The sequence below is a fragment of the Nomascus leucogenys genome, chromosome 8 (assembly GCF_006542625.1).
Source record: "Nomascus leucogenys isolate Asia chromosome 8, Asia_NLE_v1, whole genome shotgun sequence".
Lineage (NCBI taxonomy): Eukaryota > Metazoa > Chordata > Mammalia > Primates > Hylobatidae > Nomascus > Nomascus leucogenys.
In genome coordinates, this window is record NC_044388.1 from 60,214,536 (window position 1) to 60,338,377 (window position 123,842).

Here is a 123,842-nt window from a genome sequence, read left to right on the forward strand (position 1 = left end):
CTTGCTGCCCACCCACTTCAAAGCCCCTCACCCTTTCAGCAACTGTTCGCCCTCCCATGCTGGCACCTCAGACGCCTGTGATAACCTCCGACGAACTCGTCGGACAGCCCTAATCTCCTAACAAGAGAAACGCAAAGAGCTCAAGACAGAGATCAACACTCTGGATGGGGATTTCCAGGCCCAGATCAGCACCCTGCTGGGACATGCTGTCTGGAAAATCAGAAATGTGATGTGGGAGTGCACAGCCCCGTGGCCCCCTCACCTGGCCGTGCAACCGCCTCTCCATCCAAGCCAGTGGTCAGGCAGGGAGGAAGGACACTCACCTGTAAGCTATTTAGACATGGCCTCACCTTGTGGGGTTTCCACAGAATGGATCTCTTCCAGAGTGTCATCATCATCATGCCTGGCGATGATGAGGAGCTAAGGTTCTTCCTCTCGGGTGGGTGGGAACTCACTTTGCAAGAACCGTGGCTCTGGTTTGGAGACTCTCTGGGCTGGTTGGCTGCTGGGAAGGCTGTCAAAGGTGAGCAGGCAGCATCATACCTGACCAATGAATGAATGGCAGCAGCCAGGACTGCTGGGAAGTGTGGGTGCAATTGCTGGCAAGAGCGCCTTTTTTTTTTTTTTTTTTTTTTTGATGAGTGGGCGTTCAGAGGCAACTTCCCCTGGAGCTGGCATCCTCTGTCTGGAGTAGGGAATTGGAATGCGCAGGAATTGGGGAGTGGAGGGAGGTTGTGTGTGTGTGTGTGTGTGTGTGTGTGTATTTGTGCACATGTGTGACTGCAATTGTGTACAAATGCAATACCACGTTTCTATCTATAAGGCTTAGAAAAAGCCTTCCTTTAACGAAACCTCTATTTTATAAGAGGCACAAGAGCTTTGGGATTTTCTTCCATGAAGTAACATGATTTCGTAGTGGATTTCAAACACGTTTTAAAGCACCAGAGACCTCTCTTTTTTTTTTTTCCTGCCCAAACACAATCATATACAAAAGTCACAGATTAGAAAAGAGATCGAAGCAGGGTTGCCCTGATTAAAGTGTGCGCTGGCCCCAGAGACCCAAACCCTCTATTGGTCCTCCTCTCTATGGCCAGAAAGGCCCCAGATGAACTTATGGAGGTCCTGCGGACCCCAGAGCAAAATGTACCAAACTGGTGAGTGAGTAGGATATGTTCTGGCTTTCAAGTCAGACAGACCTGAGTTTGGGTCCTGACTCTGCCACTTGTGAGCAGTGAGGTCTTTGTCCACTCATTAACATATCTGCTTCTCAGTTTCCTCATCTATACAATGCAAATAATAACCCTTATATTGCAAAGTATCTACAAGAACAGGAGAAAAATACATGTAAGTCATGTGTTACTAAATCCCCATACCTATGAGCCGTGGCTGGCACATAGAGTCTTTACACAATGTATTGTTGCTGTATGGCATAGTTTGGATGTGTGTCCCTGCCTAAATCTCATGTCAAAATGCGATCCGCAGTATTGGCTGTGGGGCCTGGTGGGAGGTGACTGGATCATGGGGGTGGATTTCTCATGAATGCTTTAGCACCACCCCCTTGGTAATGCCTTGCAATCATAACTGAGTTCTTGCGAGATCTGGTCATTTAAAGGTGTGTGGCACTTTCCTTCTCTTGCTCCTGCTTTTGCCTGCTCCCACTTCTCCTTCCACCATGATTGTAAGCTTCCAGAGGCCTCCCCGAAGCCAGATGATGTCAGCCTCATTCCTGTACAGCCTGCAGAACCATAAGCCAATTAAACCTCATTTCTTTATAAATTACCCAGCCTCAGGTATTTCTTTATGGCAGTGCAAGAGCGACCTAATACACTATGGTTAGTTCCAGGAGGCTTTGGATATGAGCCAGGAGAGAAATATTGATAGCCAGGAGAGAAAACAAATGACAGTGAGGAGACTTCCCTTAGCTCAAAACTTTTATGCCTGTTACTATCCTGTTTGGTATTCTTTTCCCAATGGCACCTAAGTGCTTTGTTTAGTATCTTCTCTTTAAAAACAGGACAATCAAGACAGTAAATACATAACCTACAGAATGAGAGAGGATATTTATAAATCTCATGGCTGGTAAGGTTCCAGTATCCAGAATATACAAAAAGAGCTTGGCTGGGTGAGGTGGCCCACACCTGTAATCCCAGCACTTTGGGAGGCTGAGGTGGGCGGATCACGAGATCAAGACATCAAGACCATCCTGGCCAAAATGGTGAAACCCCATCTCCACTAAAAATACAAAAATTAGCTGGGCGTGGTGGTGTGCGCCTGTAGTCCCATCTCCTCGGGAGGCTGAGGCAGAAGAATCGCTTGAACCCAGGAGGCGGAGGTTGCAGTGAGCTGAGTTGGCGCCACTGCACTCCAGCCTGGCAAGTGAGACTCCGTCAAGAAAAAAAACACACACACACACACACAAAACAAAACAAACAAAAAACCTCTGACAACAACAACAACATCAACAAATCCAATTTAAGAATGGGCAAAGGACTTGAACAGTCATTTCTCCAAAGAAGATATACAAATGGCCAACAAGCACGTGAGAAGATGCTCAGCATCCTGAGTCATTAGGGAAATGCAAATCAAACCCAGAATGGACACCACTTCATACTCACTAGGACGGCAATGATAATTAAGAATGCAGAAAACACCAAGTGTTGGCAAGGATTTGGGAAAACTGGAATCCTCGTGTACCACTGGTGAGTGTGTACAATGGTACAGCCTCTATGGAAAACAGTTTGGGAGTTCATTAATAAGTTAAACACAGAATTATCATATAACCCAGCAATTCCACTCCTAGGTATATACTCAAAATAACTGAAAACAGACAATCAAACAAAAATCTTTACATGAATGTTTCAACAACACTACTCACAATTTGCAAAAGGCATAAACAACTCAAATGTCCATTTACTGATGAATGGATACACAAAATGAGTTATCTACATAAAAAGAAATATTATTCAACCATTAAAGGAATGAAATACTGATACATGCTGCATTTTCTGTGAATCTCAGAAACATTATGCTAAGTGAAAGGAGTCAGACACAAAGGGCTACATACTGTATGATTCCACTTAAATGCAATATCCAAAACAGGCAAATCCATAGAGACAGAAAGTAGATTCGTGGTTGCCAGGGGCTGGGGGTACATGGGAATGGAGAGTGACTGCTAATGAATAACAAGTTCTCTTTCACGTTAATGAAAGTGTCCTGGAACTAGTTGGCGGTGATGCTTATACAATATTATGGGTTAACTTGATGCCACTAAACTGCACACCCTAAAATGATTAAAATATGTTTTCTGTTATGTGTATTTTATTGCAACAAATAAAAGGCAGGACAAGTATCCATCTAGCCAAAATATAGCCTGTGCATTTTTAAAGCAATTTTAAAGGTTTGGTTTTCCTCTTTGACCATCTTGCATGGATGCAATAAAACACAGTTCTGAAATGCCAGGACATCTGTCTGCACTAAAGAAGTCTCATTCCAATTTCAAGGGCTCACTTGCCTCTGGAACTGGCCTTGAGAATGGGAGTGCCTACTCCTCCCTCAACAGCTGACGTAAAAGGGAGAACTTCCTGGAGGCCAGCCAAGAGCCCACTGGGGCATAATCAGGTTGCCCAGCTTGTTGGCTTGGACATGGCTCCTCTCCGCTTAGGAGGCTCTGCCCACTCACATTTCAGGCCTCAGCTTGCCATGTTTTCCTGTTAAGCCCAGAACCCTTCCCCCGGGTCCTTTCCTCAGAGGGGACATGTGGGGAGCCATAGTCTCAGAGATACTTGGGATTTTAAACATGACGCAACTCTAGGGCTGACTTTGGAATTCTGTGGGCTGTGCTTGGCCCAGATCCCACCTTTGGGCCCCTTTTGCTGCTGCTATTATTTTTAATCGGTGGGGCAATCATTGTGTGCCTTTGTACAGTTTTCATTTGGGAAGCCTTAGAGCTCCTTAACTCCACTCCATTCTATCACATCCTTGTTTGGCAATGATCATCCTTTTGCATTACAAACTGGAAAAGCAACTCAGTAAGGCTAACAAACTCCCTTCAACCAAGTAAAGGAGACTTCCTGGGGAGGGGAGCCCCTGCCCGCTCACCTGGATGACCATGCCTCACATCTGCCAATCACATGCAATATTTGTCCTGTTCTGAGACATCCTCCCGGGTCCCAGCTTCTTCTCCTGAAGAGAGAGTTTGATTTGATTTTGTATTTCTGTCTTGAGCTACTTCCTGCTTTATCATTCCACAGCCTAAATTTAGTTCAACACTCCGTCTTTACAGTACAGATTTCCAGTGCACCATCAGAAGCCGAAGTAACTGTGAGTGGGAGGCATTGGAGCCGGCTGGGGGGTTAGCATTGGGGCCAGCAGGGAGGAGGAGCCGCCCATGTAGCAGAGCTGGATGACAACATTCCCACACTGCCCTCGGACACATCACAGACCCTGGTACCCCAGGATCCCTCTGATTCAACTGAAGAGAGATGCAGAGCTGCATGCCACCAAGTAACTAATCCGTTCTTTTCTTCTTACATCCATTGAGCAGCGTGCAGTGTTGGCACGAGGCACAGTACTTGTTAACCACTCCAGGAAAAGAAAGAGCCACTCATTCTGATTAGCTGTCAGAACTAATTTTAAGCTATGTTATTATATGGTAAAGAGGAAAAAGGAAATACAAGGAAACTGTACTTAAGGCCGATGCCTAATCAGGTTTTTTCCCCTTCGTCTGTTTCATACAAAAGCTCCCTGGAATCACTGGTGTGAACCATTTCATTCCCCTCTTCCAGTGTTAATTACATGTGATATTTTAAAATATACACTCCTTTCTCCAAGTAGAGCAAACCCAGCCCTTTGTAAATTGCTTACTGCCCATTTGTTTTCCCCAGCAGCTCCACCTCATTCCCTTGTACCTCCTGTTCCCCCGTGGGGCCACAACTCCAGCAGCAATAAGTATAGAGTAATTATTTCTGCCAGAAACATTCCCCCTAAAAAGGGCTGGGCTGACTTTGGTGTGTGTATGTGTGTACTTGAAAGAAAGGCATATAATAATATCAGGCCTCTTTGTTTTCCCTCTTTTAATACCCACCAGTTCTCCAAGATGTCATTGGCAAACACAACAGCATTTGCTTTTGTTCCCTTTACAAATATTTTCCTCTCAAGGCCTACTTCTTTCTTAAAACTGCTGCGTGTCTCATTATGGAAAGCAATAGTTCTCAATTAGTAGACTGAGTGAACTCTGCCTGTGTGGTTTTGATTTAGGAAATATTTACTAAGCTTTTGGTCCAAAACTCCCCCAAATCTGGAGCAGCTGATAGTCTCTTGGGTAAGTGAAAGCAACTCAAATGGTAGGTATTTGTGTTTCAGGTGGGAGTGGGGGCAGAAGAGGGGCCTTGGGAAATCTAGTGAATCTATCTATCACTTCTTTTCCAATCATGTCATTATCCATTCAACAGATAATTGCTGAATGCCTAATATGTGCTTGCTGCTCTTGGGTGAGTTGGGACCACCAAGCGTGACCATTCAACCCAAGGAGAGCTCTTATTACTCTTGCAAAAACAGAGCTGGGCATTCTGTAACAATCTGGAGATTTTACTGGAGTAAGGGACAATCATAGGATTTGTCTTTTGGCATAATACAAATTATATTCATTTTTTTAAAATAAAAATTTACTTACATTTGTACCTTACGGTAAGCATTTCTTCCAATATAGGGAAATGCTAAATGTCTCCAGATTTCTGCATAGGGCTTACATGTTGCATAGATTTGTGACAATCTTGAGATTTGGTTCCTTGAATGGAGTCTCTGATACAAGCTTTCTACTTGGCTTGAATGGTCAGCCTTGATGGTCCCAACTTGCCCAGGAGTAGCAAGCACATAGTAGACATTTGGAGAGAACCCATCCTTCTGTCAACATAGATTTGGACTAGAAGGTGTCAATGGAAGACCCAGTGATTTAGAATGGAGAATCCAAGTGGTAGAATGAGTTATGAATAGTGGAATAGGATTCATTAGATTTAGATTCTTGAAGAGGCCAAGTTGGACTAGATTCTAGAAAGACTGTGGTTAGAGGTACTATTTTTGTTCAAGAACAGAAAAGGTGAATTAATACATACTTGTGTACAACCAATCAAATTAAACATCTGCCATATAAGAGAGATGATGTGAAAAATAATCACATACTTCTATTAACAGAGTTATCCAAGTGGCCTGAATCATGCTTGTGAGTCCCACGTGTGGTCCCCAGAACAGAAGAGAAGAATCACACCTGTGCACTGGGCCACATTTCACTTAGGTCCAGGGCACTCTCAATAGGAGGAAAAAACAGCTCCCCCCCCAGAGTCATTTTGTCATGAAGAGTCTGGATTTCAGAGTTCCAATGCCCAAATTAAACAGCTTAAGCTTGGGGGGGCCAACATTTTTTCACAAAGATGTCACCTATGTGCAATAGGACCTGTGGCTCTTAATCAACCACCTGAGGTTTCCAGAGTATCAGCGAGTATTCCTTGAGCAGAAACATGACCTTAATGGAATTCTTGGCATGGAGTGGCGGGGTGTGGGCGCATTCTGGATAACTGGACTTTCCCAATGTTTGAAATTGTGCCATTTGGTTTCCTGACAACTGCTATGGAAAGTTGGGAAAGACAGAAGGTGAAAAGAATCCAGACATATTTTTATCTAAATAATGACATCTTAAAGACAGGCACTGAACAGCCTATGCAGCCCTCACTGGTAGAGGATGTGCAAAGAACTGCAGAATGAAGTTGGAGGCAGCTTCCTTTCCTGGTTCCCCTTGGGGACTTTACAGCTGTCTCCTCTCCAGCCCTTCCATACCCCCTACAAATACCAATTATCTTGAGAATCAAAAGCAGCTTTTGTTCAAGCGAAAAATCAATATGTCTTATCTTGAATATCTCCAAGAGTATTCAAGCTAAATGGGCTTTCTCAAAAGACACATCAGCCAGGACTCCAGAATTAACAGAAGTGATGAGCCTGTGTTTATTAGGGAGCTTCAAAAAGATTAACACGAAAACAATGCCCCTTTCCCCCGAAGAGATATTGGACAGATACCCAGATATCCGTCTGCTATAGAGATTGAGATCTTGTTTCAGTCAACTTGGAAGAGTTGGGGAGATTTGAATCTTGAAACTAACTGCAGATGAATAATACAAAATTAGAGCTTGCCTTGATGTTCCCACCAGGGACACATCCATCTCATTATTAGGTCACTCTGCGTTTCGGGCCTCAACTGAACTTCCCTCTGGCTGGAGATAGTTACACCGTACAACAGTATTTCTCACACTTTAGTGTGCACACAAATCACTTGAGATCTGATTAAAATTCAGTAGGTCTGAGGAGTGCCCAAGGATCACAGGTAATGCTGACGATCCATTGAGCACACTTTGAATAGCAAGGAAGTTGTAAATGTACTCCATTGTAAATGAGCCAAAAGATATGGGTTCAATCCAAGTAACTTGACTTTGTGCAAGTTACTTAATCTCACTAAAATTCTGATTTTTTTCTTTACAAAATGACAAAGACGTTTGCCTCACAGTATTAAGGGTTCAATGAGATAATCAGTAAAGCACTTTATAACTCTACATTGATTGGTGACCTTGAAGATTTCTAAGGGGAAATAACTGCTTGCTTGGATTGTCCACCAAGCATGTATTGGGCAGCTGGCATCCTATGGGCTTTTCCCAGCAGAACTGAGAAGAGGAAGGTGGGGGAGCCCAGCTTCTCGGTGACTGACAGTCCCCATGGCTGCTGTCTTGGGGAGTGGAAGGGTGAGCAAAGGTTAAACTGATTATGGTGCTGCCATCAGAGGCTGGTTAAGAGGCCCCTGGAGAGTGCAATAGCTAGCTGTGTTCCCTCTTCATTTCTGAAGGAAAGCCAAGGATACCTATTTCTCTTTCGATTCTGTTTCTTATTAAAGACAAAGGATGGAATATAGAAAAAGTTGCTTTAACTGAGATGTGGGAATGAATGAATTTTAGAGACAGATGGAGTGATTCTCTCCTAAGATTAAAAGTGATAACTCATGGAAAAGGCCTTTGAGACCGAAGGCCCTATTATTGCGGAGGCTCATTGTTGAAAAAGACCAACTGGGCCACACGCTGATCATGTTGAATTGACAAAAAGCTTATAATTCATCCAAATGAAAGTGGCTTCCCTGGGTCTTGGCTGGTTATGCGGGGTTAGAGTTAGTGTGAGAGCTATGAGAAACGGCTAGGGTAAATGTCAAACAAAAAACACATTCCCCTGAATAATCATGAAACTTCCGTAGCAAATGCATATGAAGCCCCTATGATGTTCTGTGATGTTTCTCTAAATCCCTTTTTGCTTTGGTTTTCTGCCAGAAATGGATGCAGATGCATCAGCTACCTCACAAGGAAAACCTGTTCTCACAAGTTTTATCACACCACTTGGCAGAGAAAAAGGCTTGGGTAGAGGCTGAGAACTTTCACATATAACCAGAAAGCTCGGGAATTCAGCCATCTTGACTTACCGCCCACCGCTGAAAAGAAACTTTCGCAAACTCTCAGATCCAGGATCTAAGAGTCTCCTCCTAATCAGAAAAGGAGGAAACTCTACAAGGTCCAGCTTTCTCTTTAAAGGAAACTCTGTAGATGGCTCCAGAGCCAGGCCATTTTAGAATTTCTCACGGTAATGAGGAGCTCAAAGACCGGTTGGCATGGTTCTCTCACCTCTATCCTTCTCGTGTCTTTCCTCCCAGCCTCCATTGGCCCAAGGCAAGTTCCCTCAGAAGACTGCACTCCCAGGAAAATGCCAAGCTGGGGCTGGGAGGGATGAGGGCTGGTACAAAAAAAGGAGCAGGAAGAGCAGTTCTTTCTATTTGGTCCATTCTATGTACTTGGAAGTCCATGAGAAATATAAGAAGGGCTCACTCTAAAGAGTAAACAATGTAAATGGCAGGATATGTGACTGGGAATCTGCTGAGAATGTCTTCACATTACTCACAAGTTAATAATTTCCCTAAGAGTGGGAGTTTCTTGAGGATGTTTAGGATTTATTTTTAAGCCTTTTAGAGCTTTGGAATAACACTCACAGTTTCTTTTTTACTATTTTCATGGTGTTCAGAGATTTCAAGCCCACATTTTAGAACCCACCCACCTTCAACAGATGTAGACAAATTAGAAATACGCAGGGACCTCTCAAACTCATTACAGAGCTTATTTGGAACATGTGAATTATATATGCATTCTCTACCTCATTATCTTCATAGGACACTGTATGTTGATTTCGTTGTAAATCTGCAATGGTAGCATCTCACTGTATATAACCTGCAACTGTGTCCCCAAGCTATTATCATTTATGCTAATGACAATGCTATGTCCTTTTCACCATTAGTGCTGTGGAGTATATAAGTCAAGGGGCATTTGCTGCGAACTACTAGTAGATACCAACGCACTAGGGACCGGGAGGGAAATACGCCCTCAGAAGATTTGCCCCTCCCTGCCTGGTAAAACAGGCTTCTGAAAAATTATAAAGGGGGGAAAAAACCAGTGAGGAATCTGCATTTCAATCAGATCTGCCCGTGTTTCCATGTTACCTGATGGGAAAACAAACTATCGAACTTGCTTACCATTTGTTGATTTCACAGATAATTTTATTCCAAGTGTGAGTAGACCTAAAAGACATGCAATGTGATTAAATGAGACTGAATCAATAAATTCCAAAAAGTATGGCACAGAGTAAGAGTATAATAAATATTGACCCTTATTATTATCATCATCATACTTATCATTATTTCTGTCATCAAAGACCTCTAAATCTAGTAGAATACATGACATGTATTTGTAATACAATGAAGAAAATATACAGATTATATTGTTGGCACAGATAAAATTCTGTAAGAATTCAGAAAAAAAAGAGAAAATAATTTCAGACTGAGGATAAGAATTGAAGACATATAATAATAAAGAAGTCCAATACCCTTATTCCCTCAGTATGACGTGTCTGAGAAGTATGGTAATACGCCCTTCATACAAGCACTCCAAGTATTCCTGATTTCCTTAATAATATACTATGGCTCTATGCACCATTAATTGATTCCAATCCTTTCAAGATCTGTTTATATCTTTAGTCATTTGACCATTAAATAAGGGGGTCTCCAAGCCTATTGTTTGCCAAGTGTCTTTTTTTTTTTTTTTTTTTTTTTTTTTTTTTTTTTTTTTTTTGAGACGGAGTTTCACTCTTGTTACCCAGGCTGGAGTGCAATGGCATGACCTCTGCTCACCACAACCTCCGCCTCCCGGGTTCAAGTGATTCTCCTGCCTCACCCTCCCGAGTAGCTGGGATTGCAGACATGTGCCACCATGCACAGCTAATTTTTTTGTATTTTTAGTAAAGATGGGGTTTCTCCATGTTGGTCAGGCTGTCTCAAACTCCCGACCTCAGGTGACCCACCCGCCTTGGCCTCCCAAAGTGCTGGGAATACAGGCGTGAGCCACCGTGCCCGGCCGCTGAGTGTCTTTAGGTAGTAGAATTATAGTACTTGTTTGGTAATTCTGTGGTCACTCTATTTTTATCTTCATGATTTTATAATTTTTTAATCTCTTATCAGCCTTTCAGTAGTCTAAGTAAGGAATTTTAATATGTCAATTAATTGCCCCAAAATAATTCATCCAATCACTTTACTCTTTGAAATGCTTCCTGGCAGGTCTCTAAACTCTCAGTTATCATTTTAAGGTATGATAACAGAACGGTACACAGAAGTTCTTGTGTAAATGCACCTTCGTTAGGTTTAAGAAGGTGATGATGTTTCCATTCTATTGTTAAAAACTCCAAGCAGAGGGACCAGCTTCAGGTTGCCAGGAAACTGTTCATGTCATGGGCCTTGGAGCATTGCTTGTTATCTAGGTTACAAATAATAATAATTATTATAATGCTCAATTGTAAATTGGTAATGGCTTTTTATGAAGTTGCCTAAAAGGAAATTGACATAATATGATTCATGTCTCACACATTCTTTTTACTCCTTGTGCTTGTGACTGTATCAATCAGATTACTTATTGAACACCATTTACATACTCTGCTTTGCACTGGGCCCCATAGAGATGACTAAAGAAGTACGTGATAGGTCCCCTGTGCTCGAGAAGTTTAAATCTACCAGAAATGACATGAAATATAAGAAGACAGCACATGATCTCATATGATATCTATAATGAATGTTCTGCAGTAAGTTTCAGGCAAAAAGAGCTTTGATGAGTTCAGAGAGGAGAGAGATCCATGTTGACCAGAGTAGTTAGGGTAGGGGGGGCATTTGGGGGGCTGAGGAGAGCTTTTTTGGTCTACATTGTGGAGCAGAAATGGCCTCTTGTCATAGCCCTTAGTACTCAAGAGCCTTTAGAAGTAAAAATCCCAAGTGGGCTCCTCATCTAATGAAGACTATCCTGTGAGTTCTTGCATGTTTTCAAAGGAGGCAGCTATAAAGAACGGAGTTCTGTGAGTGCTTTCATTCACTCCACATTATTCTCCAGCCGAACCCAATGATCAATCGCCTTTCCCTGAGGAAAATGTCTGAGTTATCTTGTCAGGGAAGATGAAAGTTGGCTGTCATCCTCCTACTTGTCACAGAGGAGAGGGGATTGTTTCTCAGCTGAAAGAGAGCAAGTCTGGTCATATCCTCAACATTATCAGATGTCAAAAAAAAATCACATCTGCCCCCTTTTGAGAACGTGCCTCGATGTGATGGCGTGGAGCGATTCACAGTGCAAACACCTGTTTCCCATAATGGGCAAATGTATGTTTTCTCTTTTCACAGATTAGCCTACACTCCAGGGAAAATTAGTCAGAATAACAGAGCCAGGGTGAATTTGGGTCAGGCCGATCCAAGGGCCGACATCTTGGATTTAAATTCGATCTGCCAGGGTCTTCCTTGGTCACAGTCACACCCTCCCAGCTTACTGCTACCTGTGGAAGAGGTTTAATGACTGAAAAGGCATGACCTGTGCAATGAGCATTCCTAGAAAGTCTTTCCTTTGTTTGCAGTGGTGGACCATGGGCCATGGGACTGCCTGTAACCAGCATGAACATCCAGATAAAGAAGCCTGGATCAAAGCCTCTCAAAGCCAAGCAGAAGCCTCTCTGCCACTCACTCCATAAGCTCATACATCCAACCACCATTAGCTGAACACCTAGAACTCTCTGGGCATCTTTCTAGGAACCACCCATACAAAGATGAGCTCTAAGTCTGGGGAGAGATAGGCTGTTTCTCCCAAGGAGAAGAGTTAATGGCAGAAGAGGGCATAGCTCTCCAAAGTCTAAAGGCCTGCATAGTGCTTCTCCTATTGAGGCTTCTGGAGACTCCAGAGGCCATTTCAGACACTCCATCCACCATCTGATCTGGTAGACCTAAGTTCTCAAGTTGTAGAGCAGCTTAAGTACTAGCTTGGATCTGCTCTGCAGAATTTTTTTTTTTTTTTTTTTTTTTTTATGGAGTCTTGGTCTGTCACCCAGGCTGGAGTGCAGTGGCACGATCTTGGTTCAGGGCAACATCCGCCTCCTGGGTTAAAGCAATTCTCCTTCAGCTTCCCGAGTAGCTGGGATTGCAGGTGAGTGACAACACGACCGGCTAATTTTTGTATTTTTAGTAGAGACGGGGTATCACCATGTTGGCCAGGCTGGTCTCAAACTCCTAACCCCAAGTGATCTGCCTTCCTCAGCCTCCCAATGTGCTGGGATTACAGGTGTGAGCCACCACACCCAGGATGCAGATCTTTCTCTTGTTCTCAACTCTTTGCAAAATTGTGTGGATCAAAGATAACTTGGAACATGGACGAGAACAGCATACCTAGCTATGACATGCACTGCTTCCAGAGCTCAAAAACTCACCAGCTGTTGTGCCTCTTTCTTGGTGGTAGAAGGTGCAAGATATCACAAATTTGGCTTCATCTCACAGGGAATACCTCCGATCACTGTGCGCCTAGAAACTTCATGATAGGTTTGGTTTCTACTGTCTGCCACAAGAGAAGTTTATCGCAGATAGGGGCTGTTCCTTCAGCCTGGGTCCAGGAGTGAAAAGACACTTGGAACAGGGTCAGGCAGAGCTGCAGACAAGAAGTAGATCTGAGAGCAAGATATAAATGGATGTGGTTACAAGCCTCTGAGATGTGGGAGTTATTTGTTATCACAGCAAGAGCTAACCGATACATCTTCCTATACCTTTTATTTCAGCCTAATGTGATTCATATCTTGATAGATGCCTCATTTTTTCTAATTATCGTTTCTTGATTGGCAAATTAAAGTACCCTTTTTCATCTTTTTGTGCCTAAATCCAGCCTTCAATTCACAAGTCAGTTATTTCTTAATCCTTAGTTGGAAATAATTTCTCCAGGTTTAACACCCAAAGCACTTTAGTTGTGTCTTTTTTTATAGTTTATCACTTTCTATCTCGCACTTTGTGATTTCTTTGCATGCCTATTGTAGCTACTGCGGTTGATTTCCTAACATCTACTCCATCTAAATCTGTTAGTCTAAACCAAACATTGTAATCCCATCTTTTTATTTGTGATTGTTTTTGCAATGGTATTAGAACAAAATCCTGGTCAATGATAAAATACAAGAAAACTCTGGAGGACTTCCAGGAAAAGTTTCCCTGCTTCCCACCTGCCCCCACCCCCAAAAAAAGAGCAAAGAAAGAGACAGAGGCAGCCCTTCTGCCATTACTTCTTTGTCCACTTTGCTAACAGTGTGACAATTAAGCAAACCTAAGGGAAGAGAGCCAGAGCCAAGGTGAAACAAGCACAGAGGAACGCCCTGCACAGCTCCACATATATGTCCACTGCAAGCATTCTCCATGGCACCAGTGTGGGCCTTGACCAACACAGACTCAACAAATGTATTTCATAAAAAAGTAAAAGGAAAGCCTTTCAGATATTTAAGGTTTGGAATATAAGATATTTGAACAAAGTGTAAGACAACGACAATTATTGCAGCCTGGAAAGTTGGTAGAGAAACTACTTAATCAAAATCCTCATGTATACATAGTTTTTAAAGCAAATAAACAAAAAGATAAAATTATTGAGGAAGAACTCCTGCAAAGAAAAAAATAGGGAAAGAAGTTTCTGGAACAGATATTGAGTAATCTCACTTTCTGAAGTCTCTGTAAACTAGGATAAAGACTATATGGATTTTCATCTGTACAGGATTCTGCCATAGAATTCCAGTGAGTGCAGCCAAACTAAACAAGGATGGAAACTGGAATTTTTGATCAAAGACACACATAAAAATAGTTTATTATATGAAATAAAATCAACAGATATTTTTGTATTCATATATATATATATATATACACACACATGTGTAGTAGTTTCATAGAGTGGCCATTCTCCTGTTGCCTCTAAGGACTGCACTGTTTCTCTATTGCACAGAAGAGCAGGTGACTTTCCTTTGGGACCTTTCCACAACTATGATCTTGAAGCTCCAAAATGGGAAGTCATCTTTTTGAAGCCTGAAAAAGTTGTGTTAACCCTTTGAGTTGCTCAACTTCCTAGCATGGAATATATTAATATAAAGCTCCCAGTAAATGAATACTTTAAGTAAAGTGAATGAGGTTCTATAGAGTTTTTGCTTTGTCTTACAAACACTAGAAGATGTTGGTAAACTGGTCGTCTGCCCCATGGACAGGGTGGTTGAGGTTTGAGTCCTTATGAGAAAAAGGACAATTACAAAATCCATTATATAATTATTAATTTCTGGTTTCCTTCAGCCTGGAAAAGAAAAACTCAGTTTTCCCTTGATCTGTGATTCTCTTTTCTCCCCCACTTTAAATCCTAAATGCATGGATATTACTGGGGAGAGTAACAAAAGCAAGAGAGACATGGTTACTGGTAAATTTAAAACTGAAACTCCCATTTATGCAACCGATATATTAGGAGGCATGAAATTCTGTCCTATAGCTATTATTTTTTCCCCTTGCAATACCGAAAAAAAAATTGCTTCATTCAATTGAAATGGTATGTCTAACATGACAGAATGCTGAAGAATCAATATTCAGTTGCAAAAGTACAGTTATTTATCCTCTCAGACACACAGTGAATGAATCTCAGGCATTGATGTGCTCAGCTTGTAAACGTAGTGCAATCTCAAGGTAGTCGTTCCAGTATGGTGCAGGATTTGAAAATTTTGTGTGACATTTCTGTCTTTGGTATCGATTCTCAAGGAAGTGTAAAAATAAAATCATTCTTTATTCTGCGACTCAGTTTACTGCTTTTACAAATGAGCACATTATATGGCAACATTCTTAGCACACAGCCTTGAGAAAAGCAGGCCAGTTGTTCTCCTTTGCTTATTTCCTTTAGCAAATCATCAATCATCGGCTCATCGGATCCCCATCCTGCAGAAAGCAAGTTCTCAGCACATGGTTGTTGCATCAAATACGTGGAGAGCAAGCGGCTTTGTGTTTGACCTTTTGAGATAAATGCTAAGTGGGAATCCAAGGAGCAACTTTGACAGGAGCTAGTATGGGAAGAAGGCTAGAGCGTGAAAGAAGAGATGGCAAGCTGGGGTCTGGGCTGATCCAAGGCCACTAGCTAAAGAGATCATAGGGAAGCAGAAGAGTGTTTTCTTTGCCTTTTTTTTTTGTCTTGTCTTGTCTATTAGAACATATAAAATTGACATTTTATGAGACACTAATAACATTTTAAACATTTATGTCAAAGATTCATCTCGTACCAATTCTAAGTTGCCTGAAAGTGTGTTGCTGTTGGTTGGCTTATTTAACTAAGTAGTATTATGAATATTTAGGTAGTTAACTAGAAACTGAAAAGGACCATTTTTTTAAGATTTCCTTAGTACTTTTATTTCCATTCACTCATTTATATAAAATAGTTTTATTGAGTAGGAAGCTAAAAATGAACACTGGATATGAGGTGGCTGTGATAATGGGACTTGCAGATCTTGGCTGTAGGTGGCATAATTGACCCAGAGCTCCACGATTGCACTTTGAAATACACCACCACATTGTGCCAAGGATGTGCGACAGTAGGCAGCCCACATCCCAAAGCCCAAGGCTACGCTTCCCCTGGGCTGCCCCTGGCCAATGGCTGAGTGTGGCAGGGACATAAGGCAGGCTCTTTCCTGAAAGACAAGGACTTCCTGTGATGGGCATCATGGTCCAGGACTGCCCTTTGAGAATCCAGGATACTCAAATCTCTTCTCTACAATGGGATAGTATTTGCATATAACCTCATCCTGTACATCCTGTATACCTTAAATAATCTCTAGATTACTTAAAATACCTAATACAATGCAAATGCTGTGTAAATAGTTGTTTCACTGTATTGTTTTATATTTGTATTTTTTTCCAAATATTCAATCCGTGGTTGGTTGAATCTGCGCATGCATAACCCATGGATATGGAGGGCCAGCTGTACTTTCTTAGAACCACACTGCAGTCTAAGACACTTGCTCCCAACCACCCTTCCCTCCTTCCATCTTGTCTCACCTCTGAGTTCTAATGGCCCTCAGCCTCCTCTGCCTTTCTCCCTGTCTTTCTCCCAAATCTCTTTCCCCTCTAAATCTGCATGTCTCCCTCTTGGAGAGTCCAAATTAGCACAGGGTAGGGGGAGAAAACTAGTCATTTATCATCTTGCTGAGTTCTTACAGGGGCCTACAGGATCTACAATCTGGCCCCTAGCTCCTAGGTGGGAATTCGTGTTAGAATAATCCTAATCACTAGATTAAAGCTTTCTGTACCTTTTCCCAGGAGACGTTTGACTCTCCAAGGTCAGTGGTGTTGCTGACCTGGTACCCTTTGTCCGGATGGCAATATGAAAGTCTTCTTAGCTTTAGCCTTTCTAATCTCTTTTAACTTTCACTTAGGGCATTTTCCTTTTGACACATCTTTACTTTAGATGTATCATCACTTTGGAGCCATATAAACCTGGAATAAATTACTTAAACTACAGGAATCTTAATTTCCCCATATATAACTTGGGAACAATAATAATACCTATGTTGTACGGTCATTCATTATCTGTTCAGTAAATATGTATTAAATACCTACTAGGCTCCAGGCATTATGCTGTAAAGAGAATTAGTTAAAATATATAAAGCATGAAGCTCACAAGTTGGCTCGTATTAGTTGTTCAATAAATAATATTATTACAGATTTGTTGTTATTTTTATTATTGGCATGATGATTGAATTGTAATTCTGCTCTTTAATCTGAGAAATATTTTACCTTTTTATGGTAATTTTTGCATATATGATCTTATACATTATTTGCTATTTTTCAAGTTTAATCCTTAGAATCTTAAAACCCCACTTCTCTCGGTTTATCACTCTCTCTTTACATTCAAATTTCTTGAAAGAATTGTCTATACAGCCTGACTTCATTTATTTACTTACCTTCAGTTAGTCTTCAGCATGCTTCAATCCAGTTTTCCACCTTCATCCTTCCCTGAAACAACTTTATCATAGGTCATCTATGTGCTCCTTGTTGTTTATATGCATTAGCTTGGGCTGCCATACCAAAGTACCAGAGATTGGGGGGGTTGAACCACAGAAATGTACTGTCTCACAGTTCTGCAGGCTGGAAGTCCCAGATCAAGGTGTCAGCAGGGTTGGTTTCTTCCGAGACCTCTGTCCTTGGTTTGTGTCTTCATATGATGTTCCCTCCGTGTGTGTGTCCTGATTTCCAGCACCTTGGGAGGCCGAGGCAGGCAAGTCATGAGGTCAGGAGTTCGAGACCAGCCTGGCCAACATGGTGAAACCCCGTCTGTACTAAAAATATAAAAATTAGCCAGGTGTGGTGGTGCAAGCCTGTAGTCCCAGCTACTCAGGAGGCTGAGGCAGGGGAATCGCTTGAACCCGGGAAGTGGAGGTTGCAGTGGGTGGAGATTACGCCACTACACTCCAGCCTGGCGACAGAGCAAGACTCCATCTAAAAAAACCAAAATCCCCGTCTCCAAATACAGTCACATCGGGAGTTAGGGCTTCAATGTATGAATTTTACGGGAAACAATTCAGTTCACAACATGCTACTTACTTTTTTCCTTTGCTTGTTTTACTTGACCTTACAGGGTAATTCGAGAGTACTATCCACACTTACTTTCTTGAAACCTCTTTTCTCTGGATTTCTGCAACCCTGACATGCCCCCAATTTGTCTCTTATTCCTCTGGAAAAGGATACCCTTTTTCAAAATTATCTTTCACTTTCTGACAATTAAATATTGAAGTTCTTCAAGACTTTGACCTTAACTTCTTCCCTTCCACTCTCTTTCTAGGTGTTCACGTCCATCCACATGGTTCAGCCTACGTAGAAAACTCTTGTTTTTTATGTGGAGACTAGAAATGTTGTCTTGACCTTTCTATGCATTTTCCCCTGTCTGGAATATAACAGACATTGAGGAAAACAGAGAGTTTTTTTTTTTTTTTCCTGTTCAGAATGATTGTTGTATTGAAACATATTTACCCCACAAAATCACCTGTTATTCCATTGTACCAATACATTCATAGGAGGGAATTTCCAGACTAATCTCAGATGAATTTGTGTGGCCCTTTACAGAGCTGACCCACATGTGCAGCTGTTCTTGACATGAAGGTGGTGGGGCAAGAGGGGAAATTCCAAGCTGCAGAGTGCATGAAAACAGTTTTTTAAAGTTGACTGATAACCATCTCCATTGCAACTATTCTGTGGCTCTGTCATTTTATGACTAAGGACTCTGATGCTGCTGCCACACACTGCCAATGGGGAATTTTTGTAGTCTGAGCTGAGTTATTTCATTTGCTAGGCTATGGTGAACAGTTTCAAGATATCATAACTCTTTTGATGTTAGATGTAATTATACAGTTCCTGAGATGGTGCATTACCATTACCAATTAGAAATGAAAATCCGAGAAGGGTGTGAGGATGGAGGGGGAGTGAGGGATGAGAAGTTGCTTAATGGTTATAGTATACCTTACTCGAGTGACGGTGACACTAAAAACTCAGACTTCACTACAGTATATCCATGGAACAAAGCTACACTTGTACCTCTTAAATTTATACAAATTTTTCAAAAAAAATGAAAGGGGTAAAATTCAATCATTCACAAAGGATGGGTGTGTTGAGTGGCTATACCAGGTATCAAGTATAGTGCTAGTGAGTGCAGAGGCAAGGAAAATGGAGGATGGGAGGGTCCTAGATACAAGCTCCTCAACCTCATCAATGTCATGATTGTGCCTGGACCAGCCCTGTTCATTACAATCAGAATCCTTCCTGTGCATCTTGGACATAAGCCTTAGCTGACCCACCTCAGAACAGACCCTGCCCGTGTTTGCCCCAAGGCAGCCTAACTCCATTTTTGACTTAGATATGCAATTCTGGCCATTCAAGCTTCTTTCACCAGGAACTATTTAATTATATGCATTCCATGTTTGTCCTGAGGTAAATTAGCCTAAGTGATTATTGTATCAAACCCTCCAACTAAATTGTGCTCAAGGACATCTAACCTATTCAATGTTATATAAATGAACATAACTGGACTTACATAATTTTTAAATAATACATGATATTTGTACCTATTTGGGGGGTACATGTGATTTTTTTATATGTGCATACAATGTGTAATGATCAAATCAGGGTATTTAAGATTTCCATCACCTCAAACATTATCATTTATTGGTGTTGGTAACCATTTCAAATCTTCTAGCTATTTTGAAATATACAATAAATTATTGTTAACTACAGCCACCCTATTATGCTATGGAACACTGAAACTTATTCTTTTATCTAAATATATCTATATATATATATATATATATAGATAGATACACTTTTAATGTATTACCCAACCTCTGTTCATCTCCCCAAAACACACCCTTCCCAGCCTCTGGTGACTATCGTTCTAATTTCTACCTCCGTGAGATCAACTTCTAGAGCTCCCACACGTGAGTGAGAACATTGGATGTTTGTCTTTCTGTGCCGCGTTTATTTCACTTAACATAATGACCTCTGGTTCTACCCGTGTTGCTGCAAATGACAGGATTTCATTCTTTTTTTTGTGGCTGAGTAGTACTCCATTGTGGATATTTACCACATTTTCTTTATCCACACATCTGTCAGTGGACACTTAGGTTGATTCTGTATCTTGGCTATTGTTAATAGTGCTTTAGTAAATATACAAATTCTGCCAGGCCATACCTGTAATCCCAGCACTTTGGGAGGCTGAGGCAGGAGGATTGCTTGAGGCCAGGACCAGAGCAACATAGATAATGATAATGCTTGAGATCATCCAGGGCGACATAGAGAGATTCCATCTCCACGAAAAACAAAAAAAAATAGCCAGTGGTAGTGACATGCCTCTGTGGCCCCAGCTACTCAGGAGGCTGACAAGGGAGGACCACTTGAGCCCAGGAGTTCAAGGCTGCAGTGAGCTGTGATCGCACCACTGAACTCCAGCCTGGGTGACACAGTGAGACCCTGTCTAAAAAAAGAAAGAAAGAAACAAGGTGTAGGTATCCCTTTGATGTACTGATTTCCTTTCCTTTGGATAAATAACCAGTGGTGGGATTGCGGGATCCTGTGGTAGTTCTGTAGCACCCCGGGGTGGATATGGGGTATGTCAGTGTTACTCCAGGCATGTGGGGTGCAGGGGTGGTTAGGACCTAAGGCAAGGTGTAATCTGGTGGGGGATGGGCTCCCCAAATGCACTGCACTGCCACTGCTTGGGTCCCAGGGGTGTGTAGGACCCAGTGTGAACCCATCTTTGGAACAATGCCTACTGCAGATGGCTGTCTGTACTAGTCTCAGAGCCCCCAAAGGCCAAGGGGCTGTTCTGCGCCTAGGACAGTAGGAGTCTGCTGTGCTTGTGTGTACCACTGGGGCCTCTCACTTACCTCTTGTCCCCCAGCCAATCCTGGCTGCCTGGCTGCTTTGCTGCCCTCTCCTTCCCTGCCCCCAGGGTCCCCTGTCACTTTCCTGCTGAATTCTAGTGTGGTCTCCTAGACGCTCTATTCAACGTGCGTTTTTCTACTCGCTGTTTTGGTTCTTCTTTGTGGAGGAGGCAAGTGCTGGGCGCCTCTTGTCAGGCGTCTTGAAGCCTCATCCACGCTGATGTATTTATATTCTTTCCATGGCTCTAACTCAAAATAGTTCCAGGAGATATTGGTTGATTTCTTGGATTTTTTGTTTCTTTCTTTTTGTCTAACAAGTTTAATTTTATTTAAGAACAAAACGGGCCACGATCCGTGGCTCATGCCTGTCATCCCAGCTTTTTGGGAGGCCAAGGCAAGAAGATCACTTGAGTCTAGGAATTCAAGACCAGTCCAGGCAACACAGCAAGACCCCATCTCTACAAAAAAATAAAAAGTAAAAGAAGAAAAAACAAAAACCAAAAAAATAACTCCACAAAACTTAGAAATCTCCCTCTCCTTAGGTGACAGGGTTCCCTTGTGTTAGCTTCACCCAGTAGGCGTTAGGGAACATCACCCCACCTTATCTAAAGCCTTAGGATAGGGACAAATGGGATTTCCAGACATGTGCCCAAATCAGTGCAAAGGGAAAACCTCTAACCAGTAAGAATGATGGAGACACAGATACCTTATGTGACTTTTCTTTGAAGAAAAAAGTAAAAGGAACAGGTTCACTTATTTCAAGTGCAGTTAAATGTGATCCAGGAAAATGAAGGTGATTCCTATGCTAGAATGATTTGTCCCTCCCATCTCTGTCCCTTTTCCCACAAATACCTATGTATATTTTCTGTATATGGGGCTACCACTGAATTTAAAAGGCACTTAGAGAAGTGAAGACTTCCACAAAAGAGGAAATGAGAGAGGGATAAAAATGAACTTCTGATTTCAGCTGAACTCACCCAGATGGCAAAAAGAAAAAAAAAAGTGACAATTTTGACCTTAGAAAGCAGTATAATAGCAAGAAAAGTCAACTTGAGCTCAACTCCAATTTCCTATTTGATGGCTAAATAAATGTTAAATGACTTCGTAAATACTTTTAAATGAGTGATTTTTCGAGTGGGAGTGGTGAAGAAAAAAGGGAAAAGAGGTTAACTACCACACATTAAACAACCAGTTCATGCAGCCTATGGCCAATTTTTACAGCTGGATTTTTATAAACTGCTTGAAGAGTTGGGCGAGGGACGGGTTTATGATGTTACCATGGCAGTCCTGCAGTTTTTTGACAAAATATTGTGACACTAAAGCAGATGTACTGTGGGAGGTAGACATAGTGGTTGGGACAAGTATGAAGGAATTTAAGACCCTCACTAAATATTTCGGCGAAGAATGTCTCACCGAACTGCCACTGGATTTAATTAGCTGTGGAGTGAGACGTGAAGGGTTAATCCAAGGTCAGTGTGGAGGACAAGGAAGCCCCTGACACATGCAGCTATTTGATATTTGCTGAATGCCACGTTGCAGTCAATTGGAATAGTAAATTAGCCTAGCAGGAGAAAGAATAGGCACTTAGTTTCTTTAAATCAATTGGATATGACGGTGTTCAATTATTTAATTTCCATATGTGTTTCTCTGAGCTTCTTTCTGTCAATCCAGTAATTTCTTCCGAAGTGTTAAAAGTGCCTGCCAAGCAAGGAAGACGTATTCTCCAACTTTCAAAGTGAGAAACAGTTTGATTGAGCTCAATTAAGAACAATTGAATTGTATTTAATAGTGTTTGGTGTCTACATTTGCCTCTTTATACTACTTCAAATGTTTTGTTTTGTTTTGTTTTTCTCATTCACGGGGGGCCGGGGGGGAGAAAAAGCTGTCGGGCTGACATTTTTTCCTACCCACAGAATTCAGAGCAAGCTTGTTTGCTTGAATAGAACAAACTCCAAAACTCTGTCTAGAATAAAGGAAAATTTCTCAGGAATATTGAGCACCTCAATCATTCATTAATTGAGTCAACAAATGTTCCTTGAGCATCTGTTATGGACCAGGCATTGTGCAATGCACTGTCTTCCCACCAATCAAACATAGAAACCCGATAGGCTGGGATATAAAACAATGGCATCTCTTCAAAGGAAAGCTCTCAGGTGGGCAGAAGGTATTCTTAGTCTACTAACTCAGAGTGATTACATTGTTGGTCACCGCTGTAACAAACCCAAGTTGCAGAGAGGTTAACTGATTTGTCAGAGATAACCAGCTACTTTAGTATGTGCAAACGAAGTAAATAATTGTCTGATTTCTATTCTCTGGTTTAACCACTAGATAGATTTTCCATGGTATTTCTCTAATAATTCTTTGTCTACATACTTACAGTAAGGGCACATTTTGACTTTTTTTCATTTTTTAAGAATTTTTACTAATAGTAAACTCACATACACACTCAAAAGTGAATATTTAGTCTGACTTGAGTGTTGTGAATGAGCAAATATCTTCTATTCCAAATTAATGTGGTAAGGAAGAGAGAAGAAAAATCAACGAACTTTAGCAAACTTACAGAATAGTAAACTCCCAAGAGTCCTCAGTCGTGTTAAGGTGAAAAGAAAATGTGAGTCACCATTTAACCCTGTTATCACATTAGGGATCAACCATGCATCCAAGCCAAGTTACACCAAGTTCAGTGTTAGCCAAGAAACGCTAGCCTTAGCAGAAAGCGCTGAGCAATTCTAACCACACTGATGTCTGCAGAAGTGCTTTCAGGAGCTCCATTCAGCAAGAGGCTTAGAGGGAATGGTTAAAGATTAGGCCTAAGGCTGGGTGAATTCTACTGCCTTTACCAGCTGCCCTTCAGGGCTGACCTTGGAGCTGAAACACCTGACAGCTGTGAACCAACCTCAGCAGTTATGGAAACACGATACCGCAGTTTCTTTACCCCTTATCCCAACAGCTCATGTAATTTGCTCGGTTGAAATCTATTTCCTGAATGCCTATTCTGCAGCAGGCATTGGACTGCCTGCTAGGAATACAGTTCTGGACAAGACAGACGGCACACTATCCTTGTATCATCCAGTAGAATCCATGGTATAGGAGTGTGTTAGTGATCCAGATGTTTCAGTCAATTGACTTTTTAATTATATGGAGTTCAGCGCCCTTTGTTCTGGTCCCACTAGAGATCTCTTGTCCTGGAAGACGCAAGGAACAAGGACCTCTTTTTCATGGAGGTCCCTGACAGGAGATGTGCCTTCCTACCCAGCGCCTACATGTGGCAGAATGTCACAGAGGGATGTGGTCAGGGTCCCCGGAGCCTTCTTTGGATTTGCAGTGCCTACGTGACTCTCACAGCGCTGCTAGGAGCTGTTAAATGCCTGCAACCTAACTGGCAGTGGTAGTTACATTCTACCCACCTTTGATGCTCAATCCCTCCTTGGGAGCTCTCCTCTTCTGCGAGTGACTCCTGCAGAAACCCATCAGCGTATGTGTCTGTGTCTGGAAGAAACATTAGGAAGAACAAGACCAGGAACATGGTGCTCAGGCTTCCATGATGTATATTTTCATGAGATTCTTAGTTGGCTGCATCATAAATGTTCAAACTAAACCAACATAAATTACTCTTATTGCTTCACGAATCTTGATCTTTATAAAGGAAGAGGCTTATTTATAAAGAAAAGAGGCTTATTTGGCGCACAGTTCTGCAGGCTGTACAAGGAGCATGGCACCAGCATCTGCTTCTGGTGAGGGCTGCCGGGAGCTTCCACTCACAGAAGGCGAAGGAGAGCAGGCATCACACAGCAAGACGAAGAGAGCGAGAGAGAGAGGAGGACCAGGTTCTTCAGACAACCAAGGAATAGATCTACTTAAACTAGTTGAAGCAAACGAGCATCAAAACTTCTGCCCAATGACTATCATTGTTAAATACTGAAACAGGAAAGATTCCCTTGTCCGCCTAGCAGGGTGCAGGACAGGGGAGTAGGGGAGTGGCTAGCGTCTTCAGCGCCCCGCTGCTCAAATCTCTAGGGGAGCACACAGACGGGCAGGCTGTGGGGCTCCGACCCCTCGGCCCTGTCTAGGGGTGAATGTTTACAGCTCCTGAAGCCCCAGTGGGCGTAGGTTGCAGGGTGCTCTTTTAGTTTGCCGTCTACAGGCAGTTTGTGTTAGCTCAGTTAGACCCTCTACCTTGTCGCAAGGACAGAGGAATTTCCGTATCCCGGGATGTCTAGCCCTAGTGGACCGGAAGAATCGGATCACGCGGGGGCTGGAAGAATGGAGTGAGTGCAAAGGTTTTATCGGGAAGTTCTCAGCAGAAGGGGGAGCCAGAAGGGAGACGGTTTTCTCCTGGAGTCGGCCACCTGCCCTGGCTCTCCTCAGACTGCCCCGGCAAACTCCACGTCGTTCTGCTGGTCAGTGGCCTATCGGCATGCCAGGGCTGGGGCCGGTGCGTTCGTCCGCCGCGATGTGCTCTTTTGGACCTCCAGCGGCTTCTGTCTGTGCCTCGCTAGGGTCTCGGGTTTTTATAGGCCCAGGATGGGGGTGTGGCAGGTCAGGGTGGTCTTGGAAAATGCAACATTTGGGCGCGAAGGCAGAAGTGCCGGTTCTCACCTGGGTCTGTGGGGGTGGAGCCCTAGCCAGGGGCCACGCCCTTCCTCTACCCAGCGCTTCTCTTCTCCCACTTCCCTATCATTTATAGCGACCACACTCTTCTCTTCCCAGCACTTCCGTATCAATACTACTTAAAGCTAGCTTTGAAAATTAGTTGTTTGTTCCCAGAAAGGGTGAAGGACACCAGCTCAGAAGTATTCCTGTTGAGGAGATGTAAGATGTCGATGTCAGTTAATCTGTTCCACTGACCCTCAGATAGCCCGACAATTATCAGAAAATTCTTCCTTTTCACTGGTAGTAGGAAAAGCACTTCCATGAACACAACTCTCTTCTTATAAAATCGGATGATTATTTGGATATGCTTAGTATCTTTTAAAACCATAGGTTAATATACAGCATAGAAGAAAAGCAATTTAAGAAAAGGCTGGCTCTGAAACTCCAAAGCCGTTAAGACCTTCTCGAAATCCATGGAAGAAAACAAAGGTGAGGTTGAATGTATTTCATATTTGGAAATCAAATAATAAGTAAGGGTTCCCACTAAGGTCTGCTATATTGATAATCACTTAGACTTTTTGTGAGCTAAATCTTCTGTGGTTGCTGCAGCAAACATTTATTGAATACCTTCTAAGTACGAGACTCTGTACTAGGATGTTTTAAAGATTATACAATTCTTATTTAAGATGTGATATATAGTGATTAAATCTCATTCACAAAAGTGGGGTATTAGTTGTGCTTGAGCTTATATGTAAAGGTATGTACATATACATGTATACGGTTTGGTCTTCTTATCTGCAAATGTCCATATTGGGAGAAAATGCCAGTGCCAGTCAAAGCCAACTGAATTGTTGTGCATTGACACATAGTGCGAAAAAAAGGGCACAGCAACAAAAATGTTCCAGTCCCAATCAAGTGAGAAACAAAATAAACAAAAGATATTCAAATCAACTTTAAAGAACCTGTTTTTGCTGAGTTTTGGAAGAACCATTAAGACGGTGCCTCAAGTTCCCACTTGAACATGAGTATTTGTTGTTATTTTTAATGCTAGTTTTAAGGTTGAATTCATTAATGTCATGGTTTTGAATAACTTGAATTTTATTTACCTCTGGGCAGGTGAGGCTCCCTACAAATTACCATGATGTAGAAAACACTTGCACACATAGTATGTGTCACATGGATGTATGGTATACTTCTTAGGTCAAGTTTTCTTTTCTTCTTTTATTTATTTATTTTTTTTGTGAGACAGAGTCTTGCTCTGTTCACCAGGCTGGAGTGCAGTGATGCAATCTTGGCTCACTGCAACTTCCGCCTCCCGGGTTCAAGTGATTCTCCTGCCTCGGCCTCCCAAGTAGCTGGAACTATAGGTGTGTGCCACCACGCCTGGCTAATTTTTGTATTTTTGGTAGAGACGGGGTTTCACCATGTTGGCCAGGATGGTCTCAATCTCTTGACCTCATGATCTGCCAGCCTCGGCTCCCCAAAATACTGGGATTACAGGCATGAGCCATGGTGCCCAGCCAAGATTTTTTCAGTTCGCATGAGAGGGAGGCCTTTGGGGAAACAGGTGGATACTGAGCTCTTCTTGGTAACAGGGAAGCCATTAGAATAGGAAGCAGTGAATCAGGTGAAGAATCAGAGTGAGGAAGGAGCCAGTGAAGCTGCAGTGGGTCAGAAGCATAGTCACAGGGAGGTTAGGAGTTATCTCGGTGCATTTGCTATAAAGGAACACCTGAGGAATGGATCATTTATGAAGAAAAGAGGCTTAGTTGGCTCACAGTTCTGCAGGCTGTACAAAAAGCAAGGTGGCAACATCTGCTTCTGGTGAGGGCTGCAGGGAGCTTCCATTCACAGCAGAAGATGAAGGAGAGCAGGCATCACTTAGCAAGAGGAAGGGAGCAAGAGAGAGAGGGGAGAGGTACCAGGCCCTTTCAAACAACCAGCTCTCAGGTAAGCGAATAGAGGAAAAACTCCTGCATTACCACAAGTCAGTACCAAGCCATTCATGAGAGATCCGCCCCCGTGACCCAAACACCTCCCACCAGGCCCCACCTCCAACAAGGGATCAAATTTCAACATGAGATTTGGAGGAGACAAATATTCAAAGTAATCAGGAACTCTGGCAGAACTTCAAATGCCAAGAGTAGAATTTTGAGGTTAAAATTAATGGCCATGGTAGTTACTAAAAGCTTTTGAAATATGAGTGGGTTTAATTATTTGACTGAGTTGATGTCAATAGCCTGAGATAGTAACAATGATGATTGTGTGCTGTTCTTCAGCTCTTCCCACTAAGGAAAGTTCTTCGAAGCCCACAGCCAGCTTGCAGGTGGACAGGGCGGATAAAAAAAAATGGTCATGAACATAAGCATGATTCTGCCATTTTCTATGGCTCTGGACAGACCAGTTACCTGAGATACCTCCAAAATTCATTTAGAAAGATGTGACAAGAAGGTTTCAGTGTTAGAACGTTGGCGTCTAAGTTATTTATGGCAGAGTCCCAGCTGCCGCCAGAATTCCCCTTCTTAAAATAACCAACAGGTGGGTGACCTGGTCTTGAAGAACATTGTGTCAAGAGTATGCATGGGATACAATATTGCCTTCTTTCTTTTCTTGCTTAGGTAGTACTACCTTTAGCTAGTAATAAAACCCCTTGAATTTTGGAATTCAGATATCAGAAAAAAGCTGCTAGCTCAGTGCCTTTTATATACACATAGGTATTTAATAGATATTTTTGCTTATTGATTGGTAAAAACTCCTAAAGATAGGTGCATGCTGGTGTGTGTGTATGTATATTGCAATCCTAGAGCAACCATTAAGAAAATAACTGAAAACTATAGTGAAAAATCATTAAAGGAATTAAAATGTTACAATAGAAAATACTCACTTAATGCAAAAGAAAGCAGTAAGAGAGGAACGAAATGGTAAAAGATAAGTAATAGAAAAAAGAGAAAGTAAAATGGCAGATGTAAATACAACAAAATGTAAATATAATGACATTAAACGTGAATGGATTAAACAATCCAATCAAATGAAGAGATTGTCAGATTGAATTGAAAAATAAGAAGATTCAACTATATTCAATACACAGGAGACATATATTCAATTCAAAGATAAAAATAGGTTGAAAGTATCACTCAAACAGCAACCATAAGAGAGCTGGAGTGAATGTGCTATCAGATAAAGTAGACTTGAAAACAAAAACAGATGCTCCTTGACTCATGATGGGGTTATAAACTAATAAACCCATTGTAAGTTGAAAATATTGTGGAGTTGACTTATGACATTTTCAACTTATGATCAGTTTATCCCGACATAACTCCATCATAAGTTAAGAAATGTACTCAATGTGTATTTCTTTGGCACCATTGTAAAGCTGAAAAATTATAAGTTAAACTTCATAACTTGGGGACTATCTGTAATATTACTAGAGATAACAGAGCCTTTTATCTGATAAAAGGGTCAATCTATCACATTATATTATAAAGATATAATAATTATAAACATATATGCACCTAACAGCAGAGCCCCAAAATATATAAAACAAAAACTGACAGAATTGGAAGGGAGAAATAGACAATCTAACAAAATAGTTGGAGATTTTAATACCCCACTCAACAAGAGCATAATATAAGTTCATCAGAAGCACACATGGAACATTTTCAAGGATATATATACCATTGCTTGTGAAAATGTAAAATGGTGCAGCCATTTTGGAACACAGCTGATAAGTCCCTCAAAAGGTTAAATATAGGGTTATCAAATTACCATATGACTTAAGAATTCTGCTCCTAGGCATAGATGCAAGAGAAATGAAAACACATGTTTATATAAAACTTACACACAAATATCTATAACTTTATTTATAATAACTAAAAAGTGAAAACAACCCAAATGTCCATGAATTGATAAATGGACAAGTCACATGTGCTATATCGGTATGATGAAATATTATTTGGCAAAAATATTTAAAGTAATCGTATATGTTACAACATGAAAGCCTTGAAAATGTTATGCTAAGTAAACTAAGACAGTCACAAAAGATCACAGGCTATGTTATTCTGTTTATATAAAATATTCAGAATAGGCAAATCTATAGAGATTGAAAGCAGATTAGTCATTGCCCAGGTCTGGGTAAGTTGGGAGAAAATGGAGAGTGACAGCTAATGGGTACAGGGTTTCTTTTGGGGGTGATGAAAATGTTCTAAAATTGACTGTGGCAATGGTTGCTCAATTTTGTTAATGCACTAAAAATCATTAAACTGTATACTTAAAATGAGTGAATTAGATGATATGAGAGTTATATCTCAATGAGATTGTGAAGAAATATTTCAAAGACCTCATTCTCCTTGCCCAGTCATTTTACTAGGTATCAGGTAATAAGGTGTAAATGGAAATTTCTTGTTAAATAAAAAGGTAAAACTTTAGATGAAAGGACTTTTGCCTCTGTGTTTTCTTTCCACCTTCAATTTTTATGTGATATTTGAAGCTTCAGTGGTCATCTTTTAGCCCTGAGGCAAGAAAAATGGGTATGAAAGCCAACCCACTAAGGATAGTGGAGAGAAAATGTGGAAAGAACTTGGCCCTTGGTAGCATTAATGAGCAACTGAGCCAGTGCTGACAATCGTCTTCATCATATATCTTGTTACATGAGCCAATTTTGAGGCTGGTTCTTCTGTAGTTGAAGACAAATGCATTCCTAACTTATAAGAGAAGAAAAGGTAAAAGGTTTATTTAAAGAAATAGGCAAAGAGCTAACTTCTTGAAAACTTATCACTGGTTATGCAAGAAGGAAGCGATTTCCTCAATATCTACCTCATACCAGGCATATATGTCTATTTTGCTATATTTAATCTTCCCAACAATATCATGAGACAGTTATGATTCTTTGCCATTTATAGATGAGAAAGCTAAGGCTTGATAAGATAAATAACTTGTAGAAAATCATGGGAAGGAGCAGAGAGGGATTTGAGCATTGGCTTGTCTGACTCTAATGTCTATGTTATTTATACTGTCTCATGTTACTCCTTTGTGCAATTGCCATGGCTTTGTTTTGATTACACAAAAATGTCTCATCATGGTCATGTTCACCTCTGAAAACTTATGAGCCTTTTCTATGAGGGCTTTTCTTTTTTGCCCTTTTTTAGAAAGCACTCCCCAAATTTTTGCCTCATTTCTAATCAATGCCTTAGCTGGGTCTTCTTATATAAACTGGTAATTTAGTACCCTAGCAACCAGTTCTATCACAGGATTAAATATAAAATTGCTTTAGTTACAGAACTTAGAGTACAAAAATATTGGCTTACACCAGAAATTGTTTTCTTAAGGTTCGACATCTCTTCTAGAAGAAATTATCTCCAATTAAGATTTAAACAGACAATGTTCCTTTTTTAACTTAACAATCTTAACTCTTGAGGCCAGTTTTATTTTACCTTATATGAAGACAATCTTTTTTGTTAGACAGAAGGAAGATAAGTTCATCATAAAAAACTTTGAAACTACAAGAGAGTTGGCTAAGGAAAAATATCCACTCCTTTCTACCTCTAACAAATAATATTTTGATGTATTTCCTTCTAGTGTTCTTGCTATTTATTACATGCCTAGATTTGCATAACTGTGATCTTACAATTTCTTTATATTTATCCAATTTTGTGTTACACATTTTAAATCAATTCTATCATCAGCATTTTCAATATATGAGATGTTTTTATAAGTTATGCCGTCCTTCACTCTCCTTCACTTTCTTCTTTTACGCTGTCAAAGCACTTCCAAAATATTTGAGAATAATAGGTAGTCACCAAAAAGTGAATTAAACAGAAATAATGTTGTGATAAATAGAGACTGTGTACGTGCATATTTATAAATACAGTATTTACCTATTGACTACACCACACACATTCTCCTTTCCACAGCTTAGATGTTTTAAGTTGTGTTTTTGTGTTAAATTGCTTTGTATATATTATAAAGGAAAAATATAATGTAAAAAATAAACATAAAAATGGAGAATTAGTGGAGGGTGATTTTCTCTGCAATAATTTTTGATGTTCTTCACCACAATTAGACACCAGAAAAGTTACAGAAAAATGGGTGAAATTATTTTACCTATTCCTAGAATGGCATAGAAAGGATAATAGAAAATTAGCCATAAAATATTCCTCCTTGAGGCTATGAATCTTTCTCCATTACTCCAAAGCACTTAGATCATAATTTGGTCATGGTGCATGATGTTATGAATAATGAACATTATGATTTCCTAACTGGTGTGTCATACTTTGTAAAAATCTTTAGAATTTTTTGCAGACGGAGATGTTTATAAGAAAACTGGAAAGAGAATTGAGTTATGTATGCTTGTGTGTGTGTGTGTGCACACACGCCCATGGGCATTCTTGTACTAATTGATTTGAATGCTATGTGTGTAGCAATTGGTGACTGAATTCTTTCTTGCCTTTGGCATTAACATGTAGGCCATAACCCAGAGACTAATATTAGTCACATTCTATAATTATCCTTTCAGTTATAAATATATAAATATTATAAATATATAGACCAATGCCTATATCTAGATATGGTTTATGCATATTTAAAGAGATAATTATACATATAATTATATATGTATTATGTAATATGTGTTACATATAATCAGTGCTATTTCAATTAGACTGCTCTGACTTTTAAAAGTTAGTCATTGCTACCCTGTCAGAGAATAAAACTAATTAACTTTCAGAAATTTGGGAATAGAAATGAGCTTGGTTTACTCATGAACAGGAAAATATTTGTTCTGGCCTGAGCAAAGGTTACTTGATGAGACTATAAAAAGTCAAGTCGAATAGATTGAGTGAAGTGCTAAATTATCAAATAATGAAAAATGTTAATTAAACTGTGGAGTTTTTTTTTTTTTTTTTTTGGCCTCTTCTCGTTTCTTTGTAGTTATAATTGCAAAATAGTCTCCCAAATATCTGTAAGTTCTGAACAGGTAAAAGGACCTGAGTTCCCATGAAGGTAAAGGAAAGATAATAAGAATAACTTGTGTTTGCCCAGGGTGGACCACTTTGCAGAGAACTTCCATCGTATTATTAAAGTGTCCACATTCCTTGTCAGAATTCCAACCAAAAAGAGCTAAACAATGGGATACTGGACATCAGAGAAAAGGAAGGAATGTTTTAGTTTCACACCACAACCTCAGCTGTTTCCCACCTTCTTCCATGGGCTTATTGCTGTGTCCTGTGAAGGCAACTCACTCGGGTCTGTTTCTGGTCGGTATTCCGTAGTTTAGCTTCAGCTTTCTCTTTGCATCTTCCATCTATCAATCTTTTGTCTCAGAACTCTGTACCTGCTTCTACTTTCCAAGTCGGCTAACTAGTTGATGAAATTCACAAATCTGCATCGATTTTTTTTTTTTTGATACAGAATCTTGCTCTGTTGCCCAGGCTGGAGTGCAGTGGCACGATCTTGGCTCACTGCAGTCTCTGCCTCTCAGGTTCCAGCGAGTCTCCTGCCTCAGCCTCCCGAGTGGCTGGGATTACAGGCACCCACCAACACGCCTGGCTAATTTTTGTATTTTTAGTGGAGACGGGGTTTCGCCATGTTGGCCAGGCTGGTCTCGAACTCCTGACCTCTGGTGATCCGCCTGCCTTGGCCTCCCAAAGGGCTGAGATCATAGGCGTGAGCCACCGCGCCCAGCCTGCATTGATTTCTTAAGATGATCTATGATGGCTAGCTTGTCTTCTCTCAGCATCTAAACTTCAAATCACCTTAATCCCTTTGTCTCTCTCATTATTTTTCATCTTTGGTTACTCATCAAGTCTTTTTTTACTTCCCTTCAGATTTTCTCTTTTATCCACAGATTATTTAGAAGTTTGTTGCTTCATTTTTTGGTGTTAGGAGATTGTTTTGGTCTTCCTATTATTCATTTTTGGTTGATTCCTTTGTGGTTAGAGAACACAGCTCTGAATAATTTCATGTTTTTGTTGTCTTCTATTTATCCCATTGGCAAGGGAGAAATTTCTACTCTAGGGTTCCTGCGATGGCCAAACTGAAGACACTCAATGCTGTACAGATGAGCTTGACAGCAGTTTATCAGTTACATATACCCATAGCCTGCAATAGGAGGGCACTGCGCACCATCCAGGGCTATATAGGTGTTGCACTTGGGAAAAGTGTACAACTGGGGGTTGTGTGAGGTAGGCTTTGCAGTATTAAGAGGATGGGGAATCCCCTGATTTCCACAGGCATATGTGATTGGCATGTTTGAATAATTCCATAGCTGCAAGGGTAACTTGCTACTCAGAGATGTGCAGGAACTGCATCTGTTCCTCTTCATAGGAGGGTTGCTTGGCTAAGGGGACCTTAGCCACACTAGCAGAGTGGGGAGGGGAACTTGTGATTAGGCCAGATGAGGCTCTCTCAATTTTACCAGCTATCAAGGCAGCACACAATATCGAGCCTTTATTTTAGGTCTTACACTACATCTCAATTATTTTCAGTTTTGGGGAATTTGTTTAACGGCTCAGGATGTGGTCTATCTTGGTCTATGTCCTGTGGGCACTTATATTCTGCTATTGCTAGGTGAAGTGTTCTGTAGATGCCAATTAGATTTTGTTAGTTGATGGTGATGAGTTCTTCAATATCCATGCTGCTTTCCTATCTAATCATTCTATTAATTTTTGAGATAAGGATGCTAAGGTCTTATAATGGTAGATTTATCTCTTTCTCCATTAAATTCTATCAGTTTTGGCTTTACATATTTTGAGCTCTGTTATTTGATGTATACACATATAAGATTGTTATATCTTCTTGGTTAATTGAAACTTTTATTATTATAAGTGTCCCTTTATGTTTCTGGTAATTTTCTTTACAGTCTACTTTATCTGACACTAATATAGCCACTCCTGCTTTCTTTTGATTAGTGTTTGCATGATTTTTTAATCCTTTTTCTTTCAATATGATTGTATTATTACATTTAAAGTGATATTCTTACAAAAAGTATATAGTTGGGTCATGTTTTAAAATTCATTCTGCCAGTCTCTGTTGTTTAATTGGAAGGTTTAGATCATTTAAATTTAATGTAATTATTGTTACGTTAGTCAGCCATCTTAGTTTTTGTTTCCTATCTGCTCCAGTTTTCATTTATTTACTTGTTCCTGTCTTCCTATGGGTTATTTGAACATTTTTTAGAATTCAATTTTGATTTATTTATAGTGTTCATGAATATATATCTTTGTAAATATTTTTTAGAGGTTACTCAAGGTATAACATTCTATACACATATGTTATCATAGTTTACTGGTATCACCATTTCCCAGTTCAAGTGAAGTATAAGAACCTTACTTTCTTTTATGTCCCTTTACCCTCCCCCATTGTAACACAATTATCTTAAATATTTTCTTTACATATTTTGAGCACCATAGCAAACACTGTCATATTTTTTCTTTCAATCCTCAAACATGATTTAGAGGATTCAAGAGAAGAAGAAAAATACGTTGTATTTACCTATATTTTTTCTTATGTTCTTTTTACATTCCTGACATTGCATGATTGTTTTATGTTGTTCCCTCTCTGTTTAAAGAGCTTCTTTTTTAATAGGTCTGTTGGTAACAAGTTCGCTTAGGTTTTCTTCAGCTGAGAATGTCTTGATTTCCTCTTCATTCCTTAAAGATATTTTTACTGGACATAGGATTCTGGGTTGATGGTTCTTTACTTTCAGCACTTGAAAAATGTGCCAATTCTTTCTGGCCTCCTTGGTTTATGTTGAGAAACCGATTATTATTCAAATTGTTCTCCACCTATAAGTAAGGAGTTATTTCTCTCTCAGTGCTTCCAACATTTTTTCTTTGTCTTTAGTTTTCAGAAGTTTGACTCCATACCTGAGTGTGGATTACTTTGGGTTCATCTTGTTTAGGTTTTTCTCAGCTCTTTATGGCTTTGATCAAAGTTGAAAGTTTTCAGCCATTATTTCTTTGAATATTTTTCAGTCTCAACGTCTTTTCCCTTCTATTTCTAGGACTCTAATGACACAAATGTTAGCTTTCTTGTAATAGTCCCATGTGTCCCTGAAGCTCTGTTCATTTTTCATTTTTTTTCTAGTCTATTTTTACTCTGTTGATACCATTGAGTAATTTCTATTCTGTCTTCAGGTTCACTGAATCTTTCCTCTGTTCCCTCCGTTGTTTTGTTAAGTTCATCTACAGCATTAAAAAAATTTCAGTTATTGTATATTCAGTCCTAAAATTTCCATTTGGCTCTACTTTATATTTCCTATTTCTTTGCTAAGACTTTATTTTTAAATTTGTTTTAAGCATGTTCTGAGTTGTGTGTTGAAGGACTTTTTATGATGGCTACTTTAAAACTTTTGTCAAACAACTCTAATATCCCATTAATTTCAGCGTTGGCATCTATTACTTGTATTTTTTAATGCAGTATGAGACCTTCCTGTTTCTTGGTATGAGTGATTTAGATTGAAACTGGTCATATTGAGTCTTATGTTATGAAACTGTAAATCTTAATGAGCTTTATATTTTGGTGGTCTTTTTCTGCTACCACTTTGGGAGGAGATGAGAGATATACCCTTGTTTCTGCAGGTGGGAACAGAAATCCAGGCTCACCACTCTGCCTCTATTGACACCTGGGGAGAAAGGTCCTTATTACTGTCATGGTGATGGGAGTTCTGGCTTCCCCTCGGCCTCCAGATATGCCTCTTTGAAATACTGGCTGGGAGGCATAGGAGTGCCTCAGTACCACTCACCATGTGATCCCTACTGACACCATGGTGGAGGGTTGGCTTGTTACTACTGGTAGTAGTGAAATTCTCAACTCTTCACAAGGCCTCTCGGACACTACCTCATCAGGAAGGAGATGTGCCTGGACTTCCACCCCCTTGACTGGGGTGGAAGTCTAGGCTCCCACATGGTCTACACTGACACCTCAAGTGGGACACTCATTACTGCTCATTGGGAATGGAAGTCTGGGCTTCCTACTCAACCTGGCAAAGAGATTGGGAAGCCTTTCTACAGTTTGATAAGGATGGAAGTCTAGGTTCTCAACTTAGCCTTTGCTGGTGGAAGTGGGAATGTGCCCATAGGGTCTTTTTACCCCACTGTGGTGCTTGGCTACAGTGCAGTGTTTACTTTTCTAAAAATTTTCCATTTTGCTAGACTGTTCCATTTCTGATCCTTTGGCTCAACAGAGAGGGATTTTGTTGGGCTTTGTTTGGTCTGTGTTTGTGGACATTACAAGATTATTGGCTTTTTTAGTACCTGATTTGGGATATATGGGGAAAATAAAAAAAGGTAGAGAACCCTCTGTCATGTCATTTTTTAGGTTCTGAGGTTTCTAGCTAGTCTGCCTTCTTTCCACCTTTCAGAGACTTCTCATGTTTGTTTCATATATAATGCCTGGGGTCGGGGAGCAATTTAGTTGTTCTTAGTGGAAGGTATAGAAAAAAAATTTTCTACTCCATCTTTCTGTATGTAGAGATGTCCCCATTAAGTTGTTTTGATTCTACCACCTAATTACAAAATATTATTGATTTTCCTAAGTGTTGGGTTATCACGTAAGAATTCCCCAATTCTTGAGTACATAAGAATTATAAATGCAGCATATTATAAAGTATATTTCAATTATTTTATAGTATCATGTATTATATACACAAAATATTATAAATATATATTATTGTGTATTACATATACATAAAGTGCTAACAATACAAAATATACTAGTTTTGGAAGCCATTGAAAGGTGCTGTTCAGGTCTTTCCCATGATAAGCATAGTGTTTGATGGCCCCAGCTGTCACCCTCTGGATTCACCACTACATACACTCCAAGGCCGTGCTTCCCACAGGCTGCCCCCAGCACAATGGGGATACTAATTGTTTTAGTCTGTTTTCACACTGCTGTAAAGGACCGCTAGAGACCGGGTAATTTATAAAGAAAAGAGTCTTGACTCACAGTTTTGTATGGCTAGGGAAGCCTCAGGAAACTTAATCGTGGCAGAAGGGGAAGCAGGCATGTCTTTTTTTTTTTAATTATGTTTTTTAAATTTATTGTTTTAATTATACTGTAAGTTCTAGGGTACATGTGCACAACGTGCAAGTTTGTTACTTAGGTATACATGTGCCATGTTGGTGTGCTGCACCCATTAACTCGTCATTTACATTAGGTATTTCTCCTAATGCTATCCCCCTCCCTTCCCCCACCCCACGACAGGCCCTGGTGTATGATGTTCCCCACCCTGTGTCCAAGTGTTCTCATTGTTCAATTCCCACCTATGAGTGAGAACATGCGGTGTTTGGTTTTCTGTCCTTGCGATAATTTGCTCAGAATGATGGTTTCCAGCTTCATGCTTGTCCCTGCAAAGGACATGAGCTCATCCTTTTTTATGGCTGCGTAGTATTCCATGGTGTTTATGTGCCGCATTTTCTTAATCCAGTCTATTATTGATGGACATTTGGGTTGGTTCCAAGTCTTTGCTATTGTGAATAGTGTCGCAAAAAACATACGTGTGTATGTGTCTTTATAGCAGCATGATTTATAATCCTTTGGGTATATACCCAGTAATGGGATCACTGGGTCAAATGGTATTTCTAGTTCTAGATCCTTGAGGAATTGCCACACTGTCTTCCACAATGGTTGAACTAGTCTACACTCCCACCAACAGTGTAAAAGTGTTCCTATTTCTCCACATTCTCTCCAGCACCTGTCACTTCCTGACTTTTTAATGATCTCCATTCTAACTGACTTGAGATGGTATCTCATTGTGGTTTTGATTTGCATTTCTCTGATGGCCAGTGATGATGAGCAATTTTTCATGTGTCTGTTGGCTGCATAAATGTCTTCTTTTGAGAAGTGTCTGTTCATATCCTTTGCCCACTTTTTGATGGGGTTGTTTGGTTTTGTCTTGTAAATTTGTTTAAGTTCTTTGTAGATTCTGGATATTAGCCCTTTATCAGATGGGTAGATTGCAAAAATTTTCTCCCATTTTGTAGGTTGCCTGTTCACTCTGATGATAGTCTCTTTTGCTGTGCAGAAGCTCTTTAGTTTAATTATATCCCATTTGGCTATTTTGGCTTTTGTTGCCATTGCTTTTGGTGTTTTAGTCATGAAGCCCTTGCCCATGCCTATGTCCTTAATGGTATTGCCTAGGTTTTCTTCTAGGATTTTTATGGTTTTAGGTCTAACATTTAAGTGTTTAATCCATCTTGAATTAATTTTTGTATAAGGTGTAAGGAAGGGATCCAGTTTCAGCTTTCTACATATGGCTAGTCAGTTTTCCCAGCACCATTTATTAAATAGGGAATCCTTTCCCCATTTCTTGTTTTTGTCAGGTTTGTCAAAGATCAGATGGTCGTAGATGTGTGGCATTATTTCTGAGGGCTCTGTTCTGTTCCATTGGTCTATATCTCTGTTTTGGTACCAGTACCATGCTGTTTTGGTTACTGTAGCCTTGTAGTATAGTTTGAAGTCAGGTAGCGTGATGCCTCCAGCTTTGTTCTTTTGGCTTAGGATTATCTTGGCAATGTGGGCTCTTTTTTGGTTCCATATGAACTTTAAAGTAGTTTTTTCCAATTCTTTGAAGAAAGTCATTGGTATTTGATGGGGATGGCATTGAATGTATAAATTACCTTGGGCAGCATGGCCATTTTCACGGTATTGATTCTTCCTATCCATGAGCATGGAATATTCTTCCATTTGTTTGTGTCCTCTTTTATTTCACTGAACAGTGGTTTGTAGTTCTCCTTGAAGAGGTCCTTTACATCCCTTGTAAGTTGGATTCCTAGGTATTTTATTCTCTTTAAAGCAATTGTGAATGGGAGTTCACTCATGATTTGGCTCTCTGCTGTTATTGGTGTATAGGAATGCTTGTGATTTTTGCACATTGATTTTGTATCCTGAGACTTTGCTGAAGTTGCTAATCAGCTTAAGGAGATTTTGGGCTGAGACAATGGGGTTTTCTAAATATACAATCAGGTCATCTGCAAACAGGGACAATTTGACTTCCTCTCTTCCTATTTGAATTCCCTTTGTTTCTTTCTCTTGCCTGATTGTCCTGGCCAGAACTTCCAGCACTGTGTTGAATAGGAGTGGTGAGAGAGGGCATCCCTGTCTTGTGCCAGTTTTCAATGGGAATGCTTTCAGTTTTTGCCCATTCGGTATGATATTGGCTGTGGGTTTATCATAAATAGCTCTTATTATTTTGAGATACATCCCATCAATACCTAGTTTATTGAGAGTTTTTAGCATGAAGGGCTGCTGAGTTTTGTCGAAGGCCTTTTCTGTATCTATTGAGATAATCATGTGGTTTTTGTCTTTGTTTCTGTTTACATGATGGATTACGTTTATTGATTTGCATATGTTGAACCAGCCTTGCATCCCAGGGATGAAGCCAACTTGATCGCAGGCATGTCTTACATGGTGGCAGGAGAGAGAGAATGAGCAAAAGCAGGGCAAAGTGCCTTATAAAACCATCAGATCTTGTGAAAACTCACTCACTATCACAAGAGCAGCATGGGGGAAACCCCCATGACCCAAGGACCTCCCATCAGGTCTCTCCCTTGACATGTGGAGATTATGGGGATTATAACTCGAGATGAGATTTGGGTAGGGACACACAGCCAAATCATGAAATGAATGCAGGCCATCTCTGAGATATTCAGAACTCCTCTGCTTGGTGATTTTGACTAGAAGACTCCAAATGAGCCTGGCAAACTATTCATGGAATTTTCTTGACACTTTCTTGGAACATTCCAAGAGTCTTCCTACTTTATGGATGTCCATCCCCCTCCTCTCCTTCACAGGTGTCATGTCTGCTCCATGGTCCGAAGGCTCTGCCTGCCTCCTCTGCTGCTCTCCTCCGTTTCTTCTTCATAGATTTGTACCTCATGCAAATCTAATCTCATCTTGGCATCTACTTTTCAGAGGATCTGAACTGGCACAGTCAGCTGGTGACACAACCACCAAGTACTTTATATATCTAGACCTAGTTTTAGGAATAGATATATTAAATAGATGGACCTGTAGATATATAATACATCGTACTATATAATCTGTAGCACTATGTACACAAACACATGCATTGTGCAGGATGATTTGATCATCACAGAGTATCATTGATATGAAAATTCTGGTGGGGGCAGGGACAATGTGGCTCACCAGTAGCCAACTAACTATCTCCCACATATCAATCCACAGTATGGTTCAAATTCATGCCTTTTTAATATTACAAATTCTAATGGCATCAACCTTCACAGTTAGTCATAAATTTTTGAAAGAACAAAACTCTACATAGCCTTTGTAGATGGAATGTTCTCCAAATGCAGACACATACTATATTTGCACAGTCCAATGAGGTTGCCACTAGCTAAGTGTGGCTATTGAATCCTTAAAATATGACTAGTGTGACTATGGAATTTTTATGCTATTAATATGTTTAATATTATTTAATTTTAATGAATTAAAATTTAAATTTAAAATTTAAGTAGGCACATGTGGCTAGGAGCCACCATAATGAACAGTATAGGCTATAGTATGTCACAAATCCTTACCTTAGCTCCTATTCCAGTAATTACTACCTGATATGGTTTGGCTCTGTGTCCCCACCCAAATCTCATCTTGTAGCTCCCGTAATTCCCATGTGTTGTGGCAGTGACCCAATAGGAGATGGTTGAATCATGGGAGTGGGTCTCCCATGCTGTTCTCATGATAGTGAATAAGTCTCAAGAGATCTGATGGTTTTAAAAATGGGAGTTTCCCTGCACAACCTCTCTCTTTGCCTGCCGCCATCCATGTAAGATGTGACTTGCTCCTCCTTGCCTTCTGTCATGATTGTGAAGCCTCCCCAGCCATGTGGAACTGTGAGTCCAATTAAACCTCTTTCTTTTGTAAACTGCCCAGTCTCGGGTATGTATTATCAGCAGCATAAAATCAGACTAATATACTACCTGAGACCAGGCCTTCATCCTCACATGCCTGGACTCTTACAATAGCTTTCCAAATCTTCTCGATGTTTCACCTCTCCTAACCCCCAGGTAGCCTCTAAGTTGCCACTATGGTGATTTTTCTAAAATACAAAATCAGGTCACTTCCCAGCTAAAAAGACCTCCCAGAGGTGAGACTGTGGCTGACTCAATTGATGCATTCTCTTCCTTTCCCTTATACCTGGCCCCGTATATACCTGGTTGCCTAATAAATGTCTAGTTGGAGAAAAATGAACATATTTCAACTGTGGGATATTCTGGAGATAGTTTGTCTTAAATTACCCGAATTTGAGGAATTAGGCCTCCTAAATTAGGAAGACAATGAGGGCATATTTTTGGGAGGTGACATAAACATATATAATCTTTATGAGACTTACTATATTCTAGTGGGCAGGCCTTGTTCCCAAGCATCCCCTGTCTATTATCAATGCAATGGACAGGAGAAAAGCACATTTCTGGACCTCTTCCAAAGTGACCCTTTGTGAGACAGCCACCCTGGCTTAATGTGAGGGAAATAAGATTCTCAAGAAGGGAAAATCTTATTTGTGAAACATTAGACACCATTTTCAGTCCAATGAATCACTTCATTATTTCACTAATAAATCCATTGCTTTCCTTAGTAAAGCCTCTCCTTAGCAAGGTGAAACATGAGTAAAAGGAATATGATCAATAGCAAAGCTTATTTAAGTTTGATCCTTGTCATAAAAAACATTTTGAGTATTAGCAGTGTTTTCTGTTTCTCAGAGACAAGTGCATGCACACACACATACACACACACACACCCTTGAGTGTATGTTTGAATACATGAAATCCCCAGATGTGCACAAGAATTTTCCTCTTCTCCTCCCCCCAAAATGTACTTCTGTTTTCATCCCATCAGTGGGTCTTCCCACAGAAAACACTCCTCCCTCCCATCGCAGTCTTCTCAATGGGGGATGCAGTTGGTTTCTCTGCTCAGTGAACTTTCCTTTTTTCAGGGAGGAAGATTTAATTGCAGGGTTTCACATTAAAAAATAATGTTTAGACTGGGAGGGATCAGCCACATTCAAGGAATGTGGTTTGCTCAGAAATGAGTGGCATAAATCCCCTGCTTTTTGCCGGCAGGGAACTCAGGAAGAAACTCTTTGGCTGTTGTTGAAATAATCCATATTTGATTACATTTCTTTCAAACAAGTGCTTGATTCACTTGGAACCCAGTTGTTAGGCTTGATGCATGGTCAAAAAAATCTACAGTTGTATATGTTGTTCATGTCCATGTGATTGGAAAATCCCATAATTCATTTGCTGTAAAGCTGGCTCCTAAATATTTTTTGCACACCGCAATAACATTTAATTATTTTGCAACTTGCAGTTATGACTCTGACTGTTCTAAATCCTTTGCCTTACTTTATCATTAGTGACAAAGTTGTACTGTTTTAATTCAGCTCAGGCATGAAAGATGATTTTATTATATGCTTGTCCCTTCCTTGACCAGAGGCTAAAAAAGTCACTTGTCTGATTAAGCCAGCTACAAACTGCAGGAAGTAAGATATCACCTGGGGTAGCCTGTTTACTGGGAATACACTAAAATAAAGTGGTAGGAAACAGCTCTCCCTGCAATTATACATCAAGCTCTAATTTTCCATTCTGAAACATCAACATTCAACCACTAATTCTGACTTTCTTGTGCATGTCACTAGCTTTATGCTTTAGCTCAGACAGTAAAATTTCCCAACTCATCCTCCTGCTGTTCAGCTTTTTGTTGTGGCTGCATAGCAAAGCTCATGTTATCTTACTCCTTTGGAAAAGGCACTGTGAAAGTTCCTTTCCCCCTGTTAAAAACCAGACGTGCTTATTGGCAGGCTGAAGCATATAATGCAGCCATGTATACATTTATTTCCAGTGTGAATGTCTTTACTCATTGTGAAGAGAGCAAACTGTTGCACTAGCAAACTGTTGCACTAGCAAACTGTTGCAGATGAATGATTTCCATTTCAACAGGACAATGATGTAAAAGGCTTGCTAATACGGACATATTTGTACAATCTCTACATACTTGAAAAAAGCCAGATGCAAAAGAGTATATACTGTGTGATTCCATTTGTGTAGAGTTCAAAACAAACAAAAAGAATCCCAGGTGTTGGAAGCCAGCATAGTGGTTACTCCTGAGGGGCTAGACTAGAAAAGGCATGAGTGGTGTTTCTGGGTGCTGATAGTGTCCTGATTTTTGGTCTTCATTATGGTTGCATGGGTGTGTTCACTTCATGAGGATGTATGGAGGGTGCACTTACAATACATGCACTTTCTGTTTGTATCATACATTTCAATCAGAGATTACACTAAAATACACCAAAAATGTTCTTCATGCAGGTCATCAGGATAGTAAGGATTTGAGGGTTTGGACCTAAGAGGTTCTGCATTTACAGCACAGGATGTTATTGCTGTTTTTCTTCTTTTCTATGTCTCATGACTATTAAGCACCAAAATGCCACGCTGTAAGTGACCAGTTCCAGTTCTTTTTCTGAGAACATAAGCTGATTGCTTGCTTTCCTGGTACATAAACATGAATCGAGTGTGATGAATTTTTCAAAAAGCACTCTATGGCTAAGACAGCTCCAAGAATAAACACCAAGGCCTCTGCCCACGAAGAGAAGCATTTTAAACAATACTCTCAACCACCCCCAATCCAACTGCCACCAAACGGTTGAGCTGAAGGGTAAAAGCCCAAGTGTGCTGCAAAACCTGTGAGCAGGAAGTCAGACAGCATAGGTAACGATATCTACTCAGAGCCGGATTCACATCCTGCTTAACTCCACGGGAATTCTCAACAGTTGGTCTTGACAACTCCGGCAATGCCGAGGCTCATTAACCTATTTGCAGGTGCTCTGCTTTCTAATCTGCCTGTGTTTAGAGAGAAACGTCCTCAAAATTCTCTGATGCAGGCTGCCACCTGGGTTCAGGGTTGAGTTCATGACGCATTTTGGGACTCGAGATGGGAAGTGAAAGCTTTGGGTGATTCTGAAGTCAAGAGTTTTTCAGTTGGTAATCCCATGAAACATTTAACATCAAATTCACGGTAATCAGAGAGAGACATGGTAGGTAGTCTTCAATGGTTGAGCTAACCTTCCTAGCCTGCTATTTATGAAACTAGGCTGTGCTAAAACCCCCAAATATCTGAGCCTTTTAGGGTAGACAAAAGAGAACCAGAGCATTTCCTCACGTCCTTCGTTTATTTCTTAGGACCTGTGTCTGTGTTTTTCTGCTGAACTGTGGAGTGGGATTTCTGAATTAAATGGTTCTGCCCCATCACCCTGGGGAGCTGGACAATTCTTGTTTGGTGGTTTCTATTATGGGTTACCTTTGAGAATCACATTATTTCTAAAACACAGGGACTACAAAATCTTTTGCTGGGTACTCTCCTTTTTGAGACATTATAGGATTTACAAATTGCCCTCAAGTAATTTCCTCTGTAAAAGGACCATTGAGTTAACCCTTCATAGTGGGGTTTCTGATATACAATAAGATTGTTATAACAAGGTATTTTCCAAGATTCACAGGAATGAGTGCTCTGGACAGGGACCAAGACTAGCTTGCTTGCCACTGACCCTGTGATAGATACCCAGAGAAACGCTGGAGACAGTCTCTTACGTATTAATGGTCTGCTCTGGTTTCTAAATCAATCTTTCTTTCTTTCTTTCTTTCTTTCCTTTCTTTCTCACCTTTCTGCTTTTGTTTCTTCCTTCCCTCCATCCCTCGCCCATCTCCTTCCTTCCTTTTTTTTTTTTTTTTTGGTTTTGGATCAAAACTTTAATAAGGATTCCAGAACAAATAACAGCTAAAATTATGGAGCCTCCAACAAATCAGAATTGGCATAAGCATACAGCATTTCTGATCTCCCTTTAAAAATCAGTCATCAGCCTAAGATGTGACCACCTTCACTTCAATTCAGTCAGGTTTTTTTTTTTTTTTAGGTCTAATACTAGAAGATAATTGTGCCTCAATTAAAAGACAAAGTCTCTTAAAGCTACAACTTTTTAGAAGTCATTAGGGAGCGAGTACTAACAGCAAAGGTCCTCATAGTACACCTGGCGACGTGGGAACTGCAAAGGAAGGCTTGTTAGTACAGGGTTCCACAAGGTTTTGCTGGATGAAATAATCGTGTGTATATATCCTGTCTTGGCCTTGGGAAAGAACAAGTTATCTCTGACTGAACTATAATCAAGAATTCTGTCAGTACCTCAGAGTACTAGACAAGCAAGCTCCTGGTTATCCAGGGACAACGTATAGTGCCACTGAAATGCCTTCTCTTTGAAATAAGTAATATGATTATTTGAGTTGTAGCATTTAGTGTGCTTTATCATACTACCGATTTTGAACAAATCTTTCCTTGCTGCAAATCGCCTCACAAATAACCTCTTTCCCAGGAGTCACTGGGACTAATTGTTTTGAGAACATGAAGTCCTAAGCTTGTTCCTGAGAGTGTATTCACAGAAACTCATAGTATTCAGGGCAAGTAATTGGATTGTGCTTTTATGGGCTTGGAGGGAGGGTGGTCAACCGTACTCTGCTTTCTAGGTGGAAAGAGGGCTCTGTTTCTTAGCAGAGCAAGGGTTGGAACCAGGACTGCTGATTCTTGTTGCAGCCCACCTTGTCACATACTTACTTTTGCAAAACCAACCTATATTAATCTTCTGAAAGCTGGAGTAAATGATCTACAAATCATGAGTGAGTGGCCACAGGATAGCAGGGGTTAGCTGGAGTGGCAGAGATAGAGGTAGCATTTGATGGAGTCTTGGCATTTTTCTGACAATACCCTGCAAAGATTCCTTGTTGAATTAACCAAAATGTTGAAAAGCTAGAAGGCAAATTTTTTGCTTCTATACCTTTCTGCTGGTCTCCTCATGATTCTTTATTTATGTGACACTGACTCTATGTCCTGTACAAACAGCTTTTAATATATGTAGTAGCACTAATTAAAGCAAGGGAGCTGGAGAAAGGTTTACCTCATTAAGAGAAGCAGCTTTTGTTTTGTTCTAAAGGGCAGTCTGAAACACATTTCATCACTGTTGCTTCTTGAAGGGTATGATTTGTCTTTGATGAGTTCCATTATGAAGAGTAAGTTCAGGGTCAGTGCTGAGAAGAAAATAACTGTGCTTATGTTTGGGATTGCATCCTCCAGAAAGAGAGGAGAGAAATGATTTATGTGATGTTGACATCAGATTGGAGGCCATGCATTTAGGGAAGATAACTGGGATGCCAACTTTAGTATGGAAAAACATGCATGGGTGAATGATTCAGCTATTCCTATCGGAGCTACTGATCTCATGTATGGCATGCACTGGCACTTTGGGGGTTTGGGCCACTTTTAATAGAGACTGGTTATTATCTATCCATTAAACCCACTGGATGTAGCTATAATCTGTTAAGATAAAAGGCAGATTTCACAGTCTTCAGATGAAACAACTTTTGTTTGAAGCTAAAACAAAACCTTTCAGCCCCTCTCAGGATAAAAATTAAAGTCTTTATAAAGACAGACAAAATGGACCCAAGACACTCTCCCTCACTCTGTCCTGGCAATCATTGCCCCTTTGCGGGTTCTTGAACACCCTAGCATGCCCCTTCCTCAGGGCCCACATTGCCCTAGATAGATATTCCCTTGATATGGGACAATCCTCTCCATTATTTTTTTCTTTCTTTTTTTTTTTTTTTTGTAAAGATGGAATCTGACTATGTGTCCCAGGCTGGTCTCAAACTCCAGGCCTCATGCGATCCACCTGCCTTGGCCCTTCACACTCACCTGGCTCACTTTTTAATTTTCTTTAACTCTTTTCTCACTTTCAATCTCAATGAGGCCCATGCTGCCAACCCATTTAAAATTGTAGCCCCTCGCTCAGCCCTCCTGGTTTTCGCTCCCCTACTGAGCATGGACGTGGATTCATTGATTTGCCCTGGTCTCCATCTGCAACCTGCGCGATATCTTCCCAGAGCACATTTCATATTCTAAAAACAATAATACTTACTAAGTCATTATGTTTACTTTAATTGTTGACTTTTCCCCCACTAGAATGTAAACTGTCAAAGAGCAGGGGTTTTTGTTTCTTTCGTCTGCTGATGAATCTGTAGAACCTAGAACAGTGCCCAACATAGAGGTGTTAGTAGTATATTTGCTGAATGAACAAACAAATGGTTGACTCTGTTGGAGCCCTGGTGAAGAATTAGGTACACAGAAAACTAAGCAATAAAAATGTAAGGTGATTATTACCACCATTAGAAAAAAAATCCCCAAAAGTTGTCTGAGTAAGAAAATACAATCTTGGCTCAGAAATAAGCAGTATTTATAGAATCAAGATACTGTCATTGCTGAATATTGATTAAACAAACATTTTGTTTTATCTTTATTGGGAAATGAGAAGAGTGGAAGGAAGGTGATGGTAATGTAAGAGAGCCAGGTCCTGATCTACTGTAATAGAAAGTCAAGAGAGAATGGTCTAAAAGTGATACTTCTAGAAATTATGGAGGAAATATGTTATTTAGCAATATGAATTGTCTCTGAGGGTGTGGGAAAGAATGGGGTTGGAAACATGTTTTTCATTATAAAATATATTACTCTTTGACTGTGTACAGCATACTACCTTGATAATAGTAAAAAAAACATGAAAAAAGGAAAAAAGGAAACATTCCACAAGCCCCTTATTCAGAAAGTACTACATTTCTCTTTGAATTTTTTTAACTTTTCTTCTTAAATATTTTCAGATGATTAATACTATTTATTCTCTGAAATATAAAATTGGATATCATGAAGTATTACAATTGCTAGATTATTAAAAATTGTTAAAGATTTAAGTATAATTCATAGTAGATAAATTATAAATTATCTATAATAAATAGATAAATTATATATGATGATTTAAATAATAATTACATTTTCTTTTCTTATATATTCCACATTTAAAATGATAACGTTGAAATATTTCCAATGTTCTTTGGATGCTTAGATTTTTTAAAATAATGTATTTATGAGGAATAAATGCAAATACAAAGTTACAAATAAATACAAAGTTTCAATTTGCTATTATTTACCCTGGCCTCCAAAAAAAACCTACACTTTGAAGAAAAACAAGAAAATGAATTCGGAAAATGTAACGACTGCTCTTTTGGCTGAAAGTTACAGCATCATTTAGGTGAGTCAGTCTTGGACGTACTGCGTAGCTCATGAATGAACTTTATTTAAAACAAAGCAAATAATAGCAACAATAAAAGAAAAGTCACTAAAACCACACATATGTATAAACATAAATAAATTATATATACATATATAATATATATAATATATACTTATTTAGATAAATATATACATACCCTTTTTCTAGCATATTGATCAAGCACAGAAGACTAAGACTCAAATTCCACCATCCATGTTTCCACGTACCATGACACAACCTTGGCAAAGTCATCCAGAACTTCTGATTACTGATGAGTGCACTTTGGATATGCTGTCAGAATCAGGAGCATTTAACAAATAGCATCAACTAAATCATTTTAATGATTACTCAGGCCATGGTAATGACCTTCAAAGGAACATTATGTATTTACCTATTTATAATTATCTCTATATATGTGTGGTTTAATGATGGTTTGGTTTCTTTCTAAATATTAGGGTAAAGACATATGTATGTATAAATAGATAAATATAGTCTGTAGACATGAAATTGTATAAATTATTAGGATATACACATACGTAGATGAATGTATTACTTTTAGTTTTTATCGAGCAATAGGTTGGCCTGTAATATAGCAACTTTTAATTCAATCAGCCCATGAACATAATTAATAAACATAACAGAGAATGTAAATTATCTAAGATAAATTATTTATCATGATTTAAACAAGTAATTATGTTTTCTTATAAAATTAACATTTAATTTTTTAAGTTAAAAAGTATGAGGTCTTTCAAATTAAGCCACATGTTTGCTCTATTATAATATTCATTGCCTAGTATTATAAATGACTCTTCTCTCAGTACCTGACTAATAGGTGACATTCAATTTGTGAAAAGGAAGGAAGGGAGGATAGAAGGAAGGAAGGAGGGAGGGAGGGAGGGATGGAGGGAAGGAAGGAAGGAAGGAAGAAAGGGAGGGAGGGAGGGAGGAAGGAAGGAAGGAAGGAAGGAAGGAAGGAAGGGAGGGAAGGACACACACTAGGGCACCAGGGAGAGATTCCCAGAATGAACAATTTGGGTATTGATATTGTTTGGCTCTGTGTCCCTACCCAAATCTCATCTTGTAGCTCCCATAGTTCCCACATGTTGTGGGAGGGACCTGGTGGGGGCTGATTGAATTAGCGGGGTGGGTCTTTCCTGCGCTGTTCTCATGATAGTGAATTTGTCTCATGAGATCTGATGGCTTTAAAAACGGGAGTTTGCCTGCACAAGTTCCCTCTCTTTGCCTGCTGCCATCCATGTGAGACGGGACTTGCTCCTCCTTGCCTCCTGCCATGATTGTGAGGCTTCCCCAGCCACTGGAACTGTAAGTCCAATTAAACCTCTTTCTTTTGTAAGTTGCCCAGTCTCGGGTATGTCTTTATCAGCAGTGTGAAAACGGACTAATACAGGTATCTTTTTTAGTAGATGAGAATCATATGGCTAATAGGAAACATTAAACTATTATTTAATTCTATCATGTTTGGGCAGCAAATTGTCTGGGCTGTGTTGTTAGTAGAAAATTCAAGTGAAAAACACCTCGTATGCTTTCGGAAGCTTACAGACTGACCTTACATCCAACAGAGAAGACATAGAGAATCAAACTAGAACATTCCAGGGAAGGCCACTGAAACAATCTCTAAAGGACTACAAAGGAGCTTTGAAGGGACAATCTGAAGCATGACTTCCATACAATGAATCACACATTGGTGGGCTCTGTGGTGTCAGGCAGACCGGTCTGGCACAGAGTGACTGTCACCCATTGACAGGGGATCTTTGAGCCCATGATGGGGTCTCTAGTTATGTTCTAATATGGGTGGTTCCTGCTCACTAATACTGTGTTAAGATTGGACAGCATATACCAAGAGTGGCCCAGTCTGGGACTTCACATACACAAGATACGTTCACTCTCAATCAGATGAATGAGAAAGTCCACCAGTCTTTCAGGGCTTAGTGAGTTTCCATAGACCCAGGAAGGCATATCCTGGGGCCCAAAGGCCAGTCAGGCAGGGATGAAGACTCCAGAAAATGTTCCTGGGATACAAAGAGTCAGAACCTGGCAGATAGTCTATGTGAAAACAAAGAGATGCAACAAGAAGTCTCCAGTATGAGACTAACTGAAGCCTCCTGGTGTCTCCATGTTTCTTCTCATGGTCTCCATGGTAGGGGAAGATGGATCCATTCTCTGGAGGCAAAGAGGACCCTTGGCCACTGTCAAGGAGTGAGAGCACCAGGAAGAAGCTGTTCTGAAAGAAAGTTCTTTTTCAGGACTGAATTGACAGGATCATCTCCAAGGTGAAGCCAGGGTGGGGGCGGGGGCTGAAAAACAAGAGGGAAATGTAGCTGCTTTGTAAAGCGTGTAAACGTTTTTCAGTCTGTTCTTCCACCCAGCAACAGGCAAGATGTAGGCCTTTCCATAATTGTAGACAAGATGAAACCACAGCAGCCTCAGGCCTAAAACACCAATCCTTCATGACAGTTCTCTTGCTTTATTCTTGGCTCAGCACTCAGAGTTCTGAAAAATAGACTGTGCAGTTCAACCTCCTGCTAATAGACGGTCGCCATCCATCGCACGCCTTCCACTCTTTTAGATGTGACAGTACCCTTTTAGGGTACACATCAAATCCATCTGTAGCAAATTCTCAGAGAATGTCCTAGAATTTGGTTGCAAGGAATATGCTGGAAAAAAGGGGAGGGCCATTGGCTGAGGATCAGGAATCTTATTATAATGACCACATCTACCATAATGTAATTTGACCTGTGTTCACATTGGGGATTAGGAGAAAGTCTTCAGAGACGACTTTTTAATGGCATCATTTACTGAACATGGCTAGATTTGACTTTATTCTTCCCACATCTAGGACTGGCAGTTTGGCTTTGGGTCAGATGTTCTTCCCAGTTCAGTTTCTCAGACACTGACTCCATGCTACAAGGTTTGGGTTGCAAATATTGCAAGGGAATGCTTAAACACAAACAGAATGTCTCACTGATTAAATGTCAGAGAGTAGTTTGCTTCCTGAAATTCAGGGAGGGGAGCCAGAGACCTGGGCTCCATGCCCAGCTCTTCTACTGACATTAGGGGTGACCTTGGGGGAAATTATTTAACTGTTTCCTGCCCAGTGAAATGTGACACTTTGGGGCATTGCAAACACATTCTTGAGGTTTGTAGGTTCTTTGCAGATTTTTGAGCAGTGACGGATTGCATGAAGTTCTTTCTTCTGTTCACTTTTCTACATGAACACCTGAGGCCCTTTATTAAAAAAAATGCCGGCCGGGCGCTGTGGCTCATGCCTGTATTCCCAACACTTTGGGAGGCCAAGGCGGGTGGATCGCGAGGTCAGGAGATCGAGACCATCCTGGCTAACATGGTGAAACCTCATCTCTACTAAACAAAATAAAAAAATTAGCTGGGCATGGTGGTGGGCACCTGTAGTCCCAGCTACTCAGGAGGCTGAGGCAAGAGAATGGCATGAACCTGAGAGGCGGAGCATGCAGTGAGCTGAGATCGCGCCACTGCACTCCAGGCCTGGGCGACAGCGAGACTCTGTCTCAAAAAAAAATGCCAATAAGGGGTTCTAAGTAGAAGGTATTAATGGTATCGACAACGGCATCATCTCCCAGAAGGAAAAGCAATGAGTGAACACATAACAGTGCTTTCTCTTGTATGTATTATTTTCAACCCATTTGCAGGAAAATCTATCTTTTCTGTAAAATAAGCCAAGCATGTCTATGGCACATAAAAAGTACCATTTCTTTGTTTCCCATAATATCATATAGCAAATTGCATAAGAACACAGACTGGGGTTAGACTCCCTGTGTAACTTTACTCTGACAGCTCCCTTCAACTCCTCTGTGCCTCAGTTTCCTCTCTGGTAAAATTGTGCCCATCTATTGGGCTTGCTATGAGGACAAATTCGTGCACACATTTGAAGTGCTTGGAACAGTGCCTGGCAGTTAGTAAGCATTCCAGAAACGCTTGCCTTTATTGTTGATGTTCTTGCTGCCATTAATGTGATGAGCCCTAGGAAAGAGTATATGTTGCTACATTTAGAAAACAAAGAGAAATTGGTTGTCTAAGGTGGAAGGAGTAAGTAAGTCAGTTACCAAAAAAAATAAATAAAAGTGTTTCTTTAATTAATTCAAAAGGTTGGAAGAGGCAATAGACCTTGGCCAGTCAACGGAACAGGAATCCATAGTTAGATGCCCTCCAGGCATCACATGGACACCATTAAACATTCCACAATATTACCTCATTTTGTACTTAAGGCTGCAAGTGTCTTCTGCTATGCTGATAGCAGGAAACTCAGCTTCAACCAGGAGAAAGGGTTTAATTCATATCAGAGCTGTAGCCAACCCAGGCGGGTACTTCAGATGCAGTGCACTGTGCCACGGTCACCAGACGTCCATGTGGCTGTGTCCAGCCAATGGCCTAATGCGCACCATGATCCAGTGAGATCGGGAATGCTTGCAGCGACTTTCCTTCTCAATGCAGCCCCTCTTACCTTTATTAGGAGTACTCAGCACCTTCTTAGACACTGGGCTCAGATTCAGGGCCCAGATCTGCCACAGCTCAACCTCAAATATCCCTTTTAATGGCTAACATTGTTCATGGCCCAGGGATATGCTTTTCAACATCTTTGTCTAACGTCCTTGAAACAGTAAATGACTGCATCTGAATGCTATGGGAATTTTGGGGTTGCATCCCTGCCGTCAGCACAGACAAAAGCACTACTCCAGAGTATAGGGAAAATTTAAGTGGTGAGATCATTTGGGAGACAGAAAAGGTAAGTTCATTAATTTGCCAAATCCTTCTATTCTTTTTCATTAATTGATTGATTGATTTTTTTGACACAGGGTCTCACTCTGTCACCTAGACTGGAGTGCAGTGGCCCGATCTCGGCTCAGTGAAACCTCCGCCTCCCAGGTTCAAGCAGTTCTCCCGCCTCAGCCTCCTGAGTGGCTGGGATTACAGGCGCCCACCAACAAGCCCAGCTAATTTTTGTATTTTTAGTAGAGACAGGGTTTCACTATGTTGGCCAGGCTGGTCTTGAACTCCTGACCTCAAATGATCCACCCACCTTGGCCTCCCAAAGTGCTGAGATTACAGGCATGAGCCACCGCACCCGGCCCAATCCTTCTATTCTTGTACAACAAAACACTGTTTCTCAGTGTTGCCCAGCATTCATTTCCTGCTTCTCCTCCTGTTTGTGGTTCTGCAGGTACTTGGGAATTAGCAAGTTCTTTTCAATAGTTGTGCATAGTAACTAAGAGACATTTTGCTATGTTAAACAATCATATTATTTTAAATTTATATATAGATCTAGAGGTTGCTTGAGTGATACCAATGCTCAATGTTGGCAACTAGATAGATATTGAAAGCTAGAACTGTGAATGGTTTTATTAAAACACTTAATAAGTTTAAAATGTTAATTCATTTAAATAAGTTTTATTTTAAAAGTTAATATTTATTAATCATAATTTCTATGTAAACAACTTTTATTATACATTTTGATTTCATGTAGCACAATTTCTATTTTTTCTCTTAGTTTTAATAGAAAACTAACTATTTTGGAAGAAAGATAACATTAAAAAAATTTAATTTTTCAATTTTAGTATTTATTTAAATTTGCTCTTAGATAAAAATATATTTATATTTTGTATATATTGCATACAATTACATTTTTAATTCTTTGATTTATTCTTAACCATAGAACAAACTATATGGAAATCTTTATTATAACAACATTATTGGTGTCTTTGCCGAAATGAAGGCAAGAAAAAAAAATATGGAGTATATACACAATACCTCAAGAACTGTGTGTATCTTTATAGTTCATCTAAACATGGCCAACCTGTTCACAGGACACCAAGACATCCATGATAATAATTAAAGTCTATTTTCTTTGATATTTCTTTTGATATTTTAGAAGATAATTTTTAGTCATCTAAAAACCATAGCTTTGCACATCTTGTTTTATTGTGTCTTTATGAATGTGTATTTCTTATGGTAGGAGGCCGGTACAGTTGATTCTTGTTATTTGTGGTAGTTGCATCCTATTAAGTCACAGAAAACACTGAATTATCAAATACTGAACAATTGCCCTGGGGAAATGCATAGTTAGGTTCCTGGTCACAGCATTTTTATCAACTGATGAGTACATAAACTGTTCCTGTTCAAAGACATCTTATTTAACATATATTGTTGATTTCATTAATGTCGAACTCAGGGCTAACAGCACTGTCACTCATGTCTGAGCAATGCCCATTGTATGCTCTCCATACAGCTCATCACTGCCTCCCTGCAGTTAGGGGCACTGTATGGCAGCAATCCCCTACCTTTTTGGCACCAGGGACTGGTTTAATGGAAGACAATTTTTTTCACAGACCTGGGGGTGGGGAATGGTTTCAGGATGATTCAAGCACATTATATTTATTGTGCAATTTATTTCTATTGTAATTACAATGAAATAGATAATGAAATAATTATATAACTCATCATAACGTAGAATCAGTAGGAGCCATGAGCTTGTTTTCCTGCAACTAGACAGTCCCATCTGGCAGTGATGGGAGACAGTGACAGATCATCAGGTATTAGATTCTCATAAGGAGCACACCACCTACATCCCTCGCATGTGTAGTTCACCATAGGGTTTGTGCTCCTATGAGACTCTAATGCCACCGCTGATCTGACAGGAAGCAGAGTTCAGGTGGTAATGTGAACGATGGGGAGTGACTGTAAGTACAGATGAAGCTTCACTGACTCACTGGCCACTCACTGCCTGCTGTGAGGCCCAGTTCCTAATGGGCGGTGGACCGGTATCCTGCTGTCTGGCACTTCAGCACGACACTTGGGGCCATTCTAAACAGCAAAACTACCAACAAAAAGCACTAAAACTTGAAACATGTGACACTAAATAGACCATAAAAAGGACACCCATTTACCAGATGAGAGCTGAAAGGAGGAGGCAGAGCTTCGCCTTGTTCATTTCAGCTGGGAACATACGCATTGGCAACTCGAAATTTTTGCCTTCTTTTACAGTCTGTGAATGTCCGCAACAGTGACTCAAGAGCTGATTTTGGGACTCCAAATGAATTTTAGCTAGTAGGCAAGTTAGCAAATACAGAATTTGAGAATAATGCAAATCAATTGTACATATTTTATGTAATAGTTTGTTAACTTGATTTATACTTTTAAATACTTAGCCATATGGTATGTGAACTTCTGTTTGTATTCTTAGGCCCTACAAATGTGAGGAATGGGACTGGAACACAACATTTGTTGCTGAAGTTACATATTTTGGTATGTTTGATAAATTTAGGTAAATATCATAAGAGAGATAATTCATTTTAGAATAGAATTTTTTAAAGACTAATTTAAATGCTAACGAAAATCTGCTGCAGCCAATATTCTAACAGAAAAAGTTAAAAAGATCCAAAAGTGTACTGTGCTGTTTTTCTAAGTGTATCATAAATTTTAATATTAAATGAATGTGTCTCCTAATAGTAGTAAAATAAGAAAGACTGTTGTACTCAAAGCAGGGTGACACACATTAATTGTTGAGTTTCAGGCAGCTGTAAGCAGTTTTGTGCCACTGGAAGGGAGAAAAATGACTCTGGTTGTGTGGAACGGACACAAGAAATTAGGCAAAGGATAACTCAAACCAGGCAACTTCTTTTTTTCTCTCTCTTTGCATTTTTTTATTTTTATTTTTATTTTTTAAAATTTTTTTATTATACTTTAAGTTCTAGGATACATGTGCGCAACGTGCAGCTTTGTTACATATGTATACATGTGCCATGTTGGTGTGCTGCACCCATTAACTCGTCATTTACATTAGGTATTTCTCCTAATGCTATCCCTCTCCCCTCCCTTCACCCCACAACAGGCCCTGGTGTGTGATGTTCCCTTTCCTGTATCCAAGTGTTCTCATTGTTCAATTCCCACCTATAAGTGAGAACATGCAGTGTTTGGTTTTTTTGTCCTTGCGGTAGTTTGCTGAATGAATGATGGTTTCCAGCTTCATCCATGTCCCTACAAAGGACATGAACTCATCCTTTTTTATGGCTGCATAGTATTCTATGGTGTATATGTGCCACATTTTCTTAATCCAGTCCCTCATTGATGGACATTTGGGTTGGTTCCAAGTCTTTGCTATTGTGAATAGTGCCACAATAAACATACATGTGCATGTGTCTTTATAGCAGCATGATTCATAATCCTTTGGGTATATACTCAGTAATGGGATGGCTGGGTTGAATGGTATTTCTAGTTCTAGATCCCTGAGGAATCACCACACTGTCTTCCACAATGGTTGAACTAGTTTACAGTCCCACCAACAGTGTAAAAATGTTCCTATTTAGGAACTGTCTCCAAAGCTGGCCCTGGAGAGCCCCAATTTCTCAGATGATAGCAATGAAGAAAGGGGGTTGTAAATCAGCTAGCTGTAGTTTAGAGACTAGAGGTTGTCAGAACCATGGTAACCAATGGATTGTTTGTGTGAGGTAGGGTGGGGGAGTAGATCAATAGAGAAACAGATAGTGTGCATAGGTTGACGACTGGACAGATTTTTTTTTAAGTCACCTCTAGTCCTATTTGTTTATCTTTACTTTTGTTGCCTGTGCTTTTGGTGTCATACCCAAGAAATGTTTCTGTGTATCAAAGGAAACAATCAGTAGAGTGGAAAGGCAACCTAAGGAATGGAGAAAATATTTGCAGATTACATAGTGGATAAGGGTTTAATATTCAGAATCTGTAAAGAACTCTTTACAACTCAACAACAAAAAATCCAAATGAGCAAAGGATTTGAATAGACATTTCTCCAAAGAAGATACACAAATAGACAACAAACATATAAAAAGATGTTCAATATCACCAATCATTAGAGAATGCAAATTAAAACCACAATGAGATATTGCTTCACATCCATCAGGATGACTACCATAATAAAAAACACACACATAGAAAATAACCAGTGTTGGTGAGAATATGGGGAAATTAGAATCTTTCTGCACTGTTGTTGGGAAAATAGATGGTGCAGCTGCCATTTAAAACTCTATGGAGATTCCTCAGAAAATTAAAAATAGAACTACTATATGATTTGGCATTTCAATTTCTGGGCAAATATCCAAAAGAATTGAAAGCAGAATATTGAAGAAATATTTGCACACCCATGTTCAGTGCATCATTATTCACAATAGCCAAGTTGGGAACAACCCAAATGTCCATTGCCAGATGAAGGAATAAACAAGAGATGTTCTACACCTACAGTGGAATATTATTCAGCCTTAAAAAAGAAGGAAATTTTGTCACATGCTACATTATGGATAAATCTTGAAGACATATGATAAGTGAAATACGCTAGTTACAAAAACACAAATAACGTATACTCCCATTTATATTAAGTATTTAAGGTAGTCAAATTCACAGAAACAGAAAATACAATGGTGGTTGACAGGGGCTGGGAGGAGAGAGAAATGGGGAATTGTTCAATAGGTATAAAGTATCAGTTTTGCAAGATAAAAATGTTCTGGAGATCAGTTTCACAGCAATGTGAATACCCTTAACACTACTAAACTGGATGCTTAAACATGGCTCAGATGGGCTCACATAAAATGGCCAGAAACATTACCTGGTGCTTATTCTACTCTCTCTAATGGGAAAGCAGCGGATTACCAGAGACTAAACTGTATCTGCCTCTATTTCGGAGAGACTCACATTCAACTCTGGCTCACAAAAAGCTGGGAAAAGTTCATGAGTCCTTTTATTTAAAAAAAAAATTAACATAAAACTATAGCAAAACAAAAAGCAATCGGAACTGTAGTAACACAGCTGAAACCATCTGCAGCAGTGGCAGCAATGGCAGGAGAGGAGGTTTAATTTAGTTGATTTTCTGTGGCTGTTGTTTTGTTCACTGGGAGCTGCACGTTTTTCCTAACGGACCGAGAAGCCGCTAGAGGTCTGGTTCTCCTGGAAACAACTCAATGCAAACCAAGGATCTGGGGCGTTTCATACCACTCTGAGATCTGAATGGGGGCATACCTTTTTGTTTGTTTCTTTTAGGAAGAAAGTCTTGCTCTGTCACCCAGGCTGGAGTGCAGTGGCCCAATCATAGCTCACTGCAGCCTCGAACGCCTGGACTCAAGTGTTCCTGCCACCTCGACCTCTCAAAATGCTGACATTACAGGCCTGAGCCACCGTGCCCGGTCGAGACATTTCATTTTGAAGACATGTGATACCACCCTCTTGCCGAAAGCACTGGTTCTCCTTTTGAAGCTTGCTAGGGATTACAATGGATTTGACTCAATTCAAAGCTTCTTTTATTTTCCTAAGGATTTCGTGAAGCCTTCTCACTAAAGGTACCCGGGACTTTCAGAAAGAAATTGAGTTTCTTAAAGGAATTTTTCCAAATGGAGCAGTGTATTGTATGAGACATATGAATGCTGACTGTTGGTACTTACATATTCCAGATTTCCCAGAGAGTGGGCTAGTAAGCCAGATCAAACCCTGGAAATGCTGATGAGAGAGTTTGACCTAGCAGTTAAGGAAAGATTCTTTCTCCATGAAAGACTGTGTCACTGCAGAGGATGTCAAGTGGACTGGAATTGGTGCCCTGACACCAGGTTCTGTCATTGATGCCACGCTGTTCAATCCTTGTGGGTAGTCGATGAAAGGAACAAAATTGGATGGCACTTATGGAACTATTCACATCACTCCAGAACCAGAATTTTCATACATCAGCTTTGAAACAAACTTAAATCAGACCTCCCGTGATGACCTGATCAGGAAAGTTGTGGAAGTCCTCAAGCCAGGAAACTGATGACCACTTCGTTTTTTTAAGGTTTTTGATTTTTTTATGTTTTAGAGACAGAGTCTCACTCTGTCGCCCAGGCTGGAGTGCAGTGGCATGATCTTGGCTCACTGCAACATCTGCCTTCGGGGTTCAAGCGATTCTCCTGCCTCAGCCCCCTGAGTAGCTGAGATTACAGGTGCGCGCCACCATACCCAGCTTATTTTTGTATTTTTAGTAGAGATGGAGTTTTGCCATGTTGACCAGGCTGGTCTTGAACTCCTGACCTCAATTGATCTGCCTGCCTCGGCCTCCCAAAGTGTTGGGATTACAGGCGTGAGCCACCGCGCCTGGCCCACTTTGTTAATCAGAGTTCTACACAGTGCTTTTTTGCCACAGATGATTGAAGGTTTTAAGTGTCTTGATTGTCAGAGTGTTATGTTCAATGATTATCATTTTGTTTTTAACAGTTTTGTTAAGAAGCAGCAACAGCACCATTGACTAAGAAAAATGAAGAAAAAATCACAAAAGGAGAACACGTGTAGAAAGAGGTGGCTGCTTTTTAGATGTTGAAACCAGGGGCCATGCTTTCCATAACTACTACCTTGTAGTTTCAGAAACCCTAGATATAATGAGAGTGTAATCGTTTTTGAATTGTATGTGTTATTATATCACGGAGTTAGATATATTGCGTGAATGCTCTCTTCTGCGTTTAGATATTCTTTGCCATTCTTGCTGTGAAATTGAAGTGCATATAGAAAAAACCTTTTACTATATGAAACTTTACAACGCTTGTGAAAGCAACTCAATTTGGTTTAGGCATAGTGTAATCTTTCTCCAGGTATCGTCCAAAATTCCCCACAGACAAGACATTTATCCTCAGCCTAACCATCTGGGACTGTCCAATCAAATTGCTGCCAGAATTTTACATCCAGTTTCATCTACTTTCCAGGATGTATTCTTTACTAACGTTATTGAAACCAATTTCTGCTTCACACAAATATTTTTTTGAAACAGCAATTAAAGTTTTTCTTCCATGAGTGAAGTCCTTTTGAAAAAAAAAGTGGTTAAGGTGGTAATTTTTTTTTTTTTTTGAGACAGAGTCATACTCTGTCACTCAAGCTGGAGTGCAGTGGTATGATCTCAGCTCACTGCAACCTCCGCCTTCCAGGTTCAAGCAATTCTCCTGTCTCAGCCTCCCAAGTAGCTGGGATTACAGGTGCCCACCACCACACCCGGCTAATTTTTGTATTTTTAGTAGAGACAAAGTATAACTATATTGGTCAGGCTGGTCTCGAACTCCTGACCTCAGGTAATCTGCCCATCTCAGCCTCCCAAAGTACTGGGAATCAGGAAAATTTTATTTCTACCTGTAGAGGGGGACAGGGGCCGGATGTCAATCCTCATTCTTCTGACTGTCTCTGCTTATTAGGTGAATGGTTCAGGTGGGCCATGATTAGTTCTTACTCTTTGTTCTTGTTCCTGAAATTAGTTATCTATTGCTGCATATCAAATTAGTCAGAAATGTAGTGACTTACAACAACAACATTTATTATTCTATTTCACAGTTATTATAGGTCAGGTAATCCTGGCTGGCCCATGGCTTAGCTGGGTCCTCTGTCTCAGGTCTTTTATAAAACTGCAATGGAGGTGTACACTGGGGCTGTAGTCATCTCAAAGCTTGGCTAGGGGGAGATTTGCTTTGACTGTTGCCCACGTGGTTGTCGGAAGGATTCAGTTCCTTGATGGCTGTTGGCAGGAGGTACCCTTCATTCTGGACATATGGGCCTCTCCATCAGGGCAGCTCACTTGAGAGCTGGACTCATCAGCGCAAGTGAGAAGGGCCTAAAAGATGTTGGCAAGACTGAAGTCATCATGCCTTTATAACCTCCTCAAAGTGGCATTCTATCACTTTTGCTGTATTTCATTCATTAGAGGCAAGTCACTAGGCACAGCCCACATTCAAGGGGAGAAGATTCTATAGGGCATGAAGACCATTGAGGGGCATTCTAAAGACTGCCTACCATACCAACCTTCACACAGATATGTTTCATTTGGGCCCGCATTTCTATTCAATTTCTAAAGGGGAAAAAGAGATTTGTAAGAAATAGGTGAAGTAGGAATGGAATCAAAGGTGTATCCATGGAGATGGGCTATAGATCCAAGAAACATTGAGAGAGGAGAGTTGGACGGGTTCAGGAGTTACTGGGATTCCAGCCATTGAAAAGATGCAGGTCTATGGAGAACCCTGAGGACCTAGAGGGGCGATGCATTGGTGGCAGGAACATGTTAGTGGTTTTCAAATATCTGAAGTTATATACGGAAGAGGAATTCTATTTACTTTTTTTGATTCCAGAAAATAAAGTCAGGACCAATGGGTAGCAATTACTCAAGAGATAAATTTCTGCCAGTGGAGTCATGAACCAGTGGAATGGGTACCGCCACGGTGGGTGCCCTCACTGCACGGAAATGTTCAGGAGGAGGCTGGGCAGCTGCAGACAGAGACTGAAGTCTGGAACACTGTTCCTGCTGCTGCTAATGCCCCTGGCCGTCAGTTCTCCTGCCACGGGTAGGATTCATGCAAGTGAAAAGGGCCCGATGAAATGAGGGGCAAAGGAAAGACCCCGTCATGCCCAAGGCAGGGTTGCCCTGACAAGCGGTCTTGGAGTGTGAGGCACAAAGTGAAGCCCTCCACTCTCCCCTTTCTCACCCTCCCCTGATGTAGATGGCTGAGATTACAAGGCAGATGCAGTGCATTCAATTAACCAGCCCTACAAAGATCAGAATTGAGAGTACTGCCCGAAGGCCAGAGCCTGTGAGTGTATACATTGCAAAGAAGGAAATAGAGATCCACTTGATTCTTAATAATTGCTGCTTGGTATTTTGGTGTGGAAATGTTTGTCTAAACAATCTAATATTGATGAAGGTACTTAGAACACTGAAACAAAATAAAGCAATATTTTGCATATAGAAAAAAATCAAATTAAATGATCAAAGAGAAAAATCCAGACCTTTCATAAAAATTGATTTGTTGTTCTTATTACGTAATACAGTCATATATTTACATAGTTCCAAAGGTATATGTTCAGTAGTGTCACTCCTGCAGATTCTACCTCCAACTCCTGACTCTACAGGTCTCACTCTTTTTTTATTGTGCTAAATATACATAACATAAAATTTATAAACTTAATATTCTAGGGTATAGTTCAGTGGTATTAAGTACATTCATGCTGATGTGCAACCATCACTATCATCCATTCCCAAAACTTTTCATCACCGCAAATAGAAAAGCTGTACCCATGAAACAATAACTTCCATTGCCTCCCCCTCAGCCTTTGGTAACCTCTATTCTACTTTCTGTTTCTATGAATTTGACTGTTCTAGGTACCTCTTATAAGTGGAATCACACAATATTTGTCCCTTTGTGTCTAACTTATTTCACTTAGCATGTTTTCAAGATTTATCTGTACTGTACCATATCAGAATTTCATTCTTTTTCAAGGCTAAATAATATTCCATTGTGTGTATGTATCATATTTTGTTTAACCATTCATTTATTGATTGACATTGGAGTCCTTTTCATCTTTTGTCTATTGTGAAGGAAGCTGCTGTTAACACTGGTGTATAAATAAATTTCTGTTTAAGTCCCTGCTTTCAGTTCTTTTGTGTATATATGTAGAAGTGGAATTGATGGACCGTATGCTAATTCTATGTTTAATTTTTCTAGGAACATAGACAGATACTTTTATTAGTTTCTTGTTTACTCTATAGCTTCTTGTGCATAGGTAGCCACTTTTATTAGTTTATTTATATTTTTAGTGATTCTTTATGCAGAGAGAGCAAAAACAAGCATATGTACAGCATATTGGATTGATACACTATCAGCAACACTTTTCTGAAGATATTTCCATATCAGTATGCAGAGAGCATTCTCATTCTTTTTTCTTTCTTTCTTTTTTGGTAGCTACATAGTATTTCACTCAGTGTCTGTGCCATACTTTAATTAACTATTCATTTACTGAATGACATTGTTTTAATTTTTTATTATAAATGTCACCATAAAAAATATTGCACACATATAATTATGTAAATATGAGGTGTATGTTTAGGATAGTTCCTTAGAATTGGATTACTGAGTCAAAGAGTAAATGTATTTTTACGTTTGGTCAATATTGTTAAATTGCTTTCCATGGGGAATGTGAAAATTTACACTATTTTATCTGTCATGTCACATTTTTATCACAGATTTCAGATTTTTGCTACCTGCTAGATAAAATCTCATATCTTAGCATAATTTTAACGTGTGTTTCTCTTATTATAAGTGAGGCTAAGCAACTTTTCCAGCACTTAAAGTCTATTTGTCTTATTTTTCTGTGAACTTTCTGTTAATATCCTCTGCCCATTTTTTTTTTTTCTACTGATTACTGGCTGTTTCCTAAGCACCATCTAGGAATTCTTTATACACTTGAGAGATGAGCTGTTTGTTTGTCTGTGAAATAAGTTAGAAATATTTTTCCCAGTTTGCCATTTGTCTTGTGACTAGCTCAGGATGTTTTGCTCTGAAAATATATTGATTTTTATATACTTGAAATGATACCTCTTTTTTGTTTTTTTGATGTCTGGATTTTGAGTCTGTTAGAAAGTGCTAAAGGATATTGTTTATGTTTTCTTTTGGTATTCTGCTTTAATGGAATTTTTAAAAACCACATTTCTTTTCTAGAATTTTTTGAAGTGTATCTGGAATACAGTGAGAGGTAGATATTCTCTTTTATATTATTTAATCACTGCTTTGTTATCCCCAAAATGTTTGTTAAAAAGTCCTCTTTCACCCCACTGACTTGAGATATCATCTTTACTCTCTGTTAATTTTAGGGACCATTTTGGACGATGCATGGGCTCTCTATTATTTTCCTCTTGTCTGTCTGTATTCATGCCACAGTGCCACACTGTTTAAATTATTGAGGTTTTATAGCATATTTTACAATATATCTAGTATAAATAATAACTGCTCTTCTTTATCAGTTTTCTCTAGTTGGTATTTTGCTTGGAACATGTTACGTTTATAAAATAACTTAGGAGAAATTAACATCTTCATGAGATGGAGTCTTCTAATTTACCACATTAAGTCTTTCCATTTGCTAGTTGTCACTTTTGTATCCATCAGAAATGATTTAAAATTTTCCTCATAAAGGTTATATACACTAGTTAGGTTTTTTCTTGGTAACTTACCTGAACTGCCATTTTTGGTCATTTTTTACACTTTATTAACGCTATTGATTTCTGACATGTTCTACTAACTTATTGATCTAATTTATGGCTTGCAAGTGTTTTGGAAAATTCTCCATGATTTTACACTTACATAAGCATGTTATCTACAAATAGTGGTCATTTTTCCTCCTCTTGCCAATTTCATACCTCTAATTTATTTATCTTATCAAATTGCATTGTTGAATACTTCCAGGGAAACGTAAGAGTAAGAGTTATAAAGGACATCTGTATCAAGTCCTGTAGTTCTCTACTGTGTGATTATCTATTTCAGACAGTATCCGTTGACTTCTACTAGGAAAAATTAAGACTTTTGCTTAAATACACTATCTTCTTTCTCTATCCCTCTATCCCTCCCTGTTTCCCAGTTTTGGTTAGTCATATTATCATTTATTGCTAACATTTATGACATTTAAATTCAACTAGCCACCTGTAACTGCCTTCCATGTTTTGTCCTTAGATATTTACTCTGAAGGAGTACTGGACTATTATAATTATAGAAACATTATTCATAAAGGAATCCATAAAAGAGTAATATGATCCTGTGCCACACACTTTTGCTGCTCCAAGGAGAATGTCCAATTAGTATTTATTTAATTCTTTTTAACTTTGTTTGCAGCTTCCTCACCTCTTCTTGGTCACACTTCATTGTCACACTCTCTTATGTCTCATGTTCTTTGAAAATTGCTTTATTTTGGTAGTGAGAAAGCCCCCGGGGAATACTTTCATATGGGATATAGGAGTGATGTACTTTTTGAGTTACTGCATATCAGGAGGTGTTTTAATTTGACCGTGTACTTTATGATTGTTTGGCTGGGTATAGAATGCAATGACCAAATTCGTTTTTCTTCAAAACTTTGAAGCTTTGCCACCCTATCTACTAGTGTCTTCTGTTGCTAACAGAATGTCTGACACCAATTTGTTTTGCCTCCCTTGGCATGTGGCCAATATTCTTCCCTCTCTTAGCAAGTTTTTAGGCTTTTCTATTTATTCTGCAGAATTCTAAGATTTCATCAACTTGAATCCAGGTGTGAGTTTTTCATCTACCTGCTTAATCCTTAGTAGACATTTTCGGTATTAAGACTTCTAACATTTTCAACTCACAAGAACTCTATAAAATATGATTATTATCTCCAATTTACAAATAAGGTTCAGAGAGATAAAAAAACAAGTGCCCCAGGTCACTGCCTGGTCTTTCCACTGAATTATGTTTGGAGTAAGGAAATATACCTGAAGGCCATGATTAAGACTATACTTGGTGCAAAATATAAAGCACTTTGATTTTACTTTAGAAAGCTGGATAGTTGCTACCTTGAAATTTTGATGTTCATAACACTAACGATTAATAATAAATTGATAAATGTATATGTGAAAGTTCTATCTACTGTAAAAACATGGAGAAACACTTGAATAGTTACATCCTTATGAGCACTCTCCCTGACTACACTTCAAGCAAAACACTTCTTTTATGGGTCCTGAAGGTGAGATGGATGTAGAAACAGTGAAAATAGGATCTGTTGGAGTAGGTCAGCAGTAGCATTTGGGGTTCATCCCCTAATCAAACCCTCCCTGTTGATGGAGGAAAAGGTAGGCTGACACACCACACACACACACACACACACACTATATATATATATATATATTTCAATAAATCATAGTTGATTCTTTTAACGAATTAGAAGAATAAACTGAGAGAGACAACACCATGTGCTCTCAATATGTCACAAATCACGGAGAACTCATGAGTCATTATGTTTTTAAGCCAGGGAGTTCCCCAAGGTCATACTGCAAATCAGTGGTAAATACTAGGTATTTTTTTTAAAGATATCAAATTCTTTTCCCATTATATCAGCTGAGAATCGATTTCTTTGCCTCTTTTCTCTATAGGCAGCCAGGAAATTTGACATGACTAACAAGGATAGCACCAAATTCTGTTTAACATATTGAGCTATTTAAGCCATAAGTAAAATGACCTAGAATCTCTCACTTCCAACTTGGTGGTCAGTTCCCTGACTAGACATGCACAGAAACGGGGGATGTGTATTCTCAGGCCAGCAGGGTTATAATTGCAAAGGCCACTGGTGGCTGCTCTGGGTATATTATGGGCAACATTCTCTATCGGATGGAACAAACTGTAGTGTTGTCATGTATAACCAAGATAGATGCTCTATACCAGGGTCTTTCAGCCTTGGCATCATTGAGATTTGGGGCTGGATAATTCTTTGCTGTGGGGCCTGTCCTGTGCATGGTAGGAGGTTTTGAAGCACTCCTGGCTTCTGCCCACTCGATGCTAGTTGTGACAACCACAAATATCTCCAGTCATTGCCCAATGTCCCCTGGGAAGCAAAGTCACCTCTGGTTGGGAACTACTGATCGATGCAAATTCAATAAATTTTTTTTTTTTTTGTAAATAGCTCTGGAAAATACACAATGGGTTTTTAAAAACACATTCTACTTTTCATATCGGAGTCTTTGAAGATTATGTGCTAAAATATAAACATTCCAAGCTCTGGAAAGAGGCAAGGAATCTTTATATAAACACAATGAACCCTTGGGACCATCAGATAGCAATAATGAAATACTCACAATAAAACTCTGTGTGTCGCATGAGAAATAACTCCCTGAGCAGATTATTAATCTCAGCCTTGTGTTAATTATAGTCACACACGACAATTAATTTCTCTGTGCATGCCTTTAAGCTTTGCAATGTTTAAACATCGTCTATATATATATATTATATATATATATTCTTATGTGAAAATAGAACAACTATGTGTAAAGATGTTTCAGTCCCCAGGATGCTGTGGTTGGCACTCCCCTAAATTCTATTTTTGCTGAGAGGAGCAGCTGCCTTAAAAAAGAGACATTGAACCTTGGAATATGTTAAACCACTTTTTGCTGCACAGTTTTGCTTGGATAAATTTGCTTAATGGGCATAGCTTGTGCCCTGAAGATAATCTTGTGCCAAATGTTTGGAAGGCAAATGAAGGAATTACTCAGAAATTACTAGGGGGCTGAAATGGAACAACTTCCAGAAACTCATTTGAATTTTTTGACTGTTGCCTAATATTGACATTTCTGACTTCTGTTGATTGTATTGACAATGGAATGTTGCCTAAGTTGCCCATAAAAGACATTTTCTAGCACTAATCCAATCTGTTGTTCCAGGGTGGGGGTGGGAGGGAAGCTAGCAGGGTGGTGAGGTGGGGAGGGAAAACAAAGTATAAAAGGTTTCTAGTGAAAGAAGGGGAATCTTTAAGTGAAAATGGCTTGTTTATAAGTTCAAAGTGTTTTCTATGCTAAGCTTTTTTGGAGTGTTAGATCCTTAGACATATATACTTAAATGTCTATGTATATATCTATATAAACACACACACATATATATACATCCATATATATAGAGAGAGAGACACACAAATAGATATAACTATATTTGATCTCTAACAACATCTAGTCCTGAAAAACAAACATCACAGAGCCCTACGGAAGATGAACCCTGTTTGACTTGTGGGATGATGAGGTTGTAAGTAAAATTTTTCTGGTTTTTTAGTGTTTAGTAACACCTCTGTAAGGCCATTTGCTAAATTAGCCAGTCCATTAATTAATTAGCCAGCCAGTTGGCCTCAAAGGATCTGGAGGTCTGCAGTAGGATAAGGCTCCAAGCTTTCTGGAGGAACACGTGTCCAAAAGCTTGAATTGGAAAAAAAATCCACCAACTCAAGAATCCTGACTCCAAGTCTCTTTGCTGGCCAGCACTTCTGAATATTTATAAGACTCTTATTTAGAGGAGGAATAAACAAGGAATACATATACTCCCCAAGAGAGTGGAGAAGACACGAACAGCTCCTTTGTAATAGCAGGATAAAGAAGATGTGAAGCAAAGTCATGAAGAAAGCCGGCACAGCATGAAAGAAGGAAGCTCCTGCCAGAAGTTCAAGGCTTTGATAAAACCCAGAGACGCCATTTTTAGGCCTCTGCCTGGTCTAACCTGTTAGAAAGGGAGAGGGTGCATCCTCTCATTTCTCCCAGCTCAGGAAATAGAAAATTCAAAGGAAAACTTGAAATGAAGAAGCAGCAAAGGTTATGTGGCTTCTTTCAAAGTAGATGTAGCAGCTTCAAATCAGGCCAGAAATGTTCCTAAAAATAAAGAAAAACGTAAATAAATACACAGCATTTCCTCAAGAGGCTATCACACCAAGGAAAGCAAATAGAGGAAATGACGTGTTGAGTGTCGGTCCTTTGAACTACAGCAGTATGAGAAGTCTTCAGGCTGTCTTCTGCGAGCAATGGAACAGGGAGAACAGCTTATTTCCTCAGCAGGGCAGTGCTGAGGGGGTGAGAGGGGGCTTTCCCTTGACCTATTAACCCTGCTCCCTCCTCTCCTCCACTCTCATTCTGCACTGCTGCAGCAAAATTGACGCAAGAACCTGACTCTCTGCACACCCCAACTAAATGCGTCTGTTGTACGTACCTCTAATATTCTCAGTGTGAAATGCTAACTATAAATACCTGAAAGAATATATGTCAAAAATGTTTTTTGAACCAAAATGTGCTATACAAAGTGGAGTTATTAATATCAAGAATACAAAGACATGTGAGGACCTGGTCATGAAAAGTTTCAATCTGCCTCCACCGTTAGTGGAGAAACCGAAAGCTGCAGCCCCATATTGTCTGTCAGCTCATGGCTTTGGCGACTGTTTTCATTCAGCCATCAGTTGGACAGTCAACCATGTAATCAATTATCCATGTCAGTAAACCTTTTTAAAAAATCTTAGGCCAACAGAAATCTTTCTGGGTTTGCCGTATTTTCCACTACTTTTCCACCTTTTCAACCCACCACATTGGTTCCCTGTACTATTAAGAGTAGATTCTGTCTTAACCAAGAAAAGAAAAATGCTCAAACCCCCCTTGAAAAGAGTGCGTGAAAGAAAACAACCTGGATATATTTTGGGACAAACAGAGTATTGCCTATGATATATCCATTTTTGCTGTTATAAACTACCCCACAGCACGGTGGCTGAAAATAACAATCATTTATTAGTTAATGATTCTGATACAATAGTTGGAACTGGGCTTAGCTGAGCAGTTCTGCTGGTCTTGCCTGGGCTCACTCATCCACCTGTGGTCAGTGGGCCGTTCATCTGGGATCTGCTTGGTTTACGATGTCCTTACTCACGTGTTTGGCTGTTGGTGCTGGTTGTTAACTGGAGTGAGACAGCTGGCTGAGTCAAGAGTCTCCAGCTCGCTAGTCTAGGTTCATGGCAGTTTCAGGATTCCCAGGGGCAGCATTAGGGAAAGCCCTAGATGCAAGCACTTTTGAAGCATCTCCTTCACAAATGACTCACATTTGCTGATGCCCCATTAGTCAAAAAAAAGTCACAGAGCCAAGCCCAGATTCAAGGGGTTGAGAAAGAAACTCTTGATGAGAGATGCTACCACACCACGATGCAAAGGAGTGTGCATAAAGGTATGGGAGGAATTTGGGGTTATTTTTACAATCGACCATACAAGGCTAATGGCATATTTTTTACATGGAGGGAAGAATGCACATTAGAAGTTCATTCAGGCCGATCTCCCATCTAAAGATTGAACCAACAACATATTGGTAAATGTCTTTCTAATTATTGATGTGACTATTCTAAATCCCTTGCTTATAATAAAAAATGTGATTGTATCCAGCAACTTGCACCTGTTGGTCTCAGTTCTACCTGTGGGACCAATCACACAGACCAACAAGATCTCACTTCCATGTGACAGCCCTTCTGATATGAAGGACGACTTGCCGTGGCCCCTGGACCATCCCTTCTGCAGGCCGTTCATCCCAGATCCTTCCAGTCTTTCTCCTTAGACATGGTTACAGGACTCTTAAATACTCCACTTGCTCTTTTCCACCTTTGATCCACCTAGAAAGTCTGGTACCTACCTGAGTCAAAAGGAATATTCCAAGTGTGATCCATCAGCATGCAGAAAACGGGACTACCATTTCCTTCATTATCTGTTCTTTACTTCCTTTAGGGAAGCCTTAAATCACACCATTAACTCATAGTGTGGGGAGCCACAAGTTCCCTCAACCTACACACAGATGCTGTTTGAGAAGATGCTACAGAGCCTTATATTTTATTCTTGTCAAATTTCATCTGACAACATGCATACCATTTCCTCTTATTATTGAATCCTCTCAGGTTCCTTATATTGGCTTGCAAAGTATTTTGATGACAGATGTTATCTATGAATCCACTCCATGTGCCTTGTTGGATAAACTATTAAATAGGACAAGGTTGAGAACAAAACTCTAGGACTAACCACTAGAAGCCTACTTGCATTTCCCACTAACAGACACCAAGACAACATCCTCTTGCTTTTCTGTGCTCACCTCATTAGAACAGAGTAGTGTAGACCTTGTCAAATGGACCACTGAAGTCTAGGTACATGGAGTCTGTCTCATTTTTTTGATTCAATAGACTAATTAACCTATCCCACAAGAAGTGAGATTCCAATATTCCTGGTGAAAACAACTACCTTTTACTAAATATTCACAAAATGTTATTATCATTATTTCTGAGGTTGACATGAATCTCACCAGTCTGTATTGAAAATCATAGTACCTATCTCCTCTGAATTTCTGGTGTTTTTTCTGTGCCCATAGTTTATTCCCCTAAGAACACTGACAGTGGGTTGAGATGACTTTGCAGTCAGTTTTCTCACCATTTCCTGGGATGTTACTCCTCTTGGCCAGCAGAGCTACCGATGGCTCGTCAAAAAACTATATGCACCTTTTGCTTAGCTCAGACATCAAACCCTCATACAAATCCATTCCTCCTGCAGCAGCCCGTAGCTCTCCATTCAATGTGCCTTTATTAAACATCTACTATGTCATATGCGCTGAGAGACGTTGGGGATAAATATGCACAAAAATGAAGTCTGTGTAGGATGTTGGCACTATGTCTGTGGGTGACACTGACATTCTGTCTATGAGGGATGTTGTCACTGTATACCCCACTGTATGGGTGACGTTGATACCACATTTGGGTGTGATGTTGACATCTTGCTTAAAGATGAGAGAACATGTGTTGTGGGCGTGGGTCTCTGAGAGTATTTGGGGGGTGTTAGTGAGTGTGTGTATGGGAAAATTTGTGTGGGGTACAGGCCAACATACACGCTATGTGTATGCAGGAGGTTATCTAACCATGGCCCTGGGCCTTGTTGATAGAACTATCAAAGAGTTTATATTCTAGTTGAGAAGATAAAAAAGTTAATTGAGGTTTGCAACAAAAACAAACATGACGTTATGGAGATATGTTCAGGGTGCTGTAGAAACTCAGAGGGGCACCTTGTTCGGGGTGGATATCCGGGAAGGCAGATGGCGACTGCAGTAAGATGTGGAGGTAGACACATGAGGTTGGCATATTCAGACAGTGCCTGTGGGAGTTTCAAAGAGTTTGTTTTGGCTGGAGGCCCATTTGGGAATGAGCATGCCTAGAAATAAAGCCAGATAATTGCTTTTTATACCATGCTTTGGAGTTTAGAATTCTTCTATACACAGTGGGGATGTGACGACTAGTTTCAAGCAGGGAAGTGACGTAATCAAATTTGTGGGTTAAATAGATCTCTCTATAAAGAATTTGGAGAATGGTGTAAGGGTGTAAATTATGAGGCTTCTGCAGTAAACTATGAGACACAAAGCAAAGAATTGAATTAAGGCAGCAGAAGTGGAGATGAAAATTTAGCTATGGAGATATATTTAGCTATGAAACATTTAGGAATGGAAAGGTTTGGGTAATTGATTAAATGAGATGGAAGTGAAAAACAAGATTCTAGGATAATTCTCCTTAGTTCTGGCTCTATCAATTAGATAGATGGCTATACATTTACTGAGACAGGAAATAAATTATTGGTTTTTAAGTTACTATTTCCAGAGTTACACATATTTTATCACATTTGGATTCTTCTGAGAATTTTCTGTGTAATTACAATTATTTCCCTATGTTTCTTTTTTTCTTACTATTTAGTGTCTATCATGATGGCATAATCAGATGAAAAAATTCTAGGATACCCACTCAAGCTCCTGAACTCTTTGCCCTTTTAGTATCCCATGCAGATGAGACACTTCAGTGTTTTCCTTAGACTTTTTAAAGCCTATCTGCCACTTGACCATGTGCTACCCTGGTACTGAGAATTTACTTTTTCCTAAAGTTCCCATTGAATTCACTTCCCTGGTAAATTTCTCTAAATCCATTCCAGATCTAGATTACCTCCCCCACTTACTATCTAGGACATGAAATGATTGAGAGTCAGTCTAGAATTTCTTCAGTACTCTGCATTTTTGCTGAATGAGATTTAGAACCGGTGTCTTGATGCAGAGAGTCCATGATCACTCACTTCTATTTCTTGCTCTTGTGCCAATTTTATGGTTTATTTCAAAAGCACATTATCCATTCCCTACATCTGGCCAAGAAGTCTGTAGGATATAATCCTACCATGTATGTATCTGAGGGAGACACTGAATCATACTTGGAGAATTTCAGGCCTAGAAGGGACTAGAGAGTCCACCTAATGCTTGTTCTGCAGGTAAGGAAACCAAAGTCCGGGGAGATTATGTGATTTGTATAAGATTGTATGCCTGGAGAGTTAGGGACAGAGCCAGGGCTAGAACATATGTCTCCTGGTTCTAGCCAGAATTTGTATTGAGTTTTTCCCTTGGTAGGAAGTCAGACACTAGGACTTAAGTAAAGAATTTAGAATATTCCACTTGCAGCACTGCAGGAGCCCAATGACGCACAGAGGGTATAACACGGAAGTATGTGATCCTGAGAGGCCGTGAAGCTGTCCTTATATAGTAATAGGAGACCCTCGGGTATGGATGGAGTTTCAGTTACATCCTTCAGCTGAAAGAGCCCACAGCTCTGCGAATATTTGACCCAGCAGCTTCTTTACTTCCCAGGGGCTACCTTGACCACTGGACAGGTCTCTGAAAATTCACAGCAGCATCAAGGAGCTGTGTTCACTTGCTGTGTCACTAACTATGTACATTTCCTTTTGCACTGCCTTATCTAGTTCAGTAGTAAACCTAAAAGAAAGTGTCATCTAACAAAACTCAAGTTGTTCTTCTTGCTCGTCTCTAAACTCAAACTACCCCTTTGTGGTCTGGTCTATTTCAGGTGAATTCCAGAAAGTCCCTTTTCACAACTGCTCCTCGGAAGCGATGCACCAATTATGTCTTGTAGTAAGAGAAAATAAAATAATAAAATAAAGAAAAGGAGCTCCAACAGAGAGAGGGGCATGTTTCTCTGAGAGGGGTCACATAGATTCTATGAAGAGCCTGGAAAAGCTCTTCATAGAAGCCCTTGAGCCATGAGCAGATGGGGTGACATATAAGCTGATTCATGTACGACAGTCTGGCCTGTTGTATCAGTCACTTTTCATACAGCTATGAAGAAATACCTAAGACTGGGTAATTTATAAAGAAAAAGAGATTTAACGGACTTACAGTTCCACATGGCTGGGGAGGCCTCACAATCATGGCAGAAGGCAAAGGAGGAGCAGAGGCACGTCCTACATGGCAGCAGGCAAGACAGCATGTACAGGGGATCTCCCGTTTATACGACCATCAAGTCTCGTGAGAGTTATTCACTATCATGAGAACAGCATGGGAAAACCTGCCCCCATGATTCAATTATCTCCCACTTTGTCCCTCCCATGACATGTGGGGATTATGGGAGCTATAATGCAAGATGAGATTTGGTTGGGGACACAGTCAAACCATATCACCTGTCATTGTCATTGATTGTATTCCAAGAGCTAACAAATGAGCCATCACCACTTATTAGAATGCAAGGGTGGCTTCCAGGAACTGTTCCTAAAAAGAAAGAATGCCATCTGAAAGAAGACGCCAGCCCACCTACCTGAAGGGATGTTGTCAGTCACTGAGGATGCAGTAGCTGTGAGTTGGCCATGCCACTGGGGGAGATCTACCATCAGGGCCCTGGAGGGCCAAGATGCAAAGTGCAGATGGAGCCCTGGAATATGGTGCCAGGGACCTTACAGGTGGTCATGTGTTTTAAAACACTCTCCCTCTGGGACATTGGAGGATTCTTGTAGGACCAGGAAACACTGCACTTATAACAGCATTTCTATGTACTATCTGTAGAACAGACAGCAGCCACTGACTTCCCACACTTTAAATTTTTCCTCCCCAGGGCAACTGAAACAGAATAGGAATGACTCTCCAGTATGAGGAATGATCTATGTTTGGGGAGGGAGGAATGTACCTCTACTACTCTCCCTCACCCCAACTAATGTTAACCTAGAATGTTCTTGCTGTATGTGGTTTGGTATTAGAGGCAGTAGTCTGAAATTAAGAGTGAAAGGTTGGAGCCAAGATCCTCAAATCTTATTTTCTGTTCTGTTGGTGGCTCATTGCCTAACCAAAGTTTCTTTGACAAGGACAGCCACAGACCTGGGGGACAGATGCCAGAAGTCACGAGCCACATTGATAAACGGTTGCAATGCAACACAGTTTGTTTTTCAAGTGTATATGTAATAATAGGACAACACCATCCACATTGGTCTTTCAGTGCTTCAAGCTTGCTTTACTCTCTGGAGAGCTACGGGCCGCTGCAGGTTTTCCGGGAGGCTGCCCCAGATCTGTGCCCACATAGCCTGAACCTGTGAAAGGATTGCATTCCTTGGTTCTTTCTCAACAGAACTGGTCCTGCCAGTCAAATTCTTTGAGTTGTGAGGACAATGCACCTACAGATCATATAACTGTAAAATGAAAATTGATTTTAAGTGTTTATGGAAATGTGGGGTAGGAGGATTGTTTTCCATCTCACCATCACCTTGGATTTTAGACCTTCTTGTCCTGGAATCTGTGACATATTTTTGATTCTACCAAGAAAAAATCTCAGTGTCCCTTAGGAAATGAACTCGAGCTCAAGTGACTAGACCTTTTTGCGTTCACCTAGCACTTACACTTTCCAAAAGAAATAATCAGATTAAGATGACCTCATTGCCAAGCACTTCCACTGGCTAGTCAATGCCTGCCTATAGGGGGTAGATCTCTCTCTAGCCCAGTGGCATCGGGTAGGCTAGCAGTTCTTTTCCAATTCCAATCTGCTATGTCCAGAGTAAACATGACAACTGATTTTACCTCCCAAACTAAGCAGCCTGTGCAAGTCACAGGGTCTACTGAGGAAGCTCAAAGGATTTAGGGCCATTTCCTTAAAGATGGGATTGTGCCATTGCAGGCATATATGTCTTCATGAACTCTGCCATAAGTGCATACAATGCCCACATCCCATGTGACTACCTCCGTCCACTAAAGCGCAGTCACCATTTCAAATCACCTACGCTGGGCTCCAGAAGGGATTTTCATTACAGTTGATCATCTCCAATTCCCAAATTCAAAATCCAAAATGCTCCCAAATCTGAAACTGTTTGAGCCCCAAAATGATGCCACAAGTCGAAAATTCCACACCTGACCTCATGTGACAGATCACAGTCAAAATGCAGTCAAAGCTTTGTTTTATGCACAAAATTATTAAACATATTGTATAAAATTACCTTCAGGCTATCTAAAGCATAAGTGAATTTTGCTTGGGTCCTATCCCCAAGATATCTCACTATGTATATGGAAATATCCCCAAATCTGAAAAAAATCAAAATCCAAAATATGTCTGGTTCTAAGCATTTCAGATGAGGAATACTCAACCTGTACTGCAAAGTTTAGTCTCACTACACATTCTGAAAATGTTACCAAAGGACTTACCTGTCAGGGCAGCTCTCTGAAGTTCATAAGAGAAAGTTTCAGATGTCCTTACGATTCCCCAGATGAAAGGGATGACAGAAGTGCAAATTATTGGCATTAGATAGGAAAGAAGATCATTGGAAGCTCAAGTGCAGTTTAGGGAGAAATTAAAATAAGAACAAAGGAAAGGAAATTAAATTCAGGACTGTTCTTTAAAAGGTTGGGTTCTGATTTTGATCTTGAAAAAAATATCTTCGAGGAAAGGCTGTTTCCAACTCTGTCCATCTTCTAACCTTTCATAATGTCTTTCATCTGTTGCATGGTGGGGTGGAGGGAGGGAGCTGATGGTGACAAAGTCATCCTAGGACTTAACATTTAAAAATAACAGCTAGTTTATATAAAATGATGGGAACTGTACACATCTGTCACAAATTTCTAGGTCAGTGCAAACAAAGAGTAAAGAAATATAACTTGCACAAGTAAAACAAAAAGGCAGGAACAAATGTAGCATTCTTATTCTAATATTACTCTTTTGCTATTAATCTCTTTGGTAAAGATATAATTTTCATTTTCGATAGAAAAATATAAGCTGTGTCGGCATTGGAAGTTGTGATATTGACATCATGGAATTCTTTGAAGATTCAATGTATGGCTCTCCTTTTTTCCTCTTCTTTTCAGCCCTTCTGGGGAATTTGGCCATAATGACAGTTACATTTACTGCAGCAACAATTTAGATTCAAGTTAAGTTTGAGGGATTGTTATAGTTTATGCCCTCATTAATAAAAATAGAAACTATTTTCCAAAAAATATTTGTCTACAGTAAATGAAAAAAATGTTTAATGTTAGCCTTAGGCTTAACAAATGGAAGAAAATTACAGTTTTCTTTAGTGGTTTAGAGCACAGGATTATGAGGCTGAAGACCAGCTCCCCACCTCCGTTTTCAGTCGAGAAGATAATATCTTCTGCCTTGAGTCTCTCAAAGGTACAAAGAAACTAAACAAAGTAAAGGATGTGATGATTCTCTGAAGAGTTTTAATTGATGAACATTAGAAAAGAAGGCACAGCCATAATGCTCATGTGTCTGTATGACTAATCAGTAGTGAAGAAAACCATTCTTGGTGGTGGAATGGCTTCAAGTAGTGCCAGCTTCCAACAAAGTGAGAAGTAATGGGATATTATTTGGAATACCTGCAGGTTTCCTACTGAGAGCCATTTTTCTCCATTCTGCCCACCAAACACAAATATAGCAGCATCCCCCACTCACCCTGATTCCCCTCTCCCTGTCTCCCCTTAAAACTTTCTTATTTCAGGGCTCTAAAAAGCAGTTTGAGATGCTGTGATAATGTGATAATGTTTTTCTTTGTCATTCTCTCCCAGGTCTTTTTGCATTTATACATGGAACAGTGTCTTAACCCATAGAAATTATCTTAATGGCAGAGATCTTGGGCTCCTGTTTATTTATTCATTACTGTATTCTTTAATCTTTTGATCATGGATTCAACAAATATTTATTGAGCAACTGACACTGCCAGAAAATGTGTTAAAACTGGAGATGCAGCTGAGAAAGAGAGGAGCATAGTCTGGGCTCTCATGAAACTGACTTGGAAATAGATGCTCAAATAGGGCAAAATAATTCATGAGGTGGGGGCTTTGACAGAGCGGCCTGGGATGCAGTGAGAAGCCTCCAGAGAGGGTGAAGATCTTGGGAACAGGTGGCTTGGAAGACGATGGAGGCATCTTTTTTAATTTTTAATTTTTTATTATAATTTAAGTTCTAGGACACATGTGCAGAACCTGCAGGTTTGTTACATGTTACGTGCCATGGTGGTTTGCTGCACCCATCAACCCATCATCTACCTTAGGTATTTCTCCTAATGCTATCCCTACCCTAGCTCCCCACCCCATGACAGGCCCTGGTGTGTGATATTCCCCTCCCTGTGCCCATGTGTTCTCATTGTTCAACTCCCATTTATGAGTGAGAACATGCAGTGTTTGGTTTTCTGTTCCTGTGTTAGTTTGCTGAGAATGATGTTTTCCAGCTTCATCCATGTCCCTGCAAAGGAAATGAACTCATCCTTCTTTATGGCTGCATAGTATTCCATGGTGTATATGTGCTACATTTTCTTTATCCAGTCTATCATTGATGGGCATTTGGGTTGGTTCTAAGTCTTTGCCATTGTGAATAGTGCTGCAATAAACATATGTGTACATGTGTCTTTAGAGTAGAATGATTTAGAATTCTTTGAGTATATACCCAGTAATGGGATTGCCAGGTCAGATGGTATTTCTGGTTCTAGATCCTTGAGGAATTGCCACACTGTCTTCCACAATGGTTGAACTAATTTACACTCCCTCCAACAGTGTAAAAGTGTTCCTATTTCTCCACACCCTCTCCAGCATCTGTTGTTTCCTGACTTTTTAACGATCGCCATTCTAACTGGTGTGAGATGGTATCTTATTGTGGTTTTAATTTGCATTTTTCTAACGACCAGTGATGATGACCTGTTTTTTCATGTTTGTTGGCCACATAAATGCCTTCTTTTGAGGAGTGTCTGTTCATATCCTTCGCCCACTTTTTGATGGGGTTGTTTGATTTTTCTTATAAATTTGTTCAAGTTTCTTGTAGATTGTGGATACTAGCCCTTTGTCAGATGGACAGATTGCAAAAATTTACTCCCATTCTGTAGGTTGCCTGTTCACTCTGATGATAGTCTCTTTTGCTGTGCAAAAGCTATTTAGTTTAATTAGGTCCCATTTGTCAATTTTGGCTTCTGTTGCCCTTGCTTTTGGTGTTTTAGTCATGAAGTCTTTGCCCATGCCTATGTCCTGAATGGTATTACCTAGGTTTTCTTCTAGGGATTTTATGGTTTATGTCTTACATATAAGTCTTTAATCCACCTTGAGTTAATTTTTGTATAAGGTATAAGGAAGGGGTCCACTTTCAGTTTTCTGCATATGGCTAGCCAGTTTTCCCAGCACCATTTATTAAATAGGGAATCTTTTCCTCATTGCTTGCTTTTGTCAGGTTTGTCAAAGATCAGATGGTTGTAGATGTGTGGCATTATTTCTGAGGTCTCTGTTCTGTTCCATTGTTCTATATATCTGTTTTGGTACCAGTACCAAGCTGTTTTGGTTACTGTAGCCTTGTAGTATAGTTTGAAGTCGGGTAGCATGATGCCTCCACTTTGTTCTTTTTGCTTAGGATTGTCTTTGCTATACGAGCTCTTTTCTGGTTCCATATGAAATTTAAAGTAGTTTTTTCTAACTCTGTGAAGAAAGTTAATGGTAGCTTGATAGGGATAGCATTGAATCTATAAATTACTTTGGGTAGTATAGCCATTTTCACGATATTTTTTCTTCCTATCCATGAGTGTGGAATGTTTTTCCATTTGTTTGTGCCCTCTCTTATTTCGTTGAGCAGTGGTTTGTAGTTCTCTTTGAAGAAGTCCTTCACATCCCTTGTAAGTTTGATTCCTAGGTATTTTATTCTCTTTGTAGCAATTGTGAATGGGAATTCACCCATGATTTGGCTCTCTGTTTGTCTATCATTGGTGTATAGCAATGCTTATGATTTTTGCACATTGATTTTCTATCCTGAGACTTTGCTGAAGTTGCTTATCAGCTTAAGGAGATTTTGGGCTGAGAAGATGGAGTTTTCTAAATATACAATCATGTAATCTGCAAACAGAGACAATTTGACTTCCTCTCTACCTATTTGAATACGCTTTATTTCCTTCCCTTGCCTGATTGCCCTGGCCAGAATTTCCAATACTATGCAGAATACGAGTGGTGAGAGAGGGCATCCTTGTCTTGTGCCAGTTTTCAAAGGGACTGCTTCCAGCTTTTGCCCACTCAGTATGATATTGGCTGTGGGTTTTTCATAAATAGCTCTTATTATTTTGAGATATGTTCCATCAATTCCTAGTTCATTGACAGTTTTTAGCATGAAGGGGTGTTGAATTTTATCGAAGTCCTTTTCTGCATCTATTGAGATAATCATGTGGTTTTTGTGATTGGTTCTGTTTATGTGATGGATTACATTTATTGATTTGCATGTGTTGAACCAGCCTTGCATCCTAGGGATGAAGCTGACTTGATCATAGTGGATAAGCTTTTTGATGTGCTGCTGGATTTGGTTTGCCAGTATTTTATTGAGGATTTTCACATCTATGTTCATCCAGGACGTTGGCTTGAAATTTTATTTTTTTTGTTGTGTCTCTGCCAGGTTTTGGTATCAACATGTTGCTGGCCTCATAAAATGAGTTAGGGAGGATTCCCTCTTTTTCTATTGTTTGGAATACTTTCAGAAGGAATGGTACCAGCTCCTCTTTGTACCTCTGGTAGAATTCGGCTGTGAATCTGTCTGGTCCTGGACTTTTTTTGGTTGGTAGGCTATTAATTACTGCCTCAATTTCAGAACTTGTTATTGGTCTATTCAGGGATTCGACTTCTTCCTGGTTTAGTCTTGGGAGAGTGTATGTGTCCAGCAATTTATCCATTTCTTCTAGATTTTGAAGTTTATTTGCATAGAGGTGTTTATAGTATTCTCTGATGGTTGTTTGTATTTCTGTGGGATCAGTGGTGATATCCCCTTTATCATTTTCTATTGTGTCTATTTGATTCTTCTCTCTTTTCTTCTTTGTTAGTCTGGCTAGCTGTCTATCTATTTTGTTAATTTTTTCAAAAAACCAGCTTCTGGATTCATTAATTTTTTTGAAGGGTTTTTCATGTCTCTATCTCCTTCAGTTCTGCTCTGATCTTAGTTATTTCTTGTCTTCTGGAGCTTTTGAATTTGTTTGCTCTTGCTTTTCTAGTTCTTTTAATTGTGATGTTAGAGTGTTGCTTTTAGATCTTTCCCACTTTCTCCTGTGGGCACTTAGTGCTATAAATTTCCCTCTAAACTCTGCTTTAGCTGTGTCCCAGAGATTCTGGTATGTTGTGTCTTTGTTCTCATTGGTTTCAAAGGACTTATTTATTTCTGCCTTAATGTCCTTATTTACCCAGTAGTCATTCAGGAGCAGGTTGTTCAGTTTGCATGTAGTTGTGTGGTTTTAGTGAGTTTCTTAATCCTGAGTTCTAATTTGATTGCACTGTGGTCTGAGAGACTGTTCTTATAATTTCCATTCTTTTGCATTTGCTGAGGAGTGTTTTACTTCCAATTTTGCGGTCAGTCTTAGAATAAGTGTGATGTGGTGCTGAGATAAATGTATATTCTGTTGATTTGGGGTGGAGAGTTCTGTAGATGCCTATTAGGTCTGCTTGGTCCAGAGCTGAGTTCAAGTCCTGAATATCCTTGTTAATTTTCTGTCTCGTTGATCTGCTTAATATTGACAGTGGGGTGTTAAAGTCTCCCACTATTATTGTGTGGAGTCTAAGTCTCTTTGTAGGTCTCTAAGAACTGGGTTTATGAATCTGGGTGCTCCTGTATTGGATGCCTATATATTTAGGATAGTTACCTCTTTTTGTTGCATTGATTCCTTTTCTATTATGTAATGCCTTTCTTTGTCTTTTTTGAACTTTGTTGGTTTAAAGTCTCTTTTATCAGAGACTAGGATTGCAACCCTTGCTTTTTTTTTTTTTTTTTTTTTTGCTTTCCATTTGCTTGGTAAATATTCCTCTATCCCTTTATTTTGAGCCTATATATGTCTTTGCATGTGAGATGTGTCTCCTGAATACAGCACACCAACGGGTCTTGACTCTTTATCCAATTTGCCAGTCTGTGTCTTTTAATTGGGGCATTTAAGCCATTTATATTTAAGGATAATATTGTTATGTGTGAATTTGATCCTGTCATTATGAGGCTAGCTGGTTATTTTGCCCATTAGTTAATGCAGTTTCTTCATAGTGTTGATGGTCTTTACAATTTGTTATGTTTTGGCAGTGGCTAGTACCGGTTTTTCCTTTCCATATTTAGTGCTTCCTTCAGGAGCTCTTGTAAGGCAGGCCTGGTGGTGACAGAATCTCTCAGCATTTGCTTGTCTGTAAAGGACTTTATTTCTCCTTTGTTTATGAAGCTTAGTTTGGCTGGATATGAAATCGTGGATTGACAATTCTTTCCTTTAAGAATGTTGAATATTGGCCCCCACTCTCTTCTGGCTCGTAGGATTTCTACAGAGAGCTCTGCTGTTAGTCTGATGCGCTTCCTTTTGTGGGTAACCCGACCTTTCTCTCTGGCTGCCCTTAACATTTTTTACTTCATTTCAACCCTGGTGAATCTGAAGATTATGTGTCTGGGGTTGTTCTTCTCAAGGAGTATCTTCATGGTGTTCTCTGTATTTCCTGAATTTGAATGTTGGCGTGTCTTGCTAGATTGGAGAAGTTCTCCTGGATAATATCCTGAAGAGTGTTTTCCAACTTGGTTCCATTCTCCCTGTCACTTTCACGTACACTAATCAGATGTAGGTTTGGTCTTTTCACATATTTCCATATTTCTTGGAGGCTTTGTTCATTCCTTTTCATTCTTTTTTCTCTAATCTTGTCTTCATGCTTTATTTCATTAAGTTGATCTTCAATCTCTTATATCCTTTTTCCTGCTTGATCGATTTGGTTATTGATACTTGTGTATGCTTCACAAAGTTCTCATGCTGTGTTTTTCAGCTCCATCAGGTCATGTATGTTCCTCTCTAAACTGGCTATTCTAGTTAGCAATTTGTATAACCTTTTTTCAAGGTTCTTAGCTTCGTTGCATTGGGTTAGAACATGCTCCTTTAGCTTGGAGGAGTTTGTTGTTACCCACCTTCTGAAGCCAAACTCACTCTCCGTCCAGTTTTGTTCCCTTGCTGACGAGGAGTTTTGATCCTTTGGAGGAGAAGAGGCGTTCTGGTTTTTGGAATTTTCAGTCTTTTTGCGCTAGTTTCTCCCCATCTTTGTGGATTTATCTACCTTTGATCTTTGATGTTGGTGACATTAGGATGGGGTCTCTGAATGGACGTCCTTTTTGTTCATGTTGATACTATTCCTTTCTGTTTGTTAGTTTTCTTTCTAACAGTCAGGGCCCTCTGCTGCAGGTCTGCTTGAGTTTGCTGGAGGTCCACTCCAGACCCCGTTTGCCTGGAAATCACTGGCAGAGGCTGCAGAACAGTAAAGACTGCTGCCTGTTCCTTCCTCTAGAAGCTTCGTCCCAGGGGGCACCCACCAGATGCCAGGCCGAGCTCTCCTGTATGAGATGTCTGTCAACCCCTGCTGGGAGGTGTCTACCAGTCAGGAGGCACAGGGGTCAGGGACCCACTTGAGTAGGCAGTCTGTTCCTTAGCAGAGCTTGAGTGCTGTGCTGGGAGATCTGCTGCTCTCTTTAGAACTGGCAGGCTGAAACATTTAAGTCTGCTGAAGCTGCACCCACAGCTGCCCCTCCCACCAGGTGCTGTGTCGCTGGGAGATGGGAGTTTTATCTATATGTCCCTGATTGGGGCTGCTGCCTTTCTTTCAGAGATGCCCTGCCCAGAGAGGAGGAATCTAGAGAGGCAGTCTGGCTACAGTGACTTTGGCTTTGCCAAGCTGTGGTGGGCTCTGCCCTGTTTGAACATCCCAGCAGCTTTGTTTACACTGTGAGGGGAAAACTGCCTACTCAACCCTCAGTAATGGCGGACACCCCTCCCCCACCAAGCTCGAGCATCCCAGGTCAACTTCAGACTGCTGTGCTGGCAGCAAGAATTTCAAGCCAGTGGATCTTAGCCTTCTGGGCTCCATGAGGCTGGGATCTGCTGAGCTAGACCACTTGGCTCCCTGGTTTCAGCCCCCTTTCCAGGGGAGTGAATGATCCCATCTTGCTGGTGTTGCAGGGGCCACTGAGGTATGAAAAAAATTCCTGCAGCTAGCTCAGTGTCCACCCAAATGGCTGCCCAGTTTTGTGCTTGAAACGCAGGACCCTGGTGGTGCAGGCACCCAAGGGAATCTCCTGATCTGCAGGTTATGAAGACTATGGGAAAAGCGTAGTATCTGGGCTCAAATGCACCGTTCCTCACAGCACAGTCCCTCATGGTTTCCCCTGGCTAGGGGAGGGAGTTCCCCAACCCCTTGCACTTCCTGGGTGAGGCAACGCCCCACCCCCCCTTTGGCTTGCCCTCCATGGGCTGCACTCAGTGTCTAACCAGTCCCAATGAGATGAACCAGGTACCTCAGTTGGAAATGCAGAAATCATCTGCCTTCTGCATTAATCTTGCTGGGAGCTTCAGACCAGAGCTGTTCCTATTTGACCATCTTGCCTAGGTCCCCTCAGCTGTGCAGGTTTTGATGCCATCACTTAGGAGACTGATGTCTTCCACTTTCCGATAGGGCTGGTTCTGTTAAGAAACTGATGGGGGGCCAGGCACAGTGCCTGATGCCTGTAATCCCAGCACTTTGGGAGGCTGAGGTGAGTGGATCACTTGAGGTCAGGAGTTCGAGATCAGCCTGACCAACATAGTGAAACCCCCATCTCTACTGAAAATACAAAAAATTAGCCTGGCGTGGTGGTGAGAGCCTATAGTCCCAGCTACTTGGGAGGCTGAGGCTGGAGAATCACTTGAACCTGGGAGGCAGAGGTTGCAGTGAGCCGAAATTGTGCCACTGCACTCTAGCCTGGGTGACATAGTGAGACTCCGTCAGAAAAAAAAAAAAAAAAAAAAAAAAAAACTGATGGGGAAAAGAGAAAAAGTGTTGAATTGAGAGTGGAATAACCTAGACTGAGCCTCAGTCCTGCCTTAACGAGCTATATTTCTCTGGAGAATTCACTCAACTTTTCTGAGCTTCACCTTCCTCCAGAAGAGGAGAATTTGGTGGTCTTTATCAATTTAAAAATGTATATCAACATGCTTTCTAAGGCCTATATTAACCTTTTCAAGCTGAGGGATTATATTCTAAATCTAAGGTCCAAAAATGCAGTTTTGCTTGGTTCTATCCAAAGGATGTCTCATTGCCTACCTATTTTTCAGTGAAATAATTTCTTTATCACTGACCATGACTGCTCCTATAACTTTCTTGAAAATCTGATGCAAGGATCCTGGTCAGATAAATGATAAATATGTGTTCTGTGTTGTCACCCACAGGCAATGAAGAATGGGCTGATAACCAACCTGAGATGCTCAATAGACATCTTATTGTATCAGGATCAGAATCCTTAGATCCATTGCACATGGCCAATTTAATGAACCTCGCTAAGGGGGTAATGTGAAAACATTAAAGGAAATAATAATTCTAAATCAGATAAGTATACTTTGTCATGCAAACTTTCCTTGTTATCAAGCTTTAAAAAACATAACCCCAATAGGGCCAAATTACAATGACAACTTCTCTCAGGCATATAATTATAAAAAATTAAAGGCACTTAAGAGGTCATTTGATCCAAACCCTATACTTCAGAGATGAGGAAATTGAGGCTCAGATGGGATAAACTATTTGGCCAAGAACTCACAGCTGCTTGGAGACAGACTAAGACCAGAATTCTGATTTTCTGATTCCCAGGCTCCGGGGCTCTCTGTTTCACCTCGCTATCTACCCTAGATTTTAGCTGTGTTCTTTAAGCTGTACATTTCTAAAATGACCCTTCCCACTCCTGGGATCTGTTCTGGCTCCTCACCTATAACCGAGGTTACCACCACGGCTTCACTGACTTTGTGAGTGCCTCTCTTGCTTGGAGGGCCTCTGTTCCTAGCCTCTGGAAATCCCATTTCCTTTGATCTCTGTTTTCTTCGTGACCTAGCATTGTCCCTGCATCCAACCAAATGCAATCTGGGTTTGACACAAAGGAGGATTGTTGAAGAACCAGTTAGGAGACTTGTTTCCTCACCACACATTATTTTTGTGTTTTCATGCATCCCTTGGGATTTGAATGTCATTGCTGTGGAACAAATGCTAGAGCCATCAGGGAAACCACCAAGGCCAGAGACAGACCTCAGTGCCAATTGGGTAATGCCTTTAGTGGAATTGGGGTCTGGGCCAAACTCTTTCATGTTTCCTGCTCTTAAAAGGGCATGCTGAAAGACAGGGGGGAAAGGTGGCCAGTCCAGCAACCCCAGGCTTCAGGACCGGCTTTCTCCTCTTGCCAGTGAGCAGTCAAACCACAAGAAGAAAAAAATTCCTGCTGCCCAACCCTTTTTTTAATGTCCAAAGAACACCAATTTTAATTTAAATGATTTCTGGAAAATGAATTGTCATTTTTTCTGAGAGAAAGGAAACACGGTCATGTTCGCATTCTCTTAAGAAGATGCAACAGCAAATACTTTTGGTACATACATTACAGGAAAAAAGTCAACAAGAAACAAGAAGAGCAAGATAAATGGATGATCATATTGATCTAAATAGAACAAAGACAGTTCCAAACCCATAATCTCTAAAAATCATTACACACACATACACACACACCAGCATGCACCTATCTTTAGGAGTTTTTACCAATCAATAAGCAAAAACATGTATTAAATACCTATGTGTATATAAAAGGCACTGAGCTAGCAGCTTTAGTTTTTTAACATATCTATAATACCTGCTTTGAAATCATTGACATCTGGACTTTCTCATAAAACATTATTTTTTTCTCCCCCACCCCAACCCTGTACAGGTTGTACTTTTCCCATTTCTTTGTATGTCTTATAATTTTTTTTGAAAACTGGACATTTTAGATAATACACCGTGGTGACACTTGATATTGTCCTTCTGCCAGAAGTATTGTTGTTTTGTTTGCTTGTTTATTCATTTAGTGATTCGACTGGGCAATGTCAGTAAAATGCGTCTACCTTGTAGCGTGTAGCCTCTGATATTTCTCCTCAGAGGGCACAGACTTGAGTATGCATATGATTACCCTGGGAGGACAGTGGTTTTACCAGAATTATAGTTGAATGTCTCCTTCCCATGATCTCTCTGTTAAGCTTCTAGCTCCTCTGCCTCTATTAGTATCACAACGGCAGTTAACCTCCTCCAGTATCCAGCTGATTTCTCTATTGTATTCCATAAAATCATGCATCATACATTTCTCCACAGTCTGATTCAGCCCCCTTTGCAGAAATAATCTTTGAGGCTTGGCAGTGAGATTATTTTCCGACCCCAGTAGGGCTCTTCTTAGCTCTTTTTTCCCTGGTTCTCTCTGTTAAACTTCTAGCTGGTCTTCAGTTTAGCTTGTTGCTATCATGAAGCTCTCCTCTTAATTGATTACCACCAAAATCACCATTAATTTAAACATCACCCTTAGGTTTGAACCTCCCCGTGTCTGTTCTTAGGCCTCGCCATCCCCTGAACAAAACCTCTGCACCACAGCTCTCGTGCTAGAGGTAGAGACAATGGAACCCTTGTCTTAGAGTAGCACTCCTGATTTACAAGTGGGATACTGAATGGGGGAGGTAGCTCTCATGGCTTACGTTAGGGTCACTTTTGGTGTCCTGCATGCTAAGGATTTGAGCAAATGTACAATGACATGTATGCACCATTATAGTATTATCCAGAATAGTTTCACTGCCTTAAAATCCTGTGTGCCCCGCCTATGTATTTCCTCCACTTAGCACCTGGCAGTCACTGATATTTTTACTTTCTGCATAGTTTTGCCATTTCCAGAATATCATACAGTTTAAATCACAGTATGTAGCCTTTCAGATTGGCCTCTTTCAGTCAGTAATATGTATTTAAGTTTCCTCCATGTCTTTTCTGGCTTCATAGCTTATTCTTTTTAGTACTGAATGATGCTCCCTAGTCTGGATGTATCAGTTTATCTACCCATCCACCTACTAAAGGATATCTTGATTGCTGCCAAGTTTTAGCAATTATGAATAAAGCTGCTATAAACACCTGTGTGCAGGTTTTTGCGTAGACATAAGTTATAATCTTTGGATAAATACCAAGGAGTATGATTGCTGGGTCATATGTTAAGAGTTTCTTTAGTTCTGTAAGAAACCACTAAACTATCTTCCAACATGACTACCGTTTTGCATTCCTTCCAGCAATACATGAGAATTCCTGTTGCTCCACATCTTCACCAGCATTTGTTGTTGTCAGTGTTTCAGATTTTTGCCATTCTAATAGGTATATAGTATTATCCCATTTTTGGTTTTAATTTGCATTTCCCTAGTAATATGTGATATAAAGCATCTTTTCATATGCTTATTTGCCTTCTGTCTGTCTTCTTTGGTGAGGTATCCGTTAAGGTCTTTGACTCTGTTTTCTTTTTTTTTTTTTTTTTTTTGAGACAGAGTCTGGCTCTGTCACCCAGGCTGGAGTGCAGTGGCGCAATCTCGGCTCACTGCAAACTCCGCCTCCCGGATTCGTGCCATTCTCCTGCCTCAGCCTCCGGAATAGCTGGGACTACAGGCGCCCGCTACCGCGCCTGGCTAATTTTTTGTATTTTTAGTAGAGACGGGGTTTCACCGTGTTAGCCAGGATGGTTTCGATCTCCTGACCTCGTGATCCGCCTGCCTCAGCCTCCCAAAGTGCTGGGATTACAGGCGTGAGCCACTGCGCCCGGCCTGACTCAGATTTTTAATTGGGTTTGTGTTCTTATTGTTGAGTTTTATGGTTCTTTGTATTCTTTGAATAATAGTCCTTTATCAGATATGTATTTTGCAAATATTTTCTCCCATTCTGTGACTTATCTTCTCATTCTCTTGATACTGTCTTTTGCAGAGAAGAAGCTTTTTATTTTTTTTTCTTTTTGACGGAGTCTCCCTCTGTCGCCCGGGCTGGAGTGCAGTGGCGCCATCTCGGCTCACTGCAAGCTCTGCCACCCAGGTTCACGCCATTCTCCTGCCTCAGCCTCCTGAGTAGCTGGGACAACAGGTGCCCGCCATCACGCCCGGCTAATTTTTTTGTATTTTTAGTAGAGATGGGGTTTCACCGTGTTAGCCAGGATGGTCTCGATCTCCTGACCTCGTGATCCTCCTGCCTCAGTCTCTCAAAGTGCTGGGATTACAGGCGTGAGCCACCGTGCCTGGCCAGAAGCTTTTGATTTTAATGGAGTATTGCTTATGAATTATTTCTTTCATGGATTCTGCCGTTGCTGCTGTATCTAAAAAGTCATCTTTATATCCAAACTCATCTGGTTTTTCTCCCATCTTGTTGTCTAGAAGTTTTATAGTTTTGTGTTTTATACGTTGGCATACAGTCCATTTTGAGTTGATTTTCATGAAGAGTATAAGGCCTGTGTCTTTTCTTTTTTTCTTTGCCCGTGGATGTCCAGTTTTTTCAGCACCATTTGTTGAAAAGACTCTCTCTGCTTTGTTATACTGCCTCTACTTCTTTGTGAAAGATTAGGTAACTATATTTATGTGAGTCTGTTCCTGATCTATCTTTTTCCATTGATCTATTTGTCTACTTTATGCCAATACCACACTGTCTTGATTATTGTAGCTTTATAGTAAGTATTAAAGTTGGATAGTGTCACTCCTCCAACTTTGTTCTTATCCTTTAGTATTGTGTTAGCTATTCAGTGTCTTTTACCTGTCTATATAAATGCTAGAGCAAGTTTGTTAATATCCACAAAATAACTTGCTGGGATTTTGATTGGGATTGCATTGAATCTATAGATCAAGTTGGGAAGAAAGAGAATTTTGACAATATTTAGTCTTCTGTTCTATGAACATGTAATCTCTATTAGTTCCTCTTTGACTTTATTCATCAGAGTTTTTTACTTGTTATAGATCTTGCACATATTTTGTTACATTTATACCCAAGCCTTTTATTCTGGGGGGCTGCTAATGTAAATGGTATTGTGTTTTTAATTTCAAATTCCACTGTTCATGGCTGGTATATAAAAAACATGATTGACTTTTGTGTATTAATCTTGTATCCTGCAACCTTGCTATAATAGCTTGTTAGTTCCTGGAATTTTTTGGTGGTGGTTATTGTTGTAGTTGTTTATTCTTTTGGATTTTCTAGAGACTATTATGTCATCTGTGAAGAAAGATAGTTTTATTTCTTCTTTCTCAATCTGTGTACATTTTATTTCCTTTCCTCATCCATTGCATTAGCAAGGACTTCCAGTACAATGTTGAAAAAGAGTGATGAGAAAGGACATCCTCACCTTTTTTCTAATTTTAGCAGGCAAATTTCTGGTTTCTCACAATGTTAGCTGTGGGGTTATTTGTAGATTTTTTTTTAATCACATTGAGGAAGTTTCCGTCTATATCTAGTTTGCTAAAAGTTTTTATTATGAATGGGTATTGGATTTTGACAAATGTTTTTTTCTGTATCCACTGATATGTCCATATGAATTTTCTTCTTTAGCCTGTTAGTGTGATAAATTACAATTTTCAAATGTTGAATCAGCCTTGTATATCTGGGATAAATCCCACTTGGTAATGGTATATAGTTATTTTTATAAATTGCAATTTAATTTACCAATATTTTGTTGAGGATATTTGCATCTATGTTCACTAGAGAGATTGGTCTGTATTTTTTTTGTAATGTCTTCGTTTGGTTTTAATATTAGCATAATACTGGCCTCATAGAATGAGTTAGGAAGTGTTCCCTTTGCTTGTTCTCTGAAACAGATCATGGAAAATTGATAAAATTTCTTTTTTAAATGTTTGATAGAATTCACCAGTGAACCTCTTCAGATTTGTTACTTTCTGTTTTGGAGGTTAGTATTACTTACTATTGACTTAATTTCTTTAATAGATATAAGTTTATTCAGACTGTTTCTTCTTGTATAAGTTTTGGTGGATTATGTCTTTCAAAGAACTGGTCCATTTCATTTAGGTTATCAAATTTGTGGGCATAAAGTTATAATAGCATTTCTTTATTATTATTCCTTATGATCCTTACAGTGTCCCCGGAAACAGTAGTGATATTCTGTCTTTCCTTTCTGATATTAGTAATTTGTGCTCCCTCTTTTTTTTTTAATTAGTCTGGCAAACGGCTCCTTAATTTTATTGATCTTTTCAAATAACCAGTTTTTTGTTTCATTGATTTTCTTTGTTGACTTTCTGGTTTCCATTTTATTGATTTCTGCTGTAATTTTTATTATTTCTTTTATTCTTACCTTGAACTTAACTTCCTCTTTTGTTCTAGTTTCTTAAAATGGAAGCTGAGATTATTGATTTATATCTTTTGTTTATAATACATGCATTCAATGTTATAAGTTTCTCTGTAAGCACTACTTTTGCTGCATCCCACAAGTTTTGGTAAGTGTGTTTTCATTTTTATTTAGTTCAAAATATTTTTAAAGATCTCTCTTTTGACCCATGTGTTACTTAGAAGTGTGTTATTTAATTTTCATGTATTTCAAGATTTTGTAGTTGTCTCTCTGTTATTGGTGCCTAGTTTAATTTCATTGTGGTCTGAAGGCAGACATTGTATGATTTCTATTCTTTTAGATTTTTAAGATGTGTTTTATGGCCCAGAATGTGATCTATCTTAGTGAATGTTTCCTGTGAGCCTGAGAAGAATATGTACTCTGCTTTTGTTGGATAAACTAGTTTATAGATATCAATGATATCCAGTTGATTAATAGTGTCATTGAGTTAAACTATGTTCTTACTGATTTCCTATCGGTTGGATCTACCTATTTCTGATCTAAGGTTGTTGAAGTCTCCAACTATGATAGTGGATTCAACTATTTCTTCTTATAGTTCTATCAGATTTTGCTCCACGTAGTTTGATGCTGTCGTCAGGCACATACATTTGAAGAATTGTTATGTCTTCTTGGAGAATCGCTAATTCTCAAGGGTTCCTTGGAGAATATAATAATTTTATCATTATATAATACCCTTCCTTATCTCTGATAATTTCTTTTGTGTTATATTGTCTCTATCTGAAATTAACATAGATACTCCTGCTTTCTTTTGATTAATGTTAGCATATTATATCTTTCTCCATCCATTTACTTTTAATCTAGATGTGTCTTTATATTTAACGTGGGCTTCCTGTAGACAGCATGATTTTGGGTCTAGTTTTTTGATCAATTCTGACAATCTCTGTCTTTTAAGTGGTATGCTTAGACCATTGATGTTCAAAGTAATTAATATAATTGGATTAATATCTATCATATTTATTACTATTTTCTATTTATAGCCCTTGTTGTTTGTTTCTTTTTTTATCTTCCATTATTTTGCTGCTTTTCGTGGTTTTAATTGTGCATTTTATATGATTATGGTCTCTTTTATTTAGCATATCAGTTATACTTCTTTTATTTTACTTTTTTTAGTAAGTGCCTTAGAGTTTGCAGTGTACATTTACAATTCATCCAAGTCTATTTTCAAATGACAGTATATATACCACTTTACAGTGGTAAATGTGAGTTCTTTATACTAACCAAACAATCCTAATTCCTCCCTGTTGTCCATTGCATCATTGCTGTCATTCATTTCACTTATATATAAGCACACATAAGCAAATACATATTTGAATAAATTGCTACTATTTTGAACAAACTCTTATCTGTTAGATCAATTAAGAATAAGAAAAATCAAAGTTTTCATTTTATCTTGACTTATTCCATCTGTAATGCTCTTTCTTTTTTTTTTGAGACGGAGTCTCACTCTGTCACCCAGGCTGGAGCACAGTGGTGTGATCTCGGCTCACTGCAACCTCCATCTCCCCAGTTCAAGCAATTATCCTGCCTCAGTCTCCCGAGTAGCTGGGACTACAGGTGCGTGCCACCACACCCGGCTAATTTTTTGTATTTTTAGTTGAGACGGGGTTTCACCATGTTAGCCATGACGGTCTTGATCTGACATTGTGATCCGCCTGCCTCAGCTTCCCAAAGTGCTGGTTCTTTCTTTATTTATGTAGATCTGAGTTTCTGACCTGTACAGTTTACCTTCTCTATAAAATATTTTTTACTTACAATGTTGTTTTGTATTTTGCTTATTATAAGTTTTATGTCATTGCCTAAATAGATTTCATTTGCATACATTTACAGGGTACAAGTGCACATTTGTTACATGAATATATTGTGTCGTGGTGAAAGAAAATAGACATTTCTTGCAAAGCAGGTTTACTGACAACAAATTCCTTCAATTTTTGTTTGTCTAAGAAAGTATTTCTCCTTCACTTTTGAAGGAGAATCTTACAGGGTACAAAATTCTAAGTTGGTGGGTTTTTTCCTCTAAACTCTTTGAATATTATACTCCACTCTCTTCTTGCTTGGATGGTTTCTGAGGACAAGTCAGCTGTAATTCTTATTTTCTTTTCTCTATAGGTAAGGTATTTTTTCCCCTCTGGCTTCCTTCGGAATTTTTTTCTTCATCTTTGATTTTTCTATAGTTTGAAAATGATATGCCTAAGTGTGTTTCTTTGGCATTTATCCTGCTTCTTACTCTGTGCGCTTCCTGAAGCTGTGGTTTGGTGTTTGACACTAATTTGGGGAAATTCTCAGTCATTTTTGTATCCAATATTTCTTCCATTTATTTCCCTTTCTTCTCCTTCTGACATTCCCATTACATATATGTTACACCTTTTGTAGTTGTCCCACAGTCCCTGGATATTCTGTTTTTGTTTCTTGCAGTCTTTGTTCTCTTTGCTTTTCACTTTTGGTGGTTTCCAGTGATATGTTCTCAAACTCAGAGATCCTCCCCTCAGCCAGTCCAGTCTACTAGTAAGCCCATCAAAGGCATTCTTCATTCCTCTTACAGTGTTTTTGATCCCTAACATTTCTTTTTGGTCTTATCTTGGGATTTCCATTTTTCCGCTCACATTGTCCATCTGTTCTTGAATGTTATCTACTTTATCCATTACAGCCATTAAGTGTATCAATTACAATTGTTTTAAATGTCTGGCCTGATGATTCCAAAATCCCTTCCAGGTCTGGTTCTGAGGCTTCCTTGGTCTCTTCAAATTGGTGGTGGTGGTGGGGGTGGGGGGGTTTCTACCTTTTAATATGCATTGTAATTTTTTCTTGATAGTCAGACATGATGTACTGGGTAAAAGGAACTGCTATAAATAAGCTTTGTTAATGTGTTGGGACAGGGATAGTGTTCTGTAGTCTTATGATTAAGTTTCAGTCTTTCACTCAACCTTCTCAACTGTGAACTTCTCAAGTTTTTCTCAGTTTTTTTTTTTCTCTCCCCTCTTAGGTGGGAGAGAATGGATGGAGTGCGCTGGAATTGGGTTTTTCCTTCTTTCACATGGAAGGTTAGAGCTGATCAGAGTTGGGTATGTCCCTTCCCCCAAGTCAGTTAGACTCTGACAATATCCCAGCAGGTGAGGCTCTAGTTAACTAGATTCTCCCGAGGGTAATCCTTGTTAAAAAGAACAGATTGCTCTGGCGTAGTTTTAAATGGTTCCTTTTGCTCACCCCCTGCTGAAAGCATGAGGAGATTCTTCTCTGATATTTTCTGTGAGAATCTGATCAAGCTCCTGGAGGTAAAACTCACAGATATTTGGTAGTCGCTCTAGACTGGGTTGCTCTGGAGTTTTTAATTCTCAGGCTTCTTCACCCTGATCCTCCAGCAATTTGTAAGTTAGAGCCCAGGTTTTCCTGCCTCAGCACTGGTCCCCACAGTGGTTTCCACAGGTGAGTCTCTGCTCTGGAAAACGGTGACTGCCTGCACTTGCCTGTCTGTCTCTCCAATCGTGGGAATAATGTCCTTACCTGTCTTTCAGATCCTAGAAGAGTTGTTAATGTTTTAGTATGCTCAGCTTTTAACATGCTGTTAGGGCAGACTGGCAACTTCCAAGCTTCTTATCTTACATGCAAAACTTGCTTTTTCTGGTTTGATGCGTTTGTGGTTTTAGTACTGTAAAAATGTCGGCGCACTGTATTCCGGCTTACATGGTTTCTGATGAGATTCAGTCGTTCTTATCTTGGTTGTTCTGTACATAATGTCTTTTTTCTCTGCCTGCTTTTATGATTTTTCTCTATCACTGTGTTTTAGTAATTGCATATCATGTTCTTAGTGTGGTTATTTTTGTGTTTATTCTACTTAAGGTTTTAGGGGCTTTTTTATATCTGTAGGTTTATAGTTTTCATCAAATTTGTAACATTTCTGACAATTTTTTGTTTAAATATTTTGACATCCTCCCCTCTGTGGCCCTGCTCCTCCAAGACCCCAAATACACATGTGTTAGAATGCTTTATATCTTTCCAGAAGTCACTAAGTGTCTATTAATTTTTTCAAATGTTTTTTTCTCTCTGTGATTGAGTTTGGATGGTTTCTCTTGCTGTGTTTTCAAGTTCACTGATTTTTATTTTTAGGAGAAGGACAAGTTTAATTAGTTCCTTGCAGTGAATGTTTTAAGATGAAGTTACATATATATATATATATTCAGTATATATATATATTCAGTATATATATACTGAAGTTATATATATATATTATATTATATATTTATATATTATATATATACTGAAGTTATATATATATATTCAGTAAACTAGGATGATATATGTATATGTAAGTTCCATTTGGGCCTTTTTAAAATGTTCTTGTCTGCTAATTCCATCAATTCTGTCATTTCTTGGTCTGATTTTATTGTGTTTTTTTGTTTGGGGGCTTTTGTGTTGTTATGGTTAATACTTGCTTCATTCATTGCATGCCTCTTAAGTTTTGGTTAGATGTTAGACATTTTAGATTTTTACATTTTTTAGTTTGGGATTTTGTTTTATTTCTGTAAAGAGTGCTGGACTTTGTTGTGGCATGTTGTTAAAACTTTTTGCACATCTGTTCTATCTGTTTATGTTCTTTATAAGCAAATTTTGAGTCGGGTGTGGAGCAACTTTTACTCTAGGGCTAATGAAGTCATTGTACTAAGACGGGACTCCTCTGAGAACTTTAACAAATAACCGTTGCCTTATGAGGTCTCTACTTTCTGGCTGGTGATAAAGCAGTTTTTTCTCAATGTGAATGAACTCTGGGAAGCATTTGGCTTACTCTTTTCTAGTGGTTCTTTCCTTGGCCTCATGGAGTTTGAACACCACCCAGGTGTTGGCCGGAACTCAGTGAGAGACTCCAGCAGAATGCTCTGCAGATCTCTGGAGATGCTCATGTGTGCAGTTCTTCTTCTTGATACTCGGACTCACAAATTCTAGTCACCTCAGCCTTGTGGAACACTGAGTTCTGCCTCCTCCACTCACTATAACTGGCTGGTTCTGTTGGGGTTTCCCCTCTCTGCAGTGAAGTTACATACACTTACAATAGTTAGCTTCTATCCTATTGGCCAGCATTTAATAATGTGAAAACACCTAGGTATATACAAGACTGAGAAATGCAGTTTTTATTTTGAGTGGGCCCAGCTCAGCTGAAACTCGGGAGGTCTAATTTTGAGAAACAAGGGAAAAACAAATACTTACAGATTAACAGCAATCTTTTACATAAAAATTTTCCACCCCAAGTAAAAATAAGTAGCAATTTCACTTTATCAAAGGCTTTAGACTATTTTGTTTCCTAGAAATGTATTTATTTTCATTAATAGATTATTGGATCTGACCTCCAACTCGGATAAAACCATTGCATTCCATTTTTTATTATCCCTATGAGTTCTATCCCAAGAATATGAAATAATTCAAGATTCCATTAAGTCAGGCACAAATTACACTTTAATTATATTAGTAGTCTATCATCAAAAGTCTATAGAGTGAAAAGGAAAATACATAAATGTATAATAAAAGCCAAGAAAATGTAAAACTATTCATTCTGGGTAGGAGTTGCAGGCTTCTCTGAGTTCACAGATATTTATGTAAGATGTGCTTAGAAGACCAATATCTTTTTAAGCTTTGCATCCCATGACATATTAACGTTAAAATTTAAAAGGGACTCAGTAATCAGCAAAATGACTTATATGAGAATGTTCACAACTTTTTTCATACTAACCGAAACCTGGAAATGGTCCAGGATGGATCCATAGGTGAATGGATTAGTTGTAATATATGCATACAAGGGTATATGCATACTCATCAATAAAAAGAAACAAACTATTGATACATGCAACAACATGGATATGTCTCAAAAGCATTATGCTGGATGAAACATCGTTTATACAAAACAGTACATGCTGGCTTTACTAATGTCAGTGGCTGATTCCACTAATATCAAGCTCTAGAAATAGCAAAATTCATCTATGGTGGAAAAAAGGTAAAACAGTCTCTGCAGGTGGGGGAAGGAATTGACTTGGAAGAGACATGAGGAAACTCTAAGGGGAGATGGTAATGTTTTATATCTTAATTATAGTTTTAGTTATACAGGCGTGACCATTGGTCAGAACTCAGTGACTGTATGTTTCAGACTTATGCATTTGATTGATTTTTAATTTTATATCAAAAGAAGAAAATGTATATTGATACTGAACTCCAGTTAATATTATGTCTGCTGAAATACTTAGAAGGAAGTACATTTATGTCTACAATTTCTTTTAAAATGCATGAAAATAATGAGTTGATTAGAGGACAGAGGGATGGATGAAGGAAAAAGGTGATAAAGCAAGCATAGTAAAATGTTAATAGTAGAGTCTTGGTGGTGTGTATACGAGTGTTCACTGTACAAGTCTTTTAATATTGCAGTTAAAAATTTTTATAATATATTGAGAGGAAAAAGTGACTGTGAGGGTAGCTTTGAGGCAAATGTCTGGATAGAATTTTTAGCCAGAATAACTTCAGTAAACTAGGATGGTATTCGTCTTCTTTAAAGTGTATGACTCTTTTAGCCTGGGGGGAAAAAGGTATAGAAAGGTTTACACAGTCAAAACCACAGTTTAATATTTCCAGATTGAGAAGGATTCTGTGTATATTTAGTATTTCATATTGATGTAATGTTTAAGAGAATGTGACCTAATAGAATGATAATCTCATAACTCCAATTTGAAACATGTAAATAAGTAACTGAGATAGACTTCTGTTTTTTTTTTAACTTTTATTTTAGGTTCAGGGGTACATGTGAAGGTTTGCTACATAGGTAAATTGATGTCACGGTGGTTTGTTGTACAGATTATTTCATCACCATACTGGGCTTAGGTATTAAGCCCAGTTCCTAATAGTTGTCTTTTATGCTCCTCCCACTCCTCCCACCTTCCACCCTCAAGTAGATCCCAGTGTCTGTTGTTACCTTCTTTGTGTCCATGAGTTCTCATCATTTAGTTCCCACTTATAAGTGAGAACATGCAGTATTTGGTTTTTTGTTCCTGCATTAGTTTGCTAAGGATAATGGCCTCCAGCTCCATCCATGTTCCTGCAAAAGACATGATCTCTTTTTTTTATGGCTGCATTGTATTCCATGGTATATATGTACCACATTTTCTTTATCCAATCTGTCATTGATGGACATTTAGGTTGATTCCATGACTTTGCTATTGTGAACAGTGCTGAAATGAACGTTCATGTGCACGTGTCTTTATATAGAATAATTCATATTCCTTGGAGTATATAGCCAGTTATGAGATTGCTGGTTCAAATGGTAATTCTGCTTTTAGCTCTTTGAGGAATTGGCATACTGCTTTCCACAATGGTTGAACTAATTCACACTCCCACCAACAGTGTATAAGTGTTCCCTTTTCTCCACAACCTCGCCAGCATCGGTTATTTTTTGGCTTTTTAGTAATAGCCATTCTGACTGGTGTGAGATGGTATCTCATTGTGATTTTGATTTGCATTTCTCTACTGATGAGTGATATTGAGTTTTCTTCATATGCTTGTTGCTTGCTTGTATGTCTTCTATTGAAAAGTGTCTGTTCATGTCCTTTGCCCACTTTTTAATGGAGTTGTTTGTTTTTTTCTCTTTGTATAAGTTATACATTTGTATAAGTTTCTTATAGATGTTGGGTATTAGACCTTTGTCAGATGTATAGGTTGCAAATATTTTATCCCATTCTAGTTCTTTGAAGAAAGTTATTGGTAGTTTGATAGCAATAGCACTGAATCTGTACATTGCTTTGAGCAGTATGGCCATTTTAATGATATTGATTCTTCCTATCTATGAGCATCGGCTGCGTTTCCATTTGTGTCTTCTCTGATTTCTTTGAGCAGTGTTTTGTAACTCTCATTGTAGACTTCTGATTTTAAACTAAAATCTTACTAAATTTAGTTTAGTATTGGAAATTTTACAATATATAAGACTTAAATGCTCAGAAAGATTTTGTTGTTGTTGAGAAAATTGAAATACATGTCCTATAAAACAAAATTAAACGTGTCAAATTTATAAACAAAATTTTAAATGTTTGAAGATTTAAACATTTTAGCAAAATCTGTAAATATGACCAAACTGAATTTAAAAATCCCTTAAAAATAACTGATAAAATTTACTAGACTTAAAAATAGAGTAAGATTTGTAAGCTACATTGAAAGCCTATGAGTTGCATTTTTTTTAAACTGCCTTCAAGTTTTTCAAAAAGCTCGGATCAATAGAAAGAAGCTTCACTACCAAAATATTTCTCAGTGAATATTTTGGATCACAGAGGTAGGCTGAAATAGCTAGCTTTCCAACAGATTTTTTAACATTCATGGGAAATATCAACCCAATCATCAGCTAGGCTATCTTCTAAAGTATATAGAACTATATTTAATAAGCAAAATATTCCAGGACTCTTTTTAGGAGTTTAACAATATAGCTAACTTCAAAATCACTGCTACTCAATGTTAGCGAAAGTTCAGGGAGAGAAGCACTATTTACCAAATGTTGCCTAAAGTATATGCAATTCATCCATTTCTCCAAGTAACCTAAACTTTCTTCAGAATTAAGCCAGACCATCAGAAAGCTGGTCTCCATTCTCCTTGTCCTTCCCATTTAACACCATAGAACTTCTTTTTTTTTGGCGGGGTGGGTTGGGGGGCGGGAATAGCCTTGTTTATTCTCTCTTTTTTTATTATTATACTTTAAGTTCTAGGGTACATGTGCACAACGTGCAGGTTTGTTACATATGTATACATGTGCCATGTTGGTGTGCTGAACCTATTAACTTGTCATTTACATTAGGTATATCTCCTAATGCTATCCCTCTCCCATCCTCCCACCCCATGACAGGCCCAGGTGTGTGATGTTCCCCTTCCTGTGTCCAAGTGTTCTCATTGTTCAGTTCCCACCTATGAGTACGCACATGTGGTGTTTGGTTTTTTTGTCCTTGTGATAGTTTGCTGAGAATGAGGGTTTCCAGCTTCATCCTACAAAGGACATGAACTCATCATTTTTTATGGCTGCATAGTATTCCATGGTGTATATGTGCCACATTTTCTTAATCCAGTCTATCATTGATGGACATTTGGGTTGGTTCCAAGTCTTTGCTATTGTGAATAGTGCAGCAATAAACATATGTGTGCATGTGTCTTTATAGCAGCATGATTTAAATCCTTTGGGTATATACCCAGTAATGGGATAGCTGGGTCAAATGGTATTTCTAGTTCTAGATCCTTGAGGAATTGCCACACTGTCTTCCACAATTGTTGAACAAGTTTACCATCCCACCAACAGTGTAAAAGTGTTCCTATTTCTCCACATCTTCTCCAGCACCTGTTGTTTCCTGACTTTTTAATGATCTCCATTCTAACTGAACACCATAGAACTTCTTTGAATAGACTTTTTTTCAAGATTGTGGCATCAACCTGCATGCATTGAACTTTGGGATACAAATCTATGAAATTTGATGTTGGACACACTCTTGATTAACTGAGGACTCCATTCACTGCATCACACAGGGTCTTCTTGCCAGAGACCCACAGGAGGAAATTTGTTGGGGACATAGTACCAGGGAAAGTTGTGTCTTGACCTTAATTATTTTATGAATCAGATAAATAATCATTACATCATCTTCCTCTGTATTGGCTGCTAGAAAGCTCAGAGCCACATCCATGGACTTCTACAAACTATGGTGATTCTCATGGCCCACATATTATAGATTGAGCTCTCCTTTGACTTGGCTTGACTTGACTTTTTCAACTTATTTTTATTTCACTAAATCATGTTTACTTATTTTCATCTTGTGTTATAATGTATTAATAGGTATAAATAAGTATATATGCTGTAAGTCTGTAAATCACTCTTAGAATGATTAATGGAACACAGTAAGTCGTAACCGTATTGTTCATCAGCAAAAGTGAAATTTCAAAACCAAAGGGAAGCAATGCAGACAGAGATGAGACAGAGGCCCCTACATGACAGCTGAAAGTAGGTTAAAAAAAAAAACCTATAAAAAGATGCATTGTTTTTAATTGTCTTCTGAGAAAAGTTTGAAAGGTGGGAGGTTGAGGGAGAAGGGAATATGTGAAAATTCGATAAACTTCTCCTTTCACACAATAACGACTTATTACTCTGTGCACGTTTCATGTTTCAAAATATCTACAGAAATGCCAATTTATATTTTCTGGAGTTTGAGGTACAGACAACCTTTAGTTATTATAAATCCTATCTCTTGCTAAGTTTAAATTAATTCCACATTTGCTCAGGGAGGTCAAGACCAAGTCACAGTGCTGAGTCGTCAGCATATAATCCTTTGTTTCAGTCCTCACCTCTTTTGTGCAGGAAAAATCTGTGGTAGTTCTTGCTCTTTCAATATTCAGAAGTGTTTCAATATGTTCTAAAGCACACTCATTGCTAAGAGAAAAAAATTTCAGCATACATTATTTCTAGTGGACACTCAAGGTTTTGTGTCCTGAGTAGACCACATATGTTGCACACTGTTTGCTAAACAGACTTTCTTCTGGAAAATCACAGCCATCCCCCATCAGTCCATATGCTTCCAGATGGAGATGAGTCCTCTCCCAGCCCCAGTGATGGGATATCCCTGGCCTTTAAGCCAATTAGCAAACCTGATACCCCTAGCCATAGTGATTGGTTCATATTACACAGCCAATAATACATATTGGCAAGCCTGTTGGGAAAGATAGAAAGCAAACATTCTCTCTCTTCAGCTAGATTTAATGATGTGAGAATTTAACATTTGTAGCTGCTTTAACCATCTGGAGAAAGCCTGGATCTACTGGGAGCACTACATATAGCCTGGCTTACGGCTAACCCAAAAGAGAAAGAGGGCCTTGGGAGAGAACAAAGTGACATACTTAAACCCTGAAGCAGATAGTGCCTGAGGCTACCTTTGTCCATAAACAATTCCAGGTAATAGAGTCAATACATTTATTTTTGCTTAAACCAATTTTGAATGGGTATTTCTGCCAGTAGTGTACTACCTAAAGATATCCAGAGTTAAATTTAATTTTGCCTTCTTGCCTACCATTGGCAAATAGAAAAAAAAGTTTATTTTCTTTTTCTCTGTATCTCTTCTATCAATGTATATATACCATACTTGTGTGCATTATTTCCTTCATTCTTATATCTCCTACCCTTTCAAAAAGGTGAGCTGGAAGTATGCAATTTTTTTTCTCTCAAGTAATTCTTTCTTGACAGTGAGATTCAGGCAGTTATTTGAAGGCTGCTAAGAACAGGTGAGGACTTATGCATGAGCCTGCTTGCTGAAAATAAAATAAAGCATGCTCAAGTCCTTCTCACATTTCTTTCTTTCTTTTTTTTTTTTTTTTTTGAGACAGAGTCTCACTACATCACCCAGGCTGGAGTGCAGTGGTATGATCATGGCTCACTGTGGCCTCGACCTTCCCGGCTCAAACGATCTCACATTTCTTAAATTGCTCTTACCAAGGCTTTAAAAGTCCACCATATGGGAGACCATGATCCAGTCTGCAGCAAGTCTAGACCCCTACAGTTCAGAGTTAGCAAAGTGTGGTCCGAGGTTCCTTGGCATCAGCATCACCTGGGGTGCCTGGGACAAAGTAGTTCACTGGCTTTCTCCCAGCTTAGAAATCCTAATCCGTAGGAGCCTGGCCTGCTAATCTCAGTTCTAATAAATTCCCCAAGTGATTCACATGCACAGTAATGTTAGAGAATTCCTACCCTAGCTTCATCCTGTCAACAGCGGCAACATGAAAATTACTTCTGTAATAGTTTTCTATCACTGTGAAAAATCCATCCCCCTCATTTATGGGTAATGTAGCTGCTTTTAAATGTAAAATTACAGTAATGGGAGAATTTTAACTGGTTGGAATTGAATGAAATGCAAGGAACACTGAAGGAATTTCAAAAACACTTTGCACCGAATCATTTATTTTGAATGTCTTTCTTTATCTAAATCAATTGTTCTTAACCTCGGCTTTATGTCAGCTTTTTCGAATGCTGCTGTCTAGGCCACATGCCAGAATGATGAATTCAGAATCTCTAAAGATGAGACTTGGTCATTAGTGTTGGAACTATGGCTAGTCAAAGCCCATAGAGAAGACTATTTTCATGATTCTAGAGGCAAAATTCATTATGATGAAGACACCAGACCTGAGAATAACCCAAAGAATATAAAACTCCATTGAATGGGAGATCCTGGTCTATCTCCACTACTGTAATTCCTACTATCGTCTCCAGGATATTTCTTCACTTCTGTGTATCTTTTCAAATCCAATTTTTCTGAGATTATTATGGCAGATTTCAGAGCTAATTAAGATATCAATTTCCCAAGACCATAATCACATCAGAAACAGGTTTATATTTTTAAAGATTTACTATACCCTCATCTGGTTACATTCATATCACAGAAATATACAGTTGACCCTTGGGACTAGGATTGGGAGCAGCCATCTCCTACTAAGTCAAAAATTCACATACATCTTTTGACTCCCCCCAAATTTAACTACTAATAGCCTACTGTTGAATGGAAGCCTTACCAATAGCACAGTCAATTAACACATATTTTGTACGTTATATATATTTTATACTATATTCTTAAAGTAAATTAGAGAAAAGAAAATGTTTTTAAGAAAACATATTTACTATTCAAGGGTAAGCTGTGGTGGCTCATGCCTGTAATCTCAACTTTGGGAGGCCAAGGCAGGTGGATCACTTGAGGTCAGGAGTTCAAGACCACTCTGCACAACATGGTGACACCCCCTCTCTACTAAAAAAATTAGCTGGGCATGGTGGTGGACACCTGTAATCCCGGCTACTCAAGAGGCTGAGGCAGGAAAATCACTTGAACCTGGGAAGTGGAGGTTGCAGTAAGCTGAGATTGAGCCACTGCACTCCAGCCTGGGTGACAGAGATTGTCTCTCTCTCTCTCTCTCTCTCTCTCTATATATATATATATACATATATATATATATCCCATTCATTAAGTGGAAGTGGATCATCAAAGGTTTTCACCCTTATTATCTTCACATTGAGTAGGCTGAGGAGGAGGAGGGAGAGGAAGAGTTAATCTTGCTCTCTCAGAGATGGCAGAAGTGGAAGAAAATCTACATATAAGTGGACCCACAAAGTTCAACTCGTTTTGTTCAAGGTCAGCTGTACGTACAGACAGTCCCTGACTTAGGATGGTTTGATATACAATTCTCCAACTTTACAGTGGTACGAAAGCAATACACATTAAGTAGCAACCTTACTTTGAGTACCCACACAACCATTCTGTTTTTCACTTTCAGTACAGTATTCAGTAAATTACGTTATGTATTCAACATTTTATTATAAAAGAGGTTTTTTGTTAAATTATTTTGCCCAACTGTACATTAATATAAGTGTTCTGAGCACATTTAACATAGGCTAGGCTAAGCTATAATGTTCAGTAAGTTAGGTGTATTAAATCCATTCTTGGCATGATATTTTCATCTTATGGTGGGTTTATTGGGATGTAATCCCATTGTAAGTCGATAGCATTTATATTTTTTGATTCACTATACCCACTTTAGCAAACAAAAACCAGAGGAAATGAGCCAGTTTTTCACATAGCCATTTCAAGAGGCTGAGGATGTTCGATGGATAAGATCTCTGTCAAAGACCTAATGGCTTTAATGAGCTCAGCAATGTAAAAGTATATGGGCAAAAATTGCTCAGAATGCACTAGTTCCTTTTTCCTGATGTCAGAATACCACAGCATTATAGCAGAGCTGTGGCTTGATTAATTGATTCAGAATGATTCCTGTTGAGCAACTGTCTTTTTGAAGGGAATGCCAGTGCAATCTGCTAACAACTGTCACTTTATATTAAGTATGAATTATGCTGTATAATGGGTTCAGGTGCTCATATAAATTGACTGTCATAAAATCCTTATGTGTGATATTTCAGTAAAATCATCCATTCAGATGATGAAAACAAAGGAGCAGAATAGGACAGGACTATAAAGGTGTTATCCTTCCCACTGTTGATGAGAAAAACACGGTCCAAAATTACTACCGCTTTATTGTTCACTTAGCTCGGTAGTTAGCAGCCCCCTCCCCGAAAAACTTTTGGGCACAGAGATGATGTTATGAGAAAAGACAAGATAGAAAACTCTCATGCACTGTTGGTGTGGATTGATTACAACCAATCATCGTGTATCAAAATATGTATTAAGGTGTAATACTGCATACCCTTTGACCCAGTAATTTTCACTTCTAGATATTTAGCCCTAGGAGATAATACCACAAGTGCAAAAGAGTTTATGCATAAGAGCCTTTATTATAGCATTGCTTAGATCAGTAAAAATTGAGAAACAACAAATGTTTATAGCAAAGTGTTGTGTATAGCAGGGGTCCCCAACCCCGGGGGCCACGGACCAATACCAGTTAGGAATGGGCTCACACAGCAGGAGGTGAGTGGTGAGCGAGCATTATGGCCTGAGCTCCGCTTCCTGTCAGATCAGTGGCGGCCTTAGAGTCTCATAAGAGTGACAACCCTATTGTGAACTATGCATGCGAGGAATCTAGGTTGCATGCTCCTTAAGAGAATCTAATGACTGATGATCTGAAGTAGAACAGTCTCATCCCAAAACCATCCTCTGCCCCCTTCTGGTCTGTGGAAAAATTGTCTTCCATGAAACCTGTCCCTGGTGCCACAAAGGTTGGGGATGGTGGTAGAACATGTATATGATGGTATTATGAAAACACTAAAAATGATTAATAACTGTGGTAAATGTATTCACATGGAAAGATGCTCAATACATTTAACTGACTACAAATAAAGTTTATAGAACAGTATATATGGTAATGCTTCATTTGTGTAAAATTATATACATGTATCTACATGTGAATATAAAATAATATCCAAAAGAATGGCCGTTAAAATTTTAATGTAGAATCTAGAGTGATTTCTACTTTTTTTCATTACTTTTCTCTGTTGCTTGAATTTTTATAATGAACACTCAGCAATTTTGCAAAAACAATAAAGCTATTTAAAAAGAAATGAATATGATAAGAAACTTTATGTGATTACAAATGAGGTGGAGGAATTTGAAAAGGTTCTAACGATTACACCTCCATTCAGAGATGATGATAATGACAATGATGGATGAATTGTATAATAATCTTGCATGATAGCAAAAACATTAATTTACAATTTATTAGGAGTAGCATTAGGCACTTAGCACTGTAGAAACAATAGTAATAAATGGACTTGGAACAGAAATTAAATAAACAAGCATGAAAGCATTTGCAAGCATATCACTTGGGGAGATTGAGGCCATTCTGTGGGGGAAATACGACAAATCATCTGAGAATTGCAGTGTCAGAGTAACAAGCAGGGTTTAACACAATTCAGGAGAGTTTGTCTTGGCGTGGGAAGAGCTTTTGAGAGGAAATGAACGTGAGAGGTGAATTTAGAAGTGTGAGGTAGACAGCTTGTTGGAGAGGAAGTTAAATAGAATATTTCATAGAGCCCAAAGTAAGGAAGATGAACATTTTTGCCTCGGGATTTCCAAAGAATAAATGTGAAATGTGTCTCCATTCTGTGGTCACGGCCAAAGTCTGCAGCCTAGCTCTGTCAGCCAGTCATACTTTCCTTCAAACACTTTGGCAGGTACATTGTATAGAAACTACTGGAGAGAGATTCCCCCATCACCAGAAACACCACATAAGTGAAATCTTCGGGAAGCTTCTGTTATCTCTTGCAGACCACAAAGCTATTACTGAAGGCACAGCTGAAGCACTTAAAGGAATGTTTTGTATTACCATATAACAGTCTTACAAGTAGGCTGAATCTCTTTCTGCTTAAATGTTATTTTGAAGGCGTCAACCATTTCATTCCTTCCCCAGCAGTCCTTTGCTAGAGCCTGAATTCCCTTTAAATATCCGTTTTTGGGGGGTATGATGTTATTGCATCTCTAAAGAAGGTTCAACAAAACAGCTTTTTATCAGCCAGTAATGACAGCATGGTTTCTTTGATTAGATAATCAGAATAACTCCCTTATCCATAGTTTTGCCTTCTGCAGTTTCAGTTACCCATGGGCATCTGCAGTCAGAAAATATTAAATGGAAAATTCCAGAAATAAACAATTCATAAGTTTTAAATTGCATGCTGTACTGAGTAGCATGATGAGATCTCATTCTGGACCACTAGGACGTGAATCACTCCTTGGTCTAGTGGGTCCACCCTGTATACACTACCCACCCACAAGTCACTTAGTAGCCATCTAGGTCAGTGGTTCCCAACCTTTTTAGCACCATGGTCCAATTTCGTGGAAGACAATTTTTCCAGACAATAGGCTTCGGGCTCCTAGAAGAATCTAATGCTGCCGCTGATCTGACAGGAGGTGGAGCTCAGGCAGTAATGCTCACTTGCCAGCCACTCACCTCCTGCTGTACAGCCTGGTTCCTAACAGACCGCAGACTGCTACCGGTCCATGACCCAGGGGGTTGGGGGCCCCTGGTCTAGGTGATCTGATCTAAAAGATAGTGTATGTAGGGTTCGATACTATCTGCGGTTTTTGGCATCTCCTGAAGATCTTGGAACATATTTCCGTGGATAAGGCGATCTACTAAGCCAAGGAAATGGGATACGATTAAGATATTTTGGTGGAGCTGGAGGCCAGTCCTATACTGGGAACTGGGAACTAGAGGCAAGTACAGCCAAGAGTATTTTTTATGAAATACAATCTTTTAATGTATGAAATCTATTTTAATTTAATATGTATATAATCTTGTTCAAATGTCAAAAATAGACAAATAAGTTTAGCAACTCAGACCTAAGCACAACACTCATCACAGGGTGTTGCTGTTTATTTCTTATATTATTATAGTTGTGATTATTTATTCTCTGCTTTCCCCTCCAATGAATAAGCTCCATGCAGGTTGGATTCCATTCATCGTGCTCATCTCTGCACCTGCCGCAGAGTGCACCTGCCACAAAGTAGGTGCTCAGTGGAATTCAATGAGTGATAGAATGAATGGCAGCCTGGGCAAAAAAGAGAGCAAATATTCAAGAAGTGGGAGGAGTTGGGAGAAAGAAGTTGGTGGAAAGAGGGGCCCCAAGGTGGAATAACCTACTTTTGGGTTTCACCTACCTGGTATAAACATATGTATATATTATCCTGATTTTGTAAAGAGACAGTTTCTTTCTTTCCTCTATTCTATTTTTCCTACCATGCAACTTTTATATGACAATTGAATTTTCTCTACAAAAAGTGAATGAATTACATTTACAGAGTAGAATTCAAAAGGTAAAGGTCAAAGAAAATATGAGGCTATTTAATAATGGTGGTTCTTAACTTTTCTTTTAGATGCGTATTAGCATATATGTTTTTAAAATATTCCTCTTCCTTTCTTTTCTTATTTTTTACCTCAAAATTTTGATATAGTAAGTATTTAACAGTTTATTTCTTATGTGTCAATAATGTAGATATCAGTTTTGGGGATTTTTTTGTTTGTTTGTTTTTTTGTTTTGAGATGAAGTCTCGCTCTGTCACCCAGGCTGGTGTGCAATGGCAGGATCTTGGCTCACTGCAGCTTCCGCCTCCTGGATTCAAGTGATTCTCCTGCCTCAGCCTCCTGAGTAGGCGGGATTACAGGCGCCCACCACCATACCCGGCTAATTTTTGTACTTTTAGTAGAGACGGGATTTCACCATGTTGTTCAGGCTGGTCTCAAACCCCTGACTTCGTGATCCACCCGCCTCGGCCTCCCAAAGTGCTGGGATTACAGGCGTGAGCCACCGCGCCTGGCCTCTATCAGTTTTTTCTACACTTCAAATACTGTTTTCCTATAGCACATCTTTATTCCCTGCTATAATACCTGTCAAATGACATGTGGGGAGGGGGGAGGTATGAGAAGGGAGCGATGACACTGTTATCCCTGTCATTAGTCACCCCTTCCCATAATACAGACATTCATTTAATCAACAAATACTTATTAAATGCCTACTACTATATGCTCTGGCACCTGGGGACACAGCTGGGGACAAAGTCCCTGAGAGCTAACATCCCAATCCACTTGCAGCTAGTTTTCTCAGGATTGAGATTTATTTCTTATATAAAAGTTTGCTGAAATATTGACAATTATTTATGGATAGTACAATTGGGTTTTATTTACATTTCACATTGCAGAGATTAAAACAATAAAACAAAACCCTGTCATCAGCATCGCAGGCGGCAGTTGTTAGTCATCATGCACTGGATGGGAGGGACTTGTTTTTTTTGGTTTTTTTTTTTTGAGACAGGGTCTTACTCTGTCACCCAGGCTGGAGTGTGGTGGCGTGATCACAGCTCACTGCAATCTCAACCTCCTGGGCTCAAGTGATCTCCCCTCCTCAGCCTCCTAAGTAGCTGGGACACAGGTTGTGCCACCACACCCAGCTAATTTTTTTTCTTTTTCTTTCTTTGTAGAGATGGAAGGTCTCACTATGTTGCCACAGCTGGTCTCAAACTCCTGGCTTCAAGTGAACCTCACACTTCAGCCTCCCAAAGTCCTGGGATTACCGGTGTGAGCCACCTCACCCGACCAAGATATGCTTTCTAACCTAAAGATGAGTAAGAGCAGAGTCTGTAGTGAATCTCCAGAGCCTCGTGGTAGAGAGTGACTTGCGGTGCTGTTTCCAAGGTGGGGGTGTTAAAGAGGACGCACCCCATGTACCAGTTCCCAGGATGCCATTCAGGGGAGGGAAGGAGATGTGGACGACATTCCTTCTTTTACGTGCCTTACCCCTAGCCACAGAGTTTATCCTGAGGGCTGTACGATCAGGGAAAAGAACAAGGTGTTCTGATTCCCTCATCTTCCCCCATTCCCACTCACAGCTTTCAACTGACTGGAAATATGAGATCTTCACATTTGTGCCTTAAATATTCCTGATCCTTCATGCCTAGGTTTGTGTTCCCCCAGAAGCAGACCCTGAGGAAAGGCTTTGAGTTCAAGAGGTTTATTTGGGAGTGATCTCAAGAAGCATGGCTGAGGGAGGGAAGAAATCAGGCAGCAAAGGCAGGGCAGTGAGTTCCCACGCTTGCGTCTGCTGCGGAGCCAGTGCACGGTGCGCCCCGCAACCTAGTCCAGCCCGGTGGTTGAGGGAGCTAGATACTGGCACCTCAGGGAAGATGGTTTCCAAACGTGAGGGCCGCAGTTCCTCCCGGCCCTGTATGCATGGGCCTGCCATTCCTCCCCACGAGAAGTGGAGTCTATTTCTCGTCTATTCATACCCAGACTAGCCTGTGACATGCTTTTATCAGGAGAAGGCAGCAAATACCAGGCGGACGGATGCTGGGCCCATTCTGAGACATCTAGAAGCTTCCATTTCGATGCTGTCTGGGGATGACAGCCGTCATCCTGCAAAGAATCTGGACTCATCTACTAAAAAAATGAGACACCACGTAAAGAAAAAGAAGCCACAGGGGCCGGGCGTGGTGGCTAATGCCTATAATCCCAACACTTTGGGAGGCTGAGGCGGGCAGATCACCTGAGGTCGGGAGTTCGAGGCCAGCCTGACCAACATGGAGACACCCCGTCTCTATATATATAAAAAAAAATTAGCCGGGCATGGTGGCGCATGCCTGTAATCCCAGCTACTCAGGAGGCTGAGGCAGGAGAATTGCTTGAACCCAGGAGGCAGAGGTTGCGGTGAGCTGAGATCGCACCATTGCACTCCTGCCTGGGCAACAGGAGCCAAACTCTGTCTCAAAAAACAAAACAAACAAAGGAGAGAGAGAGAAAGAGGCCACCGGGAGGAACACGCAAGTGCCAGCCATGGGAAGGAAGCCTTCTTGGGCTTCCAATCCTCTAGGGGCCAGCTGAATGCAGCTGAGCATGTGACCCAAGATCACAGAGACCTGGAGCCAGCTGAGCCCTGCCCAGATTTCTGACCTACAGAATCATAAGAAATACTAAAGTGTTGTTGTTTTACAGAGTTACTGCACATTACTTTTTTAGGAAGCATGGATATCCAATACATACACCAATGGTCAGTCATTGGCTGAGAGTTGCTCCCAGGGGTGTTATTTTCCTGGAAGTTCTGGCCTGCTTCATAGGTAGGCAAAGCAGCCTTCACACTACTCAGAGAAAGCCTCAGGCAGTGAAAGGAAGGTTCTCTGGCCCTTGGAGGGAGGGCTAGTGTGCACGGAGCTGGCAAAGGCATGCGGATGCAGGTGGGACCCAGAGAGCCAGGGGTCTCCACTGCTTCTGATGTCTAAACGTATTCCTTCCAGTTGGCCAACTGCCCTCTCCGTGTCCCAGGGCAGATTCCTGCTTCTCTAGAAACTGAAATGTGGCTTCTCCCTACTCCTGATCCCTTGAGGCTTCGAATCCGACCATTTTTTTCCTGAAACATTTAACACTTCTATGCCAGTCAGTTTAACAACAAATAAATTCTAACTCAGCATAAAGTGTATGAGGTAATGTGGAATGTGTGTGTGTGTGTGTGTGTGTGTGTGTGTGTGTGTGTGTGTGTGTGTTGGAAAAGCACAGAATCAAATATATATATCTATACAGTCTCTTTTCTCAAGCAGTTCAAAGTCTACAAAGAAACAAAAGCCAATCCAGAAGCAGTTACCATCCTGCACTGTTATCAAGATAAAGCCACCCCATAAATGTGTTGCTTCATAGATAAATGTAATCCTCCATCTAAGACAGAGTGCCTGCTATTTTCCTTGTTTTTCTGTTTGTGGTGATGAGGTCACCCAGAGGACTCAGTCTCTCCCCTCGTTGCCCTGGTAATGAAAAGCATGTAATTAAAAGCTGGCTGGTGAGAGCAACGAATGTGATTCTGTGACCCAAGAACAGTTTTTTCCTAAGCAAAGCTCATTAGATCACATTAAATTCACAATAGGTTTAAATTCACAAAGTGTACACTGGAATGATCAGAAGCAGGGGGTTTTAGCCGGAGAATTCCCTAAACACAGAGCAGGTTTGGAACCTGCTTCTTTGAAAATGTGAGGAACCCGAATTGAAGTCGGCTTTTCTAGCACTTAAGGCAGGAGTGGGGTGCGGGGGTCTCCTTGCAGGGGAGCCTGATTCTGAGGCTGGAAGCCGGGATGAGGGAGGGGTAAAGAGGGATGAGGTACCATTAGCTGTCTCTGCCGAGAGGATCTACAGTGAGGGACGTCTGGCGATGACACAGTGGGGCTGGGCTGGAGATGACTTATTCCTGGATCACATTCGTGTTTAGATGATCAAGCCAAATCACAATTAGTTTAGTATTTTCTATCACCTAAATAGCTGGCTCAGGTCACCAGGCCAAAAGATGGGATATATGTGATTTTTTTTTTTAAGTTTCTGAAATACCAGGGCTTATTCATTCACTTCTGTTGCTGAGACAGTAGGCCCTACCTTTTTTGTTGTAGTACAGATCGAACATTTCTAATCCAAAAATCCTAAATGCTCAAAATCCAAAACTTTGTGGCTGCTGTTATGACACCAGAAGTGGAAAATTCCACACTGGACTTCATATGGCCAGCAGCAGTCAAAACACAAGTGCATCCCCCAAGGCTATCCAGTGTCCTCATGAGAAAAATAAAATTACCTTCAGGCTTGTGTGTATAAGGTGTATACGAAACATAAATGAATTTCCTGTTTAGTCTTGGATCCCATCCCCGAGATATCTCATTATGCATATGCAAATATTCCAAAATCCGAAAAAATCCCAAAGTCAAATCCAGACACTTTTGGTCCCACGCATTTCGGATAAGGGATTCCCAACCTGAAATTGCTTTTAAAGAAAATTTCGAGAAGAAAAAAGCTGTGCAAATTCCACATGCCTTTAAAAAAAAAAAATGGATCCAGACTTTTCTGTTTTGACCAGATCTCTCTAATCACTCTCCTAAATTTTCCCAGAACGAACACCCTCAAGCAATCACTGGATTTTTCCTTCACCAGATGTTTGCCCAGAGGGCAAAAAAGAAGAGTGACTAGTGAGCAGAGCAGATATTGCAGCCTGCTGTCTCCAACCCAGCGGCCATAACTCAACGTTCAAAGGGACAACTGTGGACTCCTCATGGAAGTCTGCATAGAGTAAGATGGCTTCATATCTTCCTGGGTTTGAACCTGCTTGACTTTGAGCCAGCTATTTAAACTCTCTCAGCTTTCACGTCCTCACCTGAATAAAGGGATGGATAACAATATCTGCCTCACAGAGGTGTCGTCAAAGTACTTTGCATGGTGTCTGTGACATAGTGAACAGCCGTCTAGGATGACTAGTCAATGCATCTAGTCAATGCTAGCAGCTACTATCATTATTGTTAGCACTCTACACAGGCAGTGTGGGGATTAATGGCATGATGTGCTTTGAGAGGGAAATTTCTCAGTCAGCCTATTTTTTGTTTATTTGTTTGTTTAAGAGACAAGATCTCCCTCTGGAACCCCCGGCTGGAATACATGGCACACTCATACCTCACTGCAGCCTTGAACTCCTGGGCTCAAGTGATTCTCCCATCTCAGCTTCCTGAACAGCTGGGAATACAGGCGTGCCTCACCACACCCAGCTTCAGTCAGCCTGTTCTTGATGCCTGCAGTCCCTTATTAGAGAACTTCTCTGGTTTTCTAAATATTGTTCCTTATTTAAAATGCAACTTAGCACCTCCGGAAGTGTCTGTAGTGCTCCCTTGTCCCCATAAATGGGTTTGTTGTGTTCCAAGACGCATCCTACCTTGGGCTGAGTGTCCTGGGTTTCTCAAGACATATATTTCAATGTTAGGGCATATGTACACAGGCAGTTTTAGTAGGGCCCAACCTTCTCGTATATGTCAGTGCATAAGCATGGTGTGACACAGAGATACTTAACTCATGGGCCCCAAAACAGGGCATTAGGAGATCTGTGAGTCCCTCGATATTAGATGCAAAATTGCCTTGGTGCCCTTGTACCTCTTTGGAACGAGGAAATCCATAGCTTTTATTGGATTCTCAAAGGGCTCTATGGTTAAAGAGCCACGATCATGGGAACAGCTACCTGGAACCAGCCCTCCACAGCCTCTTTCAGGTATGGTGGGTTTGCTAGGGGGCCTGTAGAGATGTTGAGGTGGTATTCCAGTCTGGGAGCAGGAAGGGATGGGTGGAGAGATAAAGCGATGAGATCAGTGACAGTCAGATAAGCCCAAGGCCCTGGGTGTCCTGGTGTGTCAGGGTGAGAGAGCAGACCCATATAGAGCCAAGCCAAACCCTGCTGACTCACAGCTTTCCTCTGGAAGCTGCCCTGCAGTGAGCGTGCAGATAGAGCTTCCAAGCAGCTGGAGAAGGAACAAGAGCTTTCTCAGCAGGCAAGGGCGAGGCTGAGGCTGAGAGTGGAGCCTCTGGCCCTGGTGCAATCCTAAGCCTCAGGGGCACTGAGTTCTAGGCCCAGCTGCCATCTCATTTCACACCAGTTCCTCCATCTACAAAGAAGGGGATTGAGGAGCTGACACTAGAGGTTCCTTAAAGTTTCTTCCAATTCTAAAAGAATGATTCTAATGATCCCATCAGCTTCCTCTTTGAGTACTTCTTACCCAGGAGGAAAATCTGGTAGATTCAGCTTTTATGAAGCCTGAAGTATATACAATTTGGGGATAGAGTTACCAGAGAAATTCCTGATGCCCAGTTAAATTTGAACTTCAGCCAAACAAATCAGAAAATGTTAATACATATATGTCCCAAATATCGCCTATGACATACTTATGCTAAAAGGTTATTCACTGTTTACCTGATTTTCACATTTAACTGTGAGTCCTGAATTTTATTTGGTAATTCTGACAACTGTAGTTGGAATGAATTCTAAGTAAAAGAATATAAAATTAGGATTACAGAATTAAATACAAATGTGAAGGTTTATTGGAATGAGGAAAGAAATCACAGGAAGTCACCGGAGCTTTGAAGATTTAGGCCTGTTTCAGCAATTGGAACATTCTGCAACTCCTGGAACTCACAGGGATCCCCAGTAAGGGAGAGGCCTCAAGCCTCAGGTTTATAAGCATCACAGCCAATTCACATTTCCTGGGATGTTGGCATCTTTTCTAAAGCCTTCTCTATTTATGACCTTAGTTTCATTGGTTCTCATGGCAGCCTCTCAAATTATACAACTGGGTATTTTTGTAACTCCATCTCTTCATCTCTCATTTTTTAGTCTTTTTTTTTTCTCTATTGGAGTTTGGATCTTTAGCTTTTCAATTTCATGAAAAAAACAGATTTTAAATAATATTTATAAAACAGTATAAGCCTTTCAGTTTAGACTATTTTAGAAATATCAGATTATATTAGTTATATGAACGACTGGTAATTTTATTATCTACATTTTATAAAGTCCAAAAAGAGAAACAAGGAAGAATAAATTTTTCTTTCACTTAGAAACTGCTTTAGAGAAACATTTAATTTTGACTGTAGCCTGCAGATACTTCAAGATCTTTGTGTACGTAAACACATATGCATATGTATATGTTTCTGAATTCTATGCAGGATTACCTTAAAGCGTAACTAAGTCCTCCAAAATGATTTACCAGTAGGAAATCAGTCAAATTAGACAAAATTATTCTGTCCTAAGCATATATTAAAATGTTTATGAGTAAAATGTATGTATATTTTAATTATCATAAATGAAGTGTCCGTGGAAGATATTTTGTTATCTTTCATTTTAAATTTGAACTAGTAGGTTCAATTATTTTCTTACTGAAAGAAAGTATTCTTGAGCACTGTTACACAGATTTCACATTATTATAGCAGATAATGTTTTTGGCCTTGAAAATTCTTAATCTCTTCCTAATAATGCTAGCAATTGGCTTAAAATGTAATATGATAGAAAATTAAAGTGACTATAAAAGCAAATAAAAGTAATTTAAGATGGAAGAAAAATGCAGAACAAGATAAGCAGAAAGAAATAGAGAGGAAATACCAAGAAATGAAATCTATTTTGCAATTTTTGAAAAATGGCTTGAAATAAGTTGTGTAATGTATTACTGGATTCACAGTGGTAATTGAATAAACTAGTTCACTATTCTGGATATACCAGTTTAACAATGTCATAGTTTGTGCAGCCATTTGCTTGCTTTTTCCCTCTAAAATATTTAAGGCACTCCACTGGGGTGTATGTGTATAAGCATGTAATGATGGCGGTGGTGGTGGTGCTGGAATGTATAGCTGTGTGTAAGCATGTAGTCGTTGTTATGGCAGTGATGGTGTGTGTGTGTGTGTGTGCGTGTGTGTGTGGTAATTGTGGTAGGGCTGGTGAATACCACGTAACTTCTCTAATTACTTCATGATATTCATCTTGCTTTTTATTGTACACATTAATAATTATAATTAACTATTAGGCTTTCTTTTTCTGAAATATTTAACAAGGAGTAGAATTATATCATCTTTAATCTTTAAATTTCCCTTTCTTTTTGAAAAGGCAATTAATTAAATGCCCAGTAGACATTTTATACTATCTTAAGGTTCCCACCTTTTCTTCTTGCTTTAAATTAGCTTATTTATTGTATAGGTAATTATCTGGGCATCTTTTATGCATGCATATGGAGTGCTTGTGATTTTTTGTTTTTAAGCTGAATATACAACTGCTGATGAAATTTTTATCCATGTATACAGCTTTAGCTAGGGGAAAGTAAGTAACAAATATTGCCTCACCAAAGGTACTTTTCCTTATTGTCTGACCCAAAGATATTCTACAGCTTAAAGTTGCTGAAAATATCCGCCTCTTCTTTTAGGACTATAATCTCTTTACTTACTACGCTGCTAATATATTTGTTCTTTCTCTGAGTGTATCTGCCCCAAGTTTGGTTATTATTTAGTTAGCCACTTGTCATTGTATGAGGTCATTGCATTTTCAAAATTCTTCTTAATTATAGTTATTCAACTTTATGTATAACAGATTTCTGGAAATCCTGTTCTCCAACTTTGCACGAGAAATCCTAATATAAATTAGCTGCAGTAAATGATGCTTCACTGAAAGGCTTATACATATATATATATATATAGCTAAAGACGAGAATTGCAGAATACATTTTCCATCTTTTGGAAATATGCAAAAGTCTAATTTGAAGGTAACTATTTGCCTGCACAAAGATACGTTGTTTCAATAATAGCTCAAAAATAATGCATTATACAGCATTTGAACACTAAAATGAGCATTACATTTAGCAATAAGAGAAATCTATGTATTGGTCTTGAAAACATGCAAGGCCTTTATTGTTTGTGGTGGGAGTTTTCAGATGCAAGAAAATGTTTTTGAATGGATAAAAGCTGCTTGAAGACGTAGGAAAGAATAGTTGAAGAATCTGAGAGTTTTCACCGCCATCAGACTGGTAAAATGTTAATATTGGACCTTTCCAAGTTTAAAAGGACTGTCCTACATTGCTGGTGGGAGTACAACTAGGACAGTTACTTTAGGGATAATCTGACAATACTGAATCAACTTGAAGATGCTCATACCCTAGAGCCCAGCCATTTTATTCGTAAATATATGCCCTAGAGAAATTCTAGCCTACATGCACAAGGAGACAGAATGCTCATTACAGTTATTTTTGCTATTTTTAAATAGTGAAAAGTGAAATGAATACTGACATTAGATATATAAAGACATTTAGTGTATTCATATAATGGAATGTTATAGAGCAGTTAATAAGAATAAACTACATGGATTACTATAGAGAAATATCAGAAATCTAATACCGAAGATGAAAAGTAGGTTACAGAGGCTCAGCTGAGTGTGATGGCATTTATATAAAATTTAAAGCAACAAAAAACAGTATTGAGGGGGCACACAAGGACTTGCAGTTAAAGTGTTAAAAATGTACAATGGGCCGGGCGCGGTGGCTCATGCCTGTAATCCCAGCACTGTGAAAGGCTGAGGCAGGCAGATCACAAAGTCAAGAGGTTGAGACCCTCCTGGCCAACATGGTGAAACCCTGTCTCTACTAAAAATACAAAAATTAGCTGGGCGTGGGGGCCCACGCCTGTAGTCCCAGCTACTTGGGAGCCTGAGGCAGGAGAATCACTTGAACCCAGGAGGCGGAGGTTGCAGTGAGCCGAGATCGTGCCACTGAACTCCAGCCTGGTGACCTGGCAACGGAGACTCTGTCTAAAAGAATAAAACTAAAAAAAAATACAAGGGAAATAAAAACATAAAATTAAAGGATGGTGGTTATTCCTGGGGAGGAAAGGGGGGACATGGAATCAGATACATAGGGTATGTTGCCTGTGTCTGTACTATATAATTTCTTTTTTATAAAATAATACCTCAGCAAGGCAGTGGTCAGAGGGAAAAAAAACTGAGATGTTCTCCGTACCATGAATGAATGTATGAATAATGAATAAATTAAAAAGTAAATACAGACGAAAGCAGGTGCTATTGATAAGAGACATGTAACTTCATTTCATGTGCTTGATACAACACAGATAAAGATGAAGACTGCTAACCTTGCTAGAAATGATGATTCTTTATTCACTAGATTTAACCTGATGGATTGCTTTCAGTTGTGAAGGAGACAACAAAAAAGAATGGCAGGCTTGGAAGTATATCATCAAGCATTATATCTAAAAGGAAGGTAATATTATTAAGGATTTTTTAAGAATTTAATTTTTTGGCCTAATATTTCTCTATTAATATAGAAGCCTGTGGTCTGACTTTATCGTGTCTGATTTTCAGGCATGTTTTCAGGTAAACTTTACATCAGGAAAATGCTACCTGCCAGCTCCCAAGAGTTTTTTTATCACACACCTTAATAAATACAACAGAATGATGATCACACTCCCCTCCCCCACCCCCAGTGCTATTTCTCCTCCTTTTTCCCCGCCTTGTCCTCTCACACTGCAGGCGCTCACCCAGGCATGCAAGCTAGAATCTCCAGGCTGGGGCCCTACTCACCCTTCACCTGCCCCTGGGCTGCCAACCACAGCCTTCTTGCTGATTTTGCCCCCTGTAACATCCACTGCTGCCTCCCTCAGGCACCAGCAGCGTTGAATTGCTGGCAGTAAAAGCCCCACTAGGCCGCGCACTAAGCCATCATCCCGTGACGCTGCACCCACTGCTTCTCCCTGGCTCCTCCGCATGGGTCTGCCCTTCACTCCCAAGCAGAACAGGTGGCTCATGAGATGTTCTGATGTTCTGACCCTCTTGTGTCTCTTGCTCTGTCACACTGTACTGTGTCATCTGTCCCTCCTCTCTACTGGACCTGCACTCCCTGAGGACAGGAACAACGTCCAAGGGCATCTTTGTCTCATATATAATGCATTGCATGAAATCCGACTGGGCGCTGTGGCTCACGCTTGTAATTGCAGCACTTTGGGAGGCCAAGGCGGGCAGATCACTTGAGGTCAGAAGTTCAAGACCAGCCTGGCCAACATGGTGAAACCCCCATCTCTACTAAAAATACAAAGCTTAGCCAGATGTGGTGGTGCATGCCTGTAATCCCAGCTACTTGGGATGCTGAGGCAGGAGAATTGCTTGAACCCAGGAGGCTGAGGTTGCAGTGAGCCGAGATAGTGCCACTGTACTCCAGCCTGGGCAACAGAATGAGATTCTGTCAAAAAAAAGAAAAAGAAGGAAAGAAAGAAAGAAGGAAGGAAAGAAAGAAAGAAAGGGAAAGAAAAGAAAGAAAGGGAGGGAGGGGGAAAAAGAGAGAAAGAGAGAGAAAGAGAGAGAGGGAGGCTGAGGCAGGAGAATTGCTTGAACCTAGGAGGCTGAGGTTGCAGTGAGCCAAGATAGTGCCACTGCACTCTAGCCTGGGCAACAGAATGAGACTCTGTCAAAAAAAAAAAAAGAAGAAAGAAAGAGAGAAAGAGAAGGAAGAGAGAAAAAGAGAGAGAAAGAAAGAAAAGAAAGAGAGAAAGAAAGAAAGAAAAAGAAAGAAAGAAAGAAAGAAAGAGAAAGAGAGAGAGGGAGGCTGAGGCAGGAGAATTGCTTGAACCCAGAAGGCTGAGGTTGCAGTGAGCCAAGATGGTGCCACTGCACTCTAGCCTGGGCAACAGAATGAGACTCTGTCAAAAAAAGAAGAAAGAAAGAGAGAAAGAGAAAGAGACAGAGAGAGACAAAGGAAGAGAGAAAGAGAAAGAGACAGAGAGAGACAAAGGAAGAGAGAAAGAGAAAGAGACAGAGAGAGACAAAGGAAGAGAGAAAGAGAGAGAGAAAGAGAGAAAGAAAGAGAGAGTGACAAAGGAAGAGAGAGAGAGAGAGAAAGAGAGCGAAAGAAAAAGAAAAAGAAAGGAAAGAAAGAAAGAAGAAAAAGAAAGAAAGAAAGAAAAAGGAGGGAAGAAAGAAGAAAGACAGAAGGAAGGAAGGAGAAAGAAGAAAAGAAAGAAAGAAAAAGAAAAAGAAAGAAAGAAGGGAAGAAAGAAGAAAGAAGGAAGGAGAAAGAAGAAAAGAAAGAAAAAGAAAGAAAGAAAACAAAGAAAAGCAAAGAAAGAAAAAGAAAAGCAAAGAAAGAGAAAGAAAAAGAAAGAAAGAAAGAAAGAAAGAAAGAAAAAGAAGAGAGAGAAATGCGTAGTGGGTGCTCCATAAACTGAACTGGGAAATGATTGATAATCCAGACTCAGTGCAAACTGTTAAATTTTTTTACAATGTTGTGCTAACTGGCAAAATCCTTAAGTGATCAGATGCCCAGCCTGGTTCTAACTACATCCTCATTTTCTCTTGTCATTTTGACTCCCCATCATCTTCTGAAATTCCCTCTTTTTTCTCTCTCTCCTCTACTGTCTACATTCATTTGCACTGAAATACTCATTTCCATGTATCTGGGCTGATAAAATAATTGCAGAGATTTTTCATGCAATTAACTCACAGAGTAGACTCTAAGCACTCTGTTGGATTTTCTATAGCACCACATACTGCTAAGTCTAATTTGCAACCATACAAATCCATGACATGTTGGAATTTAAGGAGGTTCATTAGCCTACAGTGTTTACTCTGCAAAAATGTTTGCTGGAATTGAAAAAATAACCTCCCTCACTTCACAGAAATCACTGACTCCCTTTCTGTTGCTTCAGGGCAACCGCCAGATAAACTCCCCAACTTGCAGTGTAAAAATCTGGAATGGTGTTTGCTTAGTCTTTTCTACACATTTACAAGGGGCTACAATGAGGCAGAGAGTAAATCACACATAGATGGAACCTGTATGTCCAACACTGGAGCTTATTTGGGTCACCATCTTCTTGCTGGGTCTTTTCCCAAGAGATCTCTTTGGAAATGGGAAGTTATGTCTGGAAGTCAGGTGGCAGAAGGCCACCCATGTGCCTACTGTTTGGAAGTCAGGGATGGAGGAGGGTGCAGGAAAGCATGTTGCATTGGCACCACCAAAATGATGCGCTCTAACCTGAGGCCACACACAACACACACACACACATGCTTCTACAGGACGTATGCCAATCCTCTAGCCATGTGGCCCATGCTCATTCACAGGTCCTGAAAGCTAGCCCACCATGAGGCCAGGAGGAGGTGTTTTAGAAGAGAATAAAAAACTAGGATCAGGCACTAATAAGGGATGAAAAAGATGAACAGAGACTAATGATGAAACAGAATAAGGGCAGAGGAGAAATGTGTTGAGTGTGTGGGCAGAAGCACTAGGAAGAGTGGGATTGTAGAGGCACATATGGTGTACAGGGGTCCCGACACAGCCGTGGCGAGGAGATGCTCAGAGCTTCTGTGGCCAGGACACAATTGTTGCCAAAAGAGAACAGCTGCCAGGGACATTGTTGATGGAGAGGGACACAGCGGTCCTGCGGCACTTTGGGATAGGGAAGTAATTCCCTCACTGGGGCAGTTCTTTGTACCTAAGGGAAGTTCCGAGGTCAGTATTCTTATTTAAGAATATGTTGAGGTTATTGCGATTCCATATTATTATGGAAATAATAGTTGTGACATTTAGTACTTCTGTTAAAATAATAATCAAGTCTACATATAATGATATTTAAAAAGGTTTTTATATGTACAAGTAAACTTTTTTAATCAAAGGGAATTTTCTTCAAATTAGACTTTGAAAATGGAGAAATATGGGCATTAACTGCAAAGATATGAAGAAGGACTAAAATTTCAAAATCTAAACAAAAAAATCTTAATTTCACTTAATATTCTAGAATATACACATTCTGATCAGTTTCTGTCTACAAGAGAGCGGATTCGTTTTTGTTTTTTGTTGTTTTTCGTTTTTTAATTGCGTGAGCCCGGGAGGCGGAGCTTGCAGCGAGCCGAGATCGCGCCACTGCACTCCAGCCTGGGATTCGTTTTTAAATGTTGACACAGGTATAATAAAAAGGTCAGCTTTTTATTACAGTTCTGTAACTGCAGATGGTTGATGGAACCTGCATGTCTGGATATGTACACATGCCCATTCACAATCAAGACGTGTTTGCTACCAGCTCTGATTGGGGGATAGCTGTGCGCAAAGCAGAGGCCCCGGCCCTGTAGACATCCTAAGAGAAGACACACTTCTGACATCCGCTTAATACCACAATTCCCATTAAACCAGCGCACTGAACATAAAACAACCTGACCCAGAGTAACATTGTATTTTATTTTATTTTATTGAGTTACAGAGTCTCACTCTGTCACCCAGTTTGGAGTGCAGTGGTACAATCATAGCTCACTGCAGCCTTGACATCCTGGGCTCAAGCGACCCTCCTGTAGCTGGGAGTACAGGCGTCTGCCACCATGCCTGGCTAATTTTAAATTTTGTTTTATTTTATTTTATTTTGTAAAATGGGGTCTCTCTATTTTGCCAGGGCTGGTCTTGAACTCCTGGGTTTTCCTCTCACCTTAGCTTGCAAAGTGCTGGATTCAGGTGTGAGCCACCACGCCCAGTCCTTTTTTTTAATTGGAAAGATAATTACAACAAATAAGTATATACACGAATATAGAGAAAAGAGACGAGTTATCCATAAACAAAGGCAGAATAAATAGGCTTGCCATTGGCATGTTACTAAGACACATTGCTTTAATAGAGTAAGCTATATTTTCCCTAAAATGTTTATACTTGTGTCATAAACATGTATGTGTCACAATACTGTGAACCACTGCATCACACCCTCTAACACACTCACTCACACACACACACACACAGAGGGAGAGAGAGAATGAGTCTGTTCTCATATAGTTGTTACATTAGCCACAAGGTTAATGATAGACTTCCAAGATCGCATTATTCTTAATCTTCAGTGGACTGGGTAAGGGATACCCCTCCACTTCTGACACTTATTTGGCAAGCAAAATCCAGTTGCGTTCCATGACGCACCATTCCAGCAACTCGTCAAAACTCATCTCCAGAGTGAATTATGTCCCTAGGGAGTTGAGTGAGTCACACCTTCCTCCATCATTTATTATCAACTCCTAGATTCCTTATTTAATTCCCAGAAAGTCCAGGCTTTTTGAAATAGAATGTTGCCTTGAAATAATCAATATGAGATTAAATTCAACTCATGAAGATTGTTCAACACAGAGACATTTGCAAAAGAAGACGATTTTCATGTGGCCGGGTGTGGTGGCTCACGCCTG

At 39.8% G+C, this 123,842-nt stretch overlaps 1 pseudogene; it reads left to right on the plus strand.

The window, feature by feature from the left end:
- Window positions 1-369: 369 nt before the first annotated feature.
- On the plus strand, window positions 370-59,390 carry LOC100601730 (annotated as a pseudogene).
- The last annotated feature ends 64,452 nt before the right edge of the window (window positions 59,391-123,842 follow it).